We start from the raw sequence: 144,179 nt of genomic DNA, 5'->3' as shown, positions 1-144,179 counted from the left end.
CTCATTTCGCCTCAACACTCCCCTTTTTATTGTTTTGTTTCCTCCAGTGAGGGGGGGGGGGCTGGCCAGTGATGCCGGGCCAGGGTTGTTTTCCGTGGTAATGAGCTGTCAGGGATATAAAGAAGGCTGTTCTTTTTTTCTCTGCATATCTCTTCCTTCCAAGTAGGGAAAGTAGACGGTGGAGCTAGTCTGGCAGCAGCATCTGTGGAGAGCACGCCCTGGGGATTCTAGTGTCGCAGATGCAGTTTAAAAACCATATGAATGGAGAGGCTCTCCCTGACTGCAGGCTGCGAGACTGGCAAGATTAGACCTTTTTAGATGTTGTCTGTTGAATGGGAGCCGTGTTCTGAGGTGCTCAGAAAGGACCCGTCTAAAGGACTGATGTAATTTGCCAGCCTCTAATGACAAAAATAAATTCTCCAATCAGTCCCTGCTCTTTTGGGTTCGCTGATATGTTTCCCTCTTATTGCGCTAATTGTCTCTTTCATCATGCATTTCAGCTTGCCTCGAAGCAGCACACTTGTTCGCCAGTAATATAGCACAGTTATTAAGGCTCGCTGAAAATGGAATTTAATTATTTTAGTCATCCCTCCCTCTGTCACTCTGCGCCAGTGTCGCATGCGTGCACACTGCTTTCTATGAGTTCATTATAATATTTAGACGCCACATAGCTGGTGGGAAAATCGAACTGAAATCATAATTTAGATCCAAATTGTTTTTAAAATGGACTTGGAACTGGTAGAAAAAGCTGTGGTAGAGACACGATGTAACACCAACATCAAATGCAGACTCATGATTTGCCCGAATTGATGGCATGACCACCTACTAGAATGAAGAAGACTCTTGAAACTGTGATCAGATTTATTCATTTAGCCTATCACCCCACTAATAAAAACTGCATATGCTATTGGTTTCAAATAACCAGCTTAAAATGACTGAGGTCCTTGATCTGAATACATCTGAACAGGATGAGGAGGTGAGTCACTGCAACACAAAGTTTCACTCGCATGAATCATGGCTGTGAGGTGTCGGTTCAGTAAACCATGTAAACAAATGTCGATCTTTGCACTTTATCTTCAATATTTTTGATATAATTCCTCATAAACGGTGTACTATATATGAACTTGTGAAAAAATGTTCATGTTTTAATTTCCTCTTTACCTTTATAGTCTTTATTTCCTTGATTTTGAGGAGTTGCCATGTTGTTTGGTCTTTGATAAGTAATTCTCCAAATAGGGATTGCTACTCTCATCTGTGTGTTGCCTTCGCTGTGTGATTGACTGGTCATTGTTATATAGTTAAGAGTTCAGAGAATCGAGATTTCTCTGTATTGTGTCGAGCGATGTAAGGAGTGTGGCAAGAGAAATCCATCCATTTTTATTGTTCACCATGCTAATAAGTAAGAGAGAGAAAAAATATGTATTTTCAATACTGGTAAGTTTTTTGGGGGCATTTTTTGATTTATTTGACAGAGGACAGTGTAGAATTGGGGGAAACAAAGGGGTAGGACATGCAACACAAGTCCCAAATCTGGCATCGAACCCAGGAAGTTGTCGTTATACAGCATGCACTGTCACCACACTGGCTGCAAAGTTTTTCCGAATTAAGTGAGAATTTGCAGTGATAGCGTATTTGAGTCTTCCCATACTTTTACTGTTATTCTTATTTAAAGACACTAAATGCAAGAGAGCTTGCATTTCTATTACCGCTCAACAACTCTATACATACGACGGCTGATTCGGCAGCTCGCAGCTGACAGTGATAACAGCGCAAACTACGGGCAAAAGTGCAGACAGAGCAAACAGTGTTTATACGAGGGGGGAACCGGGAGGGTGGGCGCTCGGTCAGGAGGGCTTCATCAGCTGTAACTGCCCTGTGAGAGCAGTGCAGAGCGGTGGCCATAAACTAGCTGCTGGGAGAAGCTTGGATTACAACACAGAGGGAGACATTGCTCCACTATTTATTTACTTAGCAAATACATATTTGCTGCTATGTTAATGCTCTGAATATCTAATTTACAACATTTAGTAGGGATTGCGTAGCCTATAATAAACATAAACCTCAATACTTGAAATCTGATCGTCACACAGAGATATAGCGAAAAGCTTATTTTCATCCCCAGTGGGCAGGTGAACAAGGTCAAAGCTGTAGCTTCAGGCTGATTATGTAATGCACAACAGCTTGTTGGCATCATTAAATTAACCATCCTCCTGACTTTCTCTGCCTCAGATACAAACATACACACAGAGTAAACTACCAATCACATGTCTTATGTTTATTGATACTTGGTCAGTGGTGTGCAGCCTGATTGATTTCATCCTCACCAAATAAATGCCCTTACTGTCCTGGCATCCAGGCATCTTTGAGAAAAATCCAAAATATTATCATATTTTTAACTCATAAACCTAATAATATCATCACGTTCACCTGCAGTACTAGGAAGAGCCGAAACTAAAAGTGAGATAACACTATGTGGAAAAACACAAAACAAGTATGAAGAAGAATTCTAAATACGGGACTCTTGACACTGTGATGATGAGTACTGGCAGAAAATACAGAGAGTGCTCCTCCTGCTCATCTTACAATGTCAGGCTGTAGTGGAAATGAAATTAATTTCCCACCCAGGATTGCCATATCACTAGGCAGACAAGAATGATATATTGCACTTGATATTCATTTTCCATCATCTTTGGCAATCTTTGCACTTTTGTTGGCAGGCTAATAGAGGTCTTTTAAGAGTTGGAACATCATCCATTTTAAATTCAAGATAACCACTTGTGTTACATAACGAATATCCCTGTGGCTGCAGGGATGTGTTTCCCTTTACTTTGACTATTTACAATCCTGAGTGTGATGGCATTGGCTGAAAATAATGATTCAGAAATTGTAACAACGTGCTACAAATATTACATTAGGAACCTAAATGCCGTGTTTGACACTGTTACTTCCCCTTGAAATGAATTAACCGAAGTAATTCAAGAGTACAAGATCGGATTCTTCATTTCTGCTGCAACTCATGGACATGTGTATACATTGAAAGCCAGTCTTTAGATAAAACACAATTCGATTTGGCTTCATGAAATGTGTGGTAAATGTTTCGCCCCCCCCCCCCCCCCCCCCCCCCCCCCATCATGATTTTGTCACAATTAAGCTGGAAATCTGGAGGTCTGAGTCTGTTGATGAGACAACAGTGAGTGGGGATGGTGATGACAATGCACACAATCACACAATGCCACGTGGGCTAAAGAAAGACAAGGAAGGCTTCACAAGGAATTCATTTTGTTAAAGCTGTTGCTGTTGATGCCAAATCCACTGGATGGACGCTAAACACGTAGAACAAGAAGTTATGTTTCATAACTCTCTAAGTTAAAATAACAAATATTGTATGCAAAAGTCACTTTATACCTTTTCAGAAAATAAAGCAGAGGTAATGTCAGGACAAAGTAAACAGATGGCCTCCTACCGGATACAGCCTCGAGGGAAGGCAGTGACAGACATATCCCCACCAGTGAGAGCACACAGCTTTACGCTGTACAAATACACCGAATCCATGTCCCAATATGATACTCCCGTGGGGAAGATATGTAAAGCCATGCGCATACCAGTGTTAGGCTTGATTGACAAATACACTTCAGTCATTAACAACCATTCCCTCGCTCGGCTCTGTAATGCTGCTCGGTTCAATATGAAGCCATGTAACCTAGAGGAAAACAGAAGACATGATTAGCTTGAGGAAGTGGCTTGTGAATGTGTGTATTTATATATATATATATATATATATATATATATATATATATATAAAGCTCTACTATTGCCAGACAGGATTTAGGTATTCTACAAAAATCTTGACCCAGAAATCTTTCTGGTGGGCCATCATGAAAAGCATTTATTTCACTTCCCTTATTTCTTCTGTAAGGACTGAGGACGGATCCTTGAGGAGACACGAGGGAGGATACATGAGACCAGCCATATCAGAAGGCTTTTACCGGACAGACACACCCCTGTAATGGAAATCTCGGATTCTTCTCTGCTCGCGTCTCCTGTTTTTTCTTTTTTCAACTTTAATTGTCAGTGAAATATAGCCTCTCCATTTAATCCATCCTACCATTAGGAGCGCTGGGCAGCTACCATACAGCGCCCGGGGACCGGTGTCTTGCACAAGGGCACCTCGGCAGTGCCCAAGAGGGCAACTAACACCTCTCCGGCTACCAGTTCACACTCTGGTTCCCAAGCCAAGTCCCCACAGACTGAGCTACTGCTGTCCCCAATGTCTACTGGGTTGCAGACACTAAGATGCGAGGGAGGGAAGCATAGAGGCAAATTAAGGGAATATTAAATGCAGCCACTGTCAGCTTGCCTCGCTAATTGTTCACGTATACAGAAATCAACCCTTATGAATAGACCTTTCGAGCGAAATTAACTATTTTAAATCCTTGGACTATCTGGGAAATGTGGTTCCTTGAAAGTAAATAGGCAATATTTCCTCAACTATTGTCGTGTCATATACAGCAGGGCACTTATTGTATCCTTGTGCCTTGTCAGCCTATCGTCACCAGACTGCAGCTGCGCTTTGTAACTGGCAGGTGTAAATTTGTGACATTGTGTAAGTGTGAAGCAGGACATTTTTAGAAAAGGACATTCATATTAAGTTGGCATTCCCATAAAAAAAAGAAGAAAATTCAGCAGGTGGTTGATGACTCTTTGTGCTCTACCAGGTCCTGCTGCTCTTTTTCCTCCTCTTTTGCTTTCCAAAACCTCAGATATGATGTGTAGGCATGGCCTACTTCCTTTATTATTCATATTGTACAATCACTAGCCAAATATAGTTTTCAGACTGTCTGGGTTGTAGAAGACGATTTGGATTTAGCATGCCCAACATTTTTCTTTGGGCATACTCAGTCAGTATTGGGAAGTTTAAGTTTTTATGGTAAATATTTCTTTTAAAATCAGTATCAGAAAGACTTGCATATGAGGAACATCTCTATCGATTTGGGAACTAATAGAAGGAGTAACGAATATAATGACAACCCGAGTTACATATGTAATATACAGAGGTTATTAGCTATTGTTGAAGCATACCTTGCATAGGTCACCCATGATTTTTAATTGAAAACTTTACGCCACTTTATGTACTTGTTGTTTTTATATATTAAAGATAGCATGCACAACATGATGAAGAGTCAATTAACAAATAGCGGAGTTAGTAAACCACCTTTTAATTCATTATACCGCAGTGGATTCTGATATGGAAATGTCCAAATGGAAATAAGCTGAGCGGATCATACTCGAAGTATCTCGGTGCTTTCCAGTCACAGAGCAAACTTTCATACAGTGGACAAACACACATTCTGGTTATCTGATCTGATTGTTTGCTGTTGTGTGTATGGATTGTTCCACAGCACTGCCACCAATTACTTACAGGGCTTGTTAGCCGGCACCACAGCTGCTATGCCGACTGCCCCTCTAGACAAAGGGAGATGCTTATAGCTTCAACAGAAATGTAGGCTATTATCTGCTGTTATGTTGTCAGACATCCACTGTTATGCTCGTAGGGCTACCGCCCTGAAGCGTGCTGGTGCTGTTGGCGGAATTTTTAGTTTTAACTTGAAATGATAAGAAAATTGTTTTACCAATAGCTGTATTTTTTTGTGTGATTTTGTGTGTGTGTGCGTGTTGTATCAGAGAAGCTACAGGGGGCCGCTGGTCTGTGGGATCGTTTGTGACGGCTGCTGCTTTTGTCTCCTAACTTGAGACTTTAGTCGGTAAGGTGGTCGACTGTATTCCAGTTGACTGCTCAATCGTTGCTTCAAAGCTTAAAAGGGCCAACTTTAGCTTAGCTTGACGGTTAGGTTTAATTATAATATCAACAGCAGCAGGTTTCACACAATCGGCTCCTGTAAAACCAGTTTTATTTTTCCTCATTACCTTTTAAATACATTATCTTTGATGAAACATGTGGATGAGAACAGTTTTGAATATGTGTAACATTATGTAGAAATTGCATACACCTGTTTGAGAGCTTCAACTAATTCCAAAATATACGGAATTTGATGTTATTGTGCTAGACAGTTTACAGATTTCATTACATTGTCTTGTTTATGATACCAGTTGATATAATCATGGAGTACTCACAGCACGTATGTATGAAGTGTGTACGAGCCACTGATCAAATAGAAATCTTAAAATTAACCCAAAAGACAAACAAACAAAAAAATAGGTAATTTAGCTTCTTATCACATCTGCTTAGTCAGACAAGTCTTACCAGTAAGTAAGTGTGTATATTAGCTCTATTGTTCAAATGTAAAGTTTAAAGATTGCAAGCTACTTGAAAATGTGTTTGTGAACACTCAGCCGCGTACGTGTTTACAGCATTGCAATGTCCATACATGCTCATGACAATCAAAATATCATCAAATACTTTTATTTAATAAACTAATTCAGTATATGTTGATAATCCACTGCCTGTGGTGTTTGTCTTTTAACTAGGAATCGCAAGATTAAATAGCCACGTTACCATCTGCTGTGTGATTAAATGCATGTGCTGGAGTTGTCTTATCAGCAGTGACAGCCGACCAAACGATGGCACATGCCCTGCAAGCCAGCAGGCTTCACTCAGAGGCAGCAAACTTAATGCTTTTGATAACAGTGAAGTATCTGAAATCTGAGCCATGCAATAGACACTCCTCCTAATTCCACCTCTCATTGACTCAACATACAAGACTATAAAGGGCAGACGTTAATGCGCTCCAGAACTAATAAAACAACAGGGATTAAAGACTTGATTAGTTGAACTGCTATTCACGAGCCCACACAAGGGAGGCCTTCCGTATTGGTTCCCCTTTTAATTATGTGTGCATGTCATGTTCGTGAGAGAGGAATGTATTAAAGAATTGAAGTAGATTGCAAATTTCCTAAACTCCCTAATATTGTCCATTTATATTCCAGACTCCAACAGATGGCATTAACACGCTGTGAGAAGAGGGGCCAGTGTTAAAACTGAAAGGTTGACTGCACCATCGGCAAGTACTTGGTTTTAAACCTGTATTCATTGTTTTTAGGTGTTTTTTTGCACATGGCAGCCCAACAAGATGTAAACATAAAATTGACATGATTATGGTTTGAAATATTTAAGTCTCTTTTTTTTTTTTTTTTTACATATTTTGCTTCCCATATTTCACAAACAGTAAATTTTCCAATTCAACCATCTTTTCCTATAATCATAATGATGATCTTCCGCTCACGAAAGCTACAAACCCAAATTTAATTTTTACAACTCGCAACGTCTGAAAGCTTTTGATGGCTTCCATCTCAGACTACACTTACATGGTTGTGGAAAGGCAAACGAGCTGCCATGCAACAGATACAGACATTGAGTGAGTAAGGAGCGCTGCTACATTCACTGGCATTCATGTGTGGGATTGAGATAAACATTAAGATAAATAGTGCGAGCCTCCTGGCATATTGCTTATTTTACTGATCCAGAATTTTTCTTCCACTCTGCGGTGACTCATCTAGGCATGTCATCAGCTGCTTTGCTGTCCTTGAAAAACTCCCGGCGACATAAAAAGAGAAAGTGTCCTTCACCAATCTTAGTACTCTGATAAGATTGAAGTTTTCAAATTTCAATGCGAATTTGAGGTTAAGTGTTGATTTTCTTTTAAAAGGCTTGTCACAAGTCCACATCGCTCCAGGTAACTACTGCATGAAGGTGCACACGGTGCAGGAAAGTGAAGGATCGTGTGTAACTCAGCAGATAAAAGCACCAGCCAGTTTTGAAAGCCTTTCCACTCGACGGGGGACAGTTTTATTCCAGCTCTGAGACGTGTTCCTTGCTAAGTTGTTTCCAATGATAGAAAATGTCCCTCAAAAAAGTAAACCTTTGTATGCCGAATGCATCATTCAGCCCGAGCAACACATCCAGTACCTGTCATCTGTGAATGCTTACTAACGACAGAACTATTAAGCATGTCCGTAAACACATTTTAATTGACGTCAGCCTTCACGTTAAGATTTGAGAGAAGGGACAGATAAGTAAACACAGATCGAGTTTTGACAGAGAGTGAGGACCAATTGGGAGCGTAATTTATGAGTTCCGAGATAAATTGAGGCAAGTTGTAGCATTTTATTTGCCAGCTATCTTCAAAGATGCACATTGCACAGTGCAAGTTTGGCAGTTTGTGTCCCCCACATGAAAACTCCGAGAGCAAAATCCATTTGAGTTGACCTTGAAGTGTCACCCTGTTACAGTACACCCGGCGTTTTACTTTAAGTAAAGTCAGACTCAGCGCTCCCTCGACTGTCTCTGTCAATAAGACATGATCCTGACAGCCAAGTGTGCATATGTTCTGTTGAAACCTCTCAGCCAAACGTTGTTACTAAACGCCTCGTCACATGCTCAACTGCTCATCTGACAAACGAGCTGCTGCTGATACTAGTTTCTGATTTTGCTTCGTCATTTCTCAGGAGAAACTTCACCTACAGCAGCTCTGCCCATAAACCGCCAAAACAGGGTGAGGGATTGCTTAAACAGCCAGTGCAACATGTTTCATTGTTATTGCTTACGTTCACTTGTGTTAATTTAATGGTACGAGATTATGAAGTTGGAAATGAAAGAAGAAATGTAAAGAGTTGAGAGGATGGGGGGGGGGGAAGGAAGCGCAGGATTAGGAGCATAGTAATGAAGACAAAGAGGACTGGAGGACAGGAATAAATGAGAGGAGCAGAGAAACACAAAAGGAGAGAAGAGGATGGAGGAGAGAGTTGCAAGAGCAAAAGGAACAGAGGAAAGATACTAGGTGAAGAATAAACCAGGATGAAACAAAGGAGAAAAGAGAGGGAGCTAAATATCACCATAATTATAATAAGAGGATAGTGGGAGAGGTGTGAAGACAAAACAACCAGCATGTATAAAGAAATGTCAATAACTAAAAGGTAAAAAAAAATTGAGAAGAGAAGCAACGGGAAATAGAAGAAGTTAAAAGGAACTGGAGAGAATTTTAAAAGGGACAGAGAACAAAGAATATTGAACGGTGAAGGACAAAGTCGAAGTTACAAACCTGCAAGTGGTTTAAAAGTTGTGAGTCAACACTTGTGAATCATATAAACAAGCCCTGGAGCACACATAATCAGTAAAAAAATTAATCTTGAAACGTTCATACTCTAAGGTGGAAGAATGAATCCAGTACGGTTTTTTTTTTTATGCAAGTAAGCAGTACGTTCTTGAATCAAGCAGTGCAGAAAATTGCAATTTTTCTTCTCTTTTTTTTAGTGAGTGATAAGAATGTCAGCCCACATATTTTATAGAAACCAGAGTTCCCTTTGTTCTATTTTATTTATTTAAGTCTAGATAATAACATACCACTCTTAATAATGGGCAATGGCAATGCACAGTGGCTTTACCATTGTCGTCTTTATCTGAATTATCCTTCAGTATAACCTCACATAATAGTACGCTTTCAGTTGCAATCTTGTCTTCCTGACTCGTGTTTTTATGTCTTATTTTTTTTTCAGTCCAAGACTGTATAAGTTTGAAGGTACCACTGCTGTACCGGTGAGATTACTCTGAGCTTGTCCAATTGGCCACACATAAAGGACGATATCAACAACGCATGTCTATGAAGAGGCCAAAATATGCTCTCGCAGTGTGTGGATGTGTGAATCATATCCCCTGTCTGAGTAGATTTAGGTTCTTTTCTGATAAAAAAAAAAAAAAGAAAAAAAAATGTCAAAAGCATTTGGAGCCGTTTTGTGAGTCCAGACCATTTCTTCCACTTTTTGTGACAGTTGGTTTGGTTAGAGAGTTGCAGCTGAAAATAGCTGACACAAGGAGGTGGCCGAGCGCGATGCGGCTCCTGGAGGATGGTGGAGCTTGCTTTTTGTCTGCAGTTGAGTAGTGAGGTTTGAGCATCAAATCTGTGGACGTGTTAATCATCACCGTATGTGCTGAGGACCATTGATCGGCCATCGATGTTCACTGAATACCAGAATGTCCAATTTGGACCTTTTCATCACGCTCGTAATGTGAGCAGAATTTGACATCTGAGATTTTATCAGCGGTTGTAACTCCGATTTAGCATGCCGCTCCATGTCTATCTGTCCCGGTCGGAAGTTCTTAATTACGGCCTCCGAGTTTGCTGAAAGGCAGCATAAAGTACCCACTATTCTGTCTTCTCTAAAGCTGAAGGCCATGTCTGCTGGTTAAATTAATGATTGGACCAACGCATGAAAACGAATCAGGCTCACCCAAAGGGTACACTGTCCTGTCAGCTGGAATAATGACTGGAGCGAAGCAGATCACTAATGAGAACAGTAAACAGTCAATTGTTCCATAGCATGGCCAGGAGATAAAAGAAGCTGTGCTGCAGCTCGGTCGGATCGAAATACAGACCTAACATGGTAAAGAACACCAGGTTAAGTTTGTTACAGAAAAGCAATTTACATTGTGAAAAAAAAAGAAAAAGCACGGAGATGGCAATGCAGTGTGCCACGAAGAAAAATGAAACACTGCATGGGAACAATTAGGCTCATGGTTAATGACTTGTCGGCCGAAAACGCTTCACACTCCAACAAGCTGGTATTTGAGACACTATAAAAGCAGAGACGTAACACAACTAATCTATTTTAAACATGCTTCATTCATATGCACAATCTGTGGGCAACTGGACAGGACTTTGGCATCGGAAGTGTTATGGTTTCCGTTTGTAGTCTGAGTCGTATTGACCAATCATGTCATGGCAGGCTTTGGTTGAATGCAGGTAAACGGTCTGTGTGGAGAGCAAAACAGGCAGAATGCATTGACCCAAAGGCAATCTGTGAATCCACCGGTGCCGGTGATTACGCTTTTTATTGGTTTGAAATTAGCTTGTAGACGGGCTGCTTGAGAAACAAATCTGGTCATATATGCCGCCACTTCAACTCCAGTCTCTCGTCTCAAGTTGTTAATCGGACCGTAGACAATGAGCAGCGCACAGAAAAGAAAGCCTTGGCTCGGGTATACGCCAACTACTCCGGAACTTAAGAATTATATCTGCTATCTAATAAACAGAGTATAATATCCGTTGTTAGAGCAATAGTCAATACTTCAGAGACAAAGGAATAATGTTACCTGAAGGATCCATTTAATTACGTTGTTGGTTGAAAAAAATCATAACATTAGAAAATACAGGAGAAAACTGCAGGAAACTTACATCTATACAGAGCGAATCAATATTTGGAAATGAAAATAAAGGAAAAAACTGAAGTTATCTGAAGTTATCTGAAAGGAAAAAGACAACGCTAACGTTACACTGTCCATTAGAGTCAGCTCCAAAGAGAGAGGAAGAGAAGAACAAACACAAATTGCACACAGATATTTATTTGAAATATTCCAACGCCCAAAATCTTATTTATCTTTTTTTTGGGATCACTACATGCAACCAATTCGTTTCTTAAACCTCACTCACATAGAGTATATGCCATGCACTCTACCATTATTAAGTTCAAAAGTGAATGTGTCATCCTGGTTGTTTGATCTTTTACTAAAATATATGTTTTTTTATCACAGTAGCTACTTGGAAATGTAGCTGTCTGGGTCAATGTGAGACCAAAGTGCACTAGAGTGTATTTGTGTATACGCGCTAATTTGTGATGTCCTTTTCCTTTTTTGTGGTGTGGAATATCTTGTTCACTGTGCCATGTGTTCTTTGTCCCTGAACACTCCCACTGCTGGCCTGTGGATGGTATGAGCAGCCATGGAATTGCATTAGCTGCTTCTTTTCATGCGACTGTGAGGAGCTTGACTGGGAGGACCTAATCCACGCGGAGCTTCACGGCGCACTCTCCGCCACTGAAGTTGCGAGTCGAGTAGAAGTAGTGAGTGCAGAAAAAGAGGATATGATCCCTCACTGATTTCTGCTGGGGACTGAACCAAGACTCTACAGCCTCTCTTAAACTGTACTTTGGGACAGTGATGCTATGAGCTAAATGATAACGTCAACATGTGAACATGCTCACAATGACAATGCTAACATTCTGATACTAAGCAGGTATAATGTTTAGTATATGTTTACGATCTTAGTTTGGTGTGTTCGCAAAATATTTGCGAATTGGCACCAGATACAAAGTAAAGGTGAGTAATGTCATTAGTTGTGCAGGTATTTATACCAAAGTATTGGGCTAAATACAATTTTGACAAGGGGGGGGGGGGGTGTTTGAACCAAATTTCAATACAATCCATCCAATAATTGTCAAAACAATTGAACAAAAACCAAAAATGTAGATGAAGCATCAAAGTAATCCGGATTCATCCTCTGTGGACCATGAATGTCTGACTCAAATTGTATAATAATCCGTCACAATAGTTGTGAGTCATGTCAGCCTGGACATAAGTGGCGCACTAACAGATCGAGAATGCAACCGTCTGTTTAGCGAAATGTGTTCCTGATTACACTACTTTTGCGCTACTTTCACCAAAAAAACGCTGACGTACAACTAGGCGGAGGCTCGCATTATTATTGCAGTTCATTACAAATCCAGTGGTGGGCGATGTTGTATAGCCCGATGAAGGCATTCGCATGCAGTGGTCGCCACTTTGTATGAAAAATCACCTGCTTATATTAACAATAATGTGAAGATATAGAACAATCAAATAGCCCGGACCTTTTTTTAGTTTATAAATAGCCTTGGGCACAGAGATAATATTACCATCCAAATCCTATTAGTAAGTTTTTATATTACTTTTTTAATGCTTAAATATATTACTGTAACTCATTCCTTTTGTTACTCATTACCCCAACCCTGCTCCCTGCACTAGTGTCCGATACAACATTGCTGCATATTTTTTATCTTTTTTTTTTCCTTGACATAAAATGTCAGACACAATTTTTTACGTCACATTGGTGAGTTTTGTGTTACTAAATAATGTGGAGAGGCTATTTGTAGGGATTTACATATTTCCTCCCATATTGTTTTGCTTCTTTAGAGATATCACATTGTATGAGATCAAACGCACAACTTCCTCCAGTGCTGCCTTTTCTCTCTTTCACCAGTACAAACCCACGGTGGCCTTTTAGTAAATCATAATAACACTACTACAACACACACAAATTGATAGTTTAGTGCCTTAATATGGGCCACAGATCCTTCGCAGTATCCCCATGAGTTGCCTTCCCTGTATTATCCCAGCAAGGATTAATAACCATCAAAACTTCTGCTGAAGACAAATCTTAGAAAAATCTATTATCAGTCAACTAACCTCGTATAATGTGGAAAGACATCTTCAGTGTCAGCTGCTACTAAACACATGATGCGCTCTCAGTTTAAAGATTATTGCTTTCCATGGCCAATGATATAACTTGTAACCGATATTATGATACGATATGATATTTGTAGAATAGATGGTGTCACTAATATCGTCATAAAAAGCGAATGTTTTTAAACGGAAGTAAATAAACAGGCATGTCTGATTCAGTGGTATTGTAAACGATGCTGTGCTGAAGAGGGACGCTCTGGGTTGTTTTGAACAGGCATCTAGTGTATGTGAGACTCCTAAGGAAAGGTTCTCATTTCATCAGTCCTTATGAGACTGGTCCTGTTAGGCAAACCTTGCTGCTCTTTCATGCCTCGCTCATATCACCATGGCAACACACCAGCCCCTGCAGGCGTCTGCCAAATTGACAGTGTAAAACAGAGCGCACACATCCACCCATTCATCCAACCCCCTCCCTCTTTCTTAAGCACAGAGACACCGGTTATATAGTTAATTAGTTTATGTATATACGTATCATACGGATCATTCATCAACTGGTATTAACTGTCACGTGTAAGCTATACAGTCAATGATTGCTTTGTTCCCTTTTTTTCAAGAGAAGTGCATTCCAATAGGTGTTGCTGACCAAAAGCCTTACAGGTTGAGATAGAATCAGGCGTAGGAGCAGGAGTAGTGTAGGAGGATTTAATAGACCCTTACCTGCAGGGTATACAGGCATTTTCAACAATTGAGCTGTGATGTTAGAAAGCTGGAGATGACACACACACTGTGACAGTTCAGCACATGTCTCTCTGCATAAACACCATCCACGTACTTTCTGCGCACCGCATGCATCAGTAGATATGCTTTTTAGCATTACAAATCTATTATCTTTGACATTTTGCATTCAGATGAAAGAGCAGAGAATCAAATGTGGATAATTGACCTGACTAACACACAAAATTGCATGCAAAAATACAAAATACGTGTCTGAAAAAAATGTTACTTTTGGATGTGATTCAGTGAACAGGAAATAAACAGCGCAAGCTTGTTTGAAGACGGTTTTTTTTCCAGACCTGTAAACTGTGAGCCGATAGCCTGCAGACTGCTTGGTCTTTTTAATAGACACTCCCAAAGGAGTATAGAATGCCCAAATGCTCTGAGGCTATGTATGATGCACTTGTCAGTCTCAGCTTGTTTTCAGGGCAGCAAGTCATTACAATTAAAATGTGTTAGATTATTAAAGATTTAGCATCAGAGATACCAGAGGAAGTTGATTCTATTCTATTCAATACTATTTGGAAATATTCTCTTTCACATTGAAGCAGCTTGCAAAATGAAAATTTTATTTTAATTTGGATTGCAAAATAAACTCCCGATTCATTGTAAATATTTGATAAAAATAATACCCGCTAAATGAGGCTTCATGCATGTGTTTATGCACATTTTAGTTAAAATTACATTTTTTTTGCTGAATAAGAAGTAATACATGACAAAAAGTGATATGTTCCAGTGGATAATAACAGTGGCCAAGATAGATATCCAACTATTATTGCACACAATGAACATGTAATACTTTATGTTGCATACATAGAAAAGAGATTATCATATATTTGGTCATAAGCAGTTGGTGGGGGGCCTGCCTTGCTAAAGATTGAAATGATCTATGCTCATTAACAGTCCCTGGTGCAGTCTAATTAGCATGTAATAGGACACCAAATCCAGCACAGGAGGCTTGTTATTTAAGGATAAAGCTCATCTCTCATTTGAATGCATTTTTCATAAGCTGCTCTAATTAAGTTCCATTAGCATTATTAATTAAACATGAAAAGCTTCTCATTTCCTCTGTATCTTGGCGTCTACTTCAAAACAGCACAGAGTGACATTTCTCATGGTAATGACAATCTCCATCATGATATCCTGCGCCTCAAAATATGATCCGTTCAATTCTTGAATACATGAGCGGAAAAACAACTCCAAAATGTCTGTTCATGATATGACTGTCTGAGTGCATCTCTATCCATCTTCATCCTTGAGGTTCACCACCCAGCTCAGTATGTCACACTTATTCATTATCACTCAAAAGCTGAAGTGCCATCATCCTTACCTTTACAAAGAAAAGCGGCTCGAAAGCGTCTTGATTCTGTCGCCCCGTGAATCATGTGGAGTTACAGTTGTAGAGCCCATCTGGCATGCCGGCAAAAGCCGGCCTTGGTTTCGCGTTTTTTCCTTGCCACTTTAAATATGACTAATTTTGCAGATGATGTCAATCTTTTCCATCGATATGCAAACCAGCATTTTCAATTTGACCAATTTGTCAAAATGACCTTTAAAAGTAGCCTTACATAAATCCAACATGCGCAAAAGGAAAGATCTCAGAGTTTTGCTGATCAAAAAAACTGCAATGATCTGAGGTTGTAGGCAAATATATTTCGCAAACAAGTGCGATGCTTCGCGGCATTGCTTTTCCCAAATCATAATCAAGATTGTACAGCACTGTTGTGCATTGATACAACACAAGATGTGTGCACATTGCCAACAGTTCGGTGTCACCATGAGTCCAAGGTTTGACCTTCCTTTCCATGTATCACGTCATGTATCACAAACCTCTATTTTGCCCGACTCCAGTGACTACGATACGGGCATTTTCCATTGAGGTTCAGTGATCAAAAGCACTTTTGTTCTTTCCCTCAGTCATTCTCCACCGTATGCAAAACGAGGCAGAATTTGGATAACCCCATCTACTGAAGTTTGTCTATGACATGCAAATTTATTTGGTTGTCATTTTGCTGAAAGAGTAACTGAAACATCTCTCTCTGCCTGCCTCTGTCTCTCTTCCTCTCTGCCACATCATTATCAAAGTTGCTCATTATACTTAAGTCGTCATTGTACCTGTATTTCCATCAGTCCCTTCAATTACAACAGTTCAGTCCTGTCAGACTAAACCTGAGGTAATGGTCTGGCCTAATGCACTAAAACTTTAGAAAATACATTGTTTCTTTTAAAAAGCTTTCTCACTGCATTTGCACTTAAGAAAGTCGGCAAGAAGGACAGATATGAAAGGGACGGCGGAACAAAGACAAGTGATTGGCGCCGCATTGAATTTGTCCAGGCAAATGAACAAGCAAGGATATGTCTGGTCTGCCACTTTCATACTGAAGACATGCACAAACGCCCCGGCAATTATAACTCTCAAAAAGCTGCTATACTTTACTTCATATGTCTGTGTGAACATTTTCACAAGTCTTCCTCGCATTATTTTAGGCACAAATTACACAAACATCTTAATGCCTCGTCTGCAGTCATCAAAAGGCATGAATCATTTTTCATTATCAGAAAATACACCATTCGCTGCTAAATTATATGTCACAAATCAGGATAGCGTATTTATGACGAAGCTATTTATGTGCATTTTGAAAGACTTATGGGCCAGAAGTTGTTAAAAAGTGCAACTTCACAACTGTTTGTTGTCGCTATTTCATCCAATCATCCATTCATCACATCCTGCATCTCAGACATTCAGAGTTATTGAAGAGGACTACACAGATCAGACCATACTGCCTTTACTTGGTATTGTGGGTGCCACTGATTACTTTCAACACTCTGGTATGTCTGAGTGAAGCTTTCTCTGATCTTTCAAGTGTGTAAGTGTGTAACCCGACAACCTCAGGACCCCCCTGGCCATTCTTTAGTCTAGACTAAAGACCAAAGACACTTCAGTCTTTGCTTTCCAGGCCCTCAGGCTTTTAGAAGATTCTACCTGGTGAGCTCAAATTGGCGAGGTCAGTACATCTCATGGTTTCTTTGTTGAATGTCTGTGCTCGGAGAAAACCTTTTATCATGTTTAATCATTTATGTTAAATTATTCTGTAACTATGTAATTTTGCGTTTAAAGTTGAATTAATTGATTTTTTTAAGAAACAAATGTAAAGCCCTGTTTTGAAAATGTAAATGGCGTTTTTAGCTTCAGGCTTCTGTGAGGGCATCTCTAATAGCTGGGCAGATCTGAGAGTCTACTTTGCTGAAAGACGTGCATGCAACTTCTGCGGTCTGCTACCGACTGATGCTCGTCCCTGTATAGCCTACGAGTTTGTATTACACTCATAGTGGAAGTGTAAAGCTAGGCTAGTTTGCTAACTCAAGCACTGATTTCCACTTCTCCATGTTCCTTACTGGGTCCGGATGTTGTGATGGTAAAATATCAAAACTGACTGCGGCAAGTAGTCCTGTGACCTCAGCACACTATAAGTTACCCCATGATAGGAATTATGACATGCAGCATTGCAGGGAGGGCTCAAATCACAGATGGGACTAAGCAACAGTTAACAACGTCGGCCCCCCCAGCTGGTTAACTGCCTGTGTGGCTGTTGGATATGATATTACAAACTATTTTTAGTGCCTGCCCACATATTACATAAATCAAAGTACCAGTAGCAACACTGTCAGTTCGAGCCAACAATTCACAAGCTTCGGAGATCAGAGATATAAGGGTCCCTGCAAATCGATGAAATCTACAACCACAATTTTCACCAAATAATTGTCAAAAGAAACACAATATATACACATCTATATGTTGATTTCTTAGCTAAATTGATTTTATTTGTCTACAACTTCTGCTCATTAAAGCATCTTTGGTGCATGGTTCACAGTGCTGCTTTAAACACACTTATTGTCACTCAAATTTCAAGTGTTTCAGTGGGCTATGGCGCAGGGAACAGAGCTGATGAAGGATCTTTTTTACTGCGTGTCCAGGCTTAAGTCAGCAGAAAAATAACTCACAGGACTTTGCAATAGCGAGTTGCGCATTATAACCTAAATATCAAGGCTTTCTGTACCAGGTACTCCCCTTTGAAAAAAAACAAAATAGGTATGCCCTGCTTAAGCTTATGCAAGGGCACGCCTGGCCAGTCATGAAATGCAGTGCCCGATGCTTGGAGAAAGATGAATGCACCAAACGTTTAACCCATTTAGAGCAGTGATGCAGCAGTTTTCCATCCTAAGTGATAAAAACCGACTATTCTCTAAAGATAACATTGCGTGCATTTTCTGCTTTATTAATGCTAGTTGCACTTCAGTTTGAACTTGTCTAATATGAGCGTATAAAGTTGAAATCAAACAAACAAACTGACTGGCTTGTTTACACGGTAGCTTCAGACATCATGATAATGCCCCCAGTCTTATATATATATATATATATATATATATATATATCAACATGAATTCCTAAGTAAATGGGATACCACTTTAAATGAATAGTTTATATTTTATTATTTTTATGTCACATCATGTTGTCAAGTATTCCTCAAGGAAAAAAATACCCCGCTCCGTAAAATGAAAGAAATCCCAATGGTTAGTCTAATTAAAATTTGGAGGCCAGATGTTTTGCTTTCTCTCTTTTCCCTAACATATTCCATTGGCAGCCTACAGCCTCTGTATTTTTCAAGAAGCTATTTGGATGCACAATAAAGAAAGAAAAATTTCTTTCATTTTCAGCCAGTGGATATTCTCATATAGACGTCAATTGCTGAATATTTTTCATCCAAAAAGCCCTCCATGACCATGAGGGTATACACACTACTGTTAACCTCTTTAACACTGGCCCTATTTTTAGGCCTCTGGTCGAAAATTGCATACCCATACTAAAGAGAGTGTATTTCTGCAACTACAAGGTCTATTTTAATAATTTTTTGATTGTATAATACAGGTAACACTTGGAAGATGTGCTGATATGTGTAAATATTGTGTATATGTTACTGGTTAATAACATATTTTCACATATGGCACAGCTCAAATTGAAAAAGTTGCAGTTTCGCCTGAAAAAAAGCACTTGTGTCTAAAATATTACTTGAAATAAGGCCTAAAAATGTTAATGGCATAGCCAAAGTCATAGCACAACAGGTTTTACAGTCTCTAAACTGATTTGACTTTGATTGAGTAAAGCAGGCCAGCATAAACCAAGCAAAGGCATGCAAAATTCTCATTTTTGGAAGCAGCAGTTGCATTGCCGTATTCTAATTGTATATACTATATAACTGAATATTAACTATATATTCACTTTTCTTATCACTGAGTGTTCAATAATCCTAATAAATCAGTTTGATACCATTTTGAATAATTTTGAGCAGTTATGATGTGTCATATCTGTCATTCATAACAATAACTGGCTCATAATGTGTGTCTATGTGACACTGCTGTTACTTTTTTTGGTTGTATAACTTTTCAAATCCAGCTTACTCTTGCTAGTTTTTCAACATTACCAACACTAGCTTTAATTTTCTACGGGTTGACTTAATGTGTCAGATATCAGTGTCTATGGAATGCAGAAAACATGCACTTCACATCTTTGAATAACAATTGTTCTCTTCTGAACGTTTGAATTAGTTTTATATTTGAAAGGCTAAAAGAATGCAAATACAAACTAAACCTATCGACCTCGCTGCAAACTCGCTGCATGTTTAAGTAAGATGGTCGTTCATTGTGGCGTGTGCTTCCAAAGGATATTGATTTCCACGGCTATAGTGTTATCTATATAAAAATATGTGCAAGAACTGTTGGTTTTATATTCTTTTAAAAAGTTCTTTAGAATTCAAACCTAACCTGAGTTAGAGAAGAAACACAATTGGTGGCTTGATAGGTCAAGATCAAGTTTTTGAAAACCGGAAGAAAATGTAGAAAAGAAGGAATGTTGCCTTTACCTGGCTACAATGCATTTGAATAAAGTTGAGTGGTTCAGCTTCAGCAATCATCAGATAATTAATTCACGCCTCAGCCAATATCCACATCTAGCTAAGGCAATTAGTGGATGGAGCATTTTTTAAAACAAATGAACCAGTGAATGGCTCAACATCTGTCAGTGGTGGGTGAGGTCTCAGGCTGCTGTCCCTAAAGAAACACCTCATCTATTTCTGTTTTACAGTGTCTGTGTGACAGGCTGACTGATAGTGACTCACACACACGCATAGCCACTGCAATTTTGTTGTCTGTTGCTCATTAAGTCGACTTTTAATAATTTGAAAATGATAAAAAAGAGTGATTTCCTGCTGTTGCCCTTGCCATAAGTTCTTTAGAGGCCTGAATCTGATTTTGAACATTATTAAACTCATGGTAAAGAGATACCATTTTTCCCAACATCTAATAATGGAACTAACAATACAGTTAATACAGAGGCATTTCACATGGCCACTGGAGTCTTTCGCCTTTAAACTCATATATCTCCCAGATATTTGAAAGTCTTATATGAAATGATACGTATATATTGCACCACATGGAACTTTTACACATCGAATTGTCACTGTTATATTGAATTTAAAGCCACGGCATGTGGACATCTTTAATATTAAAAGCATTTCATTCCTATATTACTCAGTTGAATATAAAATAAAACGCATACACCCTTTTTGTCCCGAGACCTTGCAATATGTCTAAATCCCAACCTGTTTTCTGCTATCATATTGCTTTACTTTAGGAGTGCTACCATGCTCTATTTGTCTCGTTTGGGTCGGACCAATATGAGCAAATAGACATCGGCAGGGAGATGTCAAGTCTTTTAACCACATGATATAAACTTGGACCTTTTTTTTTTTTTTGTCTTTACTCCATCATCTTTTTAGACTCTGCAGCCAGTGAGAATCTAGCCAAGTGGATGAGACTGCACTTACATTAAATCTCATAGCTAAGAGCTCGGAAAACTCTTTCATTTTCTTACAATTGCATCAACTTGGAGATAAACATCTTGAAACCTTTCCAGTGCCATTAGATTGAGTCTGTAATCAGCTGAATGGTTTGGCACAATACATAGTAGCAAATAACAAGTTTGGAAAATGAGATTCCACAGATCAACAATTCAATACTTCCCATGATTCACACCGCAAAACCTAGATGAATGCTACCACTTGCTAATCCATTCTAATCTATAGAATTTATTTATGACTTTGTGCATACTTTAATCTTTTTAAAAAGCAAGCCCAAAATGCTAAGTAGCTTAATTTGCTGTCTCTTCCCCTCTCACACACACACACACACACCCTCTCGTCCCTGCTTTCTTTTTTCACGGTGTAGGGTTTGCAGCTGTGCTGTGCAGCAAATGACTGCAGGAGTGTTTAAAGCCTACTGTTTCCCTATCAGAAATATTATTGTTGCTGCTGTTGCGTGCCTAACTGTCAGGATGATGTGGATATAATCCCAACCCAGTGGCAAACATAAACAATCAACAATAACAAAAAAAGAAAAGGAAATCCACTGTAGCTCCTGGCATGTTCGAACACGCTACGACCCCCCCCTCCAACCCCCCTTCCAACCATTGAAGAGAAATACTGACAGCCAGCACTGCTGCATATAATCTGGAATGCACTGCATACGATAAGGAGGTATGAGTGTGAGACATAGAGACATGTTTACATGACAGTAACAGGATTACCTTCCCCTACAGAGCAATACACTCATCCTGTTTGAATATGAATTAAAAAAAATATATATCATATTCATGAGTGGCTCTTTTGAAGTCCGGTTTTGTGAGAATGGAGGAAGTGTTTCCAAAGCACCTGGTTTCCCCAAGTTAAAGATATTGCATCTCCTACAAGAGGGAGGAGTGATGCGGATCCTCCCACCTCTTAAGACTCCCTGCTCCTCGAGAACCCATTCTGTTAATTAACCAAACCACATGGGGCCAAACACAAGTCCAAATGCTCTCTTGTTTTGATTTAAGTTCACTGTATGCTCTCCCGGTGAGTAAGAGCAAGAAGCCGAGGCTGCGCATAGAATAAATCGGACACATACCTGTGCGTGCATGCGTGCATGCGTGTGTGTGTGTGTGGGATGCTCAGGGGAGTTGAGGGTCAGACCTCATCGAGAAGGAGTAAGTGTGCCGATCCAAATATAGCCTTAATATAACCACCCTTGTCTTCCTCCTCCTTTGTCACCTTACTGACTGTCTCTTTCTTTTAATTACACATCAGTGCCTATCGTACTGCTAAGCTCCCCACCTTTCTCATGTATGATATTGTTTGGAGAAGATAAGCAAGTGTTCATGAGGGGACGGGATAACCGGAATGAACAGCTGCTGGTGGAAATATTAGCGGGTAAATTGTTCAGCCTTTGTAACTGCCAATCAGAAACACAGACATACACACACCGAGCTACAGCATGACAGATATGACAGCGAGTTGTCCATGTGGGGCTGACAGCTTTATAAACACACCTCTTTATACATCTCCTCAGATGCCAGGGCCATTAGGAAATCAGTTGTCCATTTAACACGGTTCTGCCAGAGAGTGATGGGTTTTTTTTCTTCTTTTTTCCCTCCTATCTTCCTATTTGTTATTGGCATGAAAACAAATCAGAATCACTGGACTGAAAAGAGATGTACGATGTTAGGACATGCTAACTTAAACTACCTCTGATACATGTTAACACCACGTGAAAATAAAAGCAGGCGTTATGTATAGAAACTGTAGACAGTATAGCATAGTAGAGTATATAGTAGAGTCTAACATGCCCTGTTTAAGGCTAAACGTATTGTATTGTCTTTTTACATGGTCAACATGTTCATTAAGGTTTACAAAGCTGCTACCATTATACTGAAAATAATCATCACTTCCTACTCTCCTCACCAAGTGCAGCCTTAGGATTTGTAATGAATTATTGATACCAAAATAAAGATCTTAAAACGTGCAGGATTCAGAGAATCAATATAGCAGCAAACAACTACTTTCTATGTAAAGACATCATAGTAATGTCTACCTGAGCAGAGAATGGAGTCACTCTCCCTCTGTGTGTGTTGTTACCCGAGCTCCTCCTTGCTTTGTTGACATAGCTGGGCCCTCCGGTTCCCTCAGGCAACACTGTTAGCTCTGTTAGCACCGTTAGCCGCGAGCCGCCGGCTCAACCGTAGCCGTGCTGGGAGCCGTAGAGCAGTGATTTTGACCTTGTCAATTTAAGAGAATTAAATGATGCGCTGGAGAGCTTGCGGTGACAAGACGAACAGCGATGGAGAAATATTTGAAAAGAAAAAAATGCAGACTCTGAACTGGGCCCTGGACAAAATTCTAATCCAGATGAAAAGCCTACTATGAGTGGTGGTCAAAAGAAAGAAGAAGCGGCGAGCTCGAGGCAATACAGCGAAAGTTATCTTTCGTTTGGATTTACTTTCACCGGGGATCCGACTGCACCGACTCCGTTATGCTTGGTGTGTGGGGAAAAGCTATCCAACAGTGCCATGGTCCCACGCAAGCTTAAACGTCATCTCCAAACGAACACCCGCCACTTGCATACATATATGCTGTATTATGCCACAATGTGTCAACTTTTTTGGTTGTTGGTGTGCCGCGGGATCTTTTTAATGTAAAAAATGTACCGCGGCTCAGAAAAGGTTGAAAAACACTGCCGTAGAGAGACAATATAAATCCTCCCAATCTGGTAATAGCGCCTTTTAAGGCATGCTTATGAATGCATTTTACAATTCAACAGTTCTGCAGTTTGTAGCCTTCTAGCAGAAGATTTAAACTGTTGTGTTTTGTTGTTGACCTCTCGGCTGCTCGCCTTCCAACTAGTTTTCACACACTCGGTCACAGCACATATCTGCTTAGGTGTTAGAGTTTACTCAATATGTGGATGGTTTTTTTATTCAATCAATAGTAATTTACATTTCTAAACTAGTTGAAGTACTCTACAATCTTTCCACATAACCTCTGGCAACAGTGAAAGTACACCATGGGGTAAAATCAGTATGTCTCATTTCAGTTCATCCATAATCAGTGTTTATTTCGCTGTATACAGTATTCCCCGACTCCCATTACTGAATTAATGCCTGCATTCAGAAATATTATATAATTAGATATTATTTTCAATTTGTATAGATTCCCAAGTAAATGGAAACTTAATTTCAGTAGTAATGAAAACGATTTACTAATCAGATTTAAAGTACATCAGTGCCAAGTTTGCTTCACAAACTGCTGACTGTGTGTTGCTGGGCTTTGCCTCGGGGCTGAGCAGTTCAACAATAAAGTTTCCGTTCCGCCTCACTGCTCCTTCCATCCCTCGGTTGAACCATCTGTAACTGCTCATGCTCCACAAGTGAATGTGCTACAAATTTGAAGGCAACATGTTTTCCAACTCGGTGTCTGCTTCTCTTCATAGCTCTGGATGATCCTGTGCATCCCAGACTTTAGTCGCTGAAGAGTGAATCCACGCCAAGCCACATATGACAGAGAGGTGCTTGATTGCCTGTGGGCTTAAATGCTGTTTTACGTCTGGCCACACCCCGTGATGTCACAGTGGGTGTTTTTTTAATCAGCTGTCAAAGGCAAAACACCCACTGTGACATCACTGGCTGGGATGTGACCAGAGGTATGGCTTTCATTAACATTTGTACCTATAGAGAGCAGTGCAGCAGCAGGTTGTTTTCCCCATTTTTCATTCCGTGAGGATTCACTCCACAAAGTGTACACTGAGGACTTTTGCTTTTATTTTACATTTTTGTACATGTTTTCCTCTCTTTAGATGTATCCCCATTTGTGTTACATACTGTATGCCTGTGTCTGTCTGTGTCACCCTTCTCTCTGTGTACACCCCCTGTTTGTGGGGGAGGATAGGTCCTCCAGGTGTGGTATGTGATAAGAGAATTGATGTAAATGTATACAGATCACATACACTCGCTGTGTTATTGTGTGCGGCAGTAGCTAACAAACCATGAGCTTAGAATTAGAACATTCTGTCTGCCTACAGAGTATTCAAGCATGCCGAGCTTCAAAGTTTTCAGCATCAATTGACGTAAATGGAGAATGGTGTTTTTTTTTTTTTTTAACTAAAACTTGCCAAACACTTAATTGGTGCTTGTTGAATGTGTTTATACGACTCAATCAGACTTGGAAAAATCTGTTCCTCATCAAAGCATGAGGCTGTGAATATTCAAGGCACTGGCCACAGACAGTGTGCTGGCCACATTCTGCATGCGGTGCAGACTCTATTGGGGATTTTGGGAGAGTTTGAGGGCATTCTCTGCCTTTGTACTGATGCACCGATTACCCTCGCCTTGTCCTCATTTTACCTCTCTCATATTCAAATATGGCCACAAGGAAAAGGTGAGTAAGAATCAAACAGGCCTGTGCTCTTTAAAGTGACTAAAGACATCAAATGAAGCAGTATTTCAGCCCACACTCGGTTATACCTGAAACGAACATGGCCTCAGTCCGTCTCTGCCGTTTGGTTTACGAAACGCACGGATTTCAATAAATGAAGTCTATGAATGCCACGTAGCTTTAGTTGACAACACATGCCAGTTTAAGTGTAGTATCCTGAAACACTGCCTTACGTTAACATTTTTTATCAGACTAAAAAAAGCCAGAGAGAAGTCAATCAAATGGAAAATCTGTATACAAGATGCATAATCCCATAAATGGGGTTTTGAAACATTTCAATAAAATGACTTGGCTGGAATGACAGGTCACTCCCTGTTGGAACATTGACTCACTAACTTTCCTAATTATATGATCTTGTCTGTTATTGGTCGTGTAGAAATGTTATCTTCTGTGCCTCGAACGTTGTTTCCCCTCTCTCTCTGTATACCTGCTCGCTCCTCAGAAGACTTATGGGCCACCTGTGAAAATACTTAAACGTTATGAGTATGGCTGCTGAAGAGCAGCCGTGGCAGTGGCAGTGCGTGGGCGGGAGCTCTAATATGATTGGCTCAGGGACACTGTAAGCCTGAGTGGCAGCCCTTAATGGGAGCCCTGGAGAGGTAACCCAACAGCTGTGTGTTTGCAGCTAATGAGAGATGGGGGAGGAGTAAAGGATCACAGGCTGGAAACACTCTGATAAACTCTTGCCTCAGAATGGCTGAGGAAGATAGGCAATCAAGTTTTCTCCGGAGGCGATTGCTTAAGGCTTTCTTTCCTTTGTGACAAAACCCGCGGTTGACTCATTGCTCCTGGTCCGTTGCTTATGCTCAAGCAGCTATGATCACTGACATCAGTGTTGTGGTAGAAAAGAAGGGAACAACTGTGGCGTGGGATGGATCTCGCTCCCTGCTGAGCCGTGCTGATTTATAGCCCAGAGCAAAAGCATTGTTTAGTTGTTTTTTTTAATTACATTGCTGCAGGTTTAACAGATGATGTTAGACACTACATTATTATAAACACCAACAGGACTTTTCCATTGACTACACTGGGGGGCAACATTATGATATGCATTACCCCAACATCAAGCAAAAGTTATTATTGATTTCTCCTAATTTCCTGTATCATTTTATTCCCCTTCCTTATTATAACCGCCTGAGGGTGGCGCCAGATGCATAAATAGTGTCCAACCCGGCTTCCATTTTAGGCCATTCATTGTGCTACATGGAATACATATCAACAAGTAAACTGTCCGTGCGGACTACCTGTTACATCAAAACATTCGACATTTTTTTTTATTTTTTTTTGTACAATCGGTGCATTTTGTATCAACAGAAGCAGCTGTCGTGTTTCAGCGAGAGCTAAAAAGCAGTGCAACACATGCAGCGACTGCACACTGGGCTCATTCTATAAGGTGCACCCCCCCCCCCCCCCCCCCCCCCCCCATATGAGGTGACCCAGTTTGATGATATCTCAAACTGTCGGAATCACACAATTTCCTGGTGGGCAGCCCAGGCATAATGTGATGTTGAGTGTGAAGTTGCTGTGTGCTGCGGTGGATGGGAGCCCCACCTCCTCCCACGCTCCGATGAGTAGAGGGAGCGGAGAGGGAGAGAGCGAGAGAGAGAGAGAGAGAGAGAGGGGGGGGGGGGGGGGGAGCAACATAACCCACCCACAGTATCTCACCACTTGCTCTCTGGAAACGCTTCAGACGGGCTCCTTGTTTAGGGACCGGTATGCTATTCAGTTTGACGTTACAAGAATGACATTTATGTTGCCGCCACTTGGACATCCCGTGCGCCCTTAAGAGCGCGTTTCTAGCCCACTTCCACCAAGGGAAGCGCTCGAGAAACTTGGACCAAAAGGGGGATGCGCCAACGAGCACATCTCTTGGCAGGGATCAGTTGTTGAGGAGGAATTCGGAAATGGCACACAGTTGGGCATCCCTGTGGAATGAGACTCCTCGTTTTCCGGCTCTCTCATAAAAACACTGAACAGCTCACAACTTCTCGTATTTTTTTCACAGACACAAAACCTGTATCTGTTCGGCGAGACCGACCGGACGACGGGGTTGGACACAGAAACCTGAATATTTTTTGATGCGGAAAGTTGCAAATGCTGTGAGCGGATTCTTTTTTCTTTCTCGCGGCTGCTAAAGTTATTTTGACGCCGGCACCGCGGCAGAGGTTTGAGGGTTAGACACCTGCCTCTGGGATCACCGGCGGACACATATCAGCTGTCGGACGGACCGGCGACGCGACGAGCGCTCCTAGAGAAGTCTCCGGCTCAGGTACCCAGAAATGACTGAAAGATTACCCCCCCCCCAAGAAAGTTGTTTTGATTGCTCGACGTTGTCGGTGATTTGTGTCGCGAAGTTTCGCCTAACAACGCATAGGCCGTGGTCCTAATATACTGTTTATAGCCTACAACAAGTTGTCCGCGATGCACTTAGCGGCAGACAAGCCGACGGAGCAGCGGCTCGGTGTTACAGGTTGAACGGACACAACGACAACATATGTCACCCACGGTAATGACGCGCTCCGTGATTTGATAAGACGATGCATCGCAATTAAAAACACGCCCGGCTCCGTGGGTCGTTATTAAGTCTGCATATCTACAGTTATAAGTGCATACGCTTCAATCGGATGTATTCTGGCGATCGGCTAATTGCATCTCATAATAGCATTATGATTCTGTGAAGCATAAAATGTGATCCATTCGTATCATCCCTTCCTCGCCATTTCCTTTATTACTAATCGCAAATATCACACTAATTGCCTTCATTAGTGGATCTTTTATTTGGAGCAGTTTATTCATGCGTAACGATTTAAAAAAAATATTATTTTTTTTTGCGCAAATATTTCTGACGTATTGCCTGCCGTGTTAAGAACTATTCGTCAGTGTTCCTATGGAAAGATTCGCGCAAATAATTGGAGGGGTAAAAACAAAACCAAAAAAAAACACCTTTGATCAGCGCATCCGCACGGGTAATCTCCCCCTCCTCTCCAGCGAGAGTCTGGGGTGTTGTTTCTCTCCGCTCCACCGACCACCGGGCACATTTTAATAGTCTGCTCCACGTAGTCACGTCGGTCGAAGTTCCCACACATACTGTGGGCTACAAGGCCATCAAAACAGGCCTAATAACAGGGATCTACCCCGAAAACATAAACCTGAGGAATGTGATGATGATCTGGCAGTGCTCATCTATCCATCTATCTATCTACAAATCTATAAAATGATGAATGAGAGCAAAAGGAATAAGGCTTTAAGTTTAATTTCCTCTATTTTTTCACTTTCATAATTTTCTTCACTTGCCATAACGATCAATGGTGAACTTTACACATGTTCTCTGAATGCCGTGCAATTACTCGCAGTCATGTAATAGAGTATCTGAAGGAAGGCTACCTGTTTGCCATCTGGCATCATCGAAAGGGCTTAAGCGGGGGCTTTCTGACATTACTGCATGCGCTTGAGGAAATCTGGTTTGAGACACAAGCACAGACCAACAAGGTCTATAAAGTTCACAAAAACCAGTGAACGTATAGCTGCCGTTGAACGATTGAATGGTGGCATGAGAGTGTTTTTGTCTGGATCAGCCTTTGTGAATAGCCAAACACTCCTGCCCCTCAGCAAGTGTTTCCCACCAAAGGCCATAGCTCTCTCATTACCAGCAGCCAGGGTTTACTGTCTTCTAGATGTGTGCAGAGTAAGATTTTGCAGTTAATTCTATTGGTGGACCTGCTGTAGGGAGGCCTAAGCTGTGCTACTACCCATCATAAATCACGCTGGTGGGAGGGTAATGGGTTTTTACCTGTTCTACTAGCTAAAGGCGCAGAGTCAGCCAATATATCAAATCACCTCAGTTGGGAAAATCATTACATCACCCGCTATCTTTCCACAGTCTAGCAAAGCAGCGGAGATCACATCTTATAGTAGACATTCATGAGCTTGATTTGTACGGAGTAACAGGTGAAAATGCAGGCTCTGCAGAGGAACAATACTGGTGGTGCTGCTGGTTTATAATCTTCACTCCGATGCTCCTAATGATTACCAGGAGTGATTTTTACCCCAGACACAACCCCCCAAGCCTTTGACAAATTATTAATATACAATTATACCTCAGTTGATTCGACACGTGAGTCATCCCTGCTGGACCTGTGGAGCGGTCAACTTAAAGAGCAAGTGTCACCCGGTCAGTCACTCTGTTGACTCAGTCGGTAGATAGTCTGTCTCTATGGTAACCAGGACAGGCGCACATGCTCTGCAACACAATTATATTTTTTCATTTTTTCCACATCTTTTTTTTTAAAATTAATTATTATAACGCTCACATGTGCCATACTGCTTTCTTCTTCTTCTTCTTCTTCTTCTTCTTCTTCTTCTTCTTCTTCTTCTTCTTCTTCTTCTTCTTCTTCTTCTTCTTCTTCTTCTTCTTCTTCTTCTTCTTCTTCTTCTTCTTCTTCTTCTTGCCAAATATCTGTTGCATCTTTTATTAAAAAAATATAAAAATAACAGCAACACCTTTGATCTCCTTCAATAATTGGCGATAAATATCTGATTAAATACAGGATGATCGTAACAGAATTTACACACTTTTAATATTTTTGACTTAAGTACTGCTTTGTTACGTTACCTGTATTTATCAAATGCATCTACGGGATTTATGTCCATCCACTCTTAGTTTCTCACCCTATATGTTCCCTTATAATCATTAACATTAGTAATTGATATAATATAAAAACAGGATCTCCAGTTCCAGACTACAAATATGTGTCATCTCTCTGATCACCACACCGCTATTAACAAACAATTAATATGGAATGGGTTGTGCCCAACAACATTTTTTTCCCCTCAAAATGAAAATCACAACACTTAGCGTAGAGTGGAACGTTAACCTTCCTCCTAAATATGAAATGTCAACATTCCCGAAGACAGTTTGACATCTGCCTGTGGTGCCAAGAGGTTTTTTGGCAAAACACATGAAGAGCTGTTTTAAGATGATGGTTTTTCATGTCAGAGCGAATGAAAATGATCGTACCGTGGGCGCAGATATTTCTGCTTTTTCCACCGACCAATATGCAAACTAACTCCAGGTGGTGGAGGAGTGGTTTTTTTTCGGGGTTTGTGAGCCAGGATGGTACAACTTTTCCAGAATCCATTGCTACTGCTGGGTATACAGCACCCCTGGCCTCATTAAATCACACAACTGGATCCCCTCTAGGGAATGAGTGCAACCGTGGAGACACTCCTGCCCCTCAGCAGGTTGATCGTAGACATGCAGAAGTTGAAATTCTCTCTTCAACCGTGGGGGTCAGCTGGGTGGTGCACTGTGGGAGGGCTCCAGGTGAGACTCAATCAGACCTCGCAGTTTGACTGATGCTTAGCTGCCAGAGAAGTCTCTCCCCTTCTCCTCTGTGAGGAGCAGAGCAGCAGCACTGGCACGACTGAGCCTTTAGGGAGAGGTGGAGGGACGGAGGATTGCAGGCAGTTGCTAGGAGGAATTTGGGAGTCTGCTGTCATTCAAAACGGCATTGGAGGAAATGGGTAGATCCATGAGGCAAGGGAGAGAGATCAGAGGGAAGGGAGCAACAATATGAAGAGACATCCCTTTATTTCTGCATCCGCTGGTGAAATCCAAGTCTCCTCTCTGCTCCTTTTTGAAGTTGTTGCACTGTTCCAATATTATCATTGTGAATGCTTTTTGCTCCGTGCTCTGTCCTCTTTTGCATATTTTGTTTTTTTTGAACAAAACAAATATTATTTCCTTTCATTATTTAAAGGTTATGGTTGAATAAATAAAGATAAAGTATACCCCTGCACTTCTTTGATCAGATATGTGTGTATTTGTAGTAGAGAGAAGTGTGCAAGACAGTTTTCAAAACATACATTTCACACAATATATTATTATAGCATATATATATATATATATATTCTTTGCATATTTTGTTTCTTTTCAACATTGCTGTTCAAAAGAAACAAAATATGCAAAGAATATATATATATATATATATATATATATATATATATATATATATATAAATGGTCGTAAATATATTTTATTTACCCTTAGCTTGGACAGTCATGCAGTCGTATGTCAATCGCAACACTTCTACATTTCAGTGAAACTTGAAAAAGTAGTACTCAGACTCCCAAGTAACACAGTGGGCGGGGGTGAGAATCTCTCTTAGAGCCACTCTTATCTATACAGGTCATTCACTTGGGTGAGTTTTTCCTGCAGCTTGTGAGTCTGTGGGGTGATGGCCATGCTGAGAAGGAGTCATGAAACACAGACTCTCCAGTCCAGTCTTGTACTTAGACCTTGCACCCCCCGATGGTCTTAATAAGCTGGGTTTTGGCCAGGAAGTGTTCTTGACGCGTGACAGGCTGTACTCTGTGGTGTTCCTAGGGGTCTGAAACTCCATTGCTGAGCAGTTTTGCCTCAACTTCATGCTTTGTGGCAAAGCTAAACATCTTCATCGTGATGTAACAAATGGAAGACCCATCAGGCAGTTTGAAACCCTCTTTGAAGGTCCACCTTCACACTGTGGTACAGGCTGCTTTCAGTTTTTCTCTATGTTGGAACCATCTGGACCATTGCATGATCACAGCGTGAGGCGATGTGCTGTATTCTGCTTCACTGGTAGAGTTAAAGTTCTCTCCGCAGTAAGACAGTGGACGCCTTAATTGTATTTGGAAAGATATTCCTTCAGAATATGTGTTGCTCCTCCCTAGGTGTCTGCCGCAATGTGTTTGTTGTTTTGTCTTATTTGTGCAGGATGCATTTTGCAGCACACGGCGCTTAAGGGACTAACAGTATGGGCTCATAAGGCCGTACATAGCCCTAATAGCTCTGAGTTAAGGATGTACAGTGTGCACTTTACTCGTACAACTTAAAGTACTGCAGGGGTCACCTAAACATTAGCAAGCTCTAAGTTGTCCTGTGGCATCGCTACCACAAAGTAGCTGAAATGTTCTAGTTATAATGGGTTTCTGCAGTCATCCTCTCAGTTAAACACCACTGTGCTGCCACAGCTCTCGGGTGTTGACGGGGTGAGTTTCAATAGATAAAAAGGATTTCACTTTCTCAGCCTCGCACTTCCTGAAGATTTCTGTGTTTCGATGCCTGATCCAGTTCTAGCATCTGCACCCACACTGGCATTCTGTTTGCAAAAATTCAGTCCTTACAGAAGCCGTGGTTAGAGTGGTCAACCAGAACTGTAATGTGACGGACACATTTGAACACCCTGGAAGAACTAACTTCTTGTACTTCCCTTTGATTTTATGCTGAGTTATGTATCGCGATCTGCCTGAATCAGCTTGTAGTCTTGTGGGTCTACCACACCATCTGGGGTGGCAGATGATAAGTTTTTTCAGAGGAAAAGCGCTGAGATGCAGGAAATGTCACGGCTAGTTGTGTTCAGCAGTTCTAATCCATCCGTTTTGCCGCTAAGGTAGTGCACTATGGTGAGACGTGCCCAGTAGTGAACTAAATATGAGCGCTCGTTCCCCTTCGCCAACACCTCAGAGTGTTTTGATCTCAGGGAAAAAAAGAGAGAAAAAAAGAAAACGGTTGCTGTCAAGCTTTTGATGAAATATTTGTGAGATAGCTGAGAAATGTGAGATAGAAGCCCGAAGGCGTGGTGTCAATAATATTCAACCGATAAGAGACTCTCACTGAGTGATGGCAGAACGCATGTTTCACAAACAACATGAATTTTAACGTCAATGTAAACAAAGGAAAAAGAGCACCAATTCACCGTGGCTGCCAGGCACGGGGCCATCTGGAAGACAGGCATGAGGCCAACTGGAAGACATTAAGTCATGAGTGTCATCAACCATAACAATCATGTCACTATCAAAGCACGCCTGTTCATTCTAGAAGTGGCTGTAATGGCAGGGGGGGGGGGGGGGGACAGTTACAGCCAAACAAAACATTATGACATTAATTGTGGTTTTCATTTTGAAATGGCCATTTTGTAAAAATAAATTCGACAGTGACTTTTATTTTTATTTTTAGGAGACAGAGAAAAGATGATGCAAGTGTCAAGAAAGCTAAAGCATATATCATGTGACGGTAACATTGTAGACTTGTTCATATACAGAGTTATTTTGTAAAAGTATGATCACGTTTTTCATCATCACAATTGTCGTTATCAAGCATACCTTTTTACAAGCTCTTGTGTTTAAGCAGGGTTTGCAACATGAACGCTATACAATTTGATATAGAACGACCTTAACTTTATAATTATTCCGCAAAGTATGATGTTTTCAATTGAACTGTCAGCTGTAGGTATAAGAAATGCGTTTTGGAATGCACCCGCTGATTATCTTTTTACTCCTGCTTGCCCATTTTTCCCTGTACACATGGACACACAAAATGCACACTCACCGTTCACGCCACATTGACTCGAGGCTCCCCCTGCAAATGTAAAAAAGGGACACATCGATAACCGAGCAATTAGTGCATCAATAACGCGCACTTCCAATTTTAATGTATTCAAAAGGAATTGGATTTCTCATTGGATTTCTGTATATTTGTGTTCTGCTGTCTCGCTTAATACACATTTTCCTTGCTCCTCTCCGGAACATTGTTTCCTGTGAGGAGATGTAAAATGTAGTGATTTGAGCTCAGTATCGCACAATTTGACCATGTTCATCTTTCTCACAAGCACACAAACTAAGGCTGCGCTGATCTCACTTATTTTCCCCTGAGGGTCCCTCAGGGTACCAGCCGAGATTAGATCCAGTACCTGTACTGTTTTTTCTTTCTATTAAAGTTTCTTCTATCTTTAAGGTAACACAATGCTTCAACTACACATCGCTTTTTGACAAAAAAATGGGGATGTTGTAGACACTCAGAGATGCGCTATACACACAAAACTATTTAAAAATTATAAAAAATATTGCCAGCAATAAGTTTTTCAGAGCACTGGACCTTGATACTTAACCTCAACGTCTGCTCTCATTTCAATTACCAATAGAACTCTACACACACACACACACACAGGAAATAATTGTAGTCTAAAATCACTGTAGCATGAAAAAAAGACTTCTTTAGCTAGAGGGAATACAGATCAAAGCAGACACTAAAGTAATGGGTCGTAATTACGGAGTTGAAAGGTTCAAAATCAAACATAATGATTACGGTGTTTGAGCTAGCCAGTAGCAATGGAACATGGATGGAAATTTCTGCATTGTCCATTGTTTCAAGCTGCTTTGTGATAATAATGGCTAAGTTGCATAATCTGCGTGATGATCTCATTACCTCCGCAACCTTTAGCGTGCAAGCGCTTGTTGTTTGAGGCCTCTCCAGCAATGAAAACGATCAGTCTGACTTTGGACACTATCTTGGCAGGTTTCGTAAGGATTCATGTTGGAGGATGTGTTTTATGGGGGTTCCTTTGAGCTGCTTTGCTTTTCCACTCAATGTCTAGTAGTGTAATACCAAAATAATGAGTCTCATGGGCAATCTGATTTTGTATTACACTTTTACTTGATTACGCAGCTGAAACGATGCAATCCACTCCGGCCCTTTAAATTTGTTTTGTGTCTAAGCTCACAAGATACAATTTCTTGTTCCTACAATAATTTCTACATAAAATGTGTAAAGCTGAGACACGCATTGAAGATATTGAAGCCCTGGGACTGAAAAGAATCCAAGCCGGAAAAATAGTTATGATTGCATTTAAAAAAAAAAAAAAGCCTCTTTTCCCTGTGTTGTTATTGTTGTCTAATTATTATATTGTGCTTCTAGACCTGCTGCTTTTGGTACTACTTATTAACAATGAGATCCATGTATCTCTCCAGTCTGACCTGTTGATATGAGTTCTGTTTTCTTTTTAATAAAAGTTCAGCAATTGTTGCCTATGGAGCTCGGTACAGCTGTCAGGCGTTTTATAGCTAAATCTTTACACATGACTTCAAAAGGAAACAACATTTTGACACAAATACTCTGTTATTTTGCAGGCAGATCTTCTGATGACCTCATGGAACTGAATTTACAAGTAGTGCTGTTCTGGGTCCTGGTGCTGCACTGTGGCTCTGCTGAAGGCAGTATCCTGTACCGGGTCCAGGAGGAGCAGCCCCCCAACACTCTTATTGGTAGCCTGGCAGCAGACCAGGGCCTGCCAGACTCTGGTCATCTCTACAAGCTGGAGGTGGGTCTCCCTTACCTTCGCGTCGATGGAAAGACTGGAGACATTTTCACCACGGAGATTCCCATAGACAGAGAGACCCTGAGGGACTGTCGATCCCTTGCTAAGGGTAAGCCCTGCTACCTGGAATTCGAAGTATCGGTGACAGATCTGATACAGAACCAGAGCCCCCGACTCATTGAAGGACGCATTGAGGTACAGGACATCAATGACAACACTCCACAATTTCCCTCTTCTGTGCTCACCATCTCTGTCCCTGAAAATACGATCATGGGGGCGCTATTCTCCATACCTTTAGCTACAGACAGAGACTCCGAAAGGAATGGAGTGGCGGATTATGCTCTGACTGCAGGGCCAGATGCAGCAACCCTATTTGGTTTACAGGTGGCTGAAGACAGGGGGGGTAAGCTCCCACAGCTCATTGTCCTGGGCAACCTAGATCGTGAGTTCAAGGATTCCTATGACCTCACCATCAAGGCAGTGGATGGAGGAAACCCACAGCGCTACAGCAGCGCTCTGCTGAGAGTGGTAGTCACCGATGCCAATGACAACACTCCAAAGTTTGAAAGGTCCACGTATGATGCGGAAGTGTTGGAAAACAGTCCAGTGGGGCACTCTGTATTGCAGGTAAGATTGTGATGCAAATATACTGACTCATAAGAACTCACTTGAATTTAAATTGCAGTCTGAAGTAAATAGTTAAATTGCAACCAAAATTGTTTGTCCTGCTTGATGTACAATTTAGAGTTTTATATTCAGCAACAAAGAAACAGACTCAAAAAATGCTCAGCCAATTTATCATGATGCTTTTGAAAAATGAGTCTGTGCGTCATGTTTGTGCAGTGCTTATTCCTCAGATTCCTCAGATTTCTTAATGTGAAAATCTAAATCAAAGAGATATTTTTATTCTGCCATTGTGATTTAAGATTTTAAAGCCGTATAACTCTGAATGTTCAAAATTCAACCTCCAATGCAGAACTCATGGGAACCAAGGCCACACTTGTCAGCTCACATATCTTCATTATCATTTAAAATGTTTTTATTATTTGTAACTTGTTTTCACTCCTATTACTCCAATAGGCCTTTTCTCAAAAATAGTAGAAGTATTAGATCATTATTATATTATGCTTGTACAGGTTATTAAGCTGCTTATTTCTTTTGTTGTGTTATTATACTTGCAGAAATAGAATTAGAGATACACAATGTCGTAGTGTAGGAGTAAGATACTCTGTGTAGGATTTTCTCTGCTGTGAAACTGTACGGTCATGAAAGAAATAGCAGCCCTAATATTTTGCCACATGTTTTCATGTAAACCTTTTCTCTCGCGCTTTTTCCGGAATAAAAGAAATGGGGCGAAGAGAAATAAAAAGGCGAGTGACACAACCATCAAAAGCAGACGGAATGGGCAATGATTAAAAAAACCTAAATAAAGCTGTTCACCCGCTGTGCTTTGAAGTCATCAGACATCCATTGATTCATTTATTAATTCATTCATTGACCAATAGAGAAAATCCTACACTGGCTTCCTTTTAATTCTAACCCCAATTTGTTGCGCATTAAATCAAGCCTCTAACCACAGAATTCCTTTCATTGTAGGTCAAAGCAAATGATTCTGACATGGGCCCTAATGGAGAAATTGAGTACACCCTTCACCAAGTAGTAGACCCAGTGCCGAAACTCTTACGTATCGACCGGTCCACTGGCATTATCTATGTCAAAGGATCCCTGGACAGGGAGGAAATCAGCAGCTTGTCCTTCTATGTGGTGGCGAGGGATAAGGGTCCTCAACCTAAAAGCTCCAAGACATTTGTAACTATAGAGGTGACTGACCAAAATGACAACGCTCCAGCTGTGGAGATTCGTGGAATTGGGCTTGTGACACACAGTGAAGGAGTGGCTAACATTTCAGAGGACATGCCAGTTGGAACAGCTGTTGCTTTGGTGCAAGTGTCTGACAAGGATGAGGGAGAGAATGCTGTGGTCACGTGTGTGGTCGCAGGAGATGTGCCCTTCCAGCTCCGCCCTGCCAGCGACTCATCCAGTGACAACAAGAGGAAGTATTTCCTGCAGACCACCACTCCCCTCGACTACGAAAGGATCAGGGATTACAGAGTAGAGATTGTGGCTGTGGATTCTGGAAATCCGGCACTCTCTAGCACAAATTCTCTTAAGGTGCAGGTGACTGATGTGAACGACAACTCTCCAATATTCTCGCCAACCTTGTTTGAGGTCGATTTTGCCGAAGAAAACCAACCAGGGGAGAGGGTTTTGGATGTTTTAGCTTCGGATGCTGACAGTGGCACTAACGCAGAACTCCTCTATAATATTGTGGCAGACTCATCCATCAAAGGTCTGTTTGAGATTGACCCAAATACGGGCGAAGTAAGAGCCCGAAGCCCGCTTGACCGTGAGCACAAAGAACGCTATGAGTTCCGGGTCACCGCAGCAGATAAAGGGTCACCTGTTCACAAAGGATCAGCGACTGTTGTAATAAATGTTCTTGACCGCAATGACAACGACCCCAAGTTCATGCTTAGTGGCTACAGCTTTTCAGTTTTGGAAAACATGCCTCCCCTCAGTCCAGTTGGCATGGTGACAGTCCTGGATGTGGACAAAGGCGAGAACGCTCATGTTCACCTCTCTGTGGAGCCTGATGGAGGGAAGTTTGTTGTTCAAAATGGAACAGGCACCATTCTTTCAAGCATCTCATTTGACCGGGAGAAAGAAAGCAGCTATACTTTCCGTCTGAAAGCAGTGGATGGAGGACAGCCACCTCGATCTTCATATGTGGGCATTACCATCAATGTGCTGGATGAAAACGACAACGACCCCGTAGTCACCAAGCCCTCCAATTCTTCTTTCAGGCGCTTGTCACCTCTAGCTTCCCCAGATAGCCATGTTGAGATAGTGGAAGCCGAAGACCTGGACAGTGGGCCTAATGCAGAGCTGGTCTTCAGCATTGCTGGTGGAAACCCTAACCAGTTATTTCGCATTTCCCCCTCCAGTGGGGAGATCACTCTTGCAAAAGAGATGACGCGGAAACATGGCGGACTACATCGTCTCGTGGTGCGAGTGAGTGACAGGGGGAAGCCTGCACGTCATGCAACTGCCCTGGTCCACATCTATGTCAATGAAACCATTTCAAATGTCAGCTTAGTGGAGGCCCTAGTAGGACACAGTCTTTACACTCCACTGGACAGGGACATTGCTGGTGATCCTGACAATGGTTTTGCTGCGCAGCGTAGTAACATTTTGTTTGGAAGCCTTGCTGGTGTGGCAGGTGTTGTCATGTTGATTTTGGTGGTGGTATTTGTTAGACACCGCATCCAGAGAGAAACTAAGAGTGGGTATCAGGCTGGCAAGAAGGAAACAAAGGACTTATATGCACCCAAACAGGTGCCAAAGAATGCCAAAGGCAAACGAGGAAGGAAAGGAAAACCCCAGAAGTCTCCAAAACCACTCGGAGAAGATGAGGAAGTCAGCCTTCAAAAGAGTCTAAAGTTCAACCTTGATGGAGTCAATGATAGCCCCAGGATACACTTGCCCTTAACATATTCACCCGGAAGCCCAGATATAGGCAGGCACTACCGCTCCAACTCCCCCTTACCCTCCATCCAGCTGCAGGCCCAATCCCCTTCAGCCTCACAGAAGCATCAAGCTGTCCAGGACCTTCCTGCTGCCAACACCTTTGTGGGAACGGGAGGAGATGACAACTCTACCGGCTCAGACCAGTATTCAGATTACAGCTACAAGACCAGCCAACTGAAGTACAGCAACAAACAGGTAAAGACCTATCCTACAAAATTAACTTCTGTCTTGATGGTCTGTTAGAGGAGTGGATGGTTGGTGTGTCCCATTGTTTCAGGGTAAGATGGACAGTTCAATGTAAAAACTCATGTATATATTATTTTTATAGTGTGCAGTTTTAAAACATCTGAGAGAATGAACACCTCTCTTCGGACTAGGTTGTAAGCTACGATAATGATCCATGATCCACTTTAAAGACAATAACACAACATCAATTTTGACGTTATCAGTGTGCCAACAGTTCGAATTAAAAATAAATGTAAAAAAAAACCAACTTATTTTTCACAATTTTATTTTCTGCAGCTCTGCAGAATTGTACATAATAAGTGCGGTGGCAGATTAAGGAGAGACAAAATGTATACTCCCACTTGAAAAACATATAAGTTGTTTAAAATGTATGGACATGGTATTCATGGTATTCTTGTTGCCACTAAGACATTTTTGGTCAAATTGACAATATTAATATGCTTTTGGGCGTAATTATAATCCAGTTATAGATAGTTATAGCGCTATTAAATTTGGTACACAAAGAAAGTTGCTGCAAAAATCACCTTCAAGTTGGTGTTGAAACGTTGCACTACTAGAGAACTTAGATGGCCCTTTGTATTTAGTTTCCTGGGGTTAGCAGTGGAGTTAAGCTGGGATGGTCCATTTCTCAGTGACTTACTTCTGCTCTTCTGCCTGACCTCTAGTGCTCTGATCTCTCCGGGTCACTTGCTCTTATCTCCCTGCTCCTTATGCTCTTATCTCCTCTTATCTGTACAACATTTGGCAAGGCTCCAATCGCCATGGAAACAGAAATTTGAATAGACTCACAGGGGATTACAAGAGGAAAATTGTAGAGTCTAGGGATAGAAAGCTATTGTGTCTCTAGGTTTCTGTGTCATCTGCAAGTGTGTGAATGTGCGTCTTGGACTAGACAAGTGTAGACCTGTATTTGTGTGTGTGTTCACTGGGATAAGGCAGATGACCATTATCCTTGAATAATAACGCTCTGATCCCACCAGTTTATTACAAAAGCTATAGACGGATTAATGAAATGCATCTCCCTTTTTCTGAACCGTCATTCTACTTGAGGAAAAAATCATGAATCAAAGGATGTAGAAACAGTATCACATAACTCCAAAGAGCACCCAAATCGAAAGAGATCGCCCACTACATTCCTTCTCAAACAAATGCAGTGCGTCTACGATCAGCAACCTAACATGACTGATAGTTCTCTCCACCTCTAGGTGATACACAGATATATTTGTGAATCACACAAAAATGAGTAGCTTTAACACTGCAATATTCATGTCGCTACAGTGGTATTCAAAAACGACCATCCTTTCTAAATTGAAAACATTCAACAGTGACGAATGCAACTTGTTTTTATCCGAGGCGAGTTGACATTGGCTTTCAAGACACTTCCATATGTTAGATCAAAGTGGCACACGTATACAACAGTTTCACATTCTCCTAGGCACTGCAGATAAAGTTCGACACGAAAATTTGCACTTAAACACTTAAAAATAGAAGTGGAAAATATGCCGCTGAGTTCTGAACATGTGTAGGTGACACATTTTCTGTGGAGATATCTTCAGAGCCAGTATCACAGTTGGCTGGTTGGTAGTTTCAGCAGATGCTTGCTGACAGCCTTTATGGGTGGAGTCAGTTGAGAGAACAGTCACCACTGTCCCCTTGATGGACACCATAAGGGACCAAAATGACTGCAAGCCACGGGGTGCGTCTGGGTATTTGTATGTAGTGCCAATCTCCGTGTTTGTGTGTAGTTTTACTGCTCAGGGAAAGAGTGTTAATTGTAACTGCGGTACAGATGTAAGCTCGAAGCACCTCACAGTGTTTGTGGTTTCTCAATATGATAACATAAATGTGTATGAGACATGATTCCAGTGATTGACAGGCTGCGTTAAAAACATCGACAGATGTTGAAGCTCATGTGACATACCTCAGCAGATGTTGTCCCATGTATGACATCCCCTCTCACATCAGGGAGAACAGATTGACCAAAATATATAATTAAAGTAACTGCCAAGTTATGTGACAGATGTAGAGTGGTGCCCTTGCTTTAATTAACTGTGCTATTTTTGACAATGGCTTTTCATTGGGGTATGTGGTCAGATGTCTGGGTTTGTACTAAACGTCTTAATGTTATGTCTCAACGTTTAAGCCTGTGTGTTGACAGAATATGAGCACACTGAATATATGAAGTATTATTTGTCAAACGTTTTGATCGGTGAACAGCCGGTGAGTTTCATCTTTCAGATTTTTTGCCGGTCACATTAACACGTGTGTGCCGCTGCCGCATGATGGCACAGGCAGTAACTTCATAGCTACACACACAAAGATACAAGACATAAAGTTCACAAAATAAGCAGTGGAGGAACGATCTTAAAAAAGTTTGGAACAACTAAATTAATCGGACACTTGTTATATTAATAACAAGTGTTATAATGTTATAATAATTCATTCCCATCATGCAGAGTAATTGCAGTGACCGGATTGTTTGCCAACAGCATGGAGCTGAACAGCTAACGTTGAAGGAGGTTATAATAACTTGCATTATGGTGCGTTCAAGCTCTACTCCATATTGGGCAAAGGTATATTACAATGCTATGATGATGTGTTTGAATGTAATCTTGTAAAATGTGTTTTTTGGCGAAAAACTTGAATAAATACAGTTATGTGAAATATGTTTTTCGGGAGGTGTTTGAAAATCTAACTTTGTCGGCACCCTTGCTGTCATTTATAGCTCTTAGAATACAAATCTGAGTCTTTAAAAATTGGAATCGGTAGGTCAGACTTTAAAAAAAATAGGAATCAGCCAAGACAATAGCAATCAGTGCATCGCTGATTGGGTTGGACATGAAGGGCCCTATTTAAACGATTTATAGTGCATGGTCTAAAGGGCATTAGGTTGTGTCCAACTCCACTTTTGCTACGTAATCATTATCTGGGTGCAAAGTAAGGCGCAGAAGGCAAAGGGGTTGTATAAAAGCCAGATGAGCCTTGTGCATTTCTTTTTAAATGGTGGATTTGGCAAATTGAAGAAGCTAGTGCTTTTCTGCAGCGAAAATGTCGCTTTTGAAAGGCTGAACTGCAACAAATGTGGATTGCAGCAAAGTATTTCATTACATAAAAACATTTTGGGAATTTTGGAAAGGATTGCATTCATCTCTTTTCTATGAATTTTGACTTTAGGACTTAACAACGATCTGGAGTTATTGGAAATGTTTGGATCACAGGCGTCAGAAACAATCCTCCTCAGCCACCATTGGAATCTAATTCTACAAATAGTATCATACAAATACAATTTGTGTAGCCTAATCTTTATCTGCAACTGTGCAGAAATACTGACTTTTAAACCGAATGAATAGACACGCAAACAACTAAAAAAGCTGCACAGCATTCAAATGTTGATTTAGAATTTCAATGTCAACGTTATGGATGAAGCTTCAAAGCTTCCAACTATTCGATACAGCCCTATAATTGTCTTATATTGATTAGTTTCATATTATGTCAAATGATAAGGTGGGCACTTTGTTTACTATTTGTCGCTGTCCATTGACTGGGGGTGCTGAATCCGGAGGCTGCATTACACACAGGCTTGCATCCAGGCACTGCCGGAGTAGAGGTGGGTAATGCGTGGAGACTTCAGCCTCAAAACACTGCCGTCTACTGAAGGGCCCACAGTATAATGAAATAGCCTGCTTCTGCACTCGCACACACAGAGGGTTGAGGAGAGGAGACGACAGAGGCTGTTGGTGCACTGTCCACACGGGGCGGAAAACAGCACAAGTGGACTCATCGTGACACATTTTGTTCGAAAAAACATGTTATGGGGAAGCCTCTGATTGTGGTTCGGAGGATTTTCTTTTTTCCTGAACATGAATACAAACATTTCCACCATCAATTGGTGCATACAAATTCACCAGAATGCAGGAGATGAAATGTTTGACACTCAAAACCCTTACCATTTATGCACTCTTGAAATAGTTATACCATGCGCCCTTTTCACTTGACCAGGCTTTTGTTGGTCAATGACTTAAGTGGTTTCTGCTGCTTTAAGATAGCAATGAGACAAACATGTGCCACAAATGACCTCGCTTCATTTTAAGACCAACAAGCCCAAGGGCCCTCAGAAGGGCGCAATTGCTACTTTGGTGCTGGAAGTGAAAATGACAACTGCATCGGTCTGAAACTAGCACTGACAGTAGCGCTGAGCTGTTCGGCGCTTTGTGCCGAGTGTACTATAGGGCAAAAAGTTATTCGATGAGATTAGGTACGAGGGAATACATGCACACGGTCCACATAGAGGACAAATATGTTTTCAAATGTATGCAAGTGGTCGATTTGGTTCGTATTGGTAGGTTAGAGATGTATATAGATATTATTCCACTCCAAATACAAGTATGTAGACTAGTAGTAGAGACGAGTATTAGACATATTGTACATGTATATATATATATAGTATATATCATTTGTTTAAATGTACTTTATGTAGCCTTGTTTGCTGCATATTCCTTACTCTAGACACAATGTAATGCACATATTCATCAATTTGTCAATGATAATATAATTACTTCATTCATCAGGTTTGAAAACAGGATTTTTTTTCATTTTATGGAAGGAAACATCTACACTTACAAATGCTAGCCTTGAGAACAGCCTGGCTGAATAGCAGACTATTTAAATACTGTTTACTCAAGAATGGGTTGTTGACAGTGCCAAAACCCAAACAGATGTTTGAAATGTCCTAATTTAATCACAGCATTATGAAGTATGTGCCAGCTATATGTGTGCATTCTTTGTTTTGATTTATACACTAGCAGCTAGAACTGCTATCAGTTCAGAAACATTTTGATCTTCTCCCAAGACTCTGTAGAGATTTATTTCAGCTTTTAATTGCTTTAGATTAACCCACTTTGGCACAGAATTCCTGAAATGCCGGGGGTTTCCGGGGTAGTCGTATATTACAACAGACATACTGCCTCTAAAAATAGTTGGGGGGGAAAATAATACCCATTGCCTCACAGAACATTCAAAACAAATCCTTTTTCTAAAATGCTTGTTCCAGAAAATAAACAAACCAGTAAATGCCAGGAACAGACGCGGACATCCGAAACCTGTAACCACAACTGTAACCGATGGTTTTCATGTACTGCATGTGTCTAGATCCAGTGGAATTCACAACCACGGACAGTGCTCTTTTGCTTCCAAGTGTTCCAAAGCCTCTGTGCAGTTGGAGTACCGTTGCATCATGCGCAGAGCGAAAGATGGAAGGCCCGTGTGAGGCTGATATAGACAGGCTCCTGTCGTCAGTGGTTCTTTGTCAACACTCTTTAGAATTGTACCAAACACCAGTCAAATTCTTGAAATACTGAATTTAAAAAGTGTTGATTTTACTCTATGTCTGATATGAAAAAACATTGTTCTTTTGGCAAGGGGAAATACCTCAACAAGTGCATATGCACCAACAAACAAACACAAAATGTTTCTATACTAGATTTAAACAAACAGGATGAGCTCTCTGCAAGATGGGGGTTTGTGTGCCTTTACATAAACTATCTTTGTAGTTTTCGGTCCCCCGCCCCCTTTCATCCCTGTTTTGGATGTGTGATATTGCATGATGGTTGCTGGAGAAACCAGTGACTCACATTAGCCATTAGAGCTGATAATTAGCCCTTTTGGGTCCAAGAGCTGGCACCTTTTTTCACACATCGCTTAATGAGAATCGTGCATTTGAGCAAAACACATTTGATCACACACAAGAACATTTTCATATTCTTATCTTAAAGGTGCAATATATATAAAAGTCTACATGAACAGAGAACGAAGTTGCCCTCCCTGTATGTGTTGCAATCAGAGCATCTCTTTGCAGACATAGCAGACAAACACTGTTAGCTCTGTCAGCACTTGAGCCGTAGTTTCTATATATAGTATATATACTATAAGAGCTGTTAACGTCGTTAGCTGCGAGCTTCATTAGCATTAGCAAAATAAACGGCCCATTAATACCATATAAGGTTACGTGTTTTGCCCCATATGTCCAATATTGAAATCCTGCTTTCGAAGATCCATAAAGGAAAGTCTAAAATTTGCAACAGCCTCAGCGGCGGAATTAAGGGACCCGCTAAAGGAATGCGGTAAAAGTAACGAGTGTCACCTCTGGGTCGCAGCGTGATTGAAATAACAAAGGAAACTGGTTTAATATGAAAAACGTCTCGCCACAGCAAGGCTGCAACGGGTCAAACATTTTATGATGCTCGCACAGATATTGTATTATGTTATACAATGGCAATAATAGCCAGTTTAAATTAGTGTTGATAATGTTAGGTTGTATGAATAAATGTAGAATCATATTAGCCTGTCATTTTAATGTGGTGTTATTCTTAAAGAGTTTTCAAAAATTGCTTCAAAGTAATTAAATATACAATCCATTAGATAAAAACTTATAACGGCAGATTAATTGCTCATGACTCCTACGACAGGTCTGGACCACTCGTAAATTGTGTTCGTACCTAAGAAAAATAAATTAAAAAACACGAGTAAATTGATGACGGCAACAAGTTCTCCTAAATCATCACTTGTACAAGCCACTTAAGAAATAATCTGTTAGTGCCAGTGGTTCTTGCATTGCACTGTAAGTGGTATGAAACACAGAGTTCTGTGGCAATCACGACTGCCTGAAAAGCTGTAAATTCATCCTTTATATACATTCACACTATTATAATGCTTTGTTTATGAAAAATGGATGAGTGTTGTCCCCCCTGTGGGCCCCTCGTTCGTCTCCATTTCTGTCTGCAGTCACTTAAAGCCAAGTGGATTCTGAGAGCAGGAAAGTGGGAAGAGTGAGTCACTGTGAGCCTTAATTAACCTGCTTCTTTGTTAAGCAGGGCCCACGCTTTGTGAACTTTAGGCATCCCTTTGAGCTTGGATTAGCCCAATTTACCCCAAAAACTGCTGTTTGAACTCAGCAGAGGTGTATTACAGACGAGGCCGGAGGCAAAATATGCAATTGTTCTTCAACACTCTTGACACATTATTGTCTCTTACCTGCACTCAAGACCAGTGAAACCTAGAAGCCATCAAAACAATATGTCATCTGCATTTTGGTGAATAGTTGGGAAAGCAAGTACAACAGCTGACTTATTTTCCTGATGTTTTCCTATCTCGGTTTCCAATCTGCCTCCCAGTATTTTTCAAACAGGCACGACACAGAGATATATACAGACACACACACACACACACACACACACACACACACGGCTCTTTGTGCACCACATATTTGCCCGGGCTGATTACCGAGAAAGGGAAGGCTGGAGGGAAAGCGGGGTAAAAAGCATTTTAGATGCTGGAATAATTTACCCAGCCAGTACTGCATGTTTTGCTTACTGTCTCTTAGTGTAAAAGCGTGATTCAATACATTGTGTTGTACACTGCATTGTATTGAAAGTACTGGATGTCGTTTAGTCACCATTACTGCTTCCATTTCACATCTTAACAACACTATTTCCAAATGTTTGCCCAAACTGTAGTATGTTTGTTGGGGTGCCAAACCTACTTGAATAAAGAAGTGACTGTAGTTTATAAACTAGTAAACCTAGAATTGATTTAGCATTTTTAATAATTATAAGTACTGCTAGTAGAGTCATATAATAGTGTGTTTTTTATTAATATAAGACAAACTATTAAATCAGCTAATGACGCTACACTCCGTGGTTGTTGCTGTCATTATGGGATATAATTATCTATTTCTTCAGTTTTTAAACACACATGCAATTTAAATCATTTGAAAATATGCAATCTAAAAATGTTATTACATTTTATAATGAAGTAAGTATATATGCTAGGAGTACCATCATCTCTTTTAAAACACCAACCAAAAAGATTGTTGGAAAAAGAAATGATTGTTTCTGGCTTTGATAAGGGGAAGTTTCTGACATGGAAACAAACACCGAGAGGCTGTTTTTAAGAGCAGAAGCCAGTAATGAATGTATGGTACTTTGATCCATACTTGATGGAGCCAAGGCGTGCCGGATCAAACATAGTCAGAACGATGACAGGAGTAGATTCTCAGGAGGAAGCTTTCATAGGTTAGAGTACTTTTTAATTGGGAATCTGGCACTATTGGAGAAAGCACATAATTCAAGGCTACAAAATAAGACGTGGACGTGTTTATCAGGATGCTTCATGCGGCTCCCCCTCACACCCAGCTATGGTAAATACTGCTTGGGCCATAGTTTGCCTGGATCATACAGTCGCCATTCAGGCAACTGACACATCGAATGCAGACACCGATGTACAGCAGAGTGGTCAAAGGGCAGTTTAAGTATAATTGGCAGATAGGCACCATATCAACAACTGCAAGTCAGACATTCACGTAACAAGAGAAACGGCTGGACAGAGAGCTAACGTATCTTGGCAGTTAGCAGCCCTCCACAAATACAGGGACTAATTGATGGTGAGGAGCAGCTCGGTAGACATATGATAGGGTCAGGTTATCTTCAGTGCAGGGGAACTGTGTGCAAGGGAGGACTGACAGGAAAAAAGGAAAAATCTTGAATTCACTGAGACAAGAATGAGACAGTCTGAGGCTTTTGTCTGAATGTGAACCTGAAAGGAAAAAAGGAGAAGGCTGATGCAGTGGGTACCAGGACTCTTGGTACATGTAATGGCATGCGTGTGTATGTGCTGAGCTGAGATCGCTGTCAGCATTCAAAGTAAGATATAAGCAATACAAGTGTTTGTGAATGGGAGAAGTGGACAGCGAGGAAAATGTATATGTATTGAGTTTCAGGTGAAGGACTACCGGTCGTATAATAGTGGAGTTAAGTGCAAAGTAGAACATTTTGTACATTTGTCTCAACAAGACCTTGGTGCTTAGGTTGTCAGTACAATAATAAGCAGAGTGTCATCCACAAGTTGTCTGAGGGACAAACTGAAAATACCAACAGCCCTGCATTATACTGTTGAATCACATTAAGCTACATAAGAAAATGAAGCCAAAGACTCCCGAGACTTTTCATTATTTTCTGCTGAAGCGTCGGCTTTAAATACTGTGTGCTTCTAATTTCATTTTGTTTAGGATGGCTGAACAGGAACACTAAACTGGCAACTTCCCCTTGAGACAATAATTAAGTGAAAGCATAATAAAATATTCTTTATACACCCACAAATGATGTGGGCAACCCTCCACATAGAAATATTCACACAAACTTGTACACTAAATAAATAAATTAATAAATTAATTCCAAGGGTCGTATACAAAAACATGAACTTATTATAAACAACAACTCGTCTGTCCTCCTGTTGATGTTGTCCATCAAGGCAAGTAACTGCTACTATACTTTCGGCATTATAGGCAGAATGCAACCATTCCATATTAGCAGTGAGTATTCACCAGAAAACAATGGTCACGTATTAGCAAGGCTTTTAAAATGGTGAATCTGTCCTTTAGGCAGCCACCTTTAGTGTCTCTGAACTTTAAAAGGAAATCTTCTGTAAGCACGCAGCACCGTTTAGTTCACATACCAGATTAAACTCCTTTTGTGAATAAATAGCATGTCATTTATAGTAACTTCTGGAGGTCGCTGGATATTGAGATGGAAGAAGGACATCAGTTGACATGCAGCGAGTTGGATCGATAACTGTTTGAATGTTGTGGTAATCTGTCAGTATTAGCCAATCCAATTTTTAAGAGAAATCAATAGTAAGAGAAAGAGTGTCTTTGCAGAATCTTTGTGGCAGCGGTCTGTAGCGTAGGCTCTGGGTTAGCAGCCCAGATGTTTCTGAAACATCATTGAATCTCCTAGTTGGTAAGCCACACTCATTTACTTACAGCAATCTACAACAAATTGTATTTAGCATGTCAAATACATTTCTGTTATTCATCTTTCACAGGGTCTTTCCCAGGTCTGCCTTGTTGGAACTGCTGCCATCGCTCCAGCAGCCAAGCTCGTGCAACTGCATTACAGGCATCCCTTTTTTGGACATTTAGCACATTGACAGAAAATAGCCAGCCAACAAAACAACGCCAACAAACAGCACTACAAACAAATCTCATCCAAAACTTTAGATGTATTCACACCACTACCTCTGGAAAAGAAACTGTCCTCTAAAATGAATGAAGAAAGAAAAGACTAAGGCTGTATTCGGATTGTGCAAGCCTGGGAAAGACTACTGTGTGTGTACAATCTCAAATGATACACACAAGTCAACACTACAACAGACATGAAAGGGCCGATGTTTAAGCCAATGACCAAATTAAAATGAATACAGTCACAACAAGCTGATCTGCCATGAATATTACTTTAATTCTACTGCTCTAGTAATTCCTTTTGCATATATCAAGCGGGCTAGAGCCTAAAATCCTTAAACTCCACCCCTTCATATCTTCTTTGGTGTGTCTGCTCATTGCTATTAAAAACCGCGCTCGGCAGGTGGAGATTGAGGCCAAAAATATTCACATAACATCCCCAGACATCCTTTGAAGTATCTCGCCTGGGTAGAGAGGGTGTGCGTTACCTTGAGTTACAGTAGACGGAGACGGATGTCAGCTGTGCGATCTGGATCGGCACAATATAAACGATGGCACAGCTCAATAATCAAGGCTTATGCGGAAACGCTGGGTGCACAGGCTTCCTGCTGTACTCAGCACATTCACAATTTCTTGCCAAGCCTCCATGTACCCTTTTTTGCTGCCGCCTTGTTTCGTGTTCACTTAAATACCGGAGATATCAGGATATAGATCCTAATTATTCAGAGGCCAATCGGCTGTCCCAACAGAGTTTCTTTAAGTTCTGGTGGCGTAACAAGTCAAATCCCTTTCGATGCGTGTGATTCTCATTAGCATGCAGATTGCTGGTTTTACACCAGCAGACGAGTTGGAGTGCCAGACTTATTGGTGGGTTCCAGGTAGTTGAGGAGAGAAGATTAAAAATTGACTTCACTCAAAGTCCGAATCCATGGATCCTGACGTGAAGTTGGACACACTTGGGTTTACATATTCACCAGGCAGGAGGATGCTTATTATAGCGCTTAAAAGTCTAAATTGGGTTTCTAATTCCAAAAAAACCTGAAATTGCCAATGACCGAGATGTTGAAATGACCAATTGACAAAATCTTCTGCACTGGAATGGAGAGCCTGTATATATGCTGCGTATAGTCACTTATTATTTATTTATTGTTAAATATACAGCACCTCACTCCATGTTACTAACAGTCACTTTAATCTAAGGCACGAAGGCCTTTCAGGAGTGTTCGTGTATGGGGATGTGTGACAGGATCACCAGACATCAAGTAACATCAGTAGCAGAGTAGGAGACTAGTACTTGTAGTAGCTGTAACAAAATGCAGTAAGTCTACTTTGTATCGTCAGCTGCTTTGTTTTATTTCTCTTGTCTTGTCTTTTATTTTATTGTAAGAAATTTCAAATCGATTTGAACTGAATTAAGTAATATAACATGAATAGAAAACCAATTGTGTGGTCAAAAAAAAGTTGGAGATGAGATATTATCGTCAAACAGTTGCACTTGCAGACAAAGCAGATTCTTCTTAGAGATTCCCCACCAAGCTATAGGTAACAGAGGACGTATTGATTCAGAATGCTCCCAATAAAAAAAAAAAAGCCTCTAACTGGAGGGTTGATCAACACGGTGAGGGCAAGAGAGACAGCAGAGAGGCAAATTACTTCAATTAACAGGCTTGCCCTAATGAGAGAACCATCCTTTGAACTCGGACATTAGGATTGATTCCATTGCACCTCACTCGAGATCGAATGATTCGATTTGGCCCTCTGAGATTGGCCGCCCCAGCCACAGTGTGGCGGGACTGACGGGTGTAGATAACGGGCCAAGACAACGCACAGGAGGGAGTAGTTTACCTCTCCGTCTGTAAAGCATAATTAAAGCGTAGCGTCTGTTGCTATCTGGTGAGTCTTCTCGCTCAGCTCATTGCAAAAAAGCTGAACTCCGTTTCCACACATTGTGATTTTCCCTGTTATTTTTTTTAGAAAACATAACACGACTTGTGCCAGCGAAGTGTGATACCACTGGGCTTATGTTGACGAGTTTTGAGTAAACAGTGTAAAACTTGTTACTTCCAGTTCGCCTGTTGTTGTGAACAGATTTCCTTCGCATGGTACGTCAGAAGTGTTGCGGTAATGGCAGGGGGATTAACACTTCAACAGCAGGATATAGAGTATCCCCAAACAAGCGTTAAGCGTTCGCAATTTGCAAGTAACTAAAGTTATAAGTAACTGTAACTCAAAGATTCAGTGTAGATCTGTCATCAGCCGTTGTTGGGCGAGAAGCTAGAATTTTTACAGTTTTTAGCGGTGGCTAACATCGACATTAAATATGAAAGTTGAATTAATAATTAAATTCCACAACCTGTAGCTACAACCTGAAAATGTGACGAGCAGCAGAAGAAATCAAATATTGATTGATATTGACTGATATTATTCTGACTTTTACACCAGGTTTTTCACAAATTACTTGATCCAAATAATGAAAGTCCTGATTGAGAACTTGGTTTGTTAACTAGCCTGCACATATTGAATAAATCAGCGACATTATTTCTCGAGAGAACAGTCACCACTCTACAAAAACACAGTTCACTCAGCAGTTACAGACTGATGTGTTGTTGTTTTTTTTCTCTCTCACCAACAAATCTTTACTGACTACAGTCAGCGGTTGGAGAGAGCTCATTAACCAACAAACCAAAGCAAACGGTCAGCGGCGGCTGTAAATGAGAAACCTCCCGACGTCACCTGCGCGTTTTTCAACATTGGTCTCTCCTCATAAAAAAAATAACAAGGAGAGATAAAAGGACTCGTTAGTGTCGGAGCTTAACGCATCCGTGTATTGTGCCAGCCCGAGAACGGCTCCGAAATGCAACCCTAAACCACGGTAATTGTCCCATTTTGTGTTTTGTGGCCAATGACACCATTCGCTGAAAGAATATTTTTTTTGGCCCCAACACCCCCCCCCAGCCACGATTTTCAGTTACTGGCACTCTTCATGAATGCCGTTTCATCATGTCAGCTTTAATGCAGTGATTATGCATTAAACATGTTTTTAATTATGCAACAATGTATTGATTTAAGGGGCAAAGGACCCGTAACGCAAGTCTTCCTGATGAACGGCGACTGTGATTGAACTTTCCGTGCAGCTGGCCCCTGACTGCCAGCTCTCTTGATGTCATCAAAATGCCCGGCAATGCTGACTTGCTCTTTGATGTAGAGGGAAAATAATTAAAGTGACGCTAGTGATCTATATACATATCAAAAAGTGATGGTCTCTCCCTATTGATCAAGTCTGATGAAATGTCTGATGAAAAGCCAGCGGTTCAAACTCATCTGCTCTCGTATTTTTCCTCAGGCGCATATGCTTTCTGCGAGTGGCACATGGTCAGATTCCGTCTTTTATGTAAAAAAAAAATATATATATATAAAATGAGTAACTCAGTTAGGTAAAGCTGTGTGGAGGCTCAGCTCCCTGATGGCATTGCCTTTAGCTGAGATATTATATCACCACACAACCCAGCCTCCTTACCTTCTGCCAGGCAGATTAGTGCTTTTATCAATAAGCAGCTTAGCACCAAAGTGTCCCTCAATAATATGCCATGCTATTTTTCTTCTCCCGCTGCTTTGACTGCCGGGCTTCTCTTTTTGTGTCTTTTGCTCTTCCACATTCTCACAACCTCACATTTCCCTGTTTTCACCCACCAAAAGTCTTTACTTTCTTTAACTCTGGGTATTAACCTCTGACTTAGAGAGACAGTGATACATTATGTATTCTTCACTTCAGGTCACATTAGGAACCTAGACAGGGCCCAGGAGGGCCAGAGTGCAGCATCCCCATCAGACATACTACCCCATTAGAAGCCTGCAGTGCACCATAAAACCCATTAAGGTCCATTAGGGTAGTGCTCTGGCCCACAGACACCTTTTAATGCCAGTCAGCCACAAAGGTGCACAGTTACAGATGGTGTAAAACTTATTTGATTTGTCATTCAGAGCCATGTGTCACGTATTGTTACACCAAAAAAAAAGCATCGGTGTCCGGCCTTTTTGCGACATCGTTAAATAGCTTCATACATTTAATTGCAATTGTCATATGTCAGAGTCAATCATCCTCAAGTTTAGTGACGTTTGGCGACAGCCATTGTAACTATACAGTTATCGCCCTCATTATTCAAGTAATCAAACAAGCCCGTAATGCAAATGACCACGAGAAATATGAATTGGCATCAGCGTTATTGAGCGAAAACGGATCCCAGCTGAGATTTCGCTCAGTCTTTTGCAGCTGCCTGAAACGCGCTCTTCAGCAAACGGCAGCTCTTTCGCCCTCCTTCGATTGGAACAATTGCATAGAGCTGAGAGGATTCAGCATACTGCCTCTCATGTGATCAGAGCACTGCTTATTATGTTTGATGAGCCTGACCCAAATCTTCCAGTGGCAGACACATTTTTCACAGCGAGTTTGAAATTCTAAATCCCAGATCAAGTCAAAGGTGAATCCCTGACTTGGCCATAAATTGCTATTTCTGGGGGTATTTCTGTGGGGCTGTTACATCCCCCACATACCATTTGGTATTTCGGGACATTTTCATGCCGTTTAATAAGCGTCTTCAACAGCTACAAATGTGTACCTCGGGTTTTAAAGCAATCCGAAGTGTCACAACCGCACACTCCCGTCAAACCAAAAGTTTGCCACACACAGTTTTGGAAGCATTGCTCTAATGAATGTTTTTTAATTAGCTTTGGGGAAACATTTCTTCTTGTGACAAACTGTTGTGGGATTATGAATTATTTCCTGTGTTCCATGCTTTTTTTTATCGCAGCAAGCATGTACATTTGTTTTCTACAGCCTCATTTACAAGTGCATATATTTTTTTGTATTGCTTTGATTTAATTGTTTAAAAAGAGATGATGTATAAACACATGAAAATGAGACATTCTTTTGTATTTATGTACTTAACACACATTATACAAGATGTTACAACTGATTATTGTACATGATGCACTTCTATTGCTTTAGTTTTCCATGGCACGACAGCAGCTCAGAATAAAATGATATATTTAACTTGCAGGATTATGCTATTGTATTATGTAAAGTTTGCCTCTGAAAGGTTACATGGCAAAAGAAAATCCATTCATAATCCTGTATATTTAATACGATATAAATCATATATTCTGATATTTACATGAACATTATCATTTTAACGTTACCTGAAGGGTTCCCGAGTGTTAATTCCTCCTTTCACATTACACGTATTTCTTGCATTATTTTATCACCTTCTTCTTTTCACACCTCTAATTGTCTCTCGCAGTGTAATTTGCAGGCAAATATTTCCCTCAAATTGCATGCATATTTATATTATCGTGATTCTGCAATGCTGTGTCTTACCTTTACAAAGGCATTTAACAGCATGTGTGTCTTGTGACGTGTAAAACGGACATCACAGATACGTGATGTGGTTGGCCTTCGCAATCAAAGTAAGAAGTAAGAATAATAAGGATGGCTCTGTGAAAAGAGTTGTGACAAGTTTGACTTCATATCAGAATCGAATTCAAAAAGATGAGCACTTAGTGGTGTGAAAAAGATTGTCAAATGCATTGTTGGATAGTGAACGCCAGATGAATGGGGCTAAGACAACAGTAATGTGGCCATGACCTCACTGCTCGCAGGAAGAAAAGAACATTGTCAAAAGTAAATCATCTCATTAAGTTCAACATTTTAAATCTGATTCAAAAGATTGCATCAAGATCTCTAATGATTTAGTTTTACTTTATTAGTGGAAATAGTCGAGCTGTAACACTTCTTATGTTGTAAGACAATTACACTTATGTAGAATTAAGGGGACATTTTGTCTCATGCTACACTTCTGACAGCTTTTGACCCGTAACAACACGCCAGAGAAGCCTCTGTGAACATGCTAACATGCTACAGCTTCTCACCTTTAAAAATACATGTGTCAACTCCATGCGTTGATAGCAGAGGAAGCTCTAGGAGGTGTTACTGTAGCTAGGCACCATGATTGTTAGCAGGGAAACAGCCCACACTGTAGCTGCAAATTGTGTCTATATCTCAACAAGTGTAGCAAGTTTGTGGAGCTATTTCTTGATCAAGAACAGCTGCAAAAAAAAAACGCATCTATAAAAATCGGAGGCATTTCATTGTGGGATTGTGAGCAGAATGTAGTGTATACACCATGGACAACATGATCACTCGCTGTATCGATCACACAGAGTACAATCACTGGATGTTATTGATCTTCTCATGTCAAATATTGAATATGTTCTGAACGACTTTGACATTGATAAATAGCTTCAGCAGTTCTAACAGTCATTTGGTCTTTTCAAGATTGGTATAGACATAGAAACGATGTTTGGGGGGGGGGAAATAAAAGCTGAAAAGAGATGAATGAATTGCACTATAGAAAGAAATATGAAAAAACGAAAATTAACAAATAAGGGAAATGAGATGCAGCAGGAAACCAAAGAATGAATAGCCCAGCAGTCGTTAGCCCGATGTTGCTCGAAATAGTTCTAGTAAAAGAAAAGACTCCGAAGAAAGAAGTGTTTTGAAACTGAATTGCTCGTTAGATAAATGCATGAGCGGCAGAAGCATCTCGCATTTAGGTGCAGTAATTGCCGACTTACCACGGACAATTCAGGTTAATTACACCTGGTGAAGGATGCGTGGAAACATTACCCACCGGGGACTGAAGAATATGAATGCCAAACCACACCGCGCTTCCTGAGCCAAAGAAAGTGTTTTTTAACCTCCAACTGAGAGGTTTTTACTGGAAAAGCACCACCACAGTCATCATTACGGGGCTCGGGTTGGGGATTCACACTCAGCCAATGAAAATTTGTCGAATTCTGCATGTGATGCATCCAGGAGCGCTATATCAGCACGGTGCCTCCGCTTCATTGCAGGAGGTACATATAGAGAAGAAAGAGGGGCCATGGTCAAACTGAGCTATAAGCAGCTGTTCTGTATTCCTTCGACGTTCAGGCGAAATCAAACATTAATCTTCTATCTAGAATGCAAGCTTTGTAGAAGACAATTGCTTGGATATGCCTTATTAATTTAGCTTCTGAAAGAAATGCTAATATCATTCAGACGTGCCTTTGGATAGATGATTTTACTCCAGGCTATAGGTTGCTACTGTTACTGGGACATACATTCGATTAAGCTCAGTGAGCATGCCCACGCAGGCAGACAGAATTGTGTGTGTTACGGAGTGCACTGTAGCATGGGTTGCATCCTCATCTCCAGCGATTGGAGGGAGGGCAGGTGCTGGCAGAGGTTGGAGGATAGATGGTGATGGGTGGTTGGCTAAAGAACGGGGGAGCTATGGGAGCTGGCTGGGTTGTGGGCCAGATCTCGTCCTTGCAGTTATGAAGTTGAAACAAACTGATCTGACAGTGACAAATGAACCATCTCCTCTTCCCCAACTGCCAGTTTTGTTCCTTTTTAAACTGCTTTCTCACACTCTCGCCTCATCCTCATTCCCCCACCAGTGTCTTTTTGAGCGCCCTCAACCCCGATCTTCTTCATTTTCACCCACCAAGCTCTTTTTCAGCCTCACTGTCCCCCTTTCCCTACATTTCCACTTTACTTTCCTTCTCTGCCTCCCGCTATTTCCTTCTCCTCTTCTCTTTCGTGCTCCGGTGGCTTGAGAGTATTTGAGGTTTTGCATCTGAAGAGGTCCGGCTGCGTTCTATTATGAAGTCATTGTAGGGGATTGTTTAGTCCGTTTAATAGACTGATTCAAGCGCGCAATAATGTTACTGCCCTACTTCTGTTTCATATCACCGATGCGACTAACATGGCATTTAAATACTATAAATTGCCTCGCATGTATCAACATTTTATCGCTTTTGAGTGGAATTGTCATAGCCGAGTGCCATTAATCAGGAGACAGTGAAGTAGCACGAAAGGATGGAGGCATAGCTCAGCAGTGATTATTGTTGAGGTTTAATGACTGTCTTGCTCCTGTAATAGACCTTCTGGGGTGTTGAAATGAGATGCCAAGCAGAGAAGACAATTAATTGCTTGGCTTCCTTTTGTCCCCGCCCCCCATCCTCCTGTGTATTGGAGTGAAACCTGATAAGATAAAGGCTTAGGGCCACCTTAATACCTTAAGAGACTTGTGTGACTATCATGCTTTTGTTGTGGATGCATTGTGTGAGTTAAGTTGCCCTGTGTTTGGTATTTGAGGTCTCCTGTCAGGTGTACTTTTCATTGATAACAAGCAGAAAAAAGAAAAAGAAGAAAATGTATTGAAAAGCTAATACGTACTTTCATTTGGAGATGTACTTTACACAATCACAATTTCTAGAAATATTTGTTCACGGGGCTACAGCAGCGTCCGCTATAATAATGTAATATGAAGCTGGATGGTGTGTTTTTGCTTCTCAGTGCCCAGCATAAATTCAGTTCTGAATATGAATGTAGGAAATAGCAGACAAATTGATATCAGGATGAATGTATCATGCATGATCTGCCCTACCGTGTGCGATTTTAAAAAATGTACTTCAGTGACAGGTTATTAATATATGGATAACCAAATGGAAAGCACAGCACCCCCCCCCTTGGGCCAATCTGTCCACATATCAAAATAAATGCTCAAATGCAGTGTCGACATGCATCACTTCCCCCAAGTTCTGTAAAAAAACAAACACTCAGTGGTATCTGAGATATTGAGCGTGAAAAACAGAAATCCCTCAAGTTTTAAATGATCAGGTCTCAAAAACGTACATATGAGACGCACTATTAATTACAAGTTTCTCTGGAAGGCAAACCTACATCCAGATTGCACCATAGCTCCGACCAAAGTCAGTGTATTTACAACACCTCACATTCTAGTTAAACGCATGTGTGCTTCAGCAAAGACACATTTTCACAATGATTAGTCTCATACAAAAGCAAGGGCAATTTCATACCAAGGAGTTGCTACAAATGTCTCGACCAAACACACATTTAAATGGTGGAGTAAACATATTCCGTGAAGAAAAGCCACAGTGCACACTGTTGTTTATGAGCATTAAAAATGCATTGGTGTTCTAAATCATTATAATGCAAATTCTGAGTCTGTAAAGCAGCAGTACACTGCGCCCATTAGATGAGTGCAAATCCATCAGGCAGAGCTAAAAAATACTGTGTACCGAATGTAATTGGAATAACAAATAGGAGGCTATATTATTCAACATATGGTCAATGCCATACCGATTGCAGTCGAGAGTGAAATAAAAGCAAAATGTGCATGTTTTGCCACACCATTTCCTTTGGGCAGGCACAATATGCAGCGCCATTAAGAGAACAGCTCGACCTACGGGTAATGGAATCTGTGATGAATTATACAAGCACAAATAAATACTGTCAATCAGTTAGAAGTAAGGATTAATAGCATACAAAGCTGCCCTCAATGCCTTTGTACTATTTCTATGTTTTGCTGACATATTTATGTAATATTTGCTATTTTACTCCAGAAAATCCCTGCAAACATTCATTTAAATATCTGATTCCTGTCTCCTCTTCTTCTCCGCTAAGTGTCCGTCCAAACAAAGCACTTAGAGCGGGGACTAAAGCATTGCAGTGTGGAATTTCAGCTCTCGGCGTAATGACTCTCAGAGGCTGCAGTGGCTCATACAGGGAGGGGTTGTTTCTGGTTTGCAGTCATATGAAATGTCATCTGGAATTTGACAAGATATGAAGAAGTAATCCCTTTTGAGAGCTCCACTGAACCGCACATTTTCCTTATATTGTTCTCTTGTTATAATCACGGCCCTTACGGGGGTGACCCGTGTCATTGTGTGATAAAAACTAATTATTTGCCCAAGAATTATTGTGGGCTCTGCTGTCCCGAGGTCAGAATAACTGGTAGCCTTCGTATATTATTAAACAGATTAGACTGTGTCACTGGCCAAGAATGTGAGCTGTTGTAAGCGTAGTTGATATCACACAGCCAAGCAGATGCCATGTGTTGTTGTTTTTTTTTTTTAAATCAGCTCTACATTGCCATTGTAAAATATTAAAACTAAGATTTCATTTGTATAATTCTCCTATGGTGTGTTTATTAATTTACACTAGCAACAAATAATGAAGAAGATCATAATAACACGTTTGCGGAAAGCAATCGGGTAAACAAATTAAACTGTTATTTCGAGCCTATGAAGATGTCAACATGAAACATTCTTCCACTTACTTCGGGTGACACTTTTTGGAACACATCTGCACATTTATTCATTCACAGTTATCATGGGTTTGCACACATCTGGCTCATGTTTTGGATGCAAGTCTTTTTAGAGCACTCCCTTAGGCGCTCACAGTGTGAATGTCGCTCCCAAAAAAAAAACGCGAACACGAATTTGAGCTAGATTCTGTGTTTTGGAATGAGTTTTTCCCCTTTTCAAAAGTAAAAGGATCAGTAGCTTTGACTTGTCCATTTTTATTTCGAACTCTTTCATCCCCTTTGTGCAGGTTAGCTGTGGTTCAATCTAATTGGAGTTTCTCAACAACCAGAATGGTGAAACGTTCCCTTTTTTCCCCTTTTGAAGTCGTGCTCACAGTTGTGCTTTACATTTGAGCGTGAGCTTGAGCCCTGATCACAGATCACATATATCATCACTTGCTATTTCTTAGATAAATGCATCTGTAGCATTCTCTTCATACTTCACAGTCCAAAGATCAATAGTGTCCAGTGTTCAAACCATTTCTTCTTTATTATTTTAATTTGTCTGTTTAAATCATTTATTCGTCATGCCTTCACAAACTATCCTGGCTCTGAGAAAACCTGGTAGGTATACAGCACGAAATAGGCAAAAAAAACAGGTTTGTCAAGGCTGGAGTGTTGGGTTACAGCTGTTGAGAGGTTCGGTGGCACAGCTGGAGTGGGTTTGCATCTAAGGCTTCTTTTGCCCAGCACATTGACATTTCCATGGTTGCACAGTTTGCGCTCCAGGGCATTCTACAGTAGGACGATTGTCCAGCTTCCACTTTGGTTCAAACAATATGCATCCACTGCAGCTGCAGTCACTGTTGCGTACTGAAAGATACATTTGTGAATACTTCCGTTATAATCAGGGAAATATGCATCTCACATTGTCAAATTGAGATTCTACTGGCATTTCAAGCCTATGCTGTCATTGGCTATGTGTGTGTGTGTGTGTGTGTGTGTGTGTATTTGTGTCTTTCATGTGGTTAACACGGGAAGCATACTGTTACTTTTTTAACTTCAGAACTCTAGCAGAATGTATTCAGGCATCTTATGTTCCCAAAATTCAAGTTAAATGGAGACTCACCAGGAGAAACAAATTCTACCACAAAACTGCTTGCCCCATCAGCAGTTTTCTACTTCTTTCATAAGTTGCTGCAAAAAAATCTCACTTTCACGCCATTCATGATGTGAACTGAACTGAAACCACATGTCAGTGAGTGTTTAAAGGCTCGTATGGAGACTCAGTGTGGGAAGAAATATTCAAGACATTCGAGGATCAATTTGTTAATCACGTTAACATTGAGACAGTATTTGTGGCACGTTGCGTAGTTGGTAATACTTTGAGCCCATTTTACTGTGGAGTTGTATGTTGATTAGCCAGCTTAAACAGTGCATATTATGTTACCATTAAATACAAGTTGACTTTCCTTTCCCCTCTACTGCAGCATGTTGGGGACTGTCTCACCCTGCATTGTTTAAACTGTTCTTTTTGCAAAGTGGGAGTAAGTCTCTTACCATCAAAGTAGCCCCAGAGCCCTTTTAGACAAAACAGTAATCGGGTGAGATGAAGACGGAAACATAACTGATGGAAATAAATATGCATAATACTTTAATCTTGGACAGGACAAATACATACATATATATTCTTAATCGGCTTTTGTCCTATGAATGATGCTTCATTGAAGTGCTTCGTCATTCTTGGAGGCATTGCACCGGGGCAAGACCAAGTTACAATTGCATTAGCTAAACCATTAATCAAAAGGAAAAGAAACAGGCTTTAACATACTATTTCAGCTCCGTTGTACGTGTGGCATCAGCATGCAGAGGCTGAAGTAGGATAATATGGCCCCTTGACATGAAGGTGGAAATCTGCAATGCAAATCTATCCGTCTTATTTTAACTTACAGGTTCAGGCTTTACAGGCGGGTCGGTCAAAAGGACCGCGGGCGCTCATTTTACGATTCAAGGCGCAAGAAAAATAGTCTTCGTCCCCACTCAAAAGCAGTGCTCTCCCACCATGACGTACTGACAGTGGTAATAGAGTGGAGAGTCGGAAGCACCTTCACTTATTGTTCTCTTTCAAAGCATGCAGAGTTCCAAGGGCACATACGCGCGGCAGTCAAAATATGTGGCTTTTTATGCCGAACTCACATTTGTTGACACACTGAATGTTGGCAGTCACAAGGTTTTATTTTCATGAGTAATGATGCACTTGTTTGCGGGGTGACGGTAGCTCAGGTGGCAGAGTGGGCCCAACACCTGGCGTGGCAGCTCCAGCACCTTTACATGAATGCTTGTTTCTGTGGGTGCACTGTGTATTACCTCACGATAGCAGTGCACGTTGTAAATAACATGTATTGTTCCGTTTAATTCTAAATGGTGAAGTGTCTGTCAGGTGATTTCCCTTTTTGTTTATATACAACCTGAACAATTACCTAACTAATACAAGTTGATATTTTCTAAATTTGGTCAAACTAGCAACAAAACCAGCCTTTAAATGTTTAGAATAATTTGCCCCTATGTCCCCCTAAAAAAAATATACCAGACATAGAACATTGAGACATACCATGAACAAAACAAAAAGAAAGAAACGACATGTAAAACAGAAACCCAGGTCTTTGTGTGACCGTTCATGTTGAATGCACTCAGACCGAACAGTAGTTACACGGAGCGCTTGAAGGTATCACCAGTCATCAGGTGCTAAGTTACAGTGCCCCAGTTTCAATCAGCGCTCTGATGATGCCAAAAAGTTCTTGTAAGGTTCCACTATACCTCCAGGAGAACACAAAGGCAGCTATTGCTGCTCTCCCCGTGCGGCTTGTCGAAGCCAGAAATGCTTGAAATGAAGCAAGTAATCTGCTTTTGTGCTGCTGGTGAAATAAAAATAAATAAATAAAAAAACAGATCCATGATTACTCGATTTGTGCAGGTGATATACTCTATGTGAAGGATACCCACTCACCCCGGCATATTTGTTATCTGACAGGACGCTTCTTATATCCTCTCTCCGTTGTGTGCTTCCTTTGACTACTTCCACCTTGTTAACTGGGTAGCAGGCTTTCTGCAGAGACGGATAAGGTCGAATACGATATGTCAGAAACCCGAACGTTTCAGGGGGGGATGTTTGAGAAAGCCCCAACCCGAAAAAAATACGTCAGAAAGAGTTCATGCATTGAATAGTGTTTCTGTGTGTGCTTGATAAGCATACGTCTAAAAACAATGTGCTGCGAGTGTGTGATAAGCCTTACATTTGACTGTAGCTCTCTGTAAAGCCTGTGCCTTTGATGGTGTGTTCACCGTGTATTTAACATGTTTGTGATCCTAACTCTACATTTCTTTAAGCTTATGGTTTATTATTTTGTTGCAGAGTATCATGACTTTGCTTTGTACTGAGGTACTTTGCGTTTAACAAATGCGCTTTGTGTATACCCTGAACCTGCCCCTGTGGCATAACATTGTGTCTGTTCAAAGTTTTGCCAAGCAGGCCCAACACGGCGCTCCTTGTGATACCTGCGACGCCTCTGTGACGAGCCACCTCTAATTGAAGAAAAGTTTTCCCATGTGAGCAGTGCCCTTGGCTCAGCATTGCAAACTGAACTTTTTTGTTTTATTCCCTCAAGGGAAAAAGCTAAGGTTATGATAATAACTGTTCCTTTCCCCATTCTCCGTGTATTTATATCTGGATAAGCCAAAATGTCAACTTGCTGCACAGGTGTTCCAATATGTCTGCTTGTGATAAAAGGGTCTGGATTGTTTCATTTGGTTTATGGTTTTAGATGAAGTAACATTATCAGATAACAGGACAGAGATAGTTGGAGATCAGCGTGTTTTTAATAATGTCAGGGTATGCATTTGATTATAGCCATTTGCAATTTGCTTGACTCTGTGAATTTGCGCGTGTATCTCTCCAGCTGGGAGCTTGTTTGTGTCTTTCGGCTTTTCTGCCTCGCTGTCGGAAACAAGTCATTGACTCAGAAACAATTACCCTTATGACTTGAATATAATTCAATTAATTTCCTTCATTTCACAAGTAATAACGCATAACAGAGTTCCTATGAAAGACATCAGGTTTTCACGAGATATTGCCGTTGGCTTCTATTTTTCTGCCTTCTTGGAGACGCAGTTCCATGAAAGTCCTTAATCTTCTCCACTCATTTGAGATGATTTATGGGCTTGCAGTGAAGCCTTACTTTGTATTATCAAAATGTCCAGTAAAAAGCATGGATGACATAATGAGCGCACTCTGATTCTTTGCGTGTGTTCGTCCTCTTCCCCTGTCTCCCCGCTTTTCAAAGTGTTTTTCTCCCGCCAGTCACAGTACTGATGATTGAATAGGTTGAGGGAAGAGAATGGACGTCCTGTTTAAATTTGACATTTATTTAATAATATGCCACAACCCCACTGCAGACAACTTGACACCTCTAATCTACATCTGGATGACATTTGCTGTTATGTCAAGATTCCCCATAACCACCTGCATATTTTAATAAGAGTCTACAAAACAATGCTATTCGGGGCTTTGTGACAGCATTTGACGTAATGCAGAAATTCCATCTGCTCTCTCTTCCCCTCCCGGAAATCTGCCTTTTCTTCTTATCAAAATGGTCCTTTGGTCGGACATTTTCTCCGGGAGAAGATCCGAGCTGAGGTGATGATGCCCCCCAGTTTTGTACAGTTCCTCTATCAAGCGTGTCCTTGTTGGAAAGCATCCTGCAGTCCCTAATTGTTCCCCTTCCTTGAGCATTTTAGGACTGATTCCAGCACTTCCTTGGGCGAGTCTTTTTCTCTGATAATGAAGGGTCTCTGTAATGTTTTCAGCGGTTAGGTCAAGCTTCTACTGCACCCAGAGCTCCAGGAGATGCAGAGATCTCTCAGAAACACATGGATCAAGAAAGAATTAGCCAAAAGGTGATCTCCCTTTTGTTTGTTTTTCTCCCTTTTGGCTATAGGACGGCAATGTGGCAGCGACGCATTGGACATGTTTGACATTTTCAAAACACGCCTGATTCAGTCAGGGCTCATTTGTACGTGACGCTCATTTCTGAGTGGCAGTACGCTGCTGCGACAATGTCTCTTTTTATCTTTGTTGAATATGAAGGCTTTTAGCTTCAGAGTGATATTTTACCATTACGGTTAGCAGTTACCTGGCTTGTACACGTTAATTGACTCGAGCATTTAAGTTACAAGCAAACATTCTAAGTATAGACCTATGGTTAGCTATCAAGCGTCGTCAGCTGACGCAATGACACGCTGTGTTTTTTTTTTGTTTCATAAAGACTAATGACACAGATCATCTGTTTCTTTGTTTTCGTCTGTCTTGACTCTGACTCAGTGCCTGAGTGCCGGCTGTATCAGCGCTCTTTGTGTGGAGAAATATATATAATCTAACTAAGCTTTTCACCGAGTACCAATTATTGTATATTTGCATTATTGATCGCATCTAGTGATCCAGTGCTTTTTGTATTAAAATCGTCTTTTAAATCTATAATTAGTGTTAGTATAATTAGACCTGTTGATGAAATTATTCATTTTTTAATATGTTTACATTTTTAAAACAGCTTCTTCAAGGGGCACACGGGCTGTTTTGTATGTGTGGCAGGAGAGAAATGTGACATCTTTTCATTTGTGATGAAAAATACTTTTTGAAAAGACGGTTGCTACATGGAGGCTATAGTTAGGCAGACAAACAATAAATAATATGCAATATATTCATTATTTTCAGTATATTTTAATGTCCAGACATATCAGCAACAGAGCTGTCTTTAGTGGCACTGTAAGTGATGCGTTACTTTTGACTTATGCCATGTGTAGTTTATATCAACGCTAAATGTGTAACACATGGTAACAATGTTATCTATTAGATAATGGTGGATAATTTTTTCAGCACTGACACACACAAATCATAACTTGTCAATTATAATTAATAATTTAGAACAAATATTTTAGAGACTTGTATCATATTGCCCATAAGCATAATCCATACACCCATTTAAACAAGGCAATCCATTGACCATAGAGCTACCACTAAAACCTCTTAATCAAATGTATTGTCTGCAACTCTGCAGCAGATCCTCTACAAAGTTGGGCCGTACCTTCACCCCTTTATGTTTTAGTTTTCAATTTGTCTTTCGTTTCCACCGCACGCACAGTATATTCTCCCTTGGACTCATTTCAGTGGGTAGATTCTGCTGTAAACCAGCATCTCTGAAGCCACTTTCATCATGTGATTTAAAGATAGCGATGGCATTTCTTCTCAAATAGAAGGGAAGTCTTTTTAAAGCAGGTGTGTCTTCAAGTTGGAGCAGTAAATGGAAGCTGAACAGCAGCTTTCAGGACTGTACTGTATGTGTCAACGTGTACACAGCATAAAAATGCAGAACTACACGGTTTACGTGCAAAACCAAGAGAGGAAAAAAAACAGATGGGCATTGAGGTTTGTGTTTAATTTTTTATTGATGTGTCTCCGCAGGAAGACAAAAAAAAAAAAAGTGCAACAATGAGTGGGTGGGGGTGAAGGTGAAGAAATAGTGTAGTTGGATGTTTGCTGCTCACCTGGGGATGGGGTCAGGTGCAGAGACGGGGGCCAGAGAGAGGAATGTGGGCTCGCTGAGCAGGAGGATGTATGAATGCCACTGTGTTGTTTGAAATGGAGGGGGGTTGCTAGGATACGAAGGGGCGAAGGCTCTCGGAGAGCACGCACAATTTCTCGACTGGATTTTGGCATCAAGAAAATTAGAGCCAACGATTATTACTTGTGTAAGAGAAAACTACCAAGCGTTAGCAATTTTGTGATCACAAGGGCCCGCTGCGAAATCAGCAGTTTACCACCCAAAAAAAACATGTGCTGTATATTGCAAAGCCTTGCATATTTGAGCCACCCTCGCACTTTTCACACAGAAAGAAACCCTTTCAGGTGTTGACTGCAACTTTCAGGCCACCAACACTTGTGGCTACAGGATGACTGTCAAATCCAAATGAATGGGTGTGTGAATGACACAAATATGTAACTCTCTCTCTCTCTGAAGAAGAAGAACAAGCAAGTCTGACACAGCAGAACACACTGCAACGTGTCAAAAGGAGAAATCACTACACACAACCTTATCAGCTCTGTGTATGCATAATTTAAAGGGGAGATGTTCAGTAATTGGCAAGGTTTAAATATCTTGAGCTATGGTAATTGAATAGTCTCCCCACTAATGGAAATGTGTCAGACATGCTCTTACACCCAGCAGACCGCAGACATTGAGTGACGGAGCACCGGGGCAAGGGAGTGAGACATGGGAAAGACGAGGAAAGGAAATTCTGTCTTATTATTTGCTTGGCTGTGGAAAAGAAGATATCATGATGAGAAAGAGTGGCTGGGTCATGTTGTGTGGCTGCCATCAAGCTGCACGGAAGTATTCCATCTCTTTCTTCTAATATTTATCTTATGATAAACCCACTGTTAGCTGCAGGGCTATCCGAGTCCTGTTGGTTATGCTCTCATCATAACCCTCCTGGCTGTGTAGTTGGGTCTGACTGCAGACTGAGGGAAAAAAAAAACCCTCTCTTATTCTTGCCAGTGGGAGTTATCTTTCTCGAATGAAAAAGCCATTTTTAAAAGATGCTTGGCTAATCTGACAGAGTTCTAGTAGCTATACACGTCGATCCATATCTGCAGCTGTGATTTGGCAATCGCAACACAGATAATGTGGTTTTACTACTGGCAAACAAAAGTCAAAAGCTTTGACTTGACCGCAGTTAGCCCTTCTCTTCATCCTCAGCAGAACATCATATTTACTACTTTATGTGTTCAAGTGTAGAAACGTATATCATATCGGTTGTCTAGTGACAGTTTGACACGGCTATTATCTGCTCCATCATCGCTACAAACCACCAGCCATAATAATGATATCTGGTAAAAGAGTTTGCAAAGGAACACTGCATTTCAGGGTTCTTTCGCACGGTGTCTAACTCTGTGAGCAGTGTTGCTTTTCTACTTATTTATTATAAAACAACCTTGGTCTGCTGACATTTGAGATCAACTCCCCATATGTCATGCTCTTGAGTCAAAATAGCAAGACTTGACAATGACTGTTGACCATGTGAGAGAACCAGATTACACCACAACATTGGATTAGAATGTAAAGGATGCGCGCTGATCTGCATCTGTTTTCCCGCAGATCAAAGCTACCCTGTGGCACAGAATTGTTTTTTTTTTTGTGCTCGGAGGTTCTCTGCAGTCATTTTTGCACAACCCTTTGTAAGTTGGATACATCTTGTTCTTTATAAATCAAATTAACACATTGATCGGCCAGGAATCTGTCCAATAACAACACTGAGTCGGCCAGTTGAAAATAGTGTCATCAGTCTTTAGGAGGCTGCAGCACTTGCCTCTTATGTAGTTAATGCAAATACTTAGTTCTTGGCCTCAGGAATCTTTTGTGCTGGTAGATCTCACAGGTTTAGTTCAACATAAAATACATGTATACTTGTATGGATGACTGTAGAGGCAGACCAAAGTAATCATCAATGGGAGATTTACATACAAACAAACACATTTTACTTGAAAATAGGTTGAAATTCTCTTTATTTGCAACAGAGATATACTCACGGTTATTTCTGAGTATCATAAGTTCCTTGAATATGAACCAAAGATAGAGGAGTTCTAGCTAGAGGTCTTTGTTGAACAATTTGTCTTTGGTGAGGTGAAATGCAGAATGTCAGCAAACTCTCCCGTCAGACAGCAGGAGTTTGCTTCAGAATCAATGTGGAGCGAACGGTTCAAACTATTTCTGTTGTGATTGACTGGCATGTCAGCAGCTGAGCAACCATCAACAGCTGCAGAAATAACCCCACATGGGGGTTATAGCTGTTTGTTTTATGGTTTGATTTTTGTGGGTCAGGATGCAGAAGGAACATTACATAGAAAGGAATATTTAACAATCTGCCAAAACTGAATATCTGGGGACACACGTACTGTTGAAACCAGGACATATTCATCTATTTCAAAGATTCCTCTGGACACCTACTGTGTCACTGAAACTGGAGACACGGTCCTACATTTCAAGTTAACTGTCGACAAGTTCCAACTGTGACAAGATGTGGCATGATTTTCGTCATGTGAGCCAATCAGACGAGTGGGCATTCCCCCATTTGATCAGCGGCGACGACGCAGCTTAGACAGTTTGCAGGGAAATGCCCAGATCCTGCTATAGCCGGGACATAATTGAGCATAGCTGCTTTAGCACCGCCAGATATTCTGTTTCATTCGCTCTTTGAACCTTCAATTGCAACACTCCGCAGAATAATAGGCCCACTGTTCTCTCTGCCTTAGGCCTCTAAATGCAAGTAATGAAGCCCCTATATGTGCTTGGAAAACAAGCTACAATTTGACCGGTGGTGTCTAAATCATTACCACCAATAACATAATATATACTACAGTATATCATAGGGTTGCTCTATCGTAATACTCAGACCATTTGTCAGGCATTGGACACGTAATTGTCCACTCTATTAAACTAAGAAATGGGAAAGTCATTGTAGATAGAGACCAGGAGAGAGATGGATTTGATGGGGGCTGGGAATAACAGTCTGACACGAAAGAAATTAATCCTCAATATCCACTGCTCCCAATGCACCTCCACAATTGCAGTCTCAGGCTGTCTAGTCCATTCATGAATCACTGGGCCTAGGAGACACGCAGGAGAAAACCACCAGCTCTTATAAATAAAGCAGGAACCTACTACTGTATAATGCCAATGAGTCATCCAGGTCTGCTCTCATTCAGTTTCAGGAAAGGGGGGGAAAGCATGACAAACCACCTCTAACACTCATGAAAAGCCGCCATGGCTGTATTTACTGTAAAACTTAACCTGCCCAGCCCCCTGCTGCCATCAGCACATGAGCAGCGTTAGCCAGCAGCGCAATGTGAAAACACGCTTTAGTTGTGAGAGGAGCGCGATGAAGATTGGATAAAGAAGCCACATTTAATTTCCTCTTATTGATCCAGGGTGGTCAGCTGGATTTTGGCTCCAGCGATCGATCTGATAGATGATATGAGCTTGGTTATCAGGTGCATACGATTTTTTATTTTAACACACAGATATATATATATATCACAACATTTCTTTCCAACTCACCAGAGACGCTTCACATCAAAATGTCACTAAAATGCCACCAGGGAAATAGAGCTATTTTTTTTTTCTACTCATATGCCTTTAATGTCTGAAGGAAGAAAACACAACTGGAGTGGTCGTTCATTATCTCCATCAAAATAGCACAGCTATCAACCCAGAGCCTATCTGATCGTCCACAGTGTTTGAAACCCATTGGCAGTAAATAAGTTTAGATTCAAACGAAAATGTTGCTTCATAGTCGGTGCAGCTGAGGCTTTTTATATACAGTATTTAGCAGAAGTTCTGTGTTGTGTACCATCGTGGCAGCTTCTGTAATCTATACAGTAGCGGCATGATCACAAAACTCATATCTTTATACGTGACACCAAGAAAACTGTAGACAGGCGTTGTGTAAAAATAGGTTTCTGTAAAGTGAAATATCTTGATGGTACGCATGATTCTCATTCAGATACATGTAGAAATGGTGAAACAAGGTTGCAAATGCTAATTTAAGTCACTCATCAGGATCTATTCATCTTTTTATGTGAACAGTATTCAATGCCCGTCCTTGCATTTAGTTTAATGTGCCAGTAAATAGTTCCAAGCATCTTCTACAATAATCAAGATTCTCAAGACTATCAGTCGTCAGCAGATCTCATGCTATAAAGATTTCAGGTCGGCGAGCCAATAAGACCTCATTATTCCCATATTCTCAAGACATTAAGCACGACACCTTCGTTGACTTTGCAATACTAAACCCACTGTATCCATAAATGTCCGTATAACTGCTCTGTGTGCTCAGTGACATGGTGGAACCTCTCAGGGTTACTGGCTCGGTTACTCTGGGAGTTCTCATATCCACCAGGTGTATATGTGGACCTCCTTCGGACCATTTTAAAGCTAGTTTGAAACTGTTTCTGAGGCAACGTACCTTAAAATTCAATTTCGTCTCCTCCCATGTTTATCTCTTACTCTCATTGTTAGAAGTATTTTCTATTTATGGTTTGAGTTTTGCCGGGTTTCTTGGTTGCACTGCATATGCATTTCTCTTAATGTAAAAGTCCATCCAGGGACAAGAGCTACAATGCTGCACTAACTTTTTTATGCTGTCTGTCCCATAAAAAAAGATTAAACATGAGATGTCAGCTCACGTATGATGTTTTCCCATCCAACTAAATTATTGAATTCCCCCCCCTGACAAGCTAACGTGAATCTCTGTGTCATGAACGTATACAGATAAAGCTGGTAGGAGCTGTTTCCCTGCATACAGAACAGTGGAAGTATTTTGGAAACATGTCCTGTATTCAACCCACAGATTCTTCGTTATGACATGCGTTATTTCCTGCTGTTAAGTCAAAATCAGACCAATTAATGTGCATGGTGAACGGGTAGACAGACAGTTAGGAGCCGCAGTCTTTCTTCCCATTAGATTGTGGGAACAAAAAAAAAATATTTCTGATCAATGAAACTTCAATGCTGATAAAACACAAAAACCCACCCTTGAAACACAGTACCATATCCATTTATTATAGTCATTACAGCTTTGACAGTATTTTCCGTCAAAGGGAAACAGAACAAATGAATTAACAACAATACACTTTGAGCCCTCTGTAGGGATAAATATCAATAAATACAAAATATGCTCGATTTTATGAAATTGAAGGTTATTTTCCTGTACAAAAAAAACACAGCTGTGTTTCTTTTTAGTATCGTGAACTTAAAAGCCTAGTGTGACACATTGGCCCAATCATGGTCACAGGTTTCATATCACCTTAGGAATGTCTTCGCTTCTTGGTTTCAGCAATAACAATACTTGCATGGCGAGAGGAGCACGATACATGCTCCGGCTGCCATTGGATTCCTGTAATCTTGTGAAGTTAATTCCTTTCAGGTCGTTCAGGAAAATGTCTAGCAGATGGTGATCAGTATTGACATTTAAGGTTGTTGTGGAATGTCATGAGGGAACAAATATGGCACGCCAGCTTTTAGGAAGCCCATCGATCCGTGCGGAGTACAACGCATTTCACAACCGGCTCTGCATTGTGTCTTTTTCAAACACAAAGTCTGAGAGCTATGATCAAGACCATGTTTTTCCATTTAACGGATCAAAGGAAAAGGTCAAATAATTCAGCGGAATACTGGAAAACTCAGGAGTCATAGTTGACTTGCCCCCCAGTTGCTCTCACAAACTGGTGCTATTATTGAGAGTTATCAAAGTGTTGCCCTGTATCTGTTCGTAGCAAAGCCTGCTCTGTGACTCTATAGTGTAGAGCCTTTCAATGTGCTGATGGACAGGGTCAAATACCATGATCTGTATTTATCTGCGGGATGCTGCTCCTGTGCTGTAAATGTGATTTTAAAGCCTCTTCATCCTCTTTTTGAGGATTTGCAGTATAGCGGACCACATGTGAGTCTCCCTGCACTTAAGCTACACTATCAGCAGCCCAGTAAGCTATCACACACACACACAACCTCTTTTCATTTAGATTTTTTTTGTATTTATCGAGGAGTTATTCTCATTGGATACCATTCAAAATCACGAAGCAATCTGCTAAGTGCCTTAACATTACTCTTTTAAGCCAATGAAAGTATTGTGTAAAAAATATCAGCGCTGCATCAGTATTTGTTGCCCAAGAAGCTCATGTTTAAATCCCTTGTTCACTCGAAAAAAAGAAAAAAAAAGGATAACACACCAGTTTACGGATAAGCATATGGTGTGGTTTGTATTGGAATAAGGTAAATACTTTGATTGCAAGGCTTTCAAATATTCTCGGCCTGCTATAGTGTTTGTGATAATACACAGTTGGTACAGAGGGGGATGAAAACAGATGGAGATTGGAGGGAACAGCATGTTTATTCATTTGATATTGAAAACATCACAAAAGCTGACGGTTTGTCGATAATATAAGCGGAGATATATTAGGACTAATACTTCCTTTGTGTTCAAATCAATATCATGCTGAAAGCAGCGTGAAACCAAATGGAGATCCATGCACGACCTCATTGTAAGGGTGCAGGCCTCTCATGGTAATTCCAGAGCACTTTATGCTAAAGATATACTAATGAGTGTCCATTTTATTGGACCATGATCCAATAGACCACCTGCTCATTGATGTTACAGTATGCCAAAATGAAAAAAAAATAAAACATTTGAATTGTAAAGGTTAGATTTGAATGCAGTTGATGGCCTGTTGGTTTTATGCTGCTCTGGGACCCCATTTCATTTCCATGAACCGGTTCTACAACAGCAAACCCTTGGATACATGCGGTTATAAATACCTGCTGATGTCAGAATAATATGGAAATCTTCTGAAACAGCGAGTTTGTTGATCGGGGCTGGCGGTTATTATTGCAACATCTCCCGAAGCCTCTAAAGCTCCTCGGCAGTGTCATCTCATTGTAGCGATGGCTTTTCCAACATGACATTATACGCGCTTACAAAAAGCAAAAGGTAATATGTAAGTGAATCTATTTTGGCAGCATGTTCTGTAACCACCCAAACAGACTTCATAGGGAATCAAGAAAGTGGGGAAGCTAGAGGGGGGAGGCAGCCAGTGAGGAATCATGGGCTGTCAGAACCGTGTCTGTCTAAGCTTCAGGAATCCAGGAAGCTAATGCTGTTTGATGTATTAACCATGATGGAGGGGGCAGTGTCTCTGTGTTCATGCGCAGTCCTGTAAGGATTTTGGGTACATTCTGTCTGTGTGCGCATGTGGGTGTATGCGCACGTGTGTCCGTACATGTGTGCGTGTGTGTGTGTGTGCGCTCATTGACAAGTGGAAAAGGAAGGAGAATTGATGTTGTTTGATGTATTAATCATGCATATGTGGGATTGAGGGGCTCTGTGATGGGTCGCTTGGGCACTGATTCTATCTTCAATCAGAGGCTCATTTGGGTCCCTTTGTGTAAATGCTTAACATTGTTTAGCAGAAAATAAGCAGCCTGCTTATAAAACATTTGCATTTATTTGTGTGTGCGTGAGTGTGGGGCATTTGAGACCAAGAGGAGGGGACTTGGGGGAGGCAGTTAGAGTGTTTCTCCGATTTTTCGTCTTGTTCATGCATATTAGAAGCGTTGTTCTCCACGAACCCATTTTTGATGTGGTGTTTATCAAGCGGCTTTTAGTGGTCAAATACGAAGAGGAAATGTGTCCTCAAGCAGCAGCAGCATGCAGCAGCAGCTCTGCGTATGAGTCAATCAATAATTCAGAGGAAAAAGGTATGACACTGATCTATACGCTCTCATGATTTATCAGCCTCGCGTCCACCCTCGTGATATTTCATGGATTCCTGTTGAAGGCGGATGAATAACGGCGTCCATTAAGACGGCCCCATTTTCAAAAGCGACACAGTTAATTAGTTTGTGCTTATTTTGCGCTCATTCAACCGTCCGTATTCAGGTTGGAAGTCGGTGCGGTGAAAGTTATTAAAGGTGCAGAAAATCATTTGCCTTTTTTCCAATTCACTTTGCCCACCTCAGCGATTGAAATCTTGTCCAAGAGGCACTCCTACTGTCTGAAATTTAATCCGTTGCCTTTGGATTACAAATGTATTTTGTTTGACACTTAAATTCACCGCAGAGCTCGAGTTCTGTTGCCAGGCAACTCTTTTAAGGTGCACACAAAGGATCATTATAGATTTCTTGGGTCCAACCGTTAACTTGTACTTCTTTAAAACATATTGTACCGTTCTGTATCCATGATGAGGCTTGTGTTTGTTGATATTTCCCTACGCTTCCAGTATCTCTGACCCTCATGCATCCACTATCATATCAAGCTGTCAATTCTTTTTATTCAGCTCCTTACAAAATCAGTCCTGCCAGTAAAATCACCAAGATCGGGCTCAGGATTCTCTGCAGCACTATGAAAGTATCCAGTTGAGTGCTTCTTCGTATGCATCTATCAGACATATGTTTCTAACAGGAGATGACAGCATGGCCCACAGTATTTAAATGGTTCATGGTGCTTGTACTCTGATGGCTACGATTTGACATGATGAGCCATAAATATGTCAGATATGACTCAAATGAGCTCTGAAAGGATATGGCAATAGAGTATTCATTCTGGATATTCTGCTGTGGGGGCTCTTGTCTAAAGCCCATTGTGGAGCACTCACACCAACATTTCATCAGTAGATTAATCAAATCTGTCGTCAATATCATACCATATCTGTATCAACTGTGTCTAGTGTGTTCCCGCACAGTATTATTAGAGTTGCAATGGGACTGTGACGAGCATTTCAATAATTCTGCTCCTATTTTTTCGAGATTTTAAGATGAGAAATCTCTACGTTATATTAATAAAGTCAAAGTTTGTTTGAAGTCTTAATAGGTGTTTTTTACTAGAGGTGTGAATCTTCACTGGCCTCATGATTAGATTAGGACTCAAGTGCATCGATGCATCCTCAATTTTTCTATATTAATGCACGTGGCTACTTTTTTAGCAATTATTACAAGCAGTCTCAACCTAATTTCTTTTATTAAGAAAGTGCTTTCAAAAGTCAGACTACAACAGCAGTCTGGCTGCTCTTAGTGGATGGAGTCGGTGGCAGACTTGAGTATTGCCAAATATGCAATTTGCATCCTCTTTTGCTAACGAGAGCTTCATTGATAAGGTTTTCATTCGATTAATTTTTATCAATAACTTCTACAGAAACATTGCGTGCAATAGCCCATCAGCTTTCAACTCCCTCTTTCCCTCTCTCTCTTAGTCCAATCGTAGAAATGTATTGAAAAAAGATAGGTGTATTCAGTCAAGAAATAACCAACCAAATATGCTGCTTAGCCTTTGCCGGTTAGCCTTTCCAAAAACTACACCTGTATTAACCTGTGCCTGTATTAACCCGGCAGTCTAGCAGCAACCCTAACCGCACCATCATTTACGTTCATATCACTGCAGTATACCAAAATCAGACATCTATCATGGTGTTACTTTTTTCAAATATGCCACAGCCATGCAGTGCAGCGTAGAGAAAGCAAGAGAAAAAAAAAAGAAAGAGAGAGACGCAACAATCACAACAGGCGTTGCATAATTGAGTATCGTTCTGTAATCGGGGACACATGAGACACATTTTCGTGGCCAACCAATATCCTGTTAAAAAAACCTTGTCATATCACCCAAGCCTTATTACAATATTACAAGTGTGCTGCCATCTACAAAAACAATGTTTTCACACAGCGGCTTTAAGACACGCCACTTCCCCAATCACCTACGGCATTTTACACTGCATGAATTAGCCTAGCGGCTAGCAGACATTTCCTTAATCATGGCTCCTCTGCTCTTACTTGGTTTAAGGCACTGCGTCTCCCGACAGAACACCACGGTTGAATTTCAGCCTGTGTGCAGGTTTTTTTCAGCCTAACTTTTATTTTTTTAAACAACTCATACCAGCAGGGAGAGCAACAAGTTAGCGGACTGCCGAGAGTTTGATTGCCAGTCTCTCTCCGCTCTCACACACACAGAAATCAAAGCGGAGCAGAAGAGAGAAACAGGAGCGACAGTAAATGACAGCAAAACGCAGTCAATTCTCTCGCACTGAGCTGGAATAAGAAAACCGAACTCCCAGTTATGTTCTGTCACTGCATCGATGCAGAAAGGTCAACGTCCGGCATCGCGATGCTCCTTAGAATGGAGACATTTCCACACCTCTAGAAACCTAATGGAGCTTGTCGATACTGTACGTGCTGCGAATATATGCACGTCTGTACGTTGAAGACTTTGCGAGCGAGCCCTACCGTATTGGCTTCATCAGCAGGGCTTCTACTTTTTTTCCCGGTTGGAACTTGTAAGACATCTTTAGTTTGAAGCCTGCAGCGAGATCTTCGCTCAGTTGCGGACTGCCACTGCAGGAAAGCTGAAAGCAGGGCGGTGGGATGCAAAAAGGAGAAGCGAGTGGAGGTAGGGGTCTAGGAATGAGAAAGGCGGTAGGATTACATGTGCATGTCAAGTGGGCGATGAGACAGAGTGCAGGGACTTGATACGTGTGTGTGTGTGTGTGTGTGTGAGTCTGTTTGCACTGTGATTGAGATGCACTAGGTGGATTACAGAGCTCTCCTCACAAAAACACGCTAACTCCTAAAAGGCCTCATAACACAGAGCAGCTCACTCAGTAATCTCTGCATCTGATGATTTTTGATATGTTGTTTTTCTGCCTCGTTTCACCGCGCCGAGCTCTTCTCAATCCACGGGGCCTGCAGAAAGATCAATGTTGAGAACACGTCTTGGCTCGGCAGTGGCTGGGCGCTTGTAGTCAGAGATGAAAAAGGTCACCATGAATCTAATCAAGCGTGATTTTTCCGTTTCTTGATAAGATGGAGGAGCATGAGGGCTCCCGATCCAGTCGTATCGAAAGGATAACTTTGAGCGCAAGAACGAGATGCAGACGCACTCCCCAAATCAATGAATAGCATCACATACGTGTGCGTGCGCACGCACACTCCCGCGCTGAAACGCTGCATCGCACACTCTCGTGCACATATTAGAGGAAAAAGAAGAAAAAAAAAAGTTTTAAGTATGGTTGAAGGCTTTTTCATCCCTCTCCCCAATCCAATTATGTTCCAGTTCAAACAAATGGAAGTATATGCATGCTTCTCAGCCAGATTCTACAGCAATAGAGATATTAACTCTGAGGATGGGAAGTTTGAGAGGCAATAAGGCACCCAGCAGGGAGTGGATATTGAGGATTCATTTTTCTCATGTCTGATTCTTTACTTCCCCCCCATTAGCCCATCGTCTTCTCTGTCTATCTTTCCCTTCTGACATTTTTAACTGCTGATATGTCTTTCAGAGAGACAGTTTGGTAGATGCTTATTTTACAGTACACTGCAGGAAATGGAAAAAATAAATAAATGAAAGCTAATTGACAATCCGCAAACTGCTATGGGTATACGTGATTCAAGAAGTACTCGAACATTTCAGTTGGTACATGATGTAAACCTTGTTCAATTGAGCTTCAAACTCTTTGCTGACATGAGTACACTGACAGAGTGTATACTGGCCCACAGACAGCCATTAAGGTGTGGCGGCTGTGCAGCTTCTGCTCTGGGCTTCAAAACTGTAAATATCGATTGCTTTCACAGGACTTGAAGCAACTGCTTGCAGGCTAAAAACAATGGAAAATGTTTTGTAAACTGCAAATATCAGCCGCTTGTCAGACAATGTTCAGGTAGAAAATGATATTTAATTCAGTAGCATTTGGCCAATCAGTCCAAATGAGTGCGTTAGTTTGACCGCTTCTTTACCAACAGCATGTGGGGAGTCAGTCTATTGACTTTAATCATCCTTCTTTCTGTTTAAGTTTTGCCTTTAAATTCTGCTTGCCTTTAATTTAGTTTTGTTTAGTATTGCAGCTGTTGGAGATTGAATCGGAAACTTGCCCCAGGGACATTATTTAGACAGAAAATGTAGTTGCAATTGACCATTGGAGGGCTCAGAGCCCGTACAGGCCAAACACAGACAGATATCGCAATTTGCAAAGCTGCCAAAGCGTCTACTCAGCAGCATTATGGAGCATGACCAGATGTGATCTGACAAACCATCGGGCCAATTCCAGACATTTATGTAGAATTTGATTTTCCGCGCTTTTTGGCACACAAAATCAGAGACTTCAAACTCCAAGCCCAGATGCTGGCTCGAGTTAGATCATTTAGTTTGACCAAAATATTTAACCTGCAATGCAGTGATAGGGGCCAGATTAGGATAAATTACATATCATAGTCGCGGTGAGAGCGGTCTGCTATCATAACCAATTAAATCAGCTCCTTTTTACTCCCGTTAAAAACAGTGAACTCAACACCATTGCAGCAGTGACACCTGTGTCACCGGAGGAGCTTGTGATGTTTGTGCTTCAGAGGTACAGAGTCACACGGTGCAAATATATCCCACCTAAAATATCCTGCTGAGGTCAGGCGGTGTCATGTTTTAAGTTGAAAACCCCATTTCTGGAAGTATTAAAATCACTGTCACCATGTTGTTCATGTGTCATGATGTGAGTCCATAGTTACGGTGGGAGACGTCGCTTCTCAACAACCGCATGATATCAAGACAACTTCTGCTATCTTTTCAATTGTTAAATCATCATGAGGGTAATATCTCGTATATTATAGTGTGTATCTATATAAAAAGGAAACAGGCAAACATAGCATGCATAAAGGAGACTGTTGCCTGTAACCTTCTACACAGAACCACAGCCCAGCTCTCACCATAACACGGACAAAGACAAGTCTGTCTGCGGTAAATAGTACAAGGTTCTAATCATCTGTCTACTTCCTGGAGTCTTTCCTGCTCCTCTCTTCCCCTGCATCGTGCTGGCCCTACTCCAAGGTACAATATAGTCACTCTGATTCACAACAGTTCTCCTCTAAATGCAACTGTTGTTACGGTCGCTGGAAATTAGGCTGCAAATATACTTTGGCCTCCAAGGGAGTGCTAATGGCGGGGTCTAAGGAGCAACTAAAATTAACTGAGTTTTATAGAGCTTAATCACTCAAAGAGCAGGCGGATGAAACTTTAAATCTGAATGAGTCGACCTGAATGTGAACCCTTTACATTGGGGAAATAAAGCAATACATGTCGCTAACGCAGTGCTTTATAGAGGACATTAGATCATGAAAACACAACACAACACAGCTGTATAAATGTAAATTTGAGTTGACAATCCCACAACTTATCGATCAGATAATTATAGAATTCACCAATATCTCAGTAAATGCCAACACATTATTTAAAGCCTGATGGGGAACGGAGGAACATGGTCAAATTTAACAGCCAGTCAGTTTTTAAAACCCAGAGCTGATATTATAAAACTTTTGTGGAGCATTATTAAAACTCTGTTACATTCAATGGTCAAAAGGTCGGACTCTTACAAGTGGAGAAATCATCTTCGGTCTTTTCAGTCTAACCACCAATTTAGATCCACCTCTGTCATATTAATCTTATTATTTTTGTGGAGTTTTGCCGCTGTTTCACCTGTTGAGCTGGCCATCTTAGTATTTGATCAAATCTTTTCTAACTTTAGCATCTTTTCTTTTCTTATTGCTTTCCATTATGGCAGAGAATAGCTGCTGTAGTGCCTTTCCGTCTTTGCAGAATTTTCCTCCGACTCCCTTTTCTTGTTTTTCTCTCTATATTGTGTCCTCCATTGCGCCAACGCACTTCTTGCTTCTCTGTTAGGAGCGTTCATTACTTACCACAGTGTCTAGTAGCACACCGCTCGCGAACCCCCACATTTCTTTTGGCCATATGAGCTCACATTAACATATATAGTCCCCACAGTTTAAAGACAGTGAGAGTGTCGGTATAAAGACATCACCATCTAACCCCTAAACCAATCAAATTTTTTAATCCTGTGCCCTTCCCAATTAAGTTCTACCACTGATCCTTTCTCTGGCTTCTCCCTCCCCCTCCAAATCTCTCATGACACCAAAGAATATTTCATTAGTGTTCCCCCATTCCATCATCTTCTTGCATTATGGCAGGAAAAAAAATACCAATTAATCAAAATATATTGCGTATTGTTCATCAAATCTGGCTCACTATATTAACTTAACAACATTAAAACTGCACCCACACGGACCTAACGAAATGACTGTTCAGTAATGGATCAATTGTAATTTGACTGCAGCGCACACAAATGATGACTTGATGAGTAAACGCGGTGTTGAAACAATATCGCTATACTAAGAATGGCAGATATTTTATTTATATTCTTAATCCATACATTATATCAGCGAACTGTAGCTTAGAATCAGCAGTCAAGACTCCATTATGTTTATGTGGTCTAGGGTTTTGTGGTTATGTTCGCGTACACAAGTGCATTCACTAACCGATGCCATTAAACAAAGTACAGAACATCTGCACATAGTCTGTGCAAACAGAGGGGACGAGAGTTCAACAATTTGTGCTGCACAGACACAACTCTCACATTCTCAAACTCCTCTGTCAGAATAAGCGATGTCATGGCATTCCCCAAAATTACCAAATGGATGAAGGCAGCGGGAACACTTTGGTTCACACCCAAAGTACCCATCTTTCACAATAACCACATTTTCCAAGGAGCGCTGCACGGTGAGAGGAAGATTACTTTTTTTGGACTTTGATTTGTTTTTGACATTGTGTGTTGAGAACATTTTTCCGCTCTCATCATGAGTAATTTAGTTCAAACCGGGTCAGTGAGGGTGGGAGGTTCGTGTGTGTGTGTGGGTAGCCGTGGCAGTGGGAGAGCCAGGGTCATTGCCGGATGATGCCCCGCAGCCGACAGCAGTGAACCGACCAGAATCAGTTTCATACACTGACTTGAAATGTGTCCTGTAGTCAGAGGTGGTCTTGTAATGGGGAAAAACGAGAGACATCCATAGCTCATTGTGGGACAGAGGGGCTGACGGAGAGCTTTTTTGTCGAAGGGTGATGCATTCACACCAGCACGCCCACGTCCTGTCATATGGAATGGCGTGAACGGTCAGATTTGTCATTAGATGTGGCAGCTATATTCACACATGGTGGGTCTTGCTGCAGTAATACTTGGTTTTACTGTGACAACATTATGGTATTTCAAGGCCAGTGCTCCCATTGAAATGAAATCCTCTGCGTAGGCCAAAAAAGAAAGGAAAAACTCCAGAATAGGCGGTGGCACGGACAGTGAAGAATGCGAATTCAGTCTTGCCTATCAAGACCATTACTGATTGTTTTTTAATGCATTCAATCCGGCCTTTTTTCTCTCCATTTACAGTCCGCGAACAAAGGGACTTCTGGTCTTTATCCACCCCTCAAGCCCCACCCCTCCCCTGTCTGATCACTTCATCCTCCACCCAGACCCATGCTGACTCCTCTGCGCTCTTTCCCCCTCCCCGCCTCTCGCTTATGTTCCTCCCTCCCCCTCTCCAGCGTGTCCCCTAGTTTTCTGGTAGCTGTGTCTCTTTGATAATCCAAGACTCTTTGAAGACTCCAATTCCACGCTGCTTGCCTTGGAGCTATTGCACCTACAAAAACAACTGTGTGTGTGTGTGTGTGTGTGTGTGCCGTTAGAGAAAGAGGGAGAGAAGAGAGAGCAGTAGATGGGATGAGAATGGAGGACATAATGGTGGAATAGAAAATAAAAACAGTTCCATATGCATTTCCTTTGCAACGGCTTCAGTCTTTATGGTTTTATGCTCGCTGCATACACTGAGAGGTGCACTTCTTCATTGTCATATTTGTTGGTGCAGCTCATTTTTTCTCTCTGCCTTCAGAGGCAGCAGCTCATTGATTCCTGCATACACGCCCAAAAATGCCAGAGCCAGGATGTACTCACAGATTGTAACTAAATGGAAAATCCACGTCCCGCACTTCCCAACTCTCACAGGCTATCAAAGAGTTTCCAAGCACATTTTGTATCTAGTTCTACAGTTAGAATAACAGAGAATGTGTATGCTATATGTTTACTATACACTAGTCTACCACCTCTTCACAAAAAGCCGTTTGTCCTGTTGGATCTCAACTTTCTTTCTCTTTACTTCTCTCAGACGCTGCAGTGAGGTAAAGGAAATTAGTTGGCTGTACTTAAAATGGCACAGTAATCAAAATTAATCACTACGAAATAAATGGTCTCCTCTCCACATCCCCTCCACTTTTTATTGCCGTCTCCTCCTCCTACCTCTGCGACTCTGTCTCTATTCCTCCATTGTTTCAGTCTCAATCTTTCGTCGCTCTTCCTCCATCTTCCGTCTCCAGCCCTACCTTTTTGTCTCTGTCATTCCGCCTCTCTTTGGCAGAGCAGCTTGCCATTGGGATTTAGACGAAATTGAATTGAATTATGAAGGAATTTCTCTGCAGCACGATTGGCATCATTTCCTCCACACAACAGAACATCATTCTCATATCTCTCAATGTGGGGGAATGAAAATAGGCCGTGCACCATTCTTTCTCTCATCCTTTTAAATTGAATTTTTCATATCACAGGGGCACTGAGACATCGGCCGTTTCCTTTAACATGGGCAGAAAACCCATTTCATAATATCTGAGAGACACATAGCTGTGATTCAATAGGAAAAGTCTGGCTTCCAGCTCCAGTACACATGTGATATACCTCAGGATTGATAAACAAGGCCACATAGGTTTCCTGCAGCTTGAAAAGTTGAGGGTATTCAAGTAGAGTAGAGTATACCATAGCTGTGTTTGGCTTCACAACCGGTTAAAAGCACCCTATTGTAAACTAAATGAAATGCAGCTCCTGCTCATAACCTTACAGATTCCTCTCCCTCCATCTGTTTCTTATATGACATATATAGACATCCCATAACCTCGGAAGTTTTACCAGTTTGCTTTTATTACAAGGGAAATATACTGCACCCTTTACAGTAAGTGTCTTTGCATAGCAATGATTATGTTTAGCTGGTTATTATCCTCATTCGTGTCTTCAAAAGGTAAGCAGCTCGGGCGCTTGTTGTACTTTGCTCCCTCCAACTGCAATTTCTGAATATTCAGCATGTTTCACTGGTCACAGTGACACCGTTTAAACAACACCTCTGTGTAATACAGATTTGAATGAGAACATTTGGCGACAAACTAACTGTGACAAATATGTAGGTAGCCATTGGACATTGAAAGTAAAATGGTATTTTATTTAAATCTAGTGTCGGGGTACTTGTTGGTTTCAGCTTTGCAATGAAATATAGAGGGACACATTTAGAATACTGCAATTAGCACTATTTATTTTTCTTCCTACTCTACACCAATCTAGTGCATGTTTGTATTTGTCTCTGGGATTTAATGGATAACTGGATTGATTAAAACATTTATTTTTTTAATGATTAATTCATAAGAAATGATGCAATATTTGACTTTGATCCTGACATGTGTAGCAAGCAGACACAGTAGCATAAATGGAGATTCGATGAAAGTGTTATGAACGGAGTATCAACCACTTTGGCTTAAAATTCAGAGGTTAATGCCTCAAAGATTAAACGCTACCTCAAGCTTTGAACCTCAGGTTAGATATTAAAGGATGTACTATTATTTAAATTCACATCAAATGGAGGTACTTTTTCAGAAGAATCACCAGAGTACTATTCTACTATAATAATAATAATAACATCATCTCTTGAGTTATTTTTATATATATTTAATGTGCCTTGGTATTATGTTGATGCTCTGTTGTATCCCGCTGCCACTGCACTATACGGATTGTCTGGTCCCACCATATGTACCAGCCATTAAGCCGCTACTTGCTGTGAAATGCAGTACGCCGGGGAATCATCTCTACAAGGTAGATAAAGTACAGACAATGCAGTCGCCAGCTTGATCACCGAATGTTCACATACAGATCAGTCAAAACACGAATGCAAACTTGGACGCATGAGAGACAGAGTTTCAAACACTGAATCTAACTCACCTGCGACTCTGCTGGAAGCCTGCTCAAAATGTGGCAGAGGCGATGGAAAAGCTTTTTTTTCTTTCCCCATCTGCATAAGTACCAGCAGCCCCGTGCACTAGCAATCAGCGAGACTTGGCTGGATGTCAAGGCGCCTGACGGCAGAGCGGTGTCAGGTAGCTCCAGGGCTTTTCACAGTGGACCGGGAACTTGGTGCTACGTGAGAGCACAACAGCACTGGGGTCTGCCGTCCCATCAGGGGTTCAGTGGTGCAAATCAGCAATGGCAATATTGATGCTCCACATCACCAGCATCCTATCCTTGTTGCTCAGGCTCAGCCATTTGCCCAAGGAATCCCTTTTTTACTCCTTCATTGAAGCTGCAGGCAAATGCATTACTTTTTTAAAATTTCAAATCCAATCTTTAGGACAGACTGCCCAGACTGTTATTTGCAAGTGATTAGATATAACCATTAACAATAACCCATCTGCGTCAGTTTGTTGTGGAAACGATATAGGCGTGAGCACATTCACAAACTGGTGCTGCTTTTTTTTCCAATACAGACACTAAACAGCAAGCCGCAGGCTGGGTGAATAATGGAGATGCATCCTCTCACTCTTCACACCATAGCAATATCTAGTCTCCGCGCAGGAGTCCTCCATCACACCAGACAACGTTAGTGACAGAGGTGGTTGATATATATGTTTTTTTTTGCAGCGGTCGCAGCCAGCTAACGGGGCTGACGTGACGTCACTGTTACTGTATGTGTGAAATTGCAGGTGGTGTAAAGGGCAATTTCTAAATCGGAGATCCAACCACCCACGAATGTGTTTTCAATCTGATTTGATAAATCAAATATTTATTTTGATGTCTCAGCCAAAAATCTGATACGGGCTCTCAGTCTCCACACAACCCAAAATTCCTCAAGCCTCAAGCTCACGATTGAACTCACACAGATCATCAGTTATCTGCTTCAGACTATGCCACTCCTTGTTTTGTTCTTTTCAAGCTTAGTCACAGTCTGCTGTGGTATTCCCTTGTTTTTAATATCTGATATATGGTCACCGGCAGATGCAGTTCAGAAGTTGTAAAATTCGCCAATAACTAAAGTGTGGTCTTTGTAATTCATGTGTGTGTGTCTGCCCATATTTTATATTGGCTTGTACAAATCCATTGGAGGATGAGAGGGAGAGCAGGTGTAGTGCTTATGAAGTCAAATGTCTTTTCTTCTAGTGTTTTTCGTATTGCACCAATGCTTCTTCAGTTAATTAACAATGAGTACGCTCAGCTTACATAACAACGGTAAACACAAGCACATCAAAAGGCTTGATTTACCTTTTCTCCCTGCTGCGCCTAAGAGTGCCTCAAGGATGTATATTGTCTGTGACGAGGCTTTTTTAATATGACATGTTGTCGCCTGAAGATACAGAGAAGCACCCAGTTGGATGGCAATGTTTAGGCCGTTACATGTTGCATTGCCCACATGAAGAAGGACGAATCAATCACAATTAAGATATTTCTCTCTTCATGTAGATTTATACACCACCTTTGAAAATAAAGATAAAAAGTGCTTTAAATGGTTGAAACTGGAATGGTAAAACAATACAATACCCAAAACTAGAAGGCAATTTGGAAAAGATAAGGTTTGAGAGGTAATTAAAAATAGTTGTGAGCCAAACATTTTCAAGGTGTTTGTGTGCAAACTGTTCATGAATGTGATTGGTACCTCATTCCAAGTCGACCACCTTTTTAAAATACCACTGTTGCGTAACCGCGAGGTTGCAGTCGGGAAATAAAGTCGTTGAGTTTAGGAAAACAGTGCTCTCTTCTGTCATGTGCATTATGTCCAAGACGGCAAAGCAACACGATCGCAGCTCTAAGGTGATGGGGGTAGATGGTGTGCAGATAATTGTGAGATCTATGGCTCTGAATGGCTTTAGGCAAGGAGGCGGGCATACAGCAGCTGCCGTTCTCATTTTCACTCGTTATATGTCGTTGAAGAAAGCTGATTTGCCATTGTACAAAGGGCAATTGACGCAATTTATATAAAAAAAAAAACAGTGTACGTGATCACTTTTCATTTTACACTTGACCGTGAAACGCTGCACCTCGTCGTATCATTCATACAGTGATGAGTTAGAGAAATAATTACATTCATGTCTAACTGGTAGCTTCTCTCGCTGGCTTTTTGGCATATCAGCAGTGGAAATATTCAGTTTTGTATCCATATGTGGCTTGGAATTATTCTGAGGCAGTAGGTTGTAAATAATATTTCTAGCCAGCTGACTTGGCTAAAGGAGCTCTAGGTAGGGAGTGGATGATTGCTGTTTATTGCTACTTTGAAATGTGTCCTGGTAGCCTTGTAAAGACAGAATCTTGCTGTATCTCTCCATCTGCGTTGGGATTGTAATATAAGGCATATAAATGAGGCCATTTTAGCCCAATCTAAATGGGGCTATGAATTCAGATGTCATCGTAAATGTCCCCTCTTTCATTCTCAGCCCCATAGCTTCTTACTCCGACCACAATGCCCAAACAATCTCCATCTCCCGCCTCCAGTCTCCCAGAATCTAATCCTTCTGCTTGTCCCCTCCAGCCAAAGCGCCGTTCGTGTCTGCCTGACCAACTCCCCACTCCTGCTCAGCCTCCCCTTCCATGCTTCCGTCTTGCCGCATCCCTGCAGCCCCCAAGGCCTGGCAAAGGATTTGTGCTCTGACTAAAAGGAGAATCTATTCCCCCCCCCCATCTCTGCAGCCTTAGCTAGTTATCATACCCAGGAAACATGCTGACTCTCTGGAGTGACGCCTTGAGGAGAAGTTTAAGCAATAATCCATATTTAAACAACTAAATACCCCCTAACACTGAAATAGCCGTGGAGCCTCAGCGACCTCCGATCATATTTTTAAGAATGCACCTTTGAAATATATCATGGCGGTGACCCAGCTGTATGAGTCAGTAGCAACTTTATAGAAGTAACACAGAAACAACAGCAGACTAGCTCACTATTGTCTGGTGTAATGGATGAGTTCCCGATCCAAACCTCCTGTTAAATATGGTCTACTTTCACACTTTCTACTGTTGTATTGTAAGAATTTGAATAATATTAATCAATGTTATATACAGTCTTTGTGAGAAACAATAAACAGTGTGTTCTTATCTACTCACTCTGTATAGATTCACCAATCAAAGAGCATGTTTAACAGAGAGAAAACATCTTTTCATCCACCAAAACCTCTCATTGCCCTCTTTTTCCATGTGTGCACCAAGCATACAAATTACTATTACAAACAAAGATATTGAAAAGTTCTTTTGTTCTTATATTTTTCTTTAGTTTCCATTCAATTCTAGCAATAGCAGAAAAGTCCAAGTCAGATTTCTTACAGCATAACATGTATGATTTATTGATGTAGCGATGTAGTAGCACTGCTGGGAGTAAAAAAAAAAACATGCACCCCAGATCTCAAACAATCATAATATAGATGAAAGACCAAGAGATGCATCTGTGAAAGTGAGGGGAATGTGACTGCATGGCTGAGATGATGGGGAGATGAACAGCTTTCTGGAAACATTTTGAAGCCCACTAACGGTATTAAGAACACAGTGTTGATAGCACTTACCTGAGCCCTAAAAGCATTTCTCAATATCTGGTGTGTGTGTGTGTGTACTAAAAGGCTGATGGTTCCAATGATTTCCAGCATGGACTTGTTTGCCAGAAAGGTGGTCGAATGGTAGAAAGCACAGACCCGTGGTATTGATCTGGGCCGACTCGTGCAGCAGAGGCAGCCCCGTTCTGCTGTATCAGTGCTTTCCTGACTTTTACGAGAGGTGCTCGTGTGCGGGGGCGGGGGGGGGGGGGAGAGCGCGCTTGCACGTGCGCCGCAAGGAGTCATCTTTCTGTTTTGGATCGGTGGCAAGTACCCATTAGTAAACTGATCTTTGGAAGAGGAAATTTAATGGTCTCCTAACTGTATTTACAAGCCATTCAATTTGATAAAGGGTGTGATGTTGAATGATTTATTATTTGCCGCTCTGCTCCTCTTCAAGCTATCGAATTCTGGATTTCATCAGTATTTGTATTCCTTCATTTACTCTTTTTTATAATATCTCATCAGTATAACAGTGAATGCCGATCTGACGATATATTGCAACGCTGGTAAAATAGTGACTGTCAGTATCTGCATTTCCAAAGCTCTGTTTTGGTCTTTTTGTTAGCCTTGTTAAGATCTTCTCGGGATTCCTTTTTTTTTTAGTTAAACTGCAGAAATATTGTCTAGCTTTCTACACGGTTAAACATCAATATTCAAATATGGAGATAGGAAGTAACTCACTCGGGCTACTGATTAGTGTACCAATCATTGTCATCAGCATTAATTTGGCAGTGGAAGATTTAGAAAAATGAAACTTTTGTCAGACCAATAATGATAATAACAAGCAAAGCTAATTATTTCCACATTAAATCTATATGACAGTTTTCTTCATAATATATATGCTATTTTTTGTGTCTGATTGTATAAATGGTTGACAATAATACACGTGTCATTTGTACATTGTTCATTTTGAGCTCTTGTTATGAAGGACAACAGGTATAGCAGCAAATCTGTACCTTGAGGTCTAAACCTATGCTATTTCATTTTCTTAGATGAGGAGTTTTACATCACGTACAGCATTAAAATGCCAGGATTCTTGAAGAAAACGAAACTAAACAAGTTCTTGCAAAGTGCATCAACGTATTCGTTATTTAGGGCATACACATCGATCATGCATTGCAAATACAGGACAGTATCATACAGCATATTTAAACACGTGTCCCATATTTAGCTGTTTAAATGTTGGAGTATAGTATGTGGTATCTCCAAAGTGTATGTATTCAAAATGTATTCTGCTGCTGCTAATTTGCACACTCATTATTAAAGTCCGTAACCTCACTCTGTTCATATATTTCTACCTTATATAATCTGCAGAATAATAACAGTGCAAAAGACTGTTTAATATTTAAGAGTGTTTAATATTTAATACTATTTTTTCGACTTTAGAAGAGTGAACTTTATGAGGCCGGCACAATTCAGGCGGTAGTCTTAAATGGTGGAGTTCTGAGCTGTAACTGTTACCATACAACCTGCTGAGTGTCTCCATGGAAGCATCAAACGAGAGGCGGAGTGCAGTTGAAAGAAAAAACTGCTTTCCTTGTGTCGAAGATATTAATTTGTTTGCCTCTCTGTTTTTTCAGCACCCCCATCGGCGAGTGACCTTCTCCACCGCCAACCCCGTGCAGGACCTGCAGGACGCCTCTCAGCACAGCTACTATGACAGCGGCTTGGAGGATTCGGAGACTCCCAGCAGCAAGTCGTCGTCTGGTCCTCGCATTGGACCCCTGACCCTGCCTGAGGACCACTACGAGAGGACCACTCCAGATGGCAGCATTGGAGAGACCGAGCACCCTGAAAATGGTACGCTGACAATCCCCCTCTGTTCTGTCCTATTCCCCATGAATATGCATTTAAATGTAAATTACTCTAATAGGCTCTTTTTGTGTGTGTTTTGTTGTTTTTTGAGGTTTTTTTTGCGATGGAGACATTTGTGGGAGATTTGTTGTTGTTGCTCTGTGGCCATTTTAGAGTGGAAACGCTGTGGCACCCGTGACGTTGACTTGCTGTGTTTGTCGATGACTGTGTGAAATGTTATTGGTTTTTAAGCAGACTTGTGCTTGTGTAGGCGGGTGTGTGGGTTTACATAAGTGTGTGGTGTGTGTGGGGGGGGGGGGGGGGAATCAGGGCTGGAGTTAGCGGTACCTCCATCCTCCTCATCAGCAGGTCCACTGTCAGACATCCTTAATGACCCTCTCTCACAAGTGTGCTAATTAAAAAGCCCAACTAATGGAGCATTTGCCCTCTAAATAAATCTGAACCATGACATCTGTGCAGACAGCACTGTGTTTACTCTGAGCATTTCCTTGCCGCAAGCTGGACCCATGCTACACTCTGCAGCTTACTGTAGGTGTGCAGGAGCCATCATTTCTGCTCACAGTAATCAATCCACGGGCTGAACAGCAATGGTCTCAGCATAGGTCTACATAAAAAATACAAAATCATAACCGATGCTGTCACTGATATTTTGTGAACTGTGTATCGTTAAATTAATCTTGCCACCTTGAGCTGCCAAGCATAATCCATTACCTGTCTTGTAACGCGCTATGATAAGTGATTCACATGGTGCGTTTCCAGTCATTGTAGTATATGGTATTGTACTGCTCTCCGGATCATAGACTTTTACATGGCGATGGTCTCGGCCTTCTGCTTATATTTCTATTTCATTAGCCTGTTGTGGTTTCAAGAGTGTGTGTGTGCGGTTCTGCTTTTTGTGCACACGGATTTTAAGGCTAAGTAATAAAAGGCTTTTACTGCGCTGTTCAAAATGGGGGCATGTATCAGCAAAGACTTGATAGAGCTGTTGATCAGCATTGACAGTCGCTTTGTCACAGTGTCAGGGAAAAAAGACACAGATGTACCTCTTGTCAATGGGGCTGTACATCCTGAGAGTGGAGAGAGATTCTGGGGGTTTTTTTTTTTTTTTCAGCGAGGAAAAGAAACTATTTCAATCTCAAGCACTCCCGGTTGCAAAACGTTGCAGGATCAAAGGCTAAGATGTGTCACCGTCACGCCAAAACGGCAGATGACAAAGTTCTATTATTAGTGTAGGAGTGTAGTTGCGTTGTGATGCATTGCCTCTTTGCTAGACAATCATGTTGGATCTCATTAGCTAGCTTATTCATCTGTATTGCAAATGTTTATTGTTTATTTATTTATGTCAATTAGTGACACCATTATTCAAGGATAGGAGGGGGTGTTGAGTGTGCAGGAATAGGACAAGTCCTGCCCATAGCGCAGTTCCCTGCAGCTCTACAGAGGTCAGAAATTGCTTAGCATCCCGGTTAATAGATATAATTAGTCACCCATGTACAGACTGGCTGTTTACAGCCCATGTGCCAACAGTTGACTATTCCCGTTTACTCTTTGCACTTCGGATGTGTAATTTGTGCGTTTTCTTTTTTCTTATTGTTTCTATTGTTGTAGCTGATTATTGTGTTTCTCCCATCTGCAGAAAAACAGGTTTTGTCAGACGGGGGCGTTCTTTGTTGTCAACAGCAGGAGAGCAAGATTGTGAGTGGAGCAGTTAAAGAATGAAAAGATGGCACAAGATGGGAGGAGATGTTAGATTGTGGCAGGGAGCGGGGACTAAGAGTGTCTGACAAGGAGGCAAAGCCCATAGGATGAGCACATAGGACAGGGAGATGCGAAGATGAACTGCTAACCAAGGATAGACCTAATTAAAATGAGATTCCCACTTCAGGGAGATAACAAAGAGCCCACATAAAATGAAGGATTAGACAGAAAAATCAAACGAGACGGAGGAATTCCTCCCCAGCTCCACCTGAATGGTGACGTGAAGTCTTTTTTTAAGCGTTTGAGTGACAGCGTGACAGGTTGTACTGGTGCAGAGCTTTGTTCATTGCAGCAGAGATGACTGACAGGCTAAAAATGGGGAGGTGAGCGTGATGTGTCACTCCATTTAAGTTGGATAAAACACAATATAACCCAAAGATCTGTCAGCCTTTGCATCACTGGGCCCCGGAAATATTAACATGGATGTGTGTTTTGTTGTACAAGTTGAACTTTGACAGTGGTGAATCTACATTGTGAGTGTCGACGGTCTGCATTGGAGAATGATGTAGTTCATGATCTATTTTAGATCAGCTTTTGGAGATGATACTGTATTTGTCTTGTATTAGCCTGGGCTTGGCGGGCATTCCAGTGTATCTCAGTCCATGCAGTTTCCTTTACTCAAGACCAGGCTGCAACCTCCGGTTCTGAAAAAAGTGAAGCCAATGCAGAAGTGTCTTCAACTTGCGTTCTCTCTTCTAGCCATCAGGGGGCGACTCCTCTGGTTGTATGGAAGTTTATGAGGAAATGACTCCACTTCTCACTTGATTTATTACCTCAGTAAACATTTTGGCATGAGTTTATGGTCTCAATCGCTAGTTTAAAATCTTCTTTCATACATCATGATGTTCATTTAGTAAGTGATGGTCCATTTAGAGAAAAATGCATGACAAAGCAGGGTATGCTTTAGGGTGGGGCTAACTTGTGATTGACAGGTCACTACCAGAGATATATTCGGCATCTCTACGCTACTCCTCTGCAGTCCAAACATGGTAACTTCCTTTCACTGGTTCCATAAAAGCAAGATGGCGACAGCCGCAATCCAAGATGGCGATGGCGATGGCGAAATTGCTTAACTCGAAGCTTCAAAACCAGTCAACAAACCAATAGAAGACGTCACAATGACTTATTTGACTTCTTATATACAGTCTGTGTTGAAGACATGCTCATATTAAGGATATTGATGCCAGCGATTATTTATAAGCAAATAATAGATTAACGTAGTTGATTATATAATATATAATGTGGTTCTATGTCTTTTGAAGATCCTTGCAGACTGAAGTCATATGAAGTCATATGATTTCTCATTTCTGGAGTTTCTTTTTCCGCGTGCCTGAGCAGCTGCTCCCGTTTTGTTTTTTTCCTAATTCTTGTCTTCAGGCTGTGTTAGAGCGCACTCCATTTCAGTTTCCCCGTGTGTATTTTCCACTCTCATGTTCGCGCGCGTGGCGTGCACATCGCTCAACTGTTGGTTAATCTCGTCGGAAATGTTTATCCATCGGTTACGCGTTGTGCACCTGCACGCATGTATGTATTTGTTTGCATTAGAGTGTGTTGCCTCACACCCCGAATCTCTAAATCACTTTGATTGCAGTGCTATTTTACTTTAATAGACTCTCATCATAATCACTGAGCTCTTTAATTATTTTTAAATTGATTACTTCAGACATCACGAACACTGCTTATCTTGTGTGCCTGCTCGCTGTCAAGATGTACGATTTGTCCTCCATTGTGAAATCAGAGGAAGACCGAGGACCGGTCTCTGTCTGTCCCATGTGTCCATCCACCGTGTGTCAGGCAATCAGATTCTGATTAGTGGTCAAATCAAAGTGATTTACCCGGTGTGCCTAACAATCGGGAGGTCCCCCCTACCTTGTTAATGTTTTGCAGTTTGAATAATAAGTATTGCTGGGCATAGTAAGCTTTCGTAAGACATTTTAGTGACAATTGCAAGTGACAAATCATTTCTTTAAATATGTTTCCTGACACCTGACACCGATGGGCCTCTTCTCTCTTCTTGGGACAGGAGTTTGACCGGCAATCTCATCATGTCCAGTCCAACCTAGACAACAATCACTCTTCCGGGGATCAGTGGTTAGGCATCTTGGCTGTGATATGAGGGTTAGCACCGATAGGACACAGGTGGATTGAAGACCAGCGCATACACACACACACACACAACAATAACTCAACTGACCACAGATGGAGGAATTTTAATGTGGCCGCCTGCCCAGCGTGAGGTCTCCCTGTGTCTTTCTCTGAGCGGACTCACTGCCTCACTGGGCTATTGAGAGGGCTGAGATGAAATAGAGTAAATGGCGTTTGCATGATAGTGAAGTTCTTTCATAATGCTGTCTGACTTTCCCGCCTCAGATCTCTCCGCCGATGCATGTGGCGTCGTATGTTTGTTCTTTTTGAACTCCTGTCGGGGATTTTCCTCTGCTTTCAGTGCTTGCAATATCAGTATCATACAGGTTTAGCCATCACTGCTTTAACATCATGCATTCCCTGTGAATATGCGGTGTGGGGCTCGCGTGTGCACAAAGCAAGGGAAACATTTCGATCAAAGCAAAGATGTTGGAGGAAGACGATGTGCAGACAGGGAGGCAGATCGTCAGCATGTTGGGGCTTGTTTGTCCTATAAGTGTCAGTTTGGGCCCCTGCCCGGGTGCCAGCAGTGCCGAAGCAGGGGTGTGGGTTTCCTCCGACAGATGTCATTGTGCCCTGTCAAGAGTCCCTGCCCGTTGTACTATGGAGTGAAGCAGAGCATTTCAGCCGGGACCAGCACAGTGGCCTATGCCAGCCACTGCTGGAACTACCACCACACGAGCAGGGACTGAGGTCATGGGACTGGCAGTTTTGTGGAAGCTTCTTTGGAGAAAAAAAGTCCTACAAGTGGTCCCCTGAGGCAAGTTGTCATGAGTAATATGCCTACAATCCCGAGCTCATTCTAGCACACGCATTATGCTCTGCTCACATCAGCCGCCGCTATTTGTTAACCCCCCCCCCCCCCCCACAATTGTTTGTAATTTTATTTTAGAGCAAATAGGTCACTGGAAGAGCATTACTGGAGCAGAATTAAACTCCATGACACCGTGCACAATGGTTAACTACAGCCCTTTAACAAATGACTTTATGGGAGAATGCAGCTGAATCCAAAATGGAACTGATGATGTGTCAACACGTCACAGTTTGGAATGTGTCTAGATTTCCCTTCGCCCAATTTGAACCTGGAAATGTGCTTTCGCTCGTGTGGTCACTAACAATGAGACCGACACACTCATCCCAAAGTTTGGCCGCACACATTACAGTGTTTGTCAAATGACTGCAGACAGGCCAGACCTTTGAACGTGGGGCCATGAGAGAGAAAGGACATGCTACCACAGCTCTGACCATTAACTGTACGTAATTGGCTTAATGTCTTGTGAACTGACATATTATTCTCTGGCAGAGATTGCAGCAACATGTGAAATCCAAGTCCCATTATTCCAATAAATCTACCACTTGCCTTCAATTTCATGCTACCTCCTTTTACACATTAACGTGATTTGTCTGTAGTTTCATCACTGTGTCCTGGAAGATTTTGTGACAATAGCATGTTTTTGTGATAACCTGAAAGTTATTTAAGCTGTTCTTCTCACAGTTTTAATATGTGCCGTAAGTAGGATTTTTTTTAACTCCCTTTAGAGGAGAAAACACTGAAAAACTGAGAAATTGATGTTTAAATACTAAAAATGTTTATTTAAATGTTTAAATAATAAAGAAGAAGAAAGCAATAATCATAATTGTTTCAGTAGAAGGCTCCTGGAACATTTTCTCGGGACAGATTCCCAGTCCTCTTCGTTTTAATTGAGATCTGCACAAGCTACTCAGCTCTTATCCACATGTAGCCTGTAACATGGATGAAAAAACCCAGAAAAAACAGATGAGTGTTCTGAATTATGCGCAGAAAGAAAAGTCCACGCATATAAGCACACATTAGGTTCCATAAATAGTGCTTTTAACACCATGCTGCCACTGAAAATGTCCAGTTTTAGCACTAAGCTTGTAAAATGAATGAGTGAGCCAGTATGCCTAAGCCAGTATCCCTAAGCTTTAGATGTGCTCATGTATTACTCTAACAAAAGTGGATGGCTCTCTGTACTTAGGCAAAAATTGGATAGCACGCTGCCTGCTCTTGCTACGCCAGTGAGTCTGGGCAACGGCATGCTGAAGCAGCAGGTTTGGGGGTGGTAATGTGCGTGCAAACGCAGGGCTTGAAAGTACAAGCTTATAAAGACACATGGAGAAAAAATGTCTTAATTAGCCTGGTGTAGCTCGTGGCTATAAGAGACACTCCTTTTAGCTGAGTGTCCACTGGCAGGTCCATGGGACCCCGAGTTGAAACTTTAAGGATAATTATGGAAGCAGAAATAGAAAGTGGCGGTAGAGCTCTGTTGCTCTCAGTGGGTCTTACCCAGACTCACCCCAGATGTGATTCGTAGAGCAGGTAGAGCGCTGTGCATCGGGGAGGGGATGCTGGCTCGGGGCCACATCCACTTCAACCTCAGTTGGTCGGGCAGCTCAAGCCGGCATCAGAGAAAGGCCCCGGGGGGTCATCTCTCCATCATAGTGTGATGGGGACCGAGAGCCGCTGAACCTCCCTCTAACTAGTGTTCTGCCCTTCAGTGATGGATGGCACTTGAGGGACTGGAATTGTACTGTATGGGTCTCTGACATGCATTTCTGTATTTCCAGTGAGTTACATAGGAATGGAGTCGCTCTCGCTTTGAGGCGTTCTCACAGTCATTTGAGGATATCCCAGAATTCACTGCAGCTCAAGGACCTTACAAACCCAGTGAGGACTACATCCAGTGAAACTAAAGAAGTCCTCTCTACACTAAATGGAAACCAGCAGTGCTTATTTTTTTCTTCACAAATTTAAATATCCTCCAGGTGTAAGGATCAATTCTTAATTTGCAGTTTTGTGTTAACACGGTATATCATGCAGTCAATATTTCACATGCCTTAAGCTAAAGAGAAAATACTTGAATCTGTCTTGCTCAACCCCCATGGCCAAGCATGTATCAGTGTTTTGCATTTAATGTGACATTAAACGTCACATACACAGATGCAAACACAGATTTGGCTTTTAAAAGTCGCTTTAAAAGTCACGTTCTGGCACATGCTATCCCTATCCCTATTCTCGAGACAGAAGTAGAGTAATTGAGACAGAATTTAGCACGATGATGTGGCTCGTTTCCATCATTTCTGCTGGATCTCTGCTCTAATTAGAGAGCGCCGTATTCACTGTAAGACTGTGACTGGTTCCAAACTACGGAGCTACAACAGAGACATGTAGATCCTAACGCAATTCCTTGGTCACCACCAAAGGTCCATTTTATTTAAAGCAATTATACGATTTTGTTCACTTTCCCCCGTGGCTATCTCCCTCTCAGATGGTCATGTTGCAAGGGTCCCAACACTTGTCACTCATCGTGATGAGCTGTCTACTTTGAAACAGTATCTAGCCTGGAGATGAGGTACCCATCAAACACGCAGCCACCACAGGCACTGAAAAAACAGATGGCGAGTGCAGCCACTTTAATGAAAAAAAAGCGACAGCAATGTTTACTGTTGTTGTGCATTTGCTCGGTGTCTCTTTTGTGTCCTTCTCTTCCTGCTTTCCCACTTTATTGTTGTTATTGCTATGGCTCCCTTGCACTTGATCGCCCCAATTTAGCTCGCCACGAGCCACATTCACATGGCACAAAGGGATAGCGGATATGCCCAACATTATTAAAAAATCTCATTGAGAAGTCTCCACATTTCAGCCGTGCACACCCAGGGTCACAGACAGAACCCAGGCTGCTGCGTCGTTTACTTGACCCAATTTACCCATCGGTTCATTCAATTTGAATTTTTTGTAGTGGATGTCCTGTCTGTTTATGTAATTTTAATGTGATGAAACATTTATATTGCTGTTTTAATGCCCCTTTAATACACAAGACAGCACTGAAGTGCAGGTTTGGTCTTCGTTCAATTAACCGAAACACACTTGGCCTCCCAGATACGCACAAGCGGTCCCTCCTCTCCCCCACATTTACTCGAATAGCAATTCAACTGTGTTATTGCGTGAGATTGTTATTTTTGTTGGAGGGGTTCAACGACATCAAAGGACACGAACACTGACCCGTCTTCGTCATGTCGAAGCTTCTAAAAGTCAATCAAACAAATGCAGCCGAACGCAGTGGATCAGTGAGGAACAACAGGGGAGGGTGGAATCACGCTGGGCTAAAAAGCCGATATGATGACCCCCCCGCTGCCTTGTGTGCTTTGGGTTTCTCTTTAAGTCCATATTTAAAGACATCAATTTGCAGTTTCCTTTTAATAATTATTTATTCAATCATGTTGTTGATTCAATGTGAGTTTTTTTTTTTCCCCTCACTTGCATTAATCAAAGCCTTGTCAGAGAAGCTATACCGCCTGGCAGAGGGTATAGACGGGTAGAGCACCATTGGGAAATTGCTGCTGTTCTTTTCCTTTCGCCTCTCTGCGACACAAAAGGCAATTTTCATATTTCCTCATGTTATGAAATTTGAATTGTCCTGCTCCAAACACATGGCCGTATTGTTCAGAGAATTGCGGGTGCAAGGCCTTCCATCCGACTGCTTTAGTATTTTTTTATTTTTTTTACTCTCCCAGATAATTGTCAGTCATGCAGCGACTCTCTACAGTAAATGGTCAAATAAAGCTCTGCCTCTCCAGGGTTGTTATTTAACAGCTGCATGGGCCGCTGACATGATTCTAAAGAACCGATTTGGTGAGATTATGTTGGTGTTTGTCCATACTTGCCATTAAAATGATGCGTCTCCTGTGACTGTGATAATAATAATCACAGATTAAAAATAATACAGTTATCTCTTTATATCACGTGGGCTGATGTATGCATTTTGCCCGGAATGCACTCAGACTACATAGCACTCCGATAGCGACCCGAGGCTGACCACTTGGGCTCTGGTTTGAGGATATGATGTATTCCTGGAACCTACCTTGGCCGTAGGCGAGGCTATGGAGCACACAAGACATGGAAAAATGTTGAGAACGACACTACAGAGTAAAACAACTCTTTCAAAGGGTGTTCCTCGTTTAATTTCTAATTTCTATTGTCAGCATACGTTAGCTCTCCCTAGTTAACTGTCGATGTCTCACGCTGACTTTGGAAATCAAAGGGCAGAATTAGCAAAGAGATAACATCTTGATCGAAAAGTGGGAAGGAAAACAACAACAAACGGTTCATGGAAGACATCCGTTTTACATGTCAATAGGATCAATGAGGGAAAGATACTGAGCATCAAAGCGGTGCATAGGAATTAACTCCAGGTGTCCCGCGAGGAAAACAATTCCCTCTTTGATAATTAGAGCTGTAGATCGCATATAAGGAAGACTTTGATTTTAGTATTGATGAAAAGAAAATTGCAGATGAGTTGAACGCACATTATTTAGTGTGATTTGAACATAGAAACAGTAGAATGCAGTCAACATATTGGGACATTTCTCACCTCTCTCCTGGTGGTAATACAATATTAAAGAATATTCTACTAAGATCAAGAAAAGCTACTTTGTAGTGTGTTAAATGGAGGCTCTTAAAGGCTCTTATTATGTGGGCGGCAAATAAAAACAGTAACATATTGCGACCTGAGTAGAAAAGCCCATTACTGCAAGTGTTGCTAAGAAAATTCAGTTCAAGAAAATAAACCTAAATGCAACGGACATTTTAACAGTGAGACTGAGTGTTTCCCTTTTTCTGCTGTTGCAAAATGAAACATCACCTACCTGCTGGTATGAGGCCATGGAGCGCTGCCACTGTTGCGAGGAAGGGCCACAGAGTGCAAATGTGAAAGCCTAAAGCAGGAAGAAAGCTTCAAAGGCAGGGACCAAGAAAGAGACATTCAGACAAGGAGAAGAAAGAAGGTTTGGCTGTGAGACAGGAATAGACAAGTGACTCTTCAAGTAAATGTCACACAGTAATCAGGGAAGGGTTGGGCAATAAAACGGTCCGTCTAATTATCGTGAAAATAGTTTTCATTAAATCCGTCATAAACTTCATAAAAAAAAAAAAGTATTTTTGGTATCCTCTTTTTTTCTCAGCTCCATCTTCACTTCCCACCTCAGCGCCGTCGCTTAATTATCAAGCAAATAAAGTCTTTGCATGTTTATTAGCTTATCTGCTCCAGAAACCTCGACTTCTGCTTCCCCTCACTGAACTGAGCGACGCAGTGAGTCAATCAAGACGTTTCGGCTGGAAATGTATTCTTAACATTTCCTGACCGAGTTTGGTTAAGCTCCCTCGACCTGTGCAGAAATTGTAATGGAGTTACACTTTGTGGCACACAAGAAAAGGAAAGAAAGAACATCGCCCTATTGAGCGTCCAGTCACAACCCCCCGTACCACAGGGATTTAGTCCACATTTCTTTGAGCTTTTTTCTAATTAAATTGCACAGAAAAGTAAATGGGAAATGTGTGGTTTCCTATGTCAGGAGTGAGAGAAAGAGAAGAGCAAGCAGAGTGGGCGTAAATGTAATTATGCAAGCAGGTTATCACATATGATACGATTATCGAGTTTGGTAACCCTTCACAAAATCTGTTTCCCAATAAACCTATGACAGCTAAAGTGCCTATGCAGTATATCCCTCATTATTCACTCTTACATGTTGTTATAGTATAAAAAGTGTTATTACATTATCATACTCAACACATGTATAAAGTGGTGGGTCTGTATTTTATTCCTAATCAGCATCCCTGTGTTTAATATTACACCCTATTACACCTATCAACCATGGAGCTGCCCGCAATGAAGATTTTAATTAGCAGCAATAAAATACCTGCATTGGCCCAAAGAACAAATGCACATTTCTAAATTTAAAGCAACGATGTCTAACTAATGTCTTTCAAACTCAAACATGCACATTCTGCTCTCCCTGAAGCCCTCTCTGCATGAATATGAGATTGAATAAAGCATATAGAGTACTTCTATTTATTATCCGAGCTGACTGCTCGAATAAAAGATTCAAGCAAAAACGATGTAGGCATCTTTTTTTTTCTCAAGGCTACATTAACTTGAGTAACAGTCGCTCTATGTTGAAGACACACTGTGCTGTAGGTTGTGTGATGTTTTAATGCAATGGGCAGGTAGATCCTCTGGAGACCAACTTTCTATGTATTTGTCAACGTGCTGTTTTTATTTACTGACTGCAAAAACAAAACTAGTATTACTTATAATGCGTTATTATCTGTTTATAGCACTGTATGATTATATCAATTAGCACATATACACATTAACATGAATCATAGCACACTTTAAAGCATTTTCTCATGACTTATAAGGTCAAGTATCTTAATACTTCATAGTTAATGGTCACTCAACAAATTGGTTTTGTAAGAGTGTTTTATTATGAATAGTGTATTATAATTATCTTAGCTGTAATCTTTTTATAATGCATTCTAATCTCTGTTATAATACATTATAATGTTACATTGCTGCATAGATTTAATGATTTGTCTCACTTTACTTAAAGCAAACAATGACCACAGAGAGTAACCTAGAATCACATTATGATGCATTATAATGCATTACAACTATGGGGATTATAATACGCTGATTCTTGCAAAATGAATCCGTTAGTCTCCAGCAGTTATAAAGAATTGTGATATTTATCCTCAAAGATAATCATAATGATTTGTAATGTGTTATGATTATTGTTATGAAGAATTATGAATATGTATGTACTTTCTTTTTAGCTATTAGCAGGTTATAAGGCATTATGAGTGTTTATAATGCCTTAGAGACACGGCCATCACAGAAAGTGTTACCGTTTCAACTCAACTATGTCAATTGAAGAATACTCATGAAACTGGGAACTGGACTTATATGATGATCATGAACTTGAATCTCTTATGTTTGTGATAAATGATTTGTTTTTTGTATTTATTTATTTTTTGCATTGGCAGCTGCTGCAGATCAATATTGTGTTGTCAAGGTTCAGATTGCAATTTCCAGCCAGTAATTGGCCAGCAAGCCGAACATATTGTTGTGGGCAGAGGCATGAATCTGTCCTCCACACAAGCATTGCACAAACACCTCTGTGCACCAACAGAGGAACGATTATATTACTTACAAAAGCAACTACATCATCATTTAGAGCCGATTCCTCCCCGTCCTCCAACCAATGTTTCGCATCTATTTTAGATGCCTTGTGCATGTCACAGTTTGACAAAGCCTTAGCGTTGGTTGACATATCACACCGCATATCAACTTCTCAATTGGAGGAGCTGGTGCATAATGCGATCTGTCAGCAGGTGCTAAGGCTTTGTCAAATGCAGTGATACAAAAGGCAGTCTTGGAATAAAGGAACTGTAAGACAAAAATGGTGGACGGTGAGAGAACTGACAGGAGGTGTGCCGTCACCCACTGAACCATCTACAGCGGCTTCTCCTGACGTGCCTCCGGCCGACATGTCCACTCATCAGCCTTTGTCAGTAAGAGGCTCGCCTGCTGAGGGAAATTGCCGGGATTCAGACCTCACCGCATCTGGAAAAAAGGAGACACGGGCCCTAACCCTAACCCTAACGCACAATACCAATTCTCATCCCGGCATCACCTTCTGTGGACTCAAGAACTGATTAACCTGATAAACCGAAAACATTTAACCATTAATGCTTAGAGACCAAACAGAGACAGAATGATCTCCACGGCTGTGTAAAGCGAGGCATTCTAATTAGTTGAAAAATAAACTTTTCCAACAAAGCAGGTGATGCTGTGTATGTGAACCATTGCACATAAAGCCCGCTGCATTAAAAAAACAATGCGTACCAATCATCTACAGAATTATTACAGCAGTATTATAACTAAAAGCACAGCCTTATCTCACATGTCACTTATAGGTAAGGGTGACAGATCCTTCGAGCCAACGCATTCTAATTTTGCTCCTGAGATGTGAAAGAGCACGTCTGAGGTTACAAGCTCTGCCATTGTTCTTTTGCATTCCATTCCACGTCAACACTATGTTTGCGTGCTTGTAGCAAGTTTCCCGCTGTTAAAAAATGCTCCCCTCTGGAGGAAACAAAAATAAAAAAAGACAGGTTTTTTTTTTGGTAGCTTCTGCTTACTGTGAGAAACTGTTCTGAACACTTGAATAACAAGACTTGACATGTCACAGCTAAAGAAATGCAATACAAAACCCCGGTTTCTTCACACAGTATGACAACCGCCGACTGCATTCGCACCCAGTTATTACACTGATAGTCACCACCAGACGCTAATGTCTGCTCAGATGTGGGATATTTCCTCTTTTTTTGATTTTTGTATCTTGAAACATTTTAGTCATTTGCCACATAAACTGTTTGCAGGGACCGCAACTATACCATTAATATCACTCAAGCGCTCCCAAACGATAGTAGCTGTTTTCCCCACGTTATCCCTCTATGAGCCGTGGGTCTCTCATATATTTGTTCGCCATCGATCATAGCCGTGTGGCGCACGCACGCGCTGGAAAAGCAGCCGGTGGGGGGAGAGGCAGCGTTTGCAATCAAACAGAGAGGACCAGTGTGAAATCTCAGGAAGAGGCAGCTTCCCCCATGCCCGTGGGCAGGGGATCAGACGATGAGGAAGCCTGCCTCAGACACTCAACACCTCCCACTGGCACCCTGATGCAAGCAGCATGCAAACCCACCCCTCACATGTATCTGTCAGCCGGGGGGATGGGGTTAAGCTCTGTGTGTACCCCCACTCTGTAACTGCACTGTGGAGTGCTAGTTATGCTACTGCAGTAGAGGTGCTTTAAGAAGCTCTGCTAAGGTTCACTGTGAGTCGCTGATGTTGCTACTGAAGGTGGTAGAAGGTTGAAATGACTGTGGGTTTTTTTTTCATTATATTGCTTTAAGCAAGCAGATGGGTCTGACCCAATATAAAAGGAGAAAGCTACAGGTGCAGTCTATCTCCGAGTCCAGAGCAAAGGAATTCTGCTGTGCAGAGAGTCATAAATGTCTTCGAGTCACTGCTCTTCAAAACCAAATCACAAGCTCTCTATATCCAGTCAGCCTGTTCCAGCCACTGGCATAATAGTGCTGTGGTTTTCCCCATCTGTCCTCCATTGTCCAACTTGGCTCTCCATCCATGACATACAAGACTATAGTCTCTAAAGGGTTTGTTCCAGACTGTGAGCAGATTTATTTCAGGTATAGGTACAGTACAGGGGAAAGCAGGCTTGAGTGGGTGAGAAAACACCAATTTTCCCACCGTGCCTTTGGCTGCTCCTTTCACCCAGGTGTTGACTCATTTTGCTTCCTCACGTCCAAGCAAATATTCAAACAATGGTCGTTTCAGCTCAGTGTGGGAGTGTGTTTTGATGTGCGGAGCAGACGGTATTCGGCCCCACTGTAAGTGGGCACTACAGCTACAGATGGCTAATAGCCGCAGCAAAAGGCAGACACAAGAGTATAATTTATCAGTATTGATTTCTAGCGCGAGCGAATGTAAAAAAAAACAAAAAAACATGCGCTTTCACAAATGATACACTCTGTCACATGCCACGGGACAAGCACTTCATCATTATTACATGTTTTTTTGTGAGTTGCCTTGTGTGACTGGAAATGACAATCACTATAAAACACTAATGACAGCACGCAGCAACAATTACTCCAACACGACACGTTGCAGTTGAATATAGACCTCTCATTTGTCTATTCGGAACAGACAATATGTCAGAGCTACTTTATAAATACAACCATATAACCTTTTGATGAAACACTAACAGACAAGCTAATGGCCCACTAAAATAGCTGACATTAGAGCATCTATGTTCTCTGTTGATGGCGTGCGATATGTGCTTTGGCGCTGTCAGAAGAAAATGGCAGACTTTGGCAAGCTAGACGGCGTATTTAGCTGTCATTGCTGATTTTCTGGCCCCTGATGATGATGACGAGCATGGCTCAGAATGTGCTTTAACTCCTGTCAGTGGTGCACGCCATCATTTTTGCATTACATGCTTTCTTTCTGGCATTTCATTACATTAAGTCCAAATTTGAATTTCTAAAAACACAGTCGACCGAAAGTCAATTATACCAACCTGACAGTCCGTGAGGATGCGGCAACCAGTGTTAACCTTTATGTCTTTTATCCCGTCTTTTGTGAGATTGAATGAGTTAAAAGACAAATTACACACACAATATGCGACACGGCTCACTGTGAGTTGTGCCCTTTCACATGCACACATAACACTGGCGAATGTCTTATTCATAAAGTAAGAAAAATGCCCAGCTGTGGCACGTAAAGTGTTTTGAAAAACATCTGTAAATGTACCTCTTTTTTTCCCTCCCCCGCACACAGATTTGTAGTCGTGGAGCCACGCAGACTTTTACACTGGGGCGCTTGGTGTGGCATAAACCTCCTGGAAGCTGTGGAGAGGTTTTAATCAAGTGTGAAATCCTTTTGGAGTAGATGCCTGCGCGACTGTGCTTGTGCTTAGAAGCGTACTCCTCAACCCTCTCCCCCAACTCTCTTCCCATGAACATCTTTTGTATCAAGAGTCCACTTCGCTGCAGTGATGCATACAGACAGCGCTCTTAGCGGAGCTGAGAAAATGAAACTCCAATCATCATGCATGAGGCAGCGCACACAGGCACACTCTTGCCTTGTCTTTTCTTCCGAGCTCCGCATTCGGTTTCTTCTCCGTTAATCAGGCATAAAAGTGTCGTTCATTCATTTGAAAGGAATCATTGACATTGGCCTTGTAAACAGAGAGACGAATTTGCCACTTAAAGCATAATGATATCATCAAGCAAGATTAAGGCAGAACGTTGCTCAACTGTAAAGTAAATGTATTAACCTAAACATCGAGCAAATTTCGGATTATTGGAACAATGAGATTAACGGCAACAATAGATTGAGCTATGCATTCTATCACAAACAATGGGACAATTGTATATGGATTACCCATGAGGAATGAATATTCTAGACGTGAATAAGGAAAATGAGGACAAATACCTTCCACTACTTTTGTTAAAAAGTAAAATCTTACATCATACCATCGCACAAGATGTCTGACTCTGGCTTTTGATTGATTGAAGTCTTGGTCAGAAGCAGTTATTTTTCTTTTTTTCGGCCTCAGAGCTCTGACATTTTGTGGCATAATTATCTATAGCTGTCAGTCACGAGTACAATACTGACAATGATATGTCTCACAGGCTTACTGTCAAGGTGGCATTCGCTCCACTAGTTGCGAGCCCTCACTACTGCCTCTGATACGTCATCTCTTGTGGTTGCATCATTTTGCATGCAGCAACAATCTTTCTGCCGATTGTGCGTGCGGCACCGAGCCCTTCCGCTTTTCCCAACCTATACATTTGCGCTCTTTAGCGCGCCGTCCCGTAGCCACAGAACAAGACGCCCGTGATGGACGTGTTCTCTAGCGGCGCGGACAGCGTCGGCGCTTTACAGCAATGCAGTCATCACAGCAATCAAAAGTTTACACGGGGGCTTGACGTCTCAGACTCGCAGATCTTAGTCGTCTGCTCTCCTCCTCGCTGACATTGATTTGTCTGTCCTCGTCTGAGTCTGAAGGGATAACTAAGATAAATTGAGAGGTATTTCCATTAAATCTGGGCTGTGTGTTTAGCTTGTCAACAGGTGGGCTGCTTAACAAGTCTATTAGCTGCCAGCTGCACATTTCTGGTAAACAAGTGCGGTTTTTGCTTTCAGAAACCGTGTCGTTCTCTTGAGGGATCATGGAAGCAAACTCATTTCGGAGCTTTCACAGCTTGTACATTTAAATGAGGTCACTGGGTCGTGGACCCATTTATTTAATTAGGGACAGTTGAACAAAAAAAAAATGGATGATAATCAAGGGCAGGGGAACTCATTTCAGCACTGTCAATCAATAACTCATTCAACGAGGCTTTTGCCCAAAGGGATCCAGCCGTCACAATTTTAACCAAACAGTCTTTGTCTGTAGAATGTTTTCATTCTCACTGTCTTTTTCTAATGTTGACGCATACTTGAAGCATCATTCACAGCATACAAATCACATGTTGTAGAGGATCAATACATTTACTGTGTCAAACATGTTCACAATACAGTGATTCATTACGAACACACCAGACAAACTGCTGATACTTCTAAACGACATAGACACAGCACGCCAGCTCCCGAATGTATCACATCAGCGAGTGGACGACACACACAGCAGTGCTCATTACACAGTGCATAGCAACAGCTACATAGCAACTGCTGCTGACTGCTTAGCAACAGCTGCAAAGACATCAAAGAGGAGGGGGGACGGGGGGTTTCATGGCATGTTTCGGATGACACCATTTCTGTTCACAAATGTCTTTTTACAACTTTTTTATTTTTTTTTATGAATGTTGATGTTTATCACGGTGAAGCTCTCTCTGATGGTGCCGTTTGCTCTCTCTCCTGCCCACAGATATCCGCTCCCTCCCTGATGTGGCAATGACCGGAAACTGTACAAACGAGTGCAGCGAATTGGGCCACTCGGACGCCTGCTGGATGCCCGGGCATCCCTCCCCGGTACACAAGACCAGGAACCCCCCGAAACTCTCCACCTTCGTGCCTTACCAGGAGAGAGGGAGCCTGGGACGCCTGGCCAACGGGAGCGCCAGGCTGGGTGGCGAGGAGCACCGGTCGCGCCTTCCGCCCTCCCGCAGTGCCTATTCCAACAGCGGTCACGACGCCGGTCAGGACTGCCCCTTAGAGGAGATGCCCCTGAGCGTAGCCTCCGAGTTCCCGCCCACCTCCCCTTCTGCCCACACTCCAAAAAGAGAAATCTACCTGTGAGGAGTATCGTCATCCGAATGAAGGAAAGGCGCACCCACTTCAGGAGGAGAAACAGGCTGTCCACATGCTAAAGCCAATGCCCGTTTTGTAGGTAACAATAGGCTGTGACTCATTCAATCACTGGCATGAACACTTGCTTTTTGTCATTTCCTCCTTAAATTATTAAGTTATTAGCATATTTATTAAGAATTCCACAAAGTTAATTGATGCACTCACTCATTTATTTATACAAAATCCTGAAGGATACGATTCTAACAGATCAAAAGGAAATGCAGATGGTAATTGCTACTTTAGTAGTGACTAATTATTGTTGTAGTTAGCCAAGTCCCATTCTGTGAAGTGATCTCTTGAATTTGAAAGTTGTGATCAGTGCTCTTGTGCCATTATTAGATATCATTTTAATAGACAGCTATGTCAGGCCCGATCAGAAGGCATAACACTTTTGATTAACAATCAAATGAAACGGTCTATCTTAATGTACAGTGCTGTAAATACATTTCAATGGTGTGTTCTACATATATTTTTGTCTGGCATAAGCTGGAAAAAAAAGAAAAAAAAGGCCTCCGAATTTTTACATATTTGAGCTTTTCTTTGCTGCTGCTGTTTAAACTTGATCGAAACCGTCTCCAGAAGTGACGGTATAGATATCGTGGAAGGCATTTATTTGCTCTTTACAATTAAACACACACACACACACACACACACACACACACACACCTTTGACTCCTAATCACAGTAGAATGGCCTTTACCTCGACTCCCTGCAGAACTCTGCCACTGGTGGAGAAAGCTGTGTGGCAACATTTAAACTGACATTATGCTCCACTGAGTCTCAACACTGTGACCTATGGTTCATCATGAAAACGGTTGACTTGGCCACAGTACCCCCGGAGTATCAGTGACCAAATGCAGAGCGCTCGCTAGGCACATTCTGATTGGCTTTCTCATACAAAACCTTGTGAGACACTCTGTTGATGAAATCATACCAGTGGAGCAGTTTCAAAAGCTCCTCTCTGTCGTGACAATTAGACAGGCTCTCACAATCCTTCCCCCCCTAAAGCTCATAGTCGTGATCTATAAGAAGATCTGCAGATCTAATGGATGCATAAAGAGGTATATCTACATTAAAGGGCACTTGAGCGAGGACAACCATGGGAGATATTGAGCGTGCATGGAAGTTAATATCACGTCCATGTTCTACACGAGTGCTCTCTGTACTCTCTGTCGAGAGTACTTTTCTTCCTTTTTTAAAAAAAAATAGCAGTTCTCACTCGATATAAACTCTTAAAGAGGTGAATTCAATGCACAGCGTAGACCTTGATGTTCTGTCGAATAGATACATTTTAAGACAATTGGCGAGTTATTGTCAATAGCAGGAGGGATTTGGAAGAAATATTTGATTTCACGTCGGTGATAAATATCTGCAAATGCAGACTATTAGTGAGCTTAAACAAAAGGTTTAGATAGTAGGACTGCAACTCCTGCTAATTATGATTTCCCCTCTATTGAGGACAACATGCTTAATAAATTAGCAAGGCATTTTTCCTCTTCTGGCTATTGAACAGAGAATCAAAAATTAGGACATGCCCATGGGCTTCATTTATCTTTACAAAGAATTTCCAAGTGAATCTGAAGGATACGTCTGAAGGACACCGTGTTTTAGTCAGTAATTGGGTGTTAATGATGACAACACTAGCCTGCCTTACAACATCGCAGAGCTGGCCGGTGTCTTTGATTTGAACATTGATTTGATTAGATTTGTAGATACCTTTCACCCCTGCAGAGTATTTCCATAGTGAGATCGTGTGTCTGAGTAAGAGCGGAAGAGCCTTGAATGGACATTTCCTAATTAGGGTGAGTAATGAGTCTTGAGCTAGGGCATGTGTGAGCACACCCCCAGGACAAGGCATCCACCAGATAATGCAAATCCACCCGCAGAGCTACAATCAGTTAAAAGGGATATTTTTATCAGCACTTACCTCATCATGCTGCCATTGGAAAGTACGTTTAAAATAATTAAACTGAAAACATATGGAAATTACTGGACATGGCCATGATTAAATAAGGTGGGCGCTTATCCTGCCTTGGGCGGGGGGGGGCACATTATGCCGTCTTCAAAGCCATTTAGCGACTGAAATAAAATTCAAACAACAGCCATGATACACTGTGATTAAACCCCCCACGCGCCCCTCCAAGCACCTCTCTCGGAGCTGTGGATAGCCGCTTTACAAACTCAAAGCAGTGGGTAAGATCGCTGACCTGGAATTAATGGCAAGTGAGAAAGATCACAGTGAGCGATAAAGCCAATGTCACATAGCCTCAATCACAACTTTATCTATTTAAACGCTTTGACTCGATTCAGATTCACAACTGCTTTGCATCCAGATTTATCTCTGGGGTTAAATCTAACCCGATTGCAGCCTAAGCACACTTATCGCTTTGGTGAATCTGGTATCTTTCGGATTTGTCTCTTTGATCGCCAATACGTGAAATAAATGGGGTAACTCTCAGCAGATAAGTCGTGATCATCCGTTGTTGCTCCGAACGCAACGACAGGAGTTTGATTTAAGTCCTCCTCAGAATAATGAGAACAAGCCTGCGCCGATTTCACCCCCCCTTTTTTTTTTTTATGAGTTGGACTCTTTCACTCCAGCCAAAAATGACCTCCTGCTACTCACCCCTGGGACAATTTATCACCAGGTTTGACCTTTCTTTCGAACTCATGCTGAATGAACTGTGTTTACTTCTCTCTCAAATAAGAGAGTGGTTCTCCTTGATTATAGTACGAGGACATCATGAAGCACCTAAATACACTCAAAAGTATGTGGAATAATGTTTAATTTGTACTTAACATTGATTTAATGTTGAATTCACTTGAGTATCTTTTGCCTCTCTGTGGTGTGTATTGTATGGTGATCATTTCTGTGGACAGATGGACGAATTACTGTACTGAAAATGGCAAGGGATTTCTTTTCTTACTAATCAATGACTCTTTTGACTGGTTGTGCGAAAAAAAAAAAGAAAAAAAAAATTTTGGTGGTGTAGTGTACATAGATCTCCACAACCCTGGGTCTGCTGTCAAGCAGGCGGTGATTTTAGCATGAATTCCAAAGATAATTGGTAGAAACTGTTTACTCTTTTTTTCTTTTCTTTTGCTTTCCGAAATGTCAGTGCTGGTTCATATTCAAAAAGGCCCTCTCCCAAAAAGGAACTGAAATTAACTGAACATTTCACGTTTTTCTCACAGTTCATTCGAGAACAAAAGACAATTGCCTTGAAAATATGTCTTTACAAGAGAGAGAATCTAGTTGTTATCCTAATTGTTGGTATATTTATATAGGATAAAATGCTTGTGATGCCATGTTTTTGTACAGTTTTATGTACATACAAGTGAAGCTTTCTAAAAGTTCTGAGAAAAGCCGATGGCATATAAAAATTGTAACTTGTTTTCTTGAGATGTGCACATCTTGCCTTGGATGGATTGACCTTTGCTGAGTCAGTGTGAATGTGGCCGTTCTATGCCTGCACTGTAGTCATTCACCGGCTCCCACCTCCTGAGGACTTAATCAGTTTTTATGTTTATCGTGAACAGTGGATCGTCTTATCTTACCAGTTTGTTAAACTCCTGTGTTCTGCTTCGTTCTGTTTTCGCATGTTGACAAATTCTCTTGTAATACTGTAAGTCCTCATGAACTTTATAATAAAATCACTTCAGGGAAAAAGTGAACGCTGTCAGTGTTTTCTTTGCCTTCTATTATTATTCAGCGCTTTTCAGTGTTAAACAAGGATTTGGCTGTTACATTTTTATAAGAGGTTTTGCAGCCTTGGAGCAATATTGTGTATAATGTGTTTCACTCTAGGACCCGAGCTCATTAAGGAGAAATAGTATTCTTGTCATGTGGGGACCAGCGCCTCATTTCTGAGTCAGGAAGCCCCAGAATGTTGAGAGGGAAGCATCCCACGGCTTGAAGTAGGAGAGTCGCAGGACCTGTGCTCACTACTTCAACCAGGAAGACAATGTGCCAGAAGTACACAGCCCCCATCGTGCACTTCGCTTAACACAGAACAGTTCTCTAAACTAAAGCATTGATGAGCTGCCCATTGCTACACATTTAGTGCCAGGCTTACAAGACTGCTGTCTTGTGATATTAATTTTGATATGTCCGTGAGCCTTTTCTTAAAGGGAGAATAGAATGTATTTAATGGACAAGGATCCACGGTTGGAGGCATCCAGTGAAAGCGGAACTCTTTCTATGTCTGATGTTCACGCTCTATGCAGTTCCTCTGTGTTTGATCATTAGCGCATAAGCTGTGAACTTAATTGACTTAATCATTGTTGCACTGATATTATATTATTTAATAATGTGGGAACTACAGCAATGTAACATGAGTGATTTAGCAATTCTACTCCTCTCTCACAAACAGTATCCAACACTGGGTCTTGAGTCACTCTTTGGTAATTATGTCGTACAGTATATTCTCTCTCACACGATCAGAGAGAATATAGCGCTTTATGCCGCTATGCCTTTTACTCCTGGCTGCCTGCAGGAATTTTAACACAGCACTCGTTTTTTTACACACTCGGGGTGTAAAAAATGGCACGACAAATCTTGTCCTCTAGGATCATCAAAATGCTACACGTTTTTTGTTTTTTTTAACCCTAAATGATGTATCAGTCAAGGTTTAAGTCAGACAGGTGGACAGTGCTCTGAGTACCTACATCTCATGGTCACTTCCAAAATCCAGTGTGACGATGACAGGAGGTAGTGCAAGCAGAAAGGTCATCATGCCGAGTCACTCGTGAGATTTTGCGAGATCATATCTCGTGTTAGATGAGCAAAGAAGTGAAAAAATGAGCTGGAAAGTCTTTTTTTTTAAAGTATTTATCATATAAACGGTGTCTTTTCTGTACAGTTAAAACATCAGTGTTTTCATTAATTGGTCAAAAACCAAAGTACAGGACAAAAGTACATTGTGACGCGATGATAGTGCTCGATCAAAAGTCAGGGGATCAGCAGGGTTCACATAGGCAGTGAATATCTTGACCAAATGTAAAAACATTTCACTCGGAAACACAAATTGCAGGGCAATGCACCCCTGTTGAGATTGTTCAGCCTGGAGGAGAGTGTTGGATCTTACTGCATCCTCGCAGCCATGCAGGTAGAGATAATTCCAAAGTGTTGGATATTCAGCACTGAGGCCCTTGAAATTGCCTTTCACTGCCCTGTAACATTAGACCTACTCTACCTACATTATATGTGGTTCAAAAGATCAAACATATGCTATAGGCACCCTGAAACAACTGGACTGGCCGGCAGAACTGTTATATACAGAGTTAACGGTATTTTATTCTTCTGGACATACAGTAGATAAAGGCAACCATCTCCCTTGTGTAAGCCTGTTAATCTACACTCATTAGGCACATTGTCCTCGGCCATGGCTGCCAATGAGCATTATGGATAAGACTCCAGTCAATGTATGTCTTTGTTACATAAAGATATCTGTGAAGTCAATAATTGTTTTGCATTATCTCAGTGAACAGTGGCATCAAGTGACGTATGGGTATAAAATGCTTTCAGAAAAAGGGCTCATCACAGTTAATTGGATCTTGTTAAGATTTTTCAATACGAAGTGAATACGTGCCAAATGCAATATCACATTCTGCTCAACATTAGAACCAGTCACGTAGAAATGTGAGGATAGGCCAACAGGAAGAACAGCTTATTGGTGACTGGAAGCACACCCGTTCTTTTCACAAACGGAGGGGGAAAGATATCCGAGTGGACCATCCTGGACCCGAGAGAGCCCCCCCCCCCCCCCCTTTGCTTTAATGGTCCTGCCTCAGCATGGCACGGCTCCATCCAGTCTGATGAGTTTGTGACATGGCTGGACCAAGAGAGCAAAGGTCTCTCACCCTCATTAAATGATGTTAAGACAAGCAGTAGCCACAGCAAACGGGAGGCATCTCTGAACAGCAAGCACATATACGTCAATGTCAGCAGACACATGCGTTATGTTTAACAGAATATTTGGACGGACTGGATTTTGCAGTGGTGGACAATTATGGAGCCACTTAGTCACTAGGCTGCACTGATTACAGCCTAAAAAAAAAATTTGTTAAAGCAATATCTCTCTGAGGAAAAATTGTATTGGAAGTCATTTTGAATGAATTATATTGCACAGGTGTTCTAATTGTTAAACATCCGAGAAGCATTTCAGTGTTCCGATATACCACCAACACTTTTAACGCATACTGGAGGAGATAGTGCGCATGCTGTACTTCCGTCACTCTACTACAACTACTGGAACACCTCTGCAATCTTCGTCCGTCCCAAACGAGCAGAAGAAGACGTCATCCACAGACACAAGCGATCTACTGGCGACCAGAACTGACGTCCGTGTCCTTAAAATCTTGTCAGCAACGGACTGGATTTGCTTGTTGCCAAACTCAACAAAACAAAGGAACAGGAAGGTACAAGCGATCAATGCAAAGTTCTGTACTCCATCTAGAAAATACGCTGATTGAACGACCAACACAAATTGTGCACAAATGATACATTGGAGGACAGCTTCACTGTGACCCCAATACCACAGCCTGGCTTCTCTCACACATTATGTCCCGCCTACCCATCAGTGACAGTGGCACGTCAGTCTCCCATGTGAACAGCAACCCTTCAAATTCACATCTATGTGCATGCATTGTTTGCTGTATTTGTTTGTTTGTTTTTAGTTGCTGGTATTCTGTCTTCTGTCTCTCAACTGCCATTATGATAATTTGTGACAGCATGTTAAAGTAATATATGTTAAACGTCACACACACACACACACACACAGTATTACAGACTTACATTCAACATAACAAGCCTTCATAATCAGACACAGACACATATTACTCATTGCAAATACTCACCAGGACGCGTCATCTCCAAACACCCTCAATCATTGCCCCACTTAAATTCCTAAGCTGGAACATACGTGGGATTGGCTCCAATGCTAAAATAAATATTTTATTTATCCATTTAAAGAAATGTATCCCGTGATAGATGCCTACTTTAAGTAGCTCACACTTCAAGCACAAACGACCGCAGATAACGGTCACTGGAGTGACGCCCGCTGCGGACCCAGATGGCATATTCATTGTCATTAACAACACTGCAAATATCTTTGGACCTAACATACACGACCCCATTTTATTCACATCCTTATGTAACTTCACATATTTTTAAAATGATAATTGGAGGAGATTTGAGCACAGTTCTTAACCCAACAATAGAAAGATCAGCAACAGCAGGAAACGGCAATCCACTGAGAAAATAAACAAGTACATGAAGGAGTTAGGACTTGGCGACAGTTGGTGTATAAATAATCCAACAGTAGATGAATATTCATATTTTTTCACTGCCACTTCACTCATTCTCCAGCTTTGACTTTCCCCTCACTGGCAAGTCAGTTATTCAGGACATAACTGATACACCAATCCCTTCAATTGTAATAAGTGACCATGCCCCTATCTCCTCAGTTCTCCACAGTACAGACTTCCAGATGGCGCTTTAATGTTTCCCTCCTCAGAGATCCACACTTTGACAGGTTCTTCAGGTAAGTGGGTATCCTTCATAGACACAAATGACTTTCTCGAACAGCTCGCCAACAGTACTGGGGAAGCTGCAGTGATACAGGGAGAAAATAATTTCATTTCTCTTCTCACAGGAAAAAAAGAAAATTGAAGAATTCAATATATTGAAACCTGGAACTGGAAATCAAACAGTCAGAAAGTACTTGTGCTAAAACTCCCAAAGAGAGAAATCTTTATAAACTGAGGAGATATAAATTTGAATTGACCGATATGTCAAATACATTTTTTGTTTACTACGACACAATCACTTTTAATAGAAAATTACATCAGGGACACATCTGGCAAAAGATCTTGTTGTTGATAGATACTGAACAACAACAATATCAAGAACTTGATATCTCACAATTGGCATTCATCAGCGCCTCCATAAAACAATATTACAGTACTGTTCAACCCAGAATTCCACCAAGATAAAAAAAGCATACAAATTTGTATGTTTGGACAATCACAAGTCTCATGAATAGTCCTGATGAAGAGTGAAGAAAGACGTAATATGTTAATACATTTTATCATCATTATTTTTAATATTGTTATAGTCTGAATATAATTGAGAAAACCCTGGGCGTGAACATTATACGTTTGAAAAACATTGATAAATATGTTTGGAAGTGTTCAGAGAGACGCCCAAGGTGACCAGTTGTTTCAGTTCACCCTAAACCAAAACGTTCCCTGGACACTAACGAGGTATGACTTAATGGATAAAAAAATGAATGACTAACACTTAATTAACAGCATGTGGCGGATCGCGTAGCGTGACTGTCTTTGGATTTGTTACTGTTTTGCTCGACAGAGTTTGAATCCAACTTGTTGCGATCTTTCCATAAATGTATTTTCTTCAATGTATTTCTTCATTTATTGACGATCATATTCGGCTCTTCTGGTTAACTCTTGTAACGCTACAAGTTGTTACAGCCTTACAAGAGTCCTTTCAAATTGTAACTCAGTAACGTTTATTCATAGGCTATATGTTCATAACGTTTACTCAGAGTACATTTTAACTGACATACTTTTTACTTTTATTAATGATATTTTTACACAAGTAGCCTACTTTTACTGAAGTACAATGTATTTAAAGTAACAGATCTTTTACTTGAGTACAGAATCCTAGGTTCTTTCCTCTTCCACCTATACAAAACATGCTTTAGGTCTAAAGGCGTTCGCTGTAGTCTCTGTATGTGCTATCGTGACAACTCTATCCATCATCCACTCTGTTACTTTCTGCCTTGTTCACCTGTATGAACTACTCACGAATAATAGTCATTAAAGAAAGCTCAGCTCACATAATTAGTTTCTCTCTCTCTCTCTCCAAACAGCGGAGTGGCGGTTTAAGAATTGCAAGAGCTCGGAGAGGCTCTATTGTCCGCTCCAAGGCTCTCTTCTAGTGCGCGTCTCGTGAAAGGAACCTGCATGAGTAACTTTGCTGAGTTTATCAGCTCTGATACCAGCGCTTAACTTGCTGCTAATTTTAGCCTCCCCTGCTTCCCGGGGAGCGAGGGGAAGCCAATATTATCAATAGCGTGCAACCCTAGACGTAACCTGGACATGGGGCAGCTAGTCATGCTGAGCCACAGGGGAGTGACGGGTAGACTGGGGATGCTGTTCTACGTCCTCTTCAAAGTCGCCACGGTTCAAAGAACAAGAGGTTAAGTCAACAGTAGGAGAGCATGCTGCTATGTGCTGGACTACTTGCTCAAATACTGTTAAAATACATAAGTTTTAGAGGCTTTTGACAAATAAAATTTGTATTCTTTTTTTCAATTATTAGAATTGACAGTTATTTTGTTAACTCAGTAACACCGGTTAAATTGGAACTGAGGTATTACAGCATTTCTGCTTTCCATTGAATTTAAACTCGGGGTAAGGGGCTCCATTTTCTAATTTATGACTCCATTAGACCTGCTCGGCATTTCACTTCACTGTTGTAGTGAAAGATGACATAACTGGCACCTTCAAGACCTATTTGCTGCTGGAAATTTCTCCTGTGGCAGACTTTGGACTTCACAGAATTGCCGTGTAGGCCAGGCTTTCTGTCTATCAATTATTAATGTGTCTGTGTTGTGCTGGAGACCCTCTTTCTTGAGGGATGTGCTGTCTCAGTATTATGGTTATTATCTGCTTTTTGACTCATGGAAGTGTTTTGCTATTCAGGGGATTCACCTAATTGGGCGAGAGAGACCCGAGTCCACGTGGTAATTGACAACACAATAAAGACGAGGCCAGGAAGATGATAAATTGAAGATGTTAAATTGAATCAATAACTCTATACATATCTCATGAGCAAGCCTGACTTATAATTCTGTTTTACGGATCGTATTTATTTCACAGTGTAGTACAGTAGGTTGGCATCAACTCTGGTAACATTTGGGCATGCATCTGTGGAGCCATCTGACCTGTTGCACTACCATTAATGAGAAGCATCTTAAACTCAGTAATGTTGTGTCAAACGATTTATGGACTAAATTCACACAATCCACTGAGAATTAGACAGGAAGTGGCAAAAGAAAACAGAATAAAGTGTCTTTCGTTTTTTGTGGACTAAAAGTGGACTAAGGCAAACAAAAATCAACATGTAACTAATATATATCTTCATCAAGACTAAAACTATATTAAAATCAGGTGGTTAAAGGAAAACGTCTTAACTGCACAAGCTGTAGCTGTGGCAGATTTCTCACATAGGTTTATTTTGGAACGCACAGACTGCCTGCCAATTACGAGGTAGTTTTGAAAACAAACGCATCAAGCTCAATATTGCCTTTTTCCCCACTACTGGCTGTATCCTGGCTGGTTTAAACTTTGATCGTCTTCTCCAGCTGGACTTGACGGCCCTGCGCATAGTCACAAATCGTGGATCATGCCAGGTCATATTGTTCCTACAGTGAAGAAGCCTTCCCTGAATCATTGGGGATTTTGAGACCCTCCCTTTAGCGAAGTTTTTGCTTTATTTCATCCATTACTGACCGTTGGGCTAATGCAACACATCGGCTACGCTCTGCCTCTCTTTCCCTTTTTTTTTTCCTGCTGGGCATAGTGTGTCCTACTTGGAACACATGACACACATAGATGCAGACCATTGGCGAAAAGATAGAGAGAGAGAGCGATTTCATTATAGATGATATTTGAAAATAACCAAACCTGAACGTGACCTGAGGCTGGAGCGCGCCAAAAAAAACAAAAACAAAAAAACGGATACTTTGTTGCAGCAATCGCATCAGTTTGCAGAACTGTACTGCATGGGTAATAATGATGATCCATTGTGGGCACCTGTAGTTAATGTAGTGCAAATGGACACTCTCTGGATTCTAAAGAACTTTAGCATTGATATATACCTGTAAGAGAAGCAGGGCAAAATTACTAGCCTGTGTTTTTGTTCAGAACTTGAGACAGAAAGCTTTTAAAGCTGTGCCCCTGTAGAGTTACTTTTAAGGTGGTGCACTATTGTGCTTCACTGTGGGGCCTACTCTAGTCTAATCCTGAGGTTTGGTGGGCAAACAGTTCCTCTGCTGCGTTGCTCTACAGGTTTGCATACATTCCTCAGCTATATTTTGCAGCATTTTGTACCAATATATCTATTACCGGATAGATATAGTTCATAATGGAGCTCCAGCAAGCACTGCAGAGAAACACTGCTCTCCTGTAGCTTTTTTTCCTTAAGATGAAAAAAAACACTCCTCGGCTACCGCTGCTGTTGCCGTGGAAACCTGGTCACTCTCACTCTTTTACCCACACTCTTCACCACTCGCTTCATTAAGTGCGTTGCTGCTGGCAATTAGAATAAAACCAGCGGCAGGGATGGCTTGTCTGGAAATGCAGTCTCCAATTAAATACTTTGAAACCGCAATGTTTCCTGAAACTGCATCTGCTCTCTATACAATACAACATGCACCTGGGAGCCATGCTTCTAAAAGCCTGCACTATATGGTTGCCATATACCCACAAATGACTTCAAAAATCCATGTCTCTTAGTTACACGAATACAAATGCAACGCGGATCAGACAATGCTCTTGTTACTCCGGTGCTTTTTCAAGCTTTCTCTGCGCTCTCGCAAAAGCAAAACAATGTTCCAGACATTGTCACGGTTATTTCACAGGCGGAGGAAAAAAAAAAAACGCCTGAGGGATCAATCCAAATCTGCATCCTTGGGTGTGCACTACAATTTCAAGTGCCGGAGAGCGTAAAGCCAAGCAGTTTATTTTTATGTTTTTTTGCTCATCCATTCAAGGCCATTTCTATATAAATGATTGATATCAGACATATAAGTGGAACGAACGACGGCTACAAGTCTTTAAGTCTGATCACACTCGGCAATTTATATTACTGCCCGACATTTTTACTTTGATTAACTGACGATGTTATTGCAGCATTAAAATTGATGAAGTAAATGTAAGTGAATCATCATTACAGGACGTTTGCTCTAAGTGAATAAGTACTCTTGAGGAGTGCACTTGGTATGTTTCATATGCAACATCATCATTAATTTAATCTTGCCCGTCGGTTGCTCTTGCACATACTAAAATGTGTGTGTGTGTGTGTGTGTGTGTGTGTGTGTGTGTGGTGGGGGGGGGGGTAAAGTAAAGAACATACTACTACTGGAGAGCAGTCAGTGCAACCTTTTCCTCCTCAGCTGAGTCTGTGAGGCTTTACTCGTTTAACACTCTACCACCTGAGCATGCTCTCCGTCATTACTGAATTACCCACAAGCCGTCCTTCTGCATCGACGGACCATCGACGGACCTTTTGTAATCGAGCGACAAGCCCTCCAATGGGAGTCGGGTCGAGCGTGATTGCTGATTTCAAAACAACTTAAGACGCATGCGGAGTTTATTACACAATCAACAGTATCGGAACATCTACCTTTTAAATATGATTAATTGAGCCGGTGTTATCGTTTGAAGAGGTTGACCGACTGTAGCTATAGATTAGCTAAATTAATTTATCATAAGCAGAATACAGATTTACCTCCTGCCAAACAAATGTGAACCAGTTAAGAGTCCGCTCAATCCTCAAATTTAGTGTTTCGATCTCAGGTCCTCCATGAAAATATCAGAAAATAAATTTCAGTGCCAATATGGTTAGCTGAGTAAATCATTTTCTAAATAAAGAGCCAGTGGCTGAGAGCGTTTCAGAATGAATTCAAACAATGAGGCACACTGCCACCGAGATGGAGGGCTTGTTATGATGCGAAGGCACTGAGTGAGATTGACTTTTGGTTTGTTGCAATGATTTGTTTTACAAGTAAAAGACTTGGTGGGGTTAGGTGAGAGGACAGAAGGTTTAGTTTAATCGAGGGTATCAATATAAAAAAAGAGAAACATCTCTGCAGTACACAGTGGCTGGCTACTTTTAATTATGTCAAAAGTAATTGGTCAGATAACAAGTCGGAAATCTTCTTGTGCAATTACTCGGCTGTGAAACCCCAAGCGTGTTGCTTTTAAAGCAATTCTATTGGGAATTAATCTTTGACTTTTGTGCTATGTTACTTGAAGGTGGTATGTAATGTGTGGCTGCTCATCTGGAAGATTTTCTCCATGTACAATAATCCTGTCAACACCAACTGCCCACCATGCTCATGCTGTCTGAATCATCGCTCTTTCTTCTCGCGAACGGCCCCCGTTTAGAGCCCGTGTTTGGTTTGTCCATTCCGGGCTACTGTAGAAACATGGCGGCCTCTGTGAAGTGTATGTAGGTGTAAAAGGCTCATTCTCAGGCAATGAAAACACAGTGATGCTTAATTCCAGGTAAAGAAAGCATACTTATTTATATTATCATCAATTTCTGCCAATAGATCCCCCCCCCCCAAATGTTACACACTGTTCCTTAAACGTTACTATATGTAAGAACTATTAGTACACCATACGCTTCAGATTGCTATTACATGAATGGTTTAATGGGGACAGTTTTATCTTGTGATCTCGTATTTTTGTTTTAAAGCTCTAATGCTAACCAAGTCTCCGTTGGTACACTACAGGTACAGACACCTGTAGCTCCGTTATTCACCAGAAATCTGCGATTTCCATATAAAGGGAAGAGAAAACTACACTGCAGCAAATTAATAAAACATCTTTTATTTCCTTTGACATGAGCCAAGGCTTGTCCACGGGTACCGGCGGGCCCTCTGCACCTCTCCCTCACGCACCTGCTGGCTTTCAGAGTCGAGGCTGACGAGGTAATGCGGCTCAGGTGTTGTAATTGAAGATTGCCACCAGCTGGTTGTGGTGCAGCTTGGCAGGCCGGAGCAGAGCCGAGTTGGCTGTCGGGCTGAACAGGTGAGCGGCGCTTCAGTGCTGCTGGCCTCTGTTCACAATAAGCCCCTTGTTCATCGAGAGGCACTTGTATCTCCAGGCACCGCGCGCCCATAATGACTCTTAACAGTGGAACACAAAAAGAAAAGAGCAAGCGCTTCATTGAATATTAATACAAATCTGAAGATACTTAAATTAAAACCGACTAACCTCATTAGCATCATCTCGTTGAACATATGAAGTAGAGAGACAATGGAGCCGCAGTATCAAACTGCATTTTCGTTGTCCAAATACTCTCTAGGCCGACTGTAGCACCAAATATTCACTTAGTTTAAAGTAAACCACCCACGCACTCAATGCCATGCGGGCCAGTAGTGATCTGTGTTAGAATAATATCAGCCTCAAATTCTGTACCAAACTCTCTGCTAGCCAGGGAGAGCTTGTTCAGCACCCCATTGTAGCCTTAAAGGATACATTTAATACTTTCCATTTACGTCTCTAAACCTGACAAACATGACATTCGAGCACTAATCTAATAAGCCACCAGTACAGGTCCAAATGGAATTAACACAGTTTGCATTCGTCTAAGATGTATTCAGCATACACATAGATGTCTTCAGATGTCTAAAGTACATTAGCAGTTTCTCCCTTCTCTCATGCTCATTTCCATTAACAGCTTAAGCCGGGCATTTACAATATCTACTACTCTCTGCAATAACCAACAAAGGCTCTCGAAGTCGGAGGTCATGATGGGATTTTCCCTTTTTCTCTCAAGTGTCCACTTGAATTTCAGATATGGTGTTAGAACCCCAGCAGAATCAATTACCAACGTGCGTACGATGTTATAAAATTCAAAGTTTCGTTTCGACCTCACAGTATATGTGAGCAACGAGCTCTTGCCCGTTGAAAAGCTGCAGGGAGAGAAGTTTGGATTATTGTGGTTATGGGATAGTTTGTGTAACCACCGGCGTTCCCTGCAGCTCTCAACTAATTTGAAATCGATCATTACATTTACACACTGTGGCACCTGTATGGGAATGGGTGCAAGCCAGCACCTTATGCCTCTCAAACGACTACGGTGGCACTGCACCACGAGGAGCAGCAGCACTCTGTAGAGAGACGAGTCAATAAACAGTTACTTGGGCCAGCAGGCTGTTTGTCAAGTGCAATTACAGGGGGGGGGGAAAAACGTTTTTGAGACTGATGTTACCCGGTTTAAACCAGGTAGAGATTGGAACGGAAAGCAAACTTAAATGATCGGAGGATGGATTGGAAGAGGTATGTGTGGCATTTAATGCTCCCGGTAATACGAGCTGCTGTAAAGAACCACAAAAAAGGGCCAGAATAGGCTGCTCACAAACTCCCGGGGTGAATGCAGACAGGGGCAGACAGGGGCCATGAAATATGCATGTGGGTCCTGAAGTAGAAGAGATATAAAAAAAAAAGATATAAAAAAAGACACCAATAAAGACTAAACACAGGTAAATAAATAAAAATATTATCCTCAAAATATGCTAAACATTTGAAAGCCTGATTGCCTTTTGGTCAAAAAAAAAATGGAAGGAGGTAAAAGAAGAAGAACATAAATAGGTCACAGTATCACAGCGTGTTCATTCATTAAGATTCAAGATTTACCGACAAGTGAGATGGCATGACGCATCAAGTCATCTGTAAGAACAGAGAGAATCTCACAGCAAATGAAATGTTAAACAAGAGCTATGTGTGGAAAGCCTGAGGGCTTTACAGCCTGTTGTTGGAAGATAGTCTTGGCTTATTATAATTTACAGGCCACGATTTGTAATTAAATATTAAGTCTAATTAGCAGAATCTTTAGTAATTCATAGCATCAGAGTAATCTTCCGTAACTTAAAATGCTAGTTTTAGTGTCAGTCTAATGTAAAAATGTCAAATTTATTTAAAAGTACTATGGTAGTTCTCACTGCTCATCGGGCCTGGCGCATTGACTGTAACGTAATAAGGGTTTCTAGGTATTAGAGAGAGAGAGAGCTGTTTCAACATTTGAGGTGGTTTCATCATGTTTAACCAAAAAAGTAAGGAAGCTTGTTAGGGAGTTTTTCTGAGTCACATTAGCTTTCCTTCCATTAGACCTTGTAATAGTTAAGTGCAGAGTTCACAGCCCAATCATCTGACACTCCAAACTAATCACCTGTCTCACACAATCCGTCAACCTTTTATAGAGGCCTCCAGGTGATAGAATAATTGGTTGTGGTTCACTGTCTTCCAGGAGGGATATGTTGTACTTCCTTTTAGTTCTCTCTCTTTCTTTCTTCTCTCTGAGGTTATTTAGTTTTAGGCGACGGTGGAATATTATGCGAAATAGAAAGAGCCGGAGATTGTTTTTTGCCGGCAGCGCGTTGACTTTGCTGAATGGTGAGAGCCGACCGTCCAAATAATTGAGCGGCTCATCGTTCTAACGCCAACGTTATCTCCGCGTGAAACTTTACGTTGTGTGGTTGCAGCAACATTTGACTGCGTGTCACTGCCAAATTAATTTGTGAGTGCTTACCAGTCTCATAAATAACACACTGCACTGTTTTAAAGACTGCTGGTTTTTGAAAGTGCCAAATCTCAACACTATATTTAAAAAGCAGTTATTTTAGGCTGGATAGAATAAACTACATTTAACAGTTTTCTAACATTTTACCAGCCGCAGTCCTAAATGTATCGACTAGCCCTATGACGTGCTTTCAGTGGGGATCAATATTAGATAGTAGCAAACTGTAGGCCTTTGTCATGAATGTATTCAGAGGCTCTCTATTTGCTTACTTTTTACAGTACACTTTAACCCGAAAGAGCAGTCGGCACAGAAACATATTGACGTTATTTCCAAAGGATTATGCATATTACAACGTCCCATGTATTGTATTTATTCTCACTTTTCTCTCTATCCAATCCTTTTATTGGTCTGTCACTCTCCACACACACACAAACACACACAATACAGTAATCACTCGTGGATTGTAATCCTCAAACGGCTGACCCTCTCCACTGAAGTGACAGAATGTAACCTTTAGGAGGAACTGGTGGCCCGTCTCCTCAGGGACAGCCAGTGTAGACACCAAATTCACAGCGACCAAGTCTTTTAAAGAGGCTGCCGAAAGGGTACCGGCTTGTTGAGGGGTGGGGGGGGGGTACGCACACAGCCCGCGGATGTCAAACCCCTTGGAGCTTTGCCTGTTCACCGCATGATAATTGGTCATCTATCTGCTCTCCTGTGATCACCACTTCAGTTCCAGCTCCGTGGGTCAGTCGTTTATTTCTGGTCTCATTGCTGCTTGTTTGTTTCCAGTTGTGTAGTCAGCTGTTTAGTTCTGGTCCTGTGATCAGAAATGTATTTCTGGTGCTGCAGTCAGTGGTTTACGACTGGTTTCAAGGACATTGCAGTAGATGTGTGGCGCTGCAGCCATTTTCTGCCTGATTTTATTAATTGGCTTTAGACGTATTTAATGCAGTGGAAACATTGTGTTTTGGTCATATATCCTAGTGTGACAGAGTGACTGGAGAATTTGCGGTGGGACTGCATTGTAAGCTGGAGCACATTGCTTCATGTATAGCTGGGAGCTGGACAGCATTGCTTGATAAATGCCTGGAAGCTAAACTCCATTGTTGGCTTAACTTTGTATGAAGGAGCAGCTGAAGGAGTAGAGAGAGAGTCTGAAAGGGAAAAAAGGGGCAAAATATAGTGTGAAAAGCAAGGAATGTGTTGAAATAAGTTTTATTGTGTTAGGACTTATAGGAGCTTCAGTATAAGGAGAAGGAGTTGAGGTGTCATAAGTGTCTAGGTGGAGTAAGGGTAAACCATCAACTGAGGTCTAAATCTTATAAAGACTGTCATGCACTTGAAGGATTTGCTATGTGTGTGTGTGAAAAGAAGAAAGTTTTTATCTTGAAAGTGCTCATGAAGCCTGTCATAAGCTCATGTTAGCTTTTGGGGCTTATATTTTGAAAATCTTTCTTATTCCAGGGCCCCAATATGGTCTTGTTTTCGTCTGGGGGGTTTTTATTTTGAAAATCTGGCCTACACCAAAGCTGGTAAGCTCCTGTTATCATCTTGGGGGTTTTCGTTTGAAAATCTGTGTGTGCTTGCTTGAACCCGTGTGTACATGACACAGAGAAAGAAGCCTCTCCTATACTGTTCATCACAAAAAGTTAAAGCAGTTGTCACCAAACATCATTTAGTTTTAGCAATGAGAGAAGTTTAATAGTAGTTACAGTTAAAATTGTTCAAATGTAACACCTGTGTTTGTCAAGTGGTCTTATAGCCAGTCTGGCCGTGCATCTGTGTGTGTGTGTGTGTGTGTGTGTGTGTGTGTGTGTGTCCCACTGGCTAGCTAATTGCCGCCGCTCTGCACTGCGCTAGAATGGCAGTCACTGCTGTCCCGACCCACGGCTTCATAATGCCCACCCTCCGGTTCCTCCCCAGGTTAACACTGTTGGCTCTGTCAGCTATGTTAACGGTGTTTGCACTGTTCGTGCTGTTAGCGCCATAAGCTGCGAGCAGCCGGCTCCACTGCCTTCATGTTGAGAGCTGTCTGGAGGCAATCCCTCAATTGTAAATGTGCTCTGAATTTCAAATTGATCACCCTTTTAGCTAAAGATGAGACGCACCACTCAAACTCTGACCACAATTCCTATCCCCTGTTTTTTTTTTTTTATATTGTGATAGAGTGGACACTGCTGAACATTTTCGAACATCCCAAATACATGTGTTGTTTCGCCCCAGACTGTCCCGACTAGCATCGGCCAGCTCCGACAACGAACCGGCTGTGCGCCATAGACCTACCCGGCTTTACAGGAACAGTTTTGCCCCTTCATTTCATCATTTTCAGTCTAGATTGCCAGGTTATGTGGAGGTTTACTTTTACACTGTGATCTGTAGGCTTTAGCTTCTATCTTTTATCTTTTTCACCTGTGTTCATTGCCGAATCAGTTTGACACCCTGGATATATCCTTCAAACGGACATTGTAGACCCCTCTGTCTGAAATGTATTCAGGGTGTGCAGTTAGTGACAGTGTGGGCTCCATGATAGTGCGAGTCTTTTCAAGTTCTTGCCCAGATGAAACTGTGAAATCTAAACATAAAAGTCAAATGTATATAGAAGTTGTGTTGCAGTGAGTAAGCCGTGTGTGTGTGAGAAACCATTTTGAGTGGGAGATGCCCTGCACAATGTTGAATGGAGCCATGGGAGCAGAGTGCGAGTGTGCCAGGATGAGTCAGCTCTGTAGAGGCAGAAAGAGAAGTAAGTAGTAGCTTACGTATTGACTGGAGATGGGGTTGATGTCTCTGGTGAAGAAGATATGAGATCCATATGACGGCTATATCTTGAGGTCTTTTGAGAGTCTCTGTCATAGAATACAAACGGTTAATCAGTGATGGAGGTGGCTCCTAATTGGCAGTCTCCAAGAAAATACATTTGGGGTGCTCCTGCATGAGAAAATAAATATTGATCAACGGGTACCTAGATACTGTATTGCTCTCTTTTAGTAGGCAAGTTTATTAAATTGTCAATGTTTTATTCACAGATAATGATTGGTTCAGCTTATAAGGATTCCCAAATGGTTTCTCATGGAGATAAGGACTACGTTCATTAACTTTACAATCATTAGCCAGTTCTATTGGAATCCCTCAAAACTATTTAGATCTAATTTGAGAGAGAATCCCAAGGGAGGAAGGCACTTTGGCTCGTTCTCTCTGTGATAGTTTGCTGGTAAGGGTTTTAGTTACCATTTCGCGATGGTTTGAACTGTTGGTGTAAAATATCCATACTCATCCAGTTTCTTTGTGTTAAGTAACCCGACCCCTCAGTACTTCAGACACATCAGACTTTGGGCAGCACTCATGGCCAGCTGGACATTAAAGTGGCTAATATCAATATCTTTAAAAGAATAATTGGTATTATAATGTGTAAGGGAATTATCACCAGACTGCACTTCCCTTCATTGCTGAGAAACATCTTTCAGCTCATTGTTTTGTTTTTTCTTGCTCACCGGCGCTCTCATAGCTTTATTTTGGTCTGCGAAAATCTCTAAAAACCCAGTGTATGCTAGCTGTGTGATAGCGACCAGCCGGTGAATGCGGCTGTGCTATATATGGATATTATATTGATATTGTGAAATGAGACTAGATATCTAAATAAATGTGTGATATCGTAATATGGCGTAAGTGTTCTCTTTTCCCGGTTGTAATGGCTGCATCACAGTAAAGTGATGTAATTGTACCTGTCTTCACTGTATCCACATGGCTGATGGTTATCTATCACAAATCTCATTGTGGAAATATTTTGTCAAAGCACCAAGTGTCAACCCTACAATATCGTGGGAATATCAGTATCAAGGTATTTGGTGAAAAATATTGTGATATTTGCTTATTTACCACGTCGCCCAGCCCTACTGGTGAACATAGTGAAGCATATAGAAGCTAAAGAGACAGGTATTTCCCTCGGGAGTTGTTGGAGACCAAAAACAGAGCTGAAAAGGTGGGTGAATATTGCTGTTTAAATCCTCAGGCGGTTAGAAATATAAATGAACTCAAATGAATGCTTATGTTGCTCCGTATCTGCTGCTGTAATCAACCTAAAATGTATTAAGTCCAAGCTGTATTCACAGCTTGTTTCTTTGTCCGAAACTGGCCAAAAAACAAATCCATTATTGCAGGCAAATCAAACCAACCTCTCAAATGATGGTATTGATTATTACGTGAAGTTATGAATTACACACTGTGAATACAATCGAAAAATAAGTGTAATATGTTCATACGACGTTGGCAATTCCGAACAGGATAATTAGCCGCTGCTTGTTTACAAACAAAAAGGATACGATGAACCACTGTGATTCCTCCTGTAGTGTACAAATGAGGTCATTAGCCCTTTTTTTCCTCAATTAAGACTTTCACCAGAACAACATTGTGTTTTTTTTCCAATATAAATTAATTTCCTAAATGATATTCATTGATATCACCACTATCATTATTTTAATCACGGAGACACAACATCATGAAAGGAGATCAGAGGTAGTTTGATGTTTATTCAACTCTTTAAGAGTTGAGAAAACTTTCACTTTAAAGAGATAACATGATTAGTGTTACAATGTAAAAACATGTTTGATGATTGCGTGCATATGGCCGATTTTTAGATGTCTGTGTTGTGCCTTCCCCAGTGAAATCTAAAGGAACGGCACAAAACAGCCGCCATTGTGCCAAGACATTTGAAAGCAGTGGGAAGCAAAATATTCAATGCCAAATTGCCTGCCTTTTACATCCATTTCCCTTTAGTCTGCTCCCCCTCACATTTCCTTACAGCTGATGTCATGGAGAGCCATGAAATCACCAAATGGGGGCAGGCAGGCAAATACGTGCTCGTGCCCAATGAGACTGTCACTTACAAGGTCACCGAGCTTGATCCGCTCTGGTGCAAAATGAGGGCCCGCTGTATCATGAGAATTTAATTGACAGGAAATTCATTCGCTAATGAAACGGACAAAAGAACTAAGCACTTGTTATCTGAAATGTCGCCCATAGTGTTTAAGAAAAATACATCGTCCATCTCTCGCTTCCCGTTCAGCTATAATGAAGTCTCTCATTCAGTCGAGCGACCTCCCTTTCAAAACCGTTTTTTCAAACACACCTAATTAGACTTCACAACCTCTCACTGTCGATCTTGTCTAATTAAAAGTCTCTCATTCTCCCCCTCACCTCGTGTGTCTGGTACTCGTCAGGCAAAGGTCTCACTCTGTCCCTTTTCTTTCCGCTTCCAACTAAATAAACTCTCTTCCTCTTCTTTCCCTCTGCATTCACGTCTTTAGTATATTGGAAAATCCGTAATTGAATAACGCTGTCTCCTTCCGAAGGCTTCAAGCATTCTGTCTGCTCTTTCAGCACACCACTCACCTCTGTTGTCGGCCAATAGGGCTTTCTCACTTGTTTACTTCCTCCCTGCAACTCTAAAGCTCTTTTTTTGGGGGGGGGGGGGGGGGGGGGGGATTTGAGCCCATTCTTTTAGATGTTTAACATCTAAACATCTCATCTGTTTCCTGTATTACTCCTGAAGGTCGTGGTTGCCTCTCAGGAGCTTCTCTTTTGTTGCCCGAGACATATGGGACGCAAATCTGTTCAATGAGGGAAGCTGAGGCATCACTTTTTATCTCCTCCATAGTTTCCCCCCCTGTTGTACAGCCTGCACAACAACAGAGTGGATGCAGAATGCATTTTTTCTTCCAATACTAAATGGTGTGAAATTCTGCTTGGTATTGGGGTTATGAAAATTAACATTTTTCGTATGCTTAATCTTTCATGCAGCATGTATATATGAAAATATTATGGAAAAACGTGCGACTGCAAAAAAACACTTAAAGCTGCTCAATAGGAAATTCAGGGCATATCTAGTGCCTTCAGACAGCTCTCAACATGGCTACGGCTGAGCCGGCAGCTAGCAGCTAACGGTGCTAACAGTGGAAACAACGTCAACAGTGCTGACAGAGCTAACAGTGTTTACCTGAGGGTTAACCAGAGGGTGGGCTCCACACTTCCAAGATGATGCTATGGGTCAGGACAGCATATGCTGACCACAGGTGAACGTTCACATGCACTAACATGCACTAAAAGCATGCACGGCCTGCCCAGCTATGTAAGCAAAGCACAGGAATGCTGTGATTACAACCCACACAGGGGGAGAGTTACTTCATTCTCTGCTCAGGTGGACATCACTCCACTGTATCTTTACTTAGCAAATAGTGGTGTGCTGCTATATCAATGCTTTGAAACAAGGACAAAGGTGAGCATATGGACCGTAGGGACATGTCCCTACTAATATTTGAATAAACTTGTTTGCATTACCTTTAAGTGAACAGACAGACAGACAGACAGACAGACACACACACACACACACACACACACACACACAGCGAGAGAGAGAGAGGAGCAGAGTAGAAGAACCCCTTGTCCTGCAGTGTAGAGAAAAGGGGCTTCTGGTGTGAACGGCTGCATATCCCGGCGCCTCCGATCCTCTCCAAACCCGGTTCCTTTCTTTTTCCTCAAAATATTACTACTTCTCAGAGAACACAGATAGGCTGTGGTATATGTTTTGAATGTGCAGAGAGCTTTGAACATCAGAAGAAATCCTGTCCTTGACACACATATGAGCTTTTAAAGTCGAATCATTGACATGAATAGGTTCCACATAATAGGGTGCACAATTATTAGGCAAGATGTATTTTTGAGGATTCATTTTATTATTGAACTACTACGGTGCTCTCGGTCAATCCAAAATGTTAATAAACCTCAAACCTGTATATTTAAGAAAGTAAAAGTGAGGTTTGGGCTTTCTTTGGAGAATATCTGTGTGCACAATTATTGGGCAACTATTAATGTGCAGAATTATTATGCAACTAAATGAAAACCGAAAATGTTCCCATCTCACGTGTTTATTTCCATCTGTTAGAGTGAGAACAAACAACTCAAAACTTATAAATAAACATTTCTGACATTTCAAAAATGAAATAAGTGACCAATATAGCCCCCCCCCCCTTCTTTTCAATAACAGTAATACGCCTTCCATTCATGGATTCTGTCACTTTCTTGATCTGTTGACGATCAACCACAGCCTCCCACTGTTCTCCTTCACCGTTATTAACATGTTGGATTGACCGAGAGCACTTTAGTTGTTCAATAATAAAATGAATCCTCAAAAATACAACTTGCCGGATAATTGTGCACGCGGTGTATATGGAATATATGTATCGAATATTATGCGGAGAACTTGCCTGCTACTATGAAAACAACAACATACACTACTAGGACACAATAGTATTGTTTGTTGGCATTAAATAAGTCATATCTTTAGTGGTACTAGAATATACTGGAATAGTTGCACACCTCTGACCAAGCCTTGAATCCTTCACTGAGTTTTTTGTTTTGTTCTTTTGGTAAGTTTTGGTTGTTTATTTGGGAGATGACATCAATCATCCAGAGTTTGTATTCATGCTGAGGGGGTGTAGGGGGCATGGTAGGGGGTGGCTGTGGCCAGAGGAGTCGGGATGTAATGTTCGGCTGCAGCACCTGCTCACATCCTCCAGCCTGGCTGTTTATCTCCTACTGAGCAGCAAAGGAGCCTATCTCAGGAAAATGATGCAGTCTATCTGACTGCCAAGTGCAGAATTTAACTTCACATTCGGGCCCACAGGATGTATTGAACTCTGAAGACGGCTTGATTTTGTGCTGCCTAATGAGCCAGACTTAGTTCCTGCTTGTGTGTGTGTGTGTGTGTGTGTGTGTGTGTTGCCTACCTCACCAAGGAAAACTTGGTGTGATAGAACTTTCTGTAAAAAAAAACAACAGACATTTGGAGGCTGAATGGCATGTCTGAAGACAAACTCGCAGAAACGGGCAACACGAGCCACAGCACTGAAAGTTGAACAGTTGGGGACGGCGCTTGCCAAATACTGAATGGCAGCAGCGAGTCAGTTTTGGGAAATCAGGACTCAGTTGATTACAAGTATCTCTGGGAATGCAGATCAGAATTCTGAAGTTGTGTGTGCGCTTGGCAACAGTGCAATCCGATGATCATAACTCATTACACAGTATTTAAGGCCATCTTAAAACAGTGATGAAGTGTGATTTTAGTTAAAGGAGATTTCTCCACAATACCTGCCATTGTTTACTGGGATTACAGTTTGCTGTTTGGATTCACTTGTCTTCTTATCCGGCATGAAACTTGGTGAAGCGAGCAAAGTGTCTTTAAATGCAGAACACATGCTCTGTGCACAGCAAGGCAGAAAACAGTTTCCTACACTGAGAACTGGGGAGACACGGCTAGAAATTCGTTTTAAAGACGAAATAGTATTTGTTAATCTGCTGTTAAATAAAAAACAGATAATCTGCCTTGATCTGTAGACATTGGGAATTGTATTTTATTTATTTATTATAGTTGATAAAGAAATATAGATGTGAAGCAATTTTTGCTCAAGTGGTTATACATTTCCCCCCCCCCCCTCAAAATAAACAATGTTGAAAAACACATTTGTTAGTGAAGGGTCCTCAGATGCATTCTTGAGCCTCCAAGCCTTTCTGTTACATATTTTTATGTTACTTATGTACGTATTGAACATGCCACGAAACAAGAATGCACACCAGCACAAGCCAGTGTGTCCCCTGGGATTCCAGGAGAAGTGAAAGGTGGCAATAATATAAAGAGATTCCTGCTGTTTCACATGCAAACGCATGTTTGCACAGTATGCTACCGTGTGTATTTCATATTAAAGTAGGCTGCTTTTGCACAAAGGATCGCTTAGAAATCAAACGTTTAACTCCTGCTGCTCTCCACCTTAGATGTCTATTGCACCATATTGTTTTCTTATTTAAATCCTTTTGGAAGTAAATAAAAAAAGATAATGTAGCCCGCTGCTCTTTCTATAGAGGTCATTGTGATCGTATCTCAAACCAGTGCAAACGCTGAATCTACAGTTGTCTGATCATGAATTACATCCTGTTATATGGATGCCCCGTGTGACATGAGATTATTATCCGGAGCAGCATCAGGTGTGTCAGACAGGAGATATTACAAAAGCTATTGCCTGACAGGTTGTTGTATTACATTATCTGCGGTGGAGGGTTCAACAACGTGTGCACAGACCAGAGGTGTAGGTTACTGGGGGGGGGGGGGGGGGGGGGGGGTGTGTATCAGAGGACGTGTCCCTTTCAATATTTAGAACACTTCCATTTAGTAAACGGCAAACCACGGCAAAAGCTGCTCTAAATAAGCCGCACATTAGTGAGAGCAAAACAAGATCAACCAAACGGAGGAATTTAAGTCTGATGCCGAAATAGGCCAGTGAAATAATCTGACATATCGAGAAGTAAGTCATAATATGACAGGAAAAAAAAAACGTGATATTTTGAGAGTAAATTCAAAATAGAATATGTTGGTTTGAGACATATGTGCATGTTTTAGCCTCCTGAGAGTTACATTATACACCCTTGTTCAGTCTGAGTGTGTATCCCTATGTATTCCAGGTTGATTCCCAGTGAAAAGCACGGGGAAGCACTTTATCAGAGGTGGTGAAGTTAACATTTGTGTGGGCAATGAGCTTTTTAAATTGATTCATGCCTCACGTTTTTTTTTTTTCTTCTTCAGTTTTTGTTTTTCCACTTCGGGTGAAGAGCAGCGCACTAAATTCTGTCTCATCCAGAGAGCCAAGTCCCAAACAGGGTTTTGTGTCTGTTGGGTGGTCTGAAGGGGATACTACAATAACAGCAGTGCACTGCAGAATCCAGGCAGGTAGATCTCTTCTTGAAATAATACGACTTTATCCTCAAAATCTCAGCGAACACGGATATGTGGGATTGAATTTGCAGAAGGTTTTAAGCAGAAATCTTGCTGAAACGAACATGAGCTATTGAAGAAGGGGTTTATAAATCAACGAGGATTAATTAATGAATCGTGGATGTGAATGTGTGCCACATGCACATTTAAAGGGGTTACTTTTCCAAACGGAAGAGGACTGACATCCAATCAGAAATTGATTTAAAGGAGAATAAATATTTGAAAGCAATACAGAATGCCGAAGCGTCACTGCATTATATTACACTTTTATATGTGGAATTGTCACCTTGGCGCCGTTTTCCTTTACATAAATATTAACATTTCCACCATAAATTGGTGCGTACGAATTCACTAGAATGCAGCAACCCCCAGATTGCCACTTGATATGTGTCGCCCTAAAATGTCATAATAGGGGCATTTTAGGTATGAAAGAAACGCCAGCCGTCTGAATGTCGTTGCTCCTAAAGTAGTGTTTTTATGTTAAGGAGTGCCTGTGAGCGAGGCAAAGGTCCTGAATGATGCATACACAATTATATTCTTTCATATCCTTTGTGTTCTTTCGTGAACACGTATAACTCCTGAATATTGTAGAAGTCACAGGAAAGTACAGGCAAACAACGTTGACGACGCAAAGACGTGTCTTTTCTTCCAGCACAGCTATAACGCTTTAAAACCAGCCGTCGGGAAGACGCTACTCTGAACACACTGCGTCACCATAGCAACACACATTTTAAAGGGACCAAGCCCAACTGTCAGTGTGTCAGTGTGAAGGGAAAGCGACACAGGAAAAAGGCACATCACATAGCTGCTTGTGACGAGCCACAGATTAAGGCGAATTACGTTAAAGTTTGCTGCAGCAGAAGGACGGCTGGGATTCTCTGCTGCTCCGGTGACCTGCCCCCCCCCCCCCCCCCCCCCCCAGTTAAGTGGATGAGAGTTGATGGAGAGTATCCTTCAATATAATATATTTTCACTTGGCGGCTCACGTTACCTCTTAGCTGTGATGTGCGGAGGTTGATCCAACCTTGCAAAGTGAAGTACTGTCGTTCCTTAACAAAACCCCGCACTATTTCTTTCATTTGCACTCCACTATTTTCCCAAGTTGTTTTCTTGTAATTTCTTGACTTGTTTACCACTATGATCTCAGAGAATATCCAAGTCTTTGTTTCTCATAGATTTAGGAAAATTACTCTTTTTTTTTTCTCAGAATATGACCATCTTTCCAGGCTCCCAACTTGTTTCTTTTTTTTTACCTACAATGGTCTTAATACGCCAGTGTTGAAACAAATCCTACTGCAAGCCCTTGGCACCGATGCACGTCCTGATGTCCAACTCTTCCTGGTTCCCATAATTAGCGATCTTAAAAAGTTCTCAATTGTTTAACAGTGTAGTGAATTGAAAAACGTAATTTTAAAAATGTGAATCTGGTATCTGCCAATATGACATATTTCACTTTCATAACGAGACGTTCTTTCACACATGACTAAACCTGTATTTCCCCCTTACTCGTACCAGATGGATGCCATTTTTTACTCTCTTTGGCCATCACAGTAACAGTCAAGAAGATTTGACAAGCATGGCAGGTTTCTCCCTCTCAGCCCAGAAATGGAGGAGGAGAGAGCTGCAACTTCTGAAGCCAATTACTTGAGTTTGGCCTGTTTTCTTTCATTCTCCTCTCATGAGAAAGGATTGAATGAAAACTTCCTGCAGTCCTCTTATCATATGGTAATAACGTACCACGGCCTGCATGTTTTCATGTGCCAAGTCATCTTCACATAATTTATTCCCTTTATTTAGCGGTGCATTCTAATCTCCCTTTGTATAAAAAAAAAAAAGAAAAGGTGCTTAGAAGATCCTTCTGCAGAATAGCTTGTTTCTGTGCTGCTGAAGTGTGCCAACGGGGAACATTTACTCAGAGATTCTTCGCAGTGTTTAGATAAGACTTTGGATGCTGGTGACAAATCAAATGCATGTCTGTGGGAGTGTGAGAGGACAGCAATACAGCCAATCATGCAAAGCTGTGCTGCGTCTCTGCCAAAATGAGATTCAGATCAGCAGTGAATAGCTGCTTTTCTGAAAAGGCGGTCGCTGAAAAGTACAAAAATATCCACCAAAATGTTAAATAACATATATTTATGCCAAATGACTGCGATCACAAAGTGAAGGAAATAACTAAGGAAAAGATGTTCCATTTATCTTGGAAAAGTTCCCTATTCCTGCAGCACCCACTAAGTTTACACGGAGTTAAAACAAATTAAGATTTTGCTCATATATAAATATATTTGAACGATATATTTAAGTGTACACTGCACAGCACTGGTTTTGTGTGCAGAGTGTGTGGTACTTTTATTCATTTGTTTTGTTACATGCAGTTCGACAAAGAAACATCTTTGTTGCTTTGTAATGAAATGTTCTATCCTGGAGGTCTGTGACTTTGTCAGAGGGTTAAAGTTAAAATGGCCCTTTCCCATTCTTGTGTGTCGGCGTGTTGTGGAAGTAGCCAGAGGGGATGCAGTGAAAGAGCGGAGGAGGCAGAGCAGGTTGCACTTCATCCGTCTTGTGTCTTCTAGCATTGTAACAAACAGCCTCTCATGGTTCAGTGAGAGTAGTTAAGAAAATTATAGCTCTACCTCAAATAACTGACTTATGTCAAAGTGCTCCCAAGATAAAATTGTATTCTAAAAGGTGGAAAATAGCTTGGATTAGGGCAAAGTACAGGATGATCAGAAAAGCAGAACATGTTCCTTTTTTCAACGGCTGAGTGGCAAATAAATAAGCAAATTATTCCTTGCAGATAACATCTTTAGTTATGTATGTATATTTTTTGATAGTACATCTTTGGGTATGACAGCTGACTTTATGGTGTGTAAATTTTACTCGCCCGAATTTGAAAATTGCAAGGGAATGATTGAAGCTTTGATCCTGTTGTTATAGATACGAGTGTTATAGTACTGCTAAAGACGGTTTCACTGGATAACGTAATGCTTTTGCCTTTAACTTTTAATATATAAATATATATAAAACATCGGAGGTGGTTATAGGCCTCCATGGGACTGACCTCGCTGCAAAAAAACAACACAGATGCTCAAACAGGAAAAACATAATCAATAGCACGGGAAAATAAATGGAACAAAATCACAACCTAAACCACGTGTCAAGTGTGTTGCAATATTTGCAACAGTTTTGTCCTTCTAATAATCTCTTCATCTCTTATTTATTTCTTCACATCAGAAACTATAGTTAGAAGTAACAGGTTGGCTCTGTATGTCTGTAAGTGAGCTCACATTCCGGCCAACAGAACATCATCTTTTTTCATATTTAGGTCTTGATGGCCACCTACACAAATGAGAATTAGCTTTCCGACAATGTCCATTGAAGGGCAAACACGCTTCGATAACACATTTGTGCTAAATAAGCAAATTGCCACAAGAATTCTTACTTTTTTATTTTTAATTGTCAGGTATTAAGGTATTGTTTGATTACTAATATGATTAATTAAAGTTTGCTAAATCTTTCGGTCAATAAGTCGTTGCTTGGAAGCAATTAGAGTGAGACAGTGGCCAGATCCCAATGTCCCCCCCTAAACCCTCAAACCCTGAACCGTCAAGGACTTACTGACGTCACCTGGTAAGTGGATGAGTGTGAGAGACTGTGAGGGCTTGAAATGGTGTAAATATGAATGGGACAGCACATCACGTTACCATGAAAACGACAAAGAATATGATGTATAATTGTGGGTATTTATTTTATACTTTGTACTCCCTGATTTGAAAGTCTTCCAGACTCTTTCCTCACAAGATGAGAGGTAACTTCATATAATCTATTTACTTGTTTTTGTCAAAACCAAATATTTGGTCCACTGGTTACCCCGTGTTTAACGTCACATTGCAATGAATTGTGGGTAATTCCCTTAGGCTGTCAGCATACCATGCTGACTTATGGAAAGGGTTCATAAAGGGCTCAAAATGTCTGCAAGAGAGCCCTCAAACACGATTTGACAGTGGGACAGCCCTAAACCCTCACGGACTTTGCGGGAGCGCGCCTCAAAGTCCGTGAGTCCGTAAGGCGGGACATTGGGATTTGGCCAGTCTCCACCTAACCCTGCAGGTTCATGGTGCAGTGCGAATGATTTGGCACCATCTAGCGGTGAGGTTGCAGATTGCAACCAACTGAAACTTTTCCCTCATGGCAAGCATTTTACGACATATTTCCATAAATGCATTTTGAGCTAACAAGTCTATTAGACTGATGAGCCATGCTACTTCTAATGTATGTTCAAATTAGTTCTTCAGATCTTAAAAAGAAAGACCTGTTCGTGACATTGATTGATGTCACGTAGGCCACGTGTTAAGGTCTGAGTATCTATCGTCATTAGTTAGCAGGCAACATTTTGCAATAAGACCGATGAAAGTGTCCCGTGTGGAAAAAAAAAGTCCAATAAGTTCGGTGAGTCATCAAACTAGGATCATGCTGTCTGTTTTCTCATAAAGATGCCTGTAAAAGTTTGCTCAAATTGATTGATGGGTGGCACTAATGAAGTTGCAGTCTATTCTCTTTTCAATCAGACTGTCACGCAGCTTGTCACTTTAATTTTCCGTTCTCCCCACTGGCCTGTCAAAGTTATGATCAAGTAGCAAAGCCCTCCTAAGCCATAAAAAAAAAAAAGCTGATCACTAAAATCCTCACTTTCATTGGTATATTTGAACATGGCAATGTTTGATTCACAGCTGAACACTGTTCTAGATAAACATCGAAGTACAGTAAATGATCACAGTACCATAGGTCAGAAGGTAAGGCCTTTTGTCTCTTAACATCAGGACTGTGGATTTAGTTTTTATACACTTCTCTGTGCTGGACCATCGGCCGTCCTGGGACTGTCTCTCTCTCCTGGTTGTTTCAGGACAAGAGAAAGAGAGAAAGGCGGAGTTTCTACTTTTGCCCCCTGATGATTTTGACAGGGAAACGTTAATTACTTTGAAATGTATTCAGCGTTCTGATAGTGCTATATGTTCTTATGTGAGTGCTCTGATTAATAAAAGTATTATTTGATTTTAAAACGGTAGCTTTATGTTGTTATTTTGCCTTTCTGAGGCTATTGCCAAGATGCTGCTCTGATTGGTCCAAGCAAGTTTGGATACTGTTTTATTCACGCACACTAAGGAGATTGATTTAAAGTAGATGAGATATTTTCATTCTTTTTAATAGACTATTTATACCAAAATAGGCTATATATCATGATTTATTTGGAGAAACTGCAATTCTATGTAAAATCAGCTATTCATCATTCCCATTTAGCCCAAATGAGATGATCGTTTGTTATATAACCACAAACAATGCATCGACTGTGAGATTGGCAGCCAGTCGACTCTCCGGGATCACGGTGACCCATAGAAAGTACTACTGCATATGTGAAAACAATTGTGTAAAGCCTTCAATGACTCCAGACGGAGCTTTGTGAAGTCGGAAGAGCCTCAAATTTCAGTCAAATTTGAAGATTCAAAAAAAATCTGGGATTGTGGAGTTAGAAAGGAGGGAGTTTACTAGACCCCTTTAGCCCGCTCCTCATCCCAATCTCCAGCTGAGCTGGTGGAGATCGAGTTGCATTGTTGGTAATGTAGGCGCCAGGGTTTTTCTCAGGAAGAAGGATGCATGGAAAAGATAGAGCGTCTCTGGCGAACACATTCAATTAGTCCATCAGTAAACTGCTTGAATGGAGGAAGAAATGAACGAACGACAGAGGTTGTGTCCTTTTTTTTTTACGTCTGCTTGGACCTTTTCATTTGTCTTCATATGGCTATGCTTGTTTCTTTCTAGCTGCTTTGAATGATGAGTCACTCTGATAATTCAGAATATTTATGTCAGACTCCACATGGATTGGCACACCAGACCACAAAGTACTATCAAACCGCAAAATCATGTATCGTAAAAAATCAACTTATATACAATCTACATATCTACGTATAGGCTACCGTACCTATATTTCAGATTTACAGAGTGCACATTTTTCAATCTCAGCGGGTAATAAAGCCTGCTTGTGACATTTCCTTTGTTATAGACTGACAGCCAGTAAACATTCTGACACAGTCACTAACCTTTTGTCGAACATGTACACCCAAATCATATTTTTGACCTTTCCATCATTCCACACATTCTGACAGCCGGCGCCTCATACTGTCAATATTTAGTTTAATTTGGAGCGCTTCGTATCTTTCTTTGCAAATTAAGCCCCACAAAGCCTCTCTCGCTGCATTGCATTATCCAGTCCATATCAATTCAATAAAACTGTCTGCCTTTTTCTTTTCTTTTTTTCCATCTCTGCGTTTTGATACAAAACACTCGTTCTGATTATTCTGACGCTCATTGTGGAGCTGCCCTTCTAGTTTGATTGCGGAGACTCGACTGTGATCGCTCATTTGAAAACGAAAGCCGTGCAATTGTGAAAGCTGTAACTGAAATAATATACATGTTAGTCAGACGGCAGACGACTTTGAAAAAAAATAAAAAAAATCGACACCTCTTCCTGTCTGTCAGGTGGGCCTGTGAGACGATTGTTGTGCCTCATCACGGAGAGCATTTGTTTACACGAAATAAATGCTACCATACATACTTGGCTCACAGGCAGCCTCAAGGCCGAGTTGTGCAATTGTGTCTGAGATGAAAGGGGGCAAACTCTTTTTTTGCCTCTAGAGATTCAAACTTGGCCCTCCGTCGGCTGTTCCCCTGTAATTAATTCAGCTCTATGTGTCAGTATTTTGGAAAATTCTCCGCATCAAACCCCGCAAAATGTATTTGTATAACTTTCAAAACTCCGTTTGTGCGAATCAAGGTTCGTAAACCTCGTCCTAAATTTGTACTTTTCCTGTTGCGGTTTTGGCGCTCGCAGTGAATGCAGATTTCTTTGAATTGCCTTTTACTGCAGCATGCATATTCATGAACGCCTGGTTTGTGTCCTTCCAAGTTTCACATTCAGGCATGTGGCGCATTGAACTACTCGGTTACATCACACGGCAAAGACGAGTCACCTCGGTTTTCATCCTAAAGCTTCTACAACAACATTTTTCTTTTGCCGCCCATGGAGCTAGTCATTTCCTCGCAGAATCTGGGCTTTGCTTGTGATCGCAAATCCACCATTCCAATTAGCAATCTCCAGCACCAGATCTCTTTCTTTACATTGTGTAGGTGAGATGTATTTTTTTTCCTATACTTTGTATTTCTTACTAAATGGTCTTCAGCAAGGAGGTATCACGTCTTTGTTGTTAAAAAGTGACCTTCCTGTTGGTCACTTTTTTTTGCATGTCATGGCTGCTCACTGGTTGGGGGGTTGGCGACACCGCGTGCATGTATCAGAGGATATGTGGCCGTCTTCACCCTCCTCTCCGGGCCAACAGTGGGGGGGCGAGCTGCTGGGAGTTGGCCATACCAAACTGGGAAGCACAAAAACCGGGGGAGGGAAAATTAATTAAGTCTGTTGGACGGAGTCACAGCTCTGTCTTTGTGCGCGCCGCGCTATACGTGCGAGGCGAGTATTCCAACGAGATAGGCCACAACGAATGGACACAGATTCACGCGCCGCGCGCGTGCCAAATCCAAATGTGTGACTGGGCCGTATTCCACCTGCGCCTCCAGTATAACATGCTTTGAATAATGGTTAGTCAAGGTTGAAAGTGATGATAATTATGCTGCCAAACTAACAAAGAAAAAAAAAAATAAATGCTATTTGAATGTCAAGGTGATAATAATAAAATTTAAAAAAGCCCAGAAACCTGAGTATGTGTGACTTTGAGTATGAAATTTAATGAATTGAATCACTAATTTATTTTGGACTCCCCGTTAAAAGATCAAGCTGTCGCTATGTCAGTGCTACAGTCTGATGTGAGTGAGATGCAGAGGAAATCTAATGCAAATGTGTACGTCTCGTTGCTCGTTGGCAGGCCAGCAGCCTCCTCTAGCAGCCCTGCAGTGTTGATTCTGGCACAGCAGCAGTGCAAACATGTTTGCCGCGGACGAGGCTACTTCCACTGTAATGTATTTACTGTCTAATTTGTGTCTCGGTGAGAGACCATATATCCTGTTTAGGGAGTGACACCTCTCCTCCTCCACTTTATGGAGCGGTGCAGGCATTTGATGGGGGCCTGAACATGCTGTGCTGATGGATGAGCTTGTCAAGGCGGCCCCATGATGCCTCGCTTCTCACAGAACACACAGGGCCGGAGGAAGTCAATCATAAAGAAAGGCATCACTCCGAACATGGTTAATAACTCATTCATAACGGCTGGAAATAAGCGTCCTAACGGTGTGTGCTTCACTCGAGAACATTGGTTTACAGGGTACGGTGGGTTTTGGGTGTCGGCGTTTATGCTAAAGTTAAAAACATGACATGCGGCAAAGAAATGCTAATTAATCCCGTGGTGACGACTCCCTTTTTTTTTTTACCCACTGATAAACATGCCTAAGGTTGAGGCTGTACATGTGTCAACAAGCTGCTTTTTGTAGATCACGCTGTTTGTTGCTCACGCTATTCCTTGCCTTCACTAGTCTGCCTGCTGTACAATGTTGAACACAACCTCTTAATGTCAGAAATTCAGCTCGAGACTGAGAGTTTGATTCCCTGAGGCAGAAGTTCTGAATCGCTGGCAGCTGTTTCAAAGTGTTCAATTTGTGGATGTTCTAAAACAAATTCTTGAAACTTTGTGCTTCAATACGTCTCTTTGAGTGACTTTCGGCACTATTTTTGTGCCTCTATTTTTGCTCACTCTTTTTTTTTATGTGAACAATTCCAATCAACCGCATTTCTGAGGGAAGCTTGAAGCTATTCTAAGGGGCTGAATAATTGAGAAGTATTATTTCAAATTATTAACTTCAAACTCTTACTGTGATCACACAGAACTTGTATTGTTACTGGATATGTTTGAATACATGTTACAGTGCAAGTGAGCGCTGACGTTAATGTTACTTGCATAAGCGGTCAACCTGAGGCAAGCTGGCAACAAATGTAGCGCGTTGGTTGGTAATTCCTCCCAGTCGACAGCAGCAGCTGAAGCAATAATGTATTTTATTTTCAAAAATGTAGACTTCATATAGTGTTGTTGGAAATCCAGAATGCAGATGGATGACATAGCAACCGATGATGCATGCTCTCAGGGGACTGCACAAAAAGTTGCCCTCTATTGTTTTCTATAATTGACGGGCAGTAGAGCACTTTGTAAATGAGATAAAAAATAAGCTAAATAATGTCTTTTTAAGTCACTTCCAGTTAAATTCAGGTACAATTTAATATATAATTTCATATCAAATAAATCTGAGCTGAATCTAAATTGTTACAAATCATTGTTTCCATGTTGGAACATAGACAATACTCTCTGAAATACATATTGCACAAAAGACAAGTGTATTTCTACACAACCTTGGTGATCAGTAAATGCCGGGGAAGTCACCATGACTACAGTTTCAATGTCCAGTAAAGACACGCAGTTAACATGAGTAACAGTGTGTTTCTCTCCTTTACTTTATTACCACTGCTTCCACTGCATACTACTGTTGTCTCAAGGCTAAACAACTATGTGTGTGTGTGCACGAAAGCAGTATATTTAGATACGGCATTAGATTTCTGCAGGTTCTCACATATTAGTCACTGTAAAATGTTGCATGCAAAAAGCCCGTTGCATATTTACACGATTTACCATGGCCATCATGATAAAGGCCCGCAGCTGGACCTGCTGTGACACTGGCTATGTCCTGCATCACTGCTATTGGGCACCTTTTCTTTTGTTATTCAAAAGCCATCACACACTGTCGATGGCACACAATCTACAATGTCAAATGCATTCTTCCCACATTAACTGCGCAGTTAAAGTGGGAATATGTTAACATGTGTTAGAATAACACAAGCAAACTAATATTTGTGTATGAAAACTCCGTTGGTACTTGGGCTGGGCGGTATGACCTTCAATTTATATCATGGTATAATTTAGAAGCATGTACGGTAACGATGTATCACGATATATTCCTTGTTCCTAAAATGTCAATATAAATGCTCTGAAGGGGTAAAGCACCGGTACTGCAACTTCACAGTATCTATAAATATACTCTTAACTGTATTAACAGGACATATTTTAGTAGGTCTGTGGTATTTTAAGAACCTTTATTGATCAAAACTGCAATAATTAATAAAAAAAATTCAAACCTTTTCTCCTTGCTCAACAACTCACTTGCCCGTGAATGAGCCGTTCTGTTGCTTTCCTCATGCTCCAGAACATGTTTTAATTTGAGGCGATAGTACTTGTATTACCACCCCTTGCAACCACGGTCCTCCAACATAGTTGTCTGACTTTTTAAGGAAAAAAAGAGGGCTATAGACGAAATTCATACCATAGGGAAAATTCATACATATGTTCTATACCTTTAAAAAAAAATACTAAGCCTCCTAATAGACTGTCATTCAGTTTCTGGGCGAAAAGTGGCGCATGCATGTACACAGGCAGTCCCTGGTGACAACTGACAGGTAAACTGTGAAATATTACATGGTCCCGTCAAACTGCTTACACCCATCTCCGCTCTCCACTCCCAGTGAACTCGAGTGTGGTTTCCCTCAGTAAACCTCCAAAGGTCTTTAACACAGGCAGCGGTGGGAGTGACGACGCGTGTCATATTTGCTTTTCATATTAGGGAACGTTAAAAGGGAATCGGGAGGAATTAACACACACAGCGATGGACTCAGTCCTGCACACAAACTCCAATAAACAACCATTTGATGCAACGACATTTCCATCCAGAGTGGATGGTTTTTTTTGGGTTCGAATTGTTATGATTTAGTTACAGATGGAGTCAAAATTATCCAAATTACAAACCACGTATTGATTTTTTTTGACAACATAGCGCATAGAGGTCTTCACGCATCCACAGCGTTCTGCCAGACAACAGTGTCGTCAGTGAAAAAAAAACCCAATCTTTCC

General features: G+C 41.3%; 1 protein-coding gene across 1 annotated transcript; it reads left to right on the top strand.

Moving 5' to 3' along the window:
• Window positions 1–35,321: 35,321 nt before the first annotated feature.
• pcdh1a (protocadherin 1a) lies at window positions 35,322–107,092 on the top strand. The gene is made up of 4 exons (XM_076101380.1): window positions 35,322–36,116; window positions 37,086–39,272; window positions 89,198–89,417; window positions 106,650–107,092. Exons 1-4 carry the CDS (start codon window positions 35,322–35,324, stop codon window positions 107,018–107,020), a joined length of 3,573 nt encoding a protein of 1,190 aa, XP_075957495.1. The 3' UTR covers window positions 107,021–107,092.
• Window positions 107,093–144,179: the final 37,087 nt, after the last annotated feature.

The sequence above is a fragment of the Anarhichas minor genome, unplaced genomic scaffold (genome assembly GCF_050575085.1).
Source record: "Anarhichas minor isolate MPS153535 unplaced genomic scaffold, ASM5057508v1 ptg000027l, whole genome shotgun sequence".
Taxonomy (NCBI): Eukaryota; Metazoa; Chordata; class Actinopteri; order Perciformes; family Anarhichadidae; genus Anarhichas; species Anarhichas minor.
Note: the sequence above shows the minus strand (reverse complement) of the source record. Positions and strands in the feature narration are given on the sequence as shown.

Excerpts from the sequence above, each read along its gene's own strand:
- pcdh1a (XM_076101380.1), top strand. The coding sequence starts at position 35,322 with ATGGAACTGAATTTACAAGTAGTGCTGTTCTGGGTCCTGGTGCTGCAC. Across the intron at positions 36,117-37,085 it reads TGGGGCACTCTGTATTGCAG|GTCAAAGCAAATGATTCTGA; the intron begins GTAAGATTGTGA and ends CTTTCATTGTAG. Across the intron at positions 89,418-106,649 it reads GACCGAGCACCCTGAAAATG|ATATCCGCTCCCTCCCTGAT; the intron begins GTACGCTGACAA and ends TCCTGCCCACAG.